Source organism: Dermacentor silvarum, chromosome 1, assembly GCF_013339745.2.
Source record: "Dermacentor silvarum isolate Dsil-2018 chromosome 1, BIME_Dsil_1.4, whole genome shotgun sequence".
NCBI classification, from domain to species: Eukaryota; Metazoa; Arthropoda; class Arachnida; order Ixodida; family Ixodidae; genus Dermacentor; species Dermacentor silvarum.
In genome coordinates this window covers 38,550,281-38,694,459 of record NC_051154.1, presented here as the reverse complement: position 1 = coordinate 38,694,459, position 144,179 = coordinate 38,550,281, and the positions used below count along the sequence as shown (strand labels likewise).

General features: G+C 47.7%; 2 protein-coding genes across 3 annotated transcripts; both read left to right on the top strand.

The window, feature by feature from the left end:
- Positions 1-31,298: 31,298 nt before the first annotated feature.
- LOC125942262 (uncharacterized) lies at positions 31,299-41,015 on the top strand. Its single transcript, XM_049660440.1, has 2 exons — positions 31,299-32,991; positions 40,647-41,015. Exon 1 carries the CDS (start codon positions 31,299-31,301, stop codon positions 32,724-32,726), a length of 1,428 nt encoding a protein of 475 aa, XP_049516397.1. The 3' UTR covers positions 32,727-32,991; positions 40,647-41,015.
- Positions 41,016-61,190: 20,175 nt separating this feature from the next.
- LOC119436167 (homeobox protein HMX3) lies at positions 61,191-134,756 on the top strand. Of its 2 annotated transcripts, none has more exons than XM_037702972.2 (2): positions 61,191-61,398; positions 134,180-134,756. In XM_037702972.2, exons 1-2 carry the CDS (start codon positions 61,239-61,241, stop codon positions 134,695-134,697), a joined length of 678 nt encoding a protein of 225 aa, XP_037558900.2. In that variant the 5' UTR covers positions 61,191-61,238; the 3' UTR covers positions 134,698-134,756. The 2 variants fall into 2 exon arrangements, with proteins under 2 accessions (XP_037558900.2, XP_049516911.1); XM_049660954.1 differs by lacking the exon at positions 61,191-61,398 and adding an exon at positions 122,392-122,424.
- Positions 134,757-144,179: the final 9,423 nt, after the last annotated feature.

The following is a 144,179-nucleotide window of genomic DNA, read 5'->3' as shown; positions in this document are numbered from 1 at the left end:
CAACGTTTCAGCGTTAGTTGTTGGAATAGACGAGAAGTGGTTGCATCTGCATCGTAATACCGCGTGAGCCTGGCACTCAGCATGTCAGGAATTTGGCCCGTCAAGCCTTTGTCCCTTTATTTTGAGCTCCATAAAATGCGTCGATATGTATCGCCTCGTAGCAAGCCTCGACCGATATCCTCATCTCCAATGTTTATATGTCGAAGTAACCTTGACTGGTGCTTGCTCCCGATTCACCGCAATGTGAGCAAGTTATTGTCAATATCTAAGAGTAAGACGAACAAACCAAACAAAAACGTCTACTCGCAATCACTACCATTCGTGATCATTCAATCGAAACAAGATGTGACGGCACATGTTAGATTCAATTATGGATGCTGCGCGACTAAGGCGGTCACTGCCTTGGTAACTTCACCAACTTGACCTGAAGTGACCGGCATAGCATGCGGTTGGCCGAAACGACGCAGTGCGGGCCTACAAAATTCCGCATACATTGACGACGGTGGGACGTGTGGAGCAGACTTGTTGGTCATAAACATTTTCTCAATTTATTAGCAATAATCCACGAAGACCCTTGATATGTTAGTATACTCGCGGCGTATTAACTTGAATATTGTCACCTGTAGTAGTGGGAATAGGGCAAGCGCAGAGTCGCAAGAAGAAAGAAGTGCGCGTGCTAACCGCCTCGCTCGATAGTTGCCTCTCGCCGCCGTTTTCGCCAGAGCCCAGCCGCTCTCAATAAACGTCGTCAGCCCCTTTTGAAGAGGCGTGGCAAAGTTGTGGAGGTGCTGGGTATTTCTCACTCATGCCACAGACTCCTCCTGGGAGCAGAAGCACCAGTCCTGTGTTAGTCTATACTCCCGTCCATCGGACCAGCCGCAGGATCCGGGGACTGCCCCCTGAAGACACCGTAGTATTTCAGACTACCTTAACCGGTATGGAACGTGCAATGACGAACCGGTATACACTTCAGAACCCGCTGGTGCCGAAGTCGTTCCATGGCGACGTCTTCAAAGACGTCGAAGACTGGATGACCGACTTCGAGCGCGTCGCCGAATACAACGAATGGGACGACGCGACTAAAAGTAGGAATGTCTACTTTTGCCTCGAGGACGGCGCGCGTAGATGGCTTCAAAACCGTGAGGAGCAACTGATATCGTGGCATGAGTTCCGCCGTCATCTACTGGACACTTACGCCAGTCCTGATCGCCGCGAACGAGCCGAACGAGCAATTCAGGTCCGCGTCCAGCTTCCCAACGAAAGCGTCACCGCGTTCGTCGAAGATATGACGCGCCTCTTCAGACGAGCAGACCCTGGAATGACCGAGGACAAGAAGTTGCGTCATCTGATGCGAGGGGTGAAGGAGCAGCTCTTCGCTGGTCTGGTGCGCAATCCTCCGAAGACTGTCGCCGAATTTCTATCCGAATCGGTCAGTATGGAGAAGATGCTTCAGCAGCGCTCTAACTTTTACGAGCGGCAAGTGAACGCGACTACGGACATGTCCACGGCCATCGGAAGCCACAATGACAACCTTCGAGACCTCATCCGCACCGTTGTGCGCGAAGAGATACTGAAGGTTTACGGCGCCCCACAAGCCACGGTGAGCTCCATTGCGAGTGTAATAAGAGATGAAGTGCACCAAGCGCTCCGGTCCACCGTTCCTTTCCTAACACCGCGCCTGCACCTTCTGTACACCACCGTGCGACCTACGCAGAAGTCTTGTCTTGCGACAGCCGGCTTCGTCCCCGCCGCTGTTTGTTCAGGCCGCTCATCCGGTTGAACTCCCACCAGCCCAACCGGTGCCATACATCGAGGAACGACGCATGCCTCCACCGTTTCCCCATGCAGCTTCTCCGGTTGTGCTTCCGCAAGAGCAACCGGTGCATTACGCCGATGATCGACGCATGTCCCCTCGGAAGTCAGACGTTTGGCGCACTCCGGATCGCCGTCCTCTGTGTTTCCACTGTGGTGAGGCAGATCATTTGTACCGCCAGTGACCATACCGACGCCTCGGGTTGCGGGGCTTTTCCGCCTATTCGCCGCCACCCCGACTGGGCCAACGACCTCGGGACATTGAGGATTATCTGGCTCAGCAACGCATGCCACCGCCTACCGGGTGGCAGTCACGCTCACCGTCACCAAGGCGATTTTCACCGTCGCCCCAACGGTATTCGAGCGGACGGTCGCCAAGTCCCCGCCGGGAAAACTAACTACAGCGACCTTTGGGGACGAGGCCGCTGGCAGTCGACGCGCTGAAGACCTCCGATGGACGCGAGTAAACAAGGGTACCGGTCCGACATCAACTGCAGCTGAACGGAATGACCGGCTTTCGCTCGACATACCGGTGGTGATCGACGGTAACGCGGTTAGCGCTTTAGTGGATACCGGAGCGGACTATTCTATATTAAGCGGGAAGATGGCGACGTTTCTGAAGAAAGTAGTTACCCCTTGGCATGGCTCGCAGATTCGTACGGCTGGCGGTCACGTCGTTACTCCACTGGGATCCTGCACGACAAGAGTTCGAATTCGAGGATCGACATTCGTGGCGAGTTGCCTTGTCCTACGCGAATGCTCCCGCGACGCCATTCTCGGAGTTGACTTCCTACAGGAATACGGCGCTGTTATTGACTTACGGGGAGGTGTAGTCACCTTCTCAGCCAACCAAGCAATCGACACAAACGACGACAAACGACGTGACGACGCGCTACGTGTTTCCGCCGAAAGTGTTACGCTTCCTCCACGAGCCAGCGTTCTAGTCTCAGTGATGTGCGGTGGAATGCGCGAAGGTGGAGTGGTCGCAGAAAGTAACTTAGCGCATCTACTGACGCAAGATGTTTGTGCGGCCAGGAGTGTGCTACAGCTTCGTGATGGCCGATCTAAGTTGCTAGTCACCAACTTTAGTAACGAGCATCGACACCTCTTCCGCGGTACTTCGATAGCATTTGCCGAAGAAATGGAACACGTTGCTGAATGTTTTGCCCCTGAACCAGTGAGGCTGGCTGACAAGTCACTGGGCACCGTCGACATTAATCCCGAGTTATCTAACTACAAACAGGCAGCACTGCACGAGCTCTTGCTTGAATTCAGGGCATGCTTCGCAAGCTCGTCTAAGGTACGCCAGACTTCGGTTACAAGGCACAGGATCATCACATGCGACGACGCACGCCCGATACACCAGCAGCCTTACCGCGTGTCGGCAAAGGAACGCGCAGCGATTCATACGCAAGTACAAGAGATGCTTGAAGACGGCGTGATCGAACTTTCCAACAGCTCATGGTCGTCTCCGGTCGTTCTTGTCAAAAAGAAAGACGGAACGCTACGCTTTTGCGTCGACTACCGGAAGCTCAACAACGTAATTAAAAAGGACGTGTACCCGCTGCCACGTATCGACGACTCGTTAGATAGACTGCGGCGTGCCCAGTACTTTTCGTCACTCGATTTGAAAAGTGGATACTGGCAGATCGAGGTAGACGAACAAGACCGCGAGAAAACTGCCTTTGTGACTCCCGACGGCCTTTACGAATTTCGAGTGCTCCCTTTCGGTTTGTGTTCAGCCCCAGCAACTTTCCAGCGAATGATGGATACTGTCCTCGCTGGATTGAAGTGGCAGACTTGCCTCGTGTATCTTGACGACGTAGTTGTCTTTTCTGAAACATTTGAGCAACATCTTCATCGCCTGCGGCATGTGCTAGAAGCGCTCCGATCGGCTGACCTCACGCTTAAACAAGAGAAGTGCCACTTCGGTTATGAAGAGCTCAAGTTTCTTGGACACGTCGTCAGCGTCAAAGGAGTTCGACCCGATCCTGACAAGCTTGCCGCTGTAGCAGCTTTTCCTCTTCCTGCCGACAAGAAGGCCGTCCGACGCTTCCTGGGCTTGTGTGCGTATTATCGCCGCTTCATCGACAACTTCTCGAAGATTGCGGAACCCCTGACTCGCCTTACCAGGGATGACACGCCATTTGCCTGGACGAATGAGCAACAAGCGGCCTTCGCTGAACTACGCCAACGCATGCAGTCAGCACCCGTCCTGGCACATTTCGACGAAGAGGCTGACACCGAGGTGCATACTGACGCCAGCAACATCGGCCTTGGCGCAGTACTCGTCCAACGTCAAGACGGCATTGAACGAGTAAAAGCCTATGCTAGCCGCTCGCTGTCCCGTGCCGAGGCGAACTACACTACTACAGAAAAAGAGTGTCTCGCGGTCGTCTGGGCGATCACGAAGTTTCGCCCGTATCTCTATGGCCGTCCCTTCAAAGTGGTGACAGACCACCATGCTCTATGTTGGTTGGCGAACATACGCGATCCTTCAGGACGGCTGGCACGGTGGAGCTTGCGGCTACAGGAATTCGACGTCACCATAGTTTATAAGTCTGGCCGCAAGCACGAAGACGCCGACACGTTGTCGCGTGCTCCCGCCGAATCTGTCAGTCGACAGTCAGAGGACGACGACGGCTTCCTGGGCGCCCTTACTACGTCGGACTTGGTCAAATCGCAGCATGACGACGCTGAAATTCGACCTCTCATCGACCACTTAGAGGGCCGTGAAACAACCATACCACACCATCTACGTCGCTTCTTGACGTCCTTCTGTCTACGAGACAATGTGCTGTACAAGAAGAACGCCCGCCCGAATGATCGAGCCTACCTTCTAGTAGTTCCCAAAAACTTGCGGGACGATATTCTTTTCGCTTGCCACGACGAGCCTACATCTGGCCACCTCGGCTCCTCACGAACGCTTGCTAGAGTGCGCGAGATGTATTACTGGCCCGGACTTTCGGCAAGCGTCAAGCAGTATGTGAAAGGCTGCCGTGAATGTCAGCGACGAAAGTCACCACCCCTGAAGCCCGCCGGGTTATTGCAACCCATTGAACCACCTCATAAGCCATTCGACCAAGTCGGCTTGGACATTCTTGGGTCTTTTCCTCTTTCAACCGACGGCAACAAGTGGGTGATTGTCGCCACTGACTATTTAACCCGCTATGCCGAGACAGAGGCGCTCCCACGAGCCACGGCTTCTGAGGTAGCGCAGTTCTTCATGTGTCACATTGTATTGCGCCATGGTGGCCCAGCCACTGTTATCACAGATAGAGGAACGGCGTTCACGGCACAGCTCACGGACGAAATTTTTCAACTAAGCAACACCAGGCATCGAAAGACGACCGCTTACCATCCGCAGTCCAACGGCCTTACGGAGCGATTAAACAAGACCATCACAGACATGATCTCTATGTACATCGACGTCCAGCACAAAACATGGGATCGTATCCTGCCTTATGTGACCTTCGCGTATAATACCGCCGTACAAGAAACAACGCGCTTCACACCATTTCGCCTTGTCTACGGCCGCGAAGTACAGACGATGCTGGACGCTATGCTTCCGTGCCACGACGCCGAGAACCTAACTACTGACGCCGAAGAATTTGCTCAGCGCGCTGAAGAGGCTCGCCAGCTCGCGCGGCTGCACATCGGTGAGCAGCAACACGCAGATGCACGGCGCTATAACATCCGTCACCGGCAAGTGCGCTACAGTCCCGGCGACCAAGTGTTGGTGTGGACCCCTGTTCGCCGCTGTGGCCTTTGTGAAAAGTTGCTCAGCCGGTGTTTTGGCCCCTACAAAGTGCTGCGCCGCATTAGTGACGTGAACTATGAAGTCGTTCCAGACAGTGCGGCGCAAACACGGCGCCGACAACCACCTAGTTCTGACGTAGTTCACGTCGTACGCATGAAGCCCTACGTTGCGCGTTAGTGATTTTTACGCGCCCACTTGCACCTAATGCACTTACCTCTCCGTTTCTAGAGAGGTAGAGAATTGTTTCTAGCTACGCTGCTGTAGCTCTCGCTGTGTTCTGTGCGCGAGCATCTTCATTGAGCGTGTGTTGTTTTTTTTGTGGTTTTTTTTTTTTTTTTCACTTTCCCACACCACTTCTTGAGCATCGAGCCGATGCTCTTTCCGAAGAAGGGGGGAAATGTCACCTGTAGTAGTGGGAATAGGGCAAGCGCAGAGGCGCAAGAAGAAAGAAGTGCGCGTGCTAACCGCCCCGCTCGATAGTTGCCTCTCGCCGCCGTTTTCGCCAGAGCCCAGCCGCTCTCAATAAACGTCGTCAGCCCCTCTTGAAGATGCGTGGCAATATGGTGCTTCATTTGGCGTAATTGATACAATTAAAGAAATAGAATTTGACGCGCAATCATGAGGTTGTATGCTGACCGCGTTACTCGGAAGTGACGACAACACCTTTACTTACGGTGGAAACGGCATTCGTGTTTCGCCACGCACGCATATATTGATCACCGTCAAAAAGGAAAATATAAGAACAACTATAAGAGCCGATAATAACTGACCCTTGAACAGACCATAAGAAAACAACAGTTCAATCTACGTGGTTTACCCCAAATTCCTACTGCACCCAACTGCTCACGCGGCAACGAGAGAACTTACAGATACGCACGGATGACGCAGCCCTAAGAAGGACAGCTAGCTCATTACTACGCGAATTATTACCCTCAACTTATTCACGTGGTGTGATTTGCTGAAAGACTCCCATGACGTGAAAAGCAATCGCATAAAAACAATCCCAGTTAATGCTTCGTATACTTAAAGCCCCTATATATAAAAAGTAGCGCCATTCACTTCCCTCCTCCTCCGTTCCACTATCGCGCTCGGCGCGACCAGCGCGATCGAGGCGCGATATCGATAGTGGCGCCGCCTGCGTCGGGCCTGCCGTGGCAGACGACAGCTAACGCGCTACCAGAGGAAATCCGAGGAAAACTTCGATCGCGCCCTGCGGAGAAGTTTTTGAGGCGCGATTTTGCTTCGTCAGTCAGTAACTGTTCTTAATAATGCCGTTTTCGAAGTAGCAACGCGATGATGCGAGACGGCGCAAATATCAAGTGTGCAGCAAGCGTTTGCGCACGCCGGATGGTAAACAAAAACAGCCTTTTGCCCTCGCCTTGTCGGTTGCGGCAACTTAAGGCGCAGCAGCATGCTATCACAACGAAGTTCTTGTCCCTAACACGTTTGATCCGTTTGTGCGTACAGCACTTTCGTCGCACAGGCCCGAGAATGGCAGTCGGAGCGCGCTCGAAAGAAAAAAAATATACAAAAGCGCAACGCGTGCTTCCACGTGACATGGATTGGCCAATGGGGGAGCGGAGGAGGCTGGGGCGACAGGAGGCGGCGAGGAGGAAACGCCGGGGTGAGCGTGGTGGCGGCAAGATCTAAGAATGGCGCTAGTTCTTATATATAGGGGCTTTACGTATACTGTTATTGTGGCGTCACCTTCAATGACACGGCGCTGATTACGGACGTCGTTACAGCATCCCATAGAGGTTTCTTCCAGACATACGACATAATCGTTATATTTGTTAACTTGCGTGTTGCTTCACTTTTTATCATATATATGTACAAAACATTTATCAGTCGCGAATAAACAAGTACAAAATTATGAAAGTAAAATACTTATGCAATGACACCGTGCAAATAAAGGTGGAATGAATTTGCACACCTTTGTCGTTGTCTTTACTTCTTCGCAGCCAACTTCATGGGGTAGCACGATGATAAAGAAGCCCTCCAGCCTGTCCTCGGGGAATTGTAGTCGGGCAAGGAAAGCACGAACCTCTCTCGGCGTTCTCTCCGGTGAAGACGCCATCAACGCATCACCAACCAGCTGACGCTACCACAACTACAAGAAATCAGTTCGCCACGTACATTGAAGCCACTGCCAGTGACGACGACCAGCAACTGCATCTGTGGATCTGGCTTATCAACACGACTTGATGGCGCCTTTCTAGCCAACAGGAACAACGTCCGTTAGCGCATCACCAGCCTTCTGAATCAGCGCAGCGATCTACAGGAATCTTTATCACTGTGTTCGTCGAGGCAGGCCTCTTCTAGGGACGGTGACCTGCACCTGCCGCTATAGATCATGCTTATCAAAAAGGCTGAATGGCGCGTTCCTCCGCAGTAACATCGGTCTGCGTCAGCGCATCACCAAAGTGCTGACGTACGGACTAGCATGCTTTACATTCTGGAGCTATCGGATCACACCGGGTCATGAGGCCAAGCGCTGTGGTCCTTACAACGGGCCGAGTGCAAGGCTTGGAACACGGCGACTTCACGCAAACCGCAGCTTGTTAAGACCTTCTCCGCTCCCGGATGCCGAAATGACGTCACTGATTGCCGTTTTCTGCATCCGACGCACGGTTTCCCTTCGCATGGCCGCGATTTTGTAGCGATACATTATGACTTATTCTACTCTAGTCTTATCATCCACCGCTCACGGCCGGCTGATCCCGTTGATAACGCGAGCGGACCGTCGCTCCGACCACTGACAAAGCGTGATAAGCGCGAAAAGGCATTATTACCGGAAAGGCATCGCTACAAAATACCGGCCCAGGACGAAAGATCTCCAGTATTCCTGGCACTGCTGCGCACATCGCCTACGCTTCCTCCAAGACAGCCTGCGAGGTCATCCCACACACCACATAAGCCACATGCGCGGCTGCTTTCTTGTAGAACGCCTGCAGCGCCTGCCTTTGCGACTGCTGACGCCAGGATCTCTTGCTTCTTTAACAGCTGCGCGGGCATCACGCTAGCCCGTGCTACAGCAGTTGCGCGCCTCCAGGATGTCGCAGTGGCTGCGGAAGTGAGCAATGACGACGATGTTGACGCCATCCCAGTGGTCGCTCTTCTGGCCCAGGAGTTCGGTGAGCTGAAGGAACATCTGCGGCTGCTGGCACTGAGTCTCGGTCTTCACAATCAGCAGCTCCAACGCAGTTACCTATGCTTTCATCGTATTCGAGCAACCAGCTTTAGAGGCTTCGTCAAAAAGGTCCTCGCCGCACTTGAAGTTGCAGTGCCGCTGAATGTGCAGACCCTTGAGCGTTTCCTTGAGAAGATGGCAGAATACACACAGCAGGACGAGGTTGAAAGGCGGAAGGCAATGAAACAGCCATGTCCAGCAGATGTCAACCAGGATGAACCCGACAGGCTGAATGCCGTGATGCTGCCATTCACCGACGCGGCGGAGGAAGACTCCGTGTGTGCTCCCACTCAACCAGGAGAAACACACCGGTGCCACCTGTTGGGTCCAGCCGAACTCAGCAGCTTCGTCCTGTGCAATGCACCCCAGCCGTACCACGACAACAACGACGGCGTCGACAATGACGTCGAAGAGTTTTGCACGCCGACAGAGAAGGATGATTCTCCACCCCTGAAAGTCCGCGCCATTCTGAAGTACAGGAGACAGAAGGCATCAGTAGCAGAAGGCAACAGCGACCACAAGACACAGCCTCCGACGCCAAAACCCGCAATAGACGAGACTCCACCATCTTCTCCCGGCTTTGCTGCGGAGAGCGATCCTCAAGAAAATGATGGCGATGCGATCGTGGTCATAGCCCGACACGCGCCTTTCCTTTTCGATGTGACCGGTGCAACTGTCCACCGGTGCCACTGTCTTCCTTGTGGCGCCACTTGCTCGCCTGTCATCGGAAGCATCAGAAAGATATCGTGAACGCGACTTAGCAGGGGGATGAGTCTGAAGAAACCCACTTGTGACACGGTCGAAGAAACCCCAAGTCAGGAAAGTGCTGCAAGAGCAGAATGGATGCAGCCGCAGCAGCTGGTAGCCTTCTCGCATTTAAAGGCAGCCAAGAAACAAACTTACATCGACCAAGTAGACGGCGACATATATTTGGGCTCAAGGACCACAGATACTTCTCTATCTGATACCACGGTGACTAAGGATGAGAACACGAACTAGCACTCAAGCGTCATGACCACATGGAGCCCACCAAAGATACTGTGGAGCCGCAAGACACATTGAATACTAATGACAGAAACCTGAATACTGAAGACAGTGACATGCCCGTAGTTCATATGAACGAGGTTACGTAACTTGACTCAACTGCTACTGATAAGGAAGATAGTAACGCTCAAGATTCGACTGACAAAAAGGGAAAAGAGGCTCCTCAAACCTGCACAAGCAGTGAAATACCGGCGCGCAGTGACAAGTCACTTAGCGCTGGGACAGCTTCTGAACACGTTACGAGTCCTGTCGTGGCCAGGCTGGTGCGGACGACAGTCTGCTTATTTTAATATGGCTGATGATTTTTGTGCGCACTCGGATATCTTCTGTGTTGCGTCCTTCCGTTTGCCTAAAGGGCGGTTGGATTTGCTGCTGTGAAGGCTCGTGCAGTGAACGCGACAGCCTGTGGTGGGACGAGGTGATGCAAAATGGGTTTGGAATATCGTGCATACGTTGTTGACACCGGGACGTGTGTAGCAGTCGTCTTCATCGTAAACATTTTGTCTAATAGGAATAGCCCACGAATCATCGATATGTTAGGGCACTCTCTGCATATAGTCTTCCACACTCTGCTTCGTTGGGAGTATTTGAAGCAATTAAAGTTACTTGGATTCGACGCGCAGGTCTCGGAGATACATTTTTATGCTTAACCCGTAACTCGCAGTAACCACGACATCTTCAATAATCGTTTACACTGTTATAGTTGTGTGCCACACGCACCACCCCCACTCGATCACTTCCGCGCCTGCAAAGCATCTTTTTATGCTCTTGGGTTTCCCCAAGGACGCAAAGCTTCTAGGACAGCTCTGAATACTCGTCTCCCCTTCGAGCCATCCTTCAATAAATACATTTTATCATCATCATGCAATAACTCTATATCAATAAAAACAACAATAAAGGAAGAAGAAGAAACTGGCACACTTTATTGCTTAAATATAATAATTCATGGTTATCTTCTTGATTCTCAATTACCGGTTGTCCCCAGTTCTAGGTTTTCCAAGTCGTCATTCGTTCCTGCATTTATTATGTGTGCGTACAATTGTCTGATGCTTGATCCATACCCGTTAAAGGTACATCCAATATTTTCAAGGCTCATCATCATTGTCGAAAGCTAAAGTAAAAAGTTGGTTTTCGCTTAGGAAACATGCATCAATAGTATTTCTGGGTGTCTTACGCACCAAAACCATGATATACTCGTAATTAAGAGGCATCCTGCAGTGGGGGACTCTTATTAATTTTGACCAACACATGCACCTTAATCTAAGAAAATCAGTGTTCTTGCATTTCACCCTGGTCGAAGTGCGGCCGCCTTGGCCAGGATCGAAATCGTGACCTCCAGCTTAGCCACAAGGCTTGCGCGACAAATCCTGGAAAATGCCTACGGTAGCAATAGAAGTATCTCAAAGAGTTGTCTGATTAGGCGAATGGTGAACAGCGGCGAAACGAAAAGGAAATGCTCCAATTTTACCGCAAAGGTAGAGCGACAAGAAGAGCTCGAAAATGTTATTTGCGGGTTTTCATGGAAGTAAAAAAAAAAATCCATAACTCAACGAGTTCATTTTTAAAGAAAATTGGGGCTCTGGTGCTAAGGTGCTGCCGCTGTCCTAGTGACGTTATTGGCGTCTCTTCGCCATCGTCGTCGGTTTAATCATCGTTGTGGTCCTCGCAGTTTTTGTTTATTGCAGCGTTCGATGATCTTCGAATAGCTTTCCAAAATGAAATTCTGACACCGGTCGAACCGCACCGCGTAAACGCCTAGTGCCCTCAAGGAGGAGGCGTAGACACTCATGCGATTAAAGGAAAGAGTGTTAGGCAACATGCGGTTACTTTTGCAAAATGACGTGACCCAAACAGTGAATAATCAAAAATAAAGAAACAAACAAACAAAAAGAGTGGCGATGACCGTGAAGAAGCAAACACTGTAAACATTTTGAGTTAAGAATGTTACTGATTATTGGCTGAAATCACGCCCTGAAGAACAAGCAACATTCTAATCTCAAGGGCAGCAGTGAGCCCGGTCGTCGATCGTTGAATATAACTCACGGGGATCACGTGCGTTCGCTAGTCATGTGCAAGTATCGCCGCACTTTCTTGCGTCATCGCTGGTGTACATTGCAGAGTGCAGGTGCAGCCATAGTCGCGTCGGACACGCTCCCTTAATTCAAGAAACATCGAAGGCGGGGACCAGCGACAGTTTTATAATCGGGAGTTTTAGATTATGCGCATCCAAACGACTTTGACTGAAAAAAGAGGCCTTTGCACAACCAAAGCACCACACGTTGCTTGGTTTCTTTTGCAAATATTCGGTTTTCTTTTTTGTACCTTCTTAAGTTATGGGGTTTTACGTGCCAAAACCAGTTCTGATTATGAGGCACGCCGTAGTGGGGGACTCCGGAAATTTAGACCACCTGGGGTTCTTTAACGTGCACCCAAATCTAAGTACACGGGTGTTTTCGCATTTCGCCCCCATCGAAATGCGGCCGCCGTGGCCGGGATTCGATCCCGCGACCTCGTGCTCAGCAGCCCAACACCATAGCCATTGAGCAACCACGGCGGGTTTTTTTTTTTTTTTTGTACCTTCTCGCATTCTTTTCTAAACCCGGCGGTTTCCGTCCCCAAACATTGGCTGCGCAAGATGTAAAACACCCGCCCGATAACAGTGATAATCCGGTGAGAAACGGTCACCAGGAACAACTGCAACACTGTATGTGTGAAGATGCGCCCCTCTTATATATGTATCATCCCTTTCTAATTCATTTGCTTGGTTAGCCATCAACGAAAACATTTTTGGGGCCGCTCTCATTTCTCCGGCCTGTCACGACGCGTCACAAAAGCCGCGAAACCTCCCCATCTCCAGGTGACATGTGCACCCTGATTATTCATGATTAGACCGAAGAAAACGAAAACATTTATTTCTAATTCTACGCTTTTGTCACGATTTGACTTCCGCGATTGGGGAAGGTTGTTTCGGACCACGCCTACTTCGCCTGTATGTTCCGCGACGTCGCCAAACCGCGGAAACTCACGCGTCAAAGTGACATCCAGGCACTAAAGACGCCATATGTCGAACAAAACTAAACCGGAATAGAACCGGAAATAGCCGGAAAATGCCCCGTTCGAAAGGAATAGAAAATGGCTGTCAACGCTTCAGCGCTGCCTAATCAGAGCTGTCGGCGAGAATTAATTCCTCTACTTCTAATAAAACTTTTGCGGTGGCAGTATAACGTTGTCCAGCCTTTTCGGCACGTATAAGACATCGCTCGGCCAAATCTTCACCGAGCATCCGTTCTGGCGGCATTTCAAGCGAAGCTTGTATTGCCTCACTCGTGTCGGCGTCAGTGTTGGTTTCTTCTTTTTTTATCAGTGTCTCACGGACGTCGCTAGATCGTGCGTAAAAGTTCGTTTCAGACATAACACATGATCATTATGTTTGTTAACTTGTGTGTTTGTTTTCTTTTTATCATATATAGGTACAGAACTTTTATCAGTAGGGAATAAACAAGTACGAAATTGCGAAAGTAACAAACTTATGCAATGACACCATCCAAATAGGTGTAGATGTAGATCCTCGGGATATACTGGCACGTACCCAATGCAAATAATTACACTTTTATGCAAATAAAGGTGTAATGAATTTGCACACCTTTGTCGTTGTCTTTACTTCTTGGCAGCCAAGCACGCGGCGTAGCAAGATGATAAAGAAGCGCTCCCGCGTCTCCTCGTGGAATTAACAAAAGTGGCATTAACAAGACTGCGATGTCGAGTCCCCCGCCTAAATTTCTACATGCACCGATCTGGTCTGGCGATTTCCCCTTTGTGCCATTTCGGTAACGCATTCGAAACAATCGACCATTACTTACTGTACTGACGGCGTTTCTCCTCCCTAAGAAAAAGAACATTGCAAATTGCAATGCGACAGCTCGCCTGCCATTGAACTCTCCGGAACTGCTGTCTTTCGGAGCTTCTGTGCTTGGTCACTCACACAGGAATGCATCGCCATAGAGAAATTCATTGTTGAATCAAACCGATTCCATTGTTAATCCATTTATCATTACCTTATTGCCTCTTGTACTAGTATGCCTACTTTTCATATACTTATTGTCCACTGAATCGTATTACAATTTATTTGCTCTAGTATATTTACCAAAATTAGACATTTGCTAAGTGTATTCACTTAGCTCGTATATAAAATCTGCCCGACTCTTGGCCGATCCCCGTGAGTGGGTATGCGCCAAAGATGATAAGGTCATCATCATCATCATCATCATCATCATCATCATCATGGAATTGTAGCTCGTTCATTGAATCGCCATTTTGCACAGTCGGACAAGAAAAGCACGAACCTCTCTCGGCATTCTCGCCGGCGAAGACGCCATCAACGCATCACCAATCATCTGACGCTGCCACTACTAACTATAAGAAACCAGTTCGTCACGTACACATTGAAGCCACTGCCAGTGACTACGACTGCATCTGCAACTGGCAGCAACTGCATCTGTGGATCGGGCTTATCAAGACGACTGGATGGCGCCTCTCTAGGCAACAAGAAGGACATCCGTTAGCACATCACCAGCGCAGCGATCAACAAGAGCCTTTATCGCTCTGTTCGTCGAGGCCTCTTCTAGTGACGGTGAGCTGCACCTGCGGTGATTGATCATGCTTATCAAGTAGGCTGAGTGGCGCCTTCTTCGGCAGCAACATCGATCTCCGTCAGCGAATCACTAACGTGCTCACCAACGGACTAGCATGCTTGACATTCATGAGCTATCCGAGCCCACTGGGTCATGGGTCCAAGCGCTGTGGTTCTTACAACGGGCTGAATGCAAGGTTTGCAACGCAGCGACTTCAAGCAATCTGCAGCTTGTTAAGACCTTCCCCGCGCCCGAAAGCAGAAATGCCGTCACTGCTTGCCGTTCGCTGCCTCCGACACACGGTCGCCCTTCGCAGGACGCCAAGGCTCCGGTATTCGTGGCACTGCTGAGCACCTCGCCTACGCTTCCCCCAACACAGCCTGCAAGGTCATCCCACACACCGCATAAGCCTCATGCGCGGCTGCTTTCCTGCAGAACGCCTGCAGCTCCTGCCGTTGTGGCTGCATACGCCAGGATGTCTTGCTTCTTTAACAGCTGCGTAGGCATCACGCTGGTCCATGCAACGACCGTTGCACGCCTGCAGGATGGCGTAGAGGCAGCGCACCTGAGGAATGGCGACGATGTTGAGGCCCTCCCAGTGGTTGCGCTTCTGGCCCAGGAGCTCGGTGAGCTGAACGAACATCTGCGGCTGCTGGCTCTGAGTCTCGGTCTGCTCAATCAGCAGCTCCAACCCAGTTACCTATGTTTTCATCGTAACCGAGCAAGCAGCTTCCGAGGCTTCGGCAAAAAGGTTCTCGCTGTACTTGAAGTTGCGGTGCCGCTGGTTGTGCAAAGCCTTGAGCTTTTCCTCGACATGATGGAAGAATATACAGATCAGGACGAGTTTGAACGGTTGAATGCAATAACACGGCCATGTGCAGCAGACGTCAACCATGATGAACACGACAGGTTGAATGCTGAACTCAGCAGCTTCGTCATGTGCGACTACGACGAGGAGGAGTTCTGCATGCCCACACAAAAGGCAAATTCTCCACCCCTGAAAGTCCGTACCATGCTAAAGTACAGAAGACAGATGGGATCAGTGGCAGAAGAGGGCAACAACGACCACAAGACATAGCCTCCGACGAAACAAACTAAAATGGGCGAGACTCCACCACCTTCCCCCGGCTTTGTTGCGGAGAGCGATACTGAAGATGATGGCGACGCGATCGTGGTCACAGCCCAGCACTCGCCATTCCTTTTCGATGTGATCAGTGCGACTGTCTACTGGTGCGACTGTCGTCCTGGTGGCGCCACTTCCTCGCCAGTCATCGGAAGCGTCAGAACGACATCGGGAAAGCGACTGAGCAGGGGGATGAGTCTGAAGAAACACACTAGTGACACGGTCCGAGACCTCCCAAGTCAGGAAAGTGCTGCAGGAGCAGAATGGATGCAGCCGCAGCAGCTGGTAGACTCTTCGCAGTTAGAGGCAGCCAAGAAACTAACTTACATCGAACAAGCACATGGCGACATATATTTGGGCTCAAGGACCGCAGACACTTCTCTAGCTTTTCCCATGGTGGGTGACACCGGACATATACCAACGAATACTCAAGCGCCCTAACCACTTGAAGCCCACAAAAGATACGGTGGAGCTCCAAGAATGCTTGAGTGCTAATCAGAAAAGGCCTACTACTGAAGGCGGTGACATGCCCGTACTTCATATGAGTGAAGTTACGGACCTTGACAAAACGGCTACTATAAGGAGGATAGTACAACTCAAGATTCTACTGACAGAGAGGGAAAATAGTCTGCTGAAGCCTGCACAAGCAGTGAAATGCCGACGGATATTGACAAGTCATCTAGCGCTGGGGCAGCTTCTCAACAAGCTTGAACGAGGAGTCCTGCCGTTGCCAGGCTGGTGTGGACGACTGTCTCATTGTCTTACATCTTACTGATATTTGTGCGTGCCCGGCATATCTTCCGTGCTGCGTCTTCATATAGCCGTCCTCCCTTCGTCGTGGTGTGGGCCCACCGACGCTTAGGTTTCCTGCTGTGGATGCTCGTGCAGCGATTGGGATCGCCTGAAGTTGCACGAGACGACGCATGTGTGGAACTGACTTCTTAATTATAAACATTTTCCCTATTAGCAATAGCACTCCACAATCATTGATAAGTTAGTGTGCTCGTGGTGTATAATCTTGAATATAGTGTTTCAACTGGAGTATTTGATTCAATTAAATAAATCGGGTTTGACGCGCAAGTCTTCGTGTTATATTTTTATGCTGAACCCGCAACTCGGGAGTAACAACGACACCTTAATTTATTGTCGACACCAGTGTGTCGAACGGAAAAAAAATTATGCTTTTGTTCTTCTTCGGGTTCAGCGCGCACCGATATTGTTCTGGTTCAATTCCGGATTGGATAAAAAAATTTGAAAGGTTCGCGAACCATTTGGCCAACCTGTTCATCACAGTAAACTTTATCCTGGCCTATGGTGAAATGCTGCAGATCGCTTTCGACTGTACATGGCGCACGCGCAGGCTTTGTCAGGAGGAGAAAGAAATGGGCAATCTGTCACATGGGAAACATAAAGCAATATTTTTTTTTACATAAACATCAATGGAGTTTAATGTTCTGCAGCTACAGCAGTCATACACATAAACACGGTCATCATACGCAGTGTCGTCGCATGAGTTTGTGGCACATACGTTTTCTTTTAGGGTCAATCCTCGTGAAACGTCCCAGACCCCAAAAGTGACCACCGCGGGTTCTCTTGGAAAAAATTGGGCTTGCTGATGATTTTCTGAATGAGGTTTCACGCAGTATTTTTCCCTTAATTCTTTTTTTCGCTGACGTAAGCGCTCTTTCAAGTATATGCGAAGAAGCAAAAGTTAGTTGGAGGTGACTTTTTTAATCGAGTGTGACACTCGGTACAATGACACATTTTATTTTAGAATATTCTATTGGCGTGGTTCTTTCATGTGAACTCGTAGGTGAACACATTTATTAATATTCTACGTTTATGTGGCTCCGTTAAACCGCAAAAACTTGTGCGTTTTCATAATGTTTCGTGTGGGAGATTGAGTCGCAAGCTCCCCTTACATCCGGTCCCAATATACGCTTTTAGTGCCGCAGCTAAACCTCGCCTCCCCTACCATCCCCGCACGGCCTTTCGCACGACCGGAGACGTCGTGTTTGCTCTCCGCCGTGCGGTCGCTCTCCGTGAAAGCGGGCGCGTCCCTCGCGCGCTTTCACTCGCACACACAGCATACGGCGCGCGGCGACGAGTTTATCGCCGTTGTACTTTATACGGAACCTAAAGCGACGACGACGACGGCGACGGCGTCATCATCATGGCGCTTGGGTAGTGGTTGGAGTGTTCTTATAAGGGTAGCGCTTGGAGTGTCCATATATCGCAATAAAAAAATGTTGCTTAGAAAGAAATCTGCGACTTCAGCGGCAGTCCCCGCTTTGTAGTAATTTTAACTCGGATGCATAGCGCTAAAACGACACAAGGACAAAGGAAACCCTATTTTCATAGGGTTTCCCACAACCTAAAAAAAAGTAGGGCAACGGTCGGGTGTAAACGTTGTCTTTGCAGCACCTAACAAACTTTTGAGTTTGAGTGCGCTGAGCTGTCCTACGAGGAAGCGGAAGCCAGGCTGCGCTACTGCACACAAGGAACCTTTTGTCACGTGCACTCGGAACGTAGTGCATAAGATTCCACTATCGTGTGGGAAGTACTACGTGGGCCAGACGGGCAGATGTTTAAACGTGCGTCTGGCAGAGCATAATAATAAACTAGAGAGCACCGCAATAGATGGGCACCTGGCCGCCCACTGTAGAAAATGTGACGCGAAGGAACCATGCTACCCTCTCTTTAAACAAACTGTTGTTGTGTATCGCCACAGGTATAAGATAACGAGGGAAATTGTCGAAGCAGCAGAGATAGCTAGAGGATGTGATGATTGTGTTAGCACGCCGTCTATTCTTTTATCCAAGAAAGAGCTTGCACTTTTGGCATAGTAGCTACATGACTGTTTTTTTCCTTTTCTTCTTTCCTTCAGTGCGTCTCTTGCAGTGCCTTTCCCAGTGAGTATATATATGCTTACCAACTGCAATAAAGCAATTGTTGAAAGTTAGCGCTCGTCCCGTGTTCTTCCTCGTCCTTGTGTCGTTTTGGCGTTATGAATCCCAGTTAAAATTACAGTACCTATCAACACGCCCAAACTTCTTCCCCGCTTTGTAGAAAGGCTGCCTCGGTGTAACGTGTTAGGTGGTCAACGGCAGTCCAATTCCAACGATTGCCATTTCAGGTCGTGGGAAGATGGCCGTACAAGCGTACTCCAGCGACTTCGAAAATATGTCCGGCCTCACTCACCATGGGCTCATTTCAACGCCGGAAGCTGCTAGTGACTTTCGTTGGGAAAGCGGACATATCTAACCTATTGAGTGTTTCCAAATTTTCACTGATGACGAGATCTTATTCTTCGCCACTTCGAATGAGCCCCGTTCTCCGCAAACATTTATTTCAAGAGAGAGAGAATTACCTTAGATCAAAAGGATGGCTCAGTGGCGTAAGCAGTGGTAAGGGTAAATGGGGGGGAGCGTCACAATGAAGAACAGCTTTGATTCACTTATGTAAATATATGCGACCATAATGTAACAATGTAAATTACGGCAAAATATAAGTAGTTGTATTGTGACAGCTATATATAAAGACCGCTACAGCCAAACGACGTCATTAACTTTCACTCTCGATATTGCTGTAGGTTGAAGTAGAGCACTATAAAATCCAATAGGTTGATACAAACATTCCAGTGGAAAAATTTTCACCTTTCGACAGCACGGACGACGACAAATGCGAAATGCAATATTTTACGAGGTAACTTCTTTCTCGTCTTTGTTCAGCGCCAAACACCGCGTTGCACGCGATGAGGAAAACGAAGTGCCTACGCGTGCGCTTGCACCGCTATTGGTCGTTCTGAGAAGGCTGCGAAGAACGATCGCCCACCATTCCGCATCAGCAGCAACGTCCGCCGTCGAAAAGGAAGGTGGCCTTACTTCAAGTGTACGAGCCTCTCACTCATGGCAGCAACACCGAAAGCAGCCAGCATCCTCATGGAGACAGGAGATGCGGCGCCCGAGCATCATCCCATGCCAAGACCTGTAAGCATTTACGGTGGCGTTGCCAGGACGCACCACGAGCGCACACGTTCGGTGCGCCCTTGTGCCAAGCCTGAAGGGTCTGAATCTTCGGCGCTGCGTCGTGGTCTCCGTAGGTTCGACAGGACCGACCGAGCGCTACCACGGTGTTATCGGCAGCGAAAACAAGCTGTGTCAGCGCATCATGAACGCTCCATCTACGACGGCCAGCCGCAACACCAGCTGTGGTTCCTGCTCTTCAATACGGCCGAGTCGACTCATCCTGGAGAGCAAGAAAGGTCTGCTGCAGCGCATTGCGAATGCCCCACGGGAATCCTGTACGGCGCGTACGTCATGGTGACTTCCAGCAGCACCGGCCAGCTGCAGCATCTGCAGCTGTGGATTCTGCGTCTCAAGATGGCCGAGTTAACTCCACCCAAGCAGCGAGGAAGAGCCGCTACAGCGTATCGCGAAATGCCTACGGGGTTCCTGTACGGCGCGTACGTCAAGGCAACCGCCAGCAGTAGCTGTCAGCAGCAGCGTCTGGCGATGAGGATTCTGCTCCTCAAGACTGCGAGCGGCGGCATTCACGGCACCGAGGGCGAGCTGCACAAGCGCATCACAAACGCGCGGGCGTAGATCCCTCGGCTACGCAAATGCTGCACATCGCGTTCGTAAAGAAAACTTCGAACGCTGTTGGCCCGCAGCATGTCAAGCAGCTCTGGGTCCTGTTGTTCGAGGTGGTCGAGGAGAGGCAAAACGCCTAGTGACCGTTTCCTCACGCCCCACGATTCCAAACTGCACGCGTGGCGAGTAACTGCTGCAGCCTGTTTGTGGAAGAGGCCGCAGGAAGTTGGCCTGGAACAGTTTGCAGTGCGCGCACATTAGCGATGTGATGTTTGCGAGCAGTTGTGAAATTTTTGAATGTTTTGTTTATTCTAGTAATAATATCACTTATGCAACGGTTATTTATGATTCTACTGACCGCCTAAACCTTCAACAGCAAGAGGTGGTATTTATTCATACATACATGATAAAATAAAAAAAGAAACTTGATGGAATGTCTACAAAGAATTGATATTGGGACTTGAAGTGAACAGCAGTGGTCTAACAAAAAAATGTGGCTGGACACAACGTTTCTCCTTTGGTGCTGGTCTTTGTGAGGGCTTCTCTGACGAAGACGAAGTCCCCTTGTCCATATTTTTGCTCCGGCGACTTTCCCTTATACTGACCACTGTTGATCACTTGAAGCCCCATCTAACTGTGAACAACCGTCTTATTTTGACATTGCGATTGTTTCGTTACATGTAATTTTTGCTCCACACAAAACACGTCACCTCTAGAAGTGGTCACCCACCATGCGCGGCGCTTTCCTTCGAACAACTCCTTACATAGTCGAGTTAGTAATACGTCATTGCGCAGTCTTTGTGCAAATTAAATATTTTCCCGATTGCAAATGTTTAAAAAAGCACCGCGATTCGGCTCGGAACTCATTTACTACGACGGTATCATGCATACTCCCAATTAAAAAAAATTGTTCTTGCTTGCTCGCTCCTTATCAAGTTCCTCAAATAACTGCGCTCAACCATGGCGAGAGAATGCCCAAGAATCCAACGTTTATAAGGCCGTTGGTAGGAGAACGTAGAGAGAGGCTGCTGTTGAAGAATAACGTAAATATTATAAGCAAGAATATAAGGAGTTGAGATATTATAAAATAATTAACAGGTAATAACATTTTGTAACGTTCGAGAGAGCATTTTTATTTAGATAAGTATTTACTACAACTATCTTATTTCGAAGTAAGGAAAATAAAAGCAGATTTCAGTGGGTTCCTCGGCTCTGAGATCATTTACTGCGACAGCAGATTGTCCCACTCTGAAGACATCTTGTTTTTGGTTGCTCACTTTTTTCCAGTTGACGTAAGCATCCTCTTTTCTGTATGGTATAGTAAGGCAATATGTGCAAATCGAAATACATGCACAGATATTAACAACGCTTACACTCCCCATATTTACGTAGACTCGTTTTATTGATTTGAAATGTGTAGCTTTTAGGAACCTTATACGGGGCGTCCCGACTATCATGCACCAAGATTAAAAAAATAGCAATTGTGTTACTCGAAGAAAATCTAGCTCATATTGTTTAATTTATTTAATTAGGTAATTGTATTGTAAGGAAGAAGAAGTGCCGGTTAGCCAGGTGCATCTCCGGTGTATGAAATACGACGACGAAGTGCCGGTCAGTCAGGCGCATCACCAGCGCTTTTACGCACGGGGCTTGTCCTGACTGCTCGCAGGGTTCTGACTGCCGCACCGAGTTCGACCTCTCAATTCTGTCAATAATCACCTTGACAGTATTTTATTTAATTAGGTAATTGTACTTGTAATCGCGGGCTTCTTTCACACTCGGAAAAAACACTTTTATGCAGCACGTATTCAGGAACAGAGAGCTGTATTGGGAGTTTTACAGTGAAGCTGTCTATGGTTAGGATCCGGGATTTTTTGGCGTCTGCGCGGTAAAACTATCCCCTAAAAAGTGAGAGTGAAAGAGCGTTGGGGTAAGTTCCCTTGGTGTCTAAAAATGCAATCCATAAAGGTCTATTCTGAGGTATTAAAATACCTATGCACTCCGTTAATATATTTGCACTATCGTCTAAGCGACTGCTTGGTCCGAATTCAGTCTATAGTTCCCCAAGTATCTCGTTTTTCTCCACCCACTTCAACAGCTCTAATTTTATGGGTGGCATTGCCGTTCTATAAAACATTGACGCTACTGTAACTGGCCTGCACGAGCTCGTTTTATCCTTATCACATTTTCCTTTATAGACAAGCTTCATCCTGCTTTCATGCCGCCCATAGTTGAATTTTCTTTGTTTTAATAACATGGCTCTTTGGGCCCAGCTATATGATTAGCTGTATTGGTATTTCATCTAGTCCTGAAGGGACATGTCCTTCTGCATTTTTTCAGTAAAATTTTTCACGCTTCTCTGTTGCTGGATCTGGCTGAGTCTGGACTGCACTATCGTTCGTACCGAAGTTCTCACTAATAACCTCATTCATGCACCGCAGCGATCCGTCTCTTTCGAAGATGCTGCCTTCCTCATCGCATATAAATGTTTGCAAATTCTGGAAGGTGGACCCGCCGATGATGATGATGGTGGTGATGATGATGATGATGATTTATTCGCATCCTCTATGAAAGGGGGGGTGATAAATAGTCACCTAGCCTCCTTGATTTAATCAGGCATGCTATACCCGTTTTTTATCTAGCATTTTTGTATACGTCTCATTATATATATATATTTTTTTTCACACGCGCTGCGCAATCTAGCGTGGCCACCGCCAAGGCCACGCGTCACCACCGAGACGCGTTGTGCGCCCGTGTGAGTGAACGCTGAGACGCGTGCTGTGTTTGAGGTTTGGCACCTGCTTGGCTTTGAGCTAACGTACGAGTAGTATGAGTTGTTTAGTGCCGCCAGGCTCCTCTTTCACGCTAGTAGACATGATGACGATTATAATGACGATGGCGAAACGGGTCCTTAGAAACACTCACCTTGACTGCTTGAGGTAATCGGGCATTGGACTACATGCATAGCTGTCTACCTTTTGCCTATCCCTCCTTGATCCTATCTCCATTTCTTAAAACCCCTATATCTACATTACACAGTTACCTATAGCTGTAACGCATCCAATGTCAACGTATACAATGTCATCAGCAAGCTTCGGTTTGCAGATGGCAATTCCCTGTTCAGCAACAACGGGGACGAATTACAACAAATCCTTGAGGACCTTAACCGGGAAAGTATACGAGTGGGGTTAAAGATTAATATGCAGCAGACAAAGATAATTTTCATTAGACTGGCAAGGGAACAAGAATCCAGAATCGCCAGTCAGACTCCAGGATCTGTAAAGCAGTGCGTTTATCTAGGTCAATTACTCACAGGGGACCCTGATCATGAGAAGGAAATTTACAGAAGAATAAAATTAAGTTGGAGTGCATGCGGCAGGCATTCCCAAATCTTGACTAGGAGGTTACCACTGTCGTTGAAAAGAAAAGTATGATCACTGCATTCTACCGATGCTAACATATGGGGCACGAACTTAGAAGTTTAAAAAGAAGCTCGAGACCAATTAAGGACAGCACAGAGAGCAATGGAACGAAAAATGTTAGCCGTAACGTTAAGAGACAGGTAGAGATCGGTGTGGATCAGAGAGAAAAAGGAGGATAACCAATATTCTAATTGACATTAAGAGAAAAAAATCGAGCTGGGCAGGCCATGTAATGCGTAGGGTAGATAACCGATGGACTATTACAGTTACAGAATGGGTGCCAAGAGAACTGAAGTGCAGTCGAGGACGGCAAAAAACTAGGTGGGGTGATGACATTAGGGAATTTGCAGGCAGAGATTGGAATCAGCTAGCGCAAGACCGAGGTAACTGGAGATCGCAGGGAGATGTCTTCGTCCTGCAGTGGACATAAAGAGCATGATGATGATGATCATCATCATCACCATCATCATGGTGGTAACGTATCCAGCCCTACTAATCTCTTCCATGCAGCCCAGTTAATACTTCGATTATGATGATTTATTGGCATCACCTTTGAAACCGGGTGACTACAAATAGTCACCTGACCTGCTTGAGCTAATAAGGTATGCCATACATGTTTATCAGTCTAGCATGTTGTCTACATCTCTTTAATCTTTTCTGCCTTCCTTAACATGTCTATATCAGGATTGCACAACTTAATATCAATGAGGGGTGACAGCAACATCTTTGGGAACCTATATGGGAAATGTTTCATCGTTTTGGAAAGGCATTCTGTTTGGTGTCGTTCGCTGCCATCCTCAGCACAGGCAAATGAAGCAAGGCGTGAAGGGGTGTGAGGCTAACTGATCGTGCCATAAGCCCCCTCGCCCGGTTCTCTTTATGTTTTGATCAACCCCTCCACGTGAAGGTGCCCTGGACCCGCCCCTGGTCCTCAGCATGTCTTGTAATTCATGCCATACCGGTCCTTGAAGAGAGACGGCGAGTGTTGTTCAAGGGCCCCTCACCAGGCTGCATAAAACATTTCGGTTATACGCTGGAAGTTCCTTTGAGCCTTCTAGGGAGAGTTCTACCGCAAGAATTTTTATTTGGTTCATTAATAGCCGAGATAGAAATATTTCAGTGCCACGATCACATGATTTCAGGAGGCGACCTTCATCGCCAACATAGACTGTCCCTCCACTTGCCCACTCTAACCTCCGCAAGCGAAATCCCTTCCCTGCGTTCTCCCATACTGGAGCTCGAGGATCCCGTGACGCATATATCACAGACCCCGTCTTCGTCTTTTAATTTTTTCCCTCATTTTTTTTCCCACACCGTCTAGCGCAACGTATGATTTGCGCGCTGTGCGCGAGTGCACTTGCCTAGCGGTATAAGTCAGTACTGAGGCAAACGCAGGCGGATCATAGAGCATGATCGCGTGCTGGAACACGGTAGAAAATGGCATAGTTTCTTTGTCTGCGCGCGCGACTGCACGACATAGGAACAAGAAGACGAAACGGAAGTAGAGCGAAGTCTCGTTAAGACGAACTCTGTTAAGCCATATTCTCGCATATAACGAACAACATGGCAGCGTTTGTTTGATTTTCCATCAACACAATAAAAAAAATCGGCTTAGGTTTAACCGCCTTAGCCGTACTCTTCGGTTAAGACGAACATTCGGAGTGACCGCCACCGCTACCGATCCTGGAGGCTAGGGTGCCTCGATGCGCCGCGCCTGGGGGCTCGCGCATCGAGGCACCCGATTGGAAATTCGGCGCACGTCGGCCGTTGACAAAGACAAAAAAAGAGGAGGAAACAAAAAACAAGTAAAATAAGAAGCGGGGAAAATGTCCTGGCCAATGCCGTTTCTCAGCGGGAGCATGTGGCCTCGCATCATCGTACGGGTCCTACAGGCTCTCTACCGCGACCGCGCCACCGGTGTTGGCCACCGAAACCATCCTTTCTCTCTGCCGTCGGTGGCGTACCCTTGCCGTCGCTTCCAGCACTACATGTTTTCTTTGCCTTCTTGCTTAAACTCACTATAGTGAACTTTTTCCAGCAGCACGAAAGCACAGAAGGATTTTTGAGGTGATTAGGTAAGATGACGTCGTTTGTGGCTGCTCGCCGATTTGCAGAGAAGCGACAAACATCCATCACGAACTGGATGAAACCAAGCAAAAGTACCACTTAATAAAAACAGTTTTCTATTAAGTTCAGCTAAATAAAAGCTTTTTATGTCATTTTCCCTCGTTGTAAGTCTACTTGATTTACCATTTGAAGTAAGATGAAGTTCGTCTGCTAAGACGAATTTCTGATGAAACGAACAAATTTTGATGGTCTCTTCGAGTTCGTCCTAAAGGACTGTACATCTCTCTTGCTGCGGTGCGAATTAAAACAAAAACACGACGCATATTCAGCTTGTGTGCTTTATTACTTCTCTAAACGTTAATTCGCCTAGTGAAGCAGCAGATTACGCAAATAACAGATGTTGCCTTGAAGGATTCTCGAAGGATCAAATTCCGTCCACGGCGGCCGCATTTCGATGGGGGCGAAATGCGAAAACACCCGTGTATTAGATTTAGGTGCACGTTAAAGAACCCCAGGTGGTCCAAATTTCCAGAGTCCCTCACTACGGCGTGCCTCATAATCAGATCGTGGTTTTGGCACGTAAAACCCCATAATTTAATTTTAATTTTTAGGATTCTCTAAGTCACGTGTCACTATGAGCGACGTCACAGCATACACATGTACTTACGTAGGTGCCCTTGCGCATATACATCAACCCTCTGGCTTAGAGCTCGGCGCCCACGAGGAGAAGGGCCAACAGCGTTTGGTTTAAAATTTCAGCTCTTTACGCGGCGCGTTGCGACCGAAATACTTTAACTGCTTTGACTGCCATTTAAGAGCCGTCAAAGAAATCTGGGCCTCCCAGACTTAGGCGCTTCCGAAAAGAGGCGTCAGCATCAGGGGATTGTTAGCTATGTTTCCTTTTTTTTTTTTTTTTTTGAGGTTCCTATAAAACAGGAGCAGAGGCTGGTCACTCTGCACGCCTTCTTGTTCTAGTGAACACGGCAGGTAAATGCAGGTTTAGCTGCAATGTACAGAGGCAGTCTTCTGACGTCAGCGAGAAAGGGTCGCAAAATAAGTGGTCGCTCTGTTTCTCAACTCTGAACGACTAGAAACGCTGTTAGGATTAGAGTAAAAGCTCAGGCGAATTGGTCGTGGTTGATAATGGTGGTAGTGCGTAGCGCGCAAAATGTAGAAAAAAAAAAGAACAGCGAAGAGTAAAGAGCGCTAATTTCTAACTGATCTTTATTTCCAGATGAGCATGATCTATATGCGCAGCAAACAGAAAAAAAACACACAGAAAAAAGGGGGATACCCAGAGCCAGTGCATCAATGATAAGCGACGTCACTTTTTTAGTACGTTCCCACGATTGTCCTACGCTCTGTCAAGTAATCACGCTCAAGCCGTGAGAGAGCAATGAACGGGTTGCTTACGCAGCAATCACCTAACTAAAATAATAAATATTCTCCGCTTCTATTATTTCTCGGGTTCACTGCGACCTATGCCTTGCCAATACTACGCAATCATAAAGAATGGGAGTACATCCACAATCACGGCAGTGAATGCCAAGATGCCCCTGCACTGCTTCGTAGACGTTGTTTCGGTGCTCACGCAGGCGGTCTCTTCTCTGTCCTTACTCTTCTCTGTCCTTTTTTCCAATATTTCGCGCGCATCGCAATACCGCTGTTGGAACTCTGCCCAGAAGGGTTTCGACCGGTTCTGAAGATTTCACACCTGCATGAAGACTATCTTCAAATTTAAAAACATCTGATGCTGATAATTATTAAAAAGGACGCCATTTCCATTTAGGTTGTGAAGTTTTAGGCATGGCACGGATATAAAACGTTGCGGCGTTAGTTGTTAGAATGGACAAGTGGTTGCATCTGCATTGTAATGCCGACGTGAGTTGGCCAGTCAGCGTGTCAAAAAATCGGCGCGTCAAGCCTTTGTCCCTTTATTTTGAGCTCCATAACATGCGTCGATATGTATCGCCTCGACCGATATCGTTCACTAAAATGATTATATATCGAAGTAACCTTGATTTGTGCTTGCTGCCGATTTGCTGGAATGGGAGAAAATTATTGTCAAGGTCTAAAAGTAAGACGAACACACCAAACAAAAACGTCTATTCGCAGTCACTACCATTCGCGAACATTCAATCGAAACAAGATGCGACAGCGCATGTTAGATTCAATTATGGACGCTGCGCGAATAAGGCCGTCACTGCCTTGGTAACTTCACAAACTTGACGTGCAGTGACCGGGATAGCAAGCGGTAGGACGAGAGTTTGGGGTTGATTATTATGGTTGTATATTAGGGTTGATTTGCAGGCCAACCTTGAAGTGTGTGTATAATTAGGACTATGTGAAAATGGTTAAACCGTCGTTTTCTGGGTGTTTAGAGGCGCATATCTGAAACGGCTACAAAGTTTTTTATCCCTGCCCCGGGAGAATCGAAAGCGGCAGTCACGTTATATTTGGAGAAACTGGGAGACGAGTTCGAGCCGCTTAAAGGGTTCGCCAATGCCTTGAAAGAATTAAACGCGCCACAACGTTTGTAGTACAATTGCAGGAGGAGGTCTGATGTAGATGTCTGCGCTACCCTCTGTGAACTATAGTAGGTAACTTGTATATATGTCGTAAAAGTAGGGGGTCAGGTTACTGTTGACGTTGAAGCGAGACTCATATCTGTGGGTTAAATAGGGCCCTTGAAGTATATATATATATATATATATATATATATATATATATATACTGCAGCAGCGCTGCACAGGGGGAACTATTTGCCAGGGATCCGTGTGAGCCGATTTGGAAACCATTGCGTCTGCTGCACTAAGATCAGTCTCTTGTCAAGCTCCCTTTCGATGTCTTCGTCAAAAGAAAGCTGCAAAAGCAATCACCAGGTCATTGTTGCGTACCGTTCTTCATGTCCACATGATGGAAAAGTTGTGAGGTGTCATTCCATCGTTTCCTAAATGTCAAAGAGATGAAGAGGAGGAAGCTATGGGGCAAGCAACTACGAATGCGGCAATCCCATAACGGAGACGTTTGTTGCGTGCACTTACGTAGCTGCAAGGGATGGCACATCGGGGACGTGCTTCCCCCCAACCCCCGCCCCACAATTTCGGTGTTAGTATGCGGCCTGCCCAGCCCCCCTTACCCATTCGCAGTTCGTGGGCCCATAGCCGCCTCCTCTTTGCCTCGCTGGCATTAAGGAAACCATGGAATGATATCTCACGACTCTTCCATCGTGTGGGTGTGCACAACGGTGCGCAGCGATGCTATCGAGATATTTTACAGCGTAAGCTGTTATGGGCTCATTCCAATAGCAGTTTCTGGTCGCGATGATGCCGCCGCCGCCCCGTAGCCGCTATCGCCGGAAATGCGAAAAAAAGTACCCGCTCTCCGCCAGGATCGAACCCAGGCCTGCTGCGTGGGAGTCGGATACTTCACCACTGAGCCACGCAAGCGCTTGCTATCACGCAGAAGAAAAATTCCCTTCATACGCGCCCTGCACCTCTGCGCCTGCGCGCATAGGCAGGCCGACCCGAGCCTCTGTCAGTATGGTGGGGCCATCTAGTTAACGTGCTTGCAACCGCCGCCTGCCACGAGATGCGATTCAGACGAGGCGCGCAATCAACGCTATCCCGATGTTAGATGTGCGCCACGTATGCTGGGTACCTCTTCGGTACACGTCATGGCCTCTCCTCGCAAGGTACGAACCGCTGCTGAGGAAGCGAATCGTAGAGCTACGTGCGCGGCTACAACGAGGCTTCATCGGACTGCTGTGCAGGGAGCATTAGAAGCCGCAGCTCACCGTCGACGCCGACGCCGGGCGGACAGTTCAGATAGTTCTCGTCAAACTCGAGGCGAAGACACTTTGCCGCGAAGACCTTGTTGTGCGTGGTGCCGAAATTGGAGCTACTCTTGCGCCGCTCAACCAGCTTACGCTGTGACTGTGCTGCGTGTGCCGCGCAGGCCTATGACCTTTTTTCCGCCGCTACTCCGACGGCATCAAAAAAGGGCTGACAAGCGACCGATCTACGCAGAAGACGCTGTGGTTTCGGAATTCGCTCGCACGGATACGGGATAGAGTGCTTCGCGGTGCGGCAGCGGTGCGGCGTCCGTGTCATGAAAATCGCGCATACGTCGATCACTGCACATTCCAGAGTAATCACTGGCGTTCGCGTGCCCTTTTTTTTCAATTGAGGGGTTTCACGAGCCAAAACCACGATCTGAATATAAGGCACGACATAGTTGGTGACTCGGGACTAATTTGGATAACTTGAGGTTCTTTAACGTGATCCCAATGTATGGTACATTGGTGTTTTTGCATTTCGCCCCGTAGAAATGCGGACGCCACCGCCGCCACGATTTGATCCCGCGACCACATGCTTAGTAGCGGTAACGACGAAGCCACTAAGCAAGCATGGCGGGTCCTAAATTCGACATGTATAAAATTTTCCTGACTTGCCTATAACTGATCAGACGAGACTGTTTCGCTATAGAATACGCAACAATATTACCAGAACATCGCGCATAGTAGGCGCGCACTGCGCCGAGAGATATATTGATAACAGTCATTATCCGGTGGAAAATATTCAACGGCAAAAAGGAAATCATAAAAAGAACTATGACAGCAGATAATAACAGACACTTGAACAGACCATAAAAACAACAATCTACGCGGTTTAAAACAAATTCCTACTGTACCCACCTGCTCAAGCGGCATCGGGAGAACTTGAAGATACGCACGAATGACGCACCCCTAACGGAGAAAGCTAGCTCAATACTACGCGAACAATTACCCTCTACGTGTTCACGCGATCTGATTTGCTTAAATAATTCCGCAAGACGTGAAAACCAAGCGCATAAAAAAACGCAGCTTGTGCTTCGTATACTGTTACTGTGACGTCGCCTTCAATGACACGGTGCTGATTACAGCCGTTGTTACAGCATCCATACAGGTTTCTTTCAGATATACCACATGATCGTTATGCTCCTTAATTTGCGTGTTTGTTCATATATTGTCATATATAGGTGCCAAACATTTATCAGTCGCCAATAAACAAGTACATAATTACGAAAGTAAAATACTTATGCAATGATACCGCGCCAATAAAAGTGTAATGAATTTGCACACCTTTGTCGTTGTCTTCTTGGCAGCCAAGCACGCGGCGTCGCACGATGATAAAGAAGCGCTCCCGCGTCTCCTCGTGGAATCGCAGCTCGTTCGTTCAATCGCCATTTTGCACAGTCGGACAAGAAAAGCACGAACCTCTCTCGGCGTTCTCACCGGCGAAGACGCCATCAGCGCATCACCAACCAGCTGTCGCTACCACTACCAAATACAAGAAAGCAGTTCGCCACGTACATTGACGCCACTGCCAGTGACGACGACCAGCAACTGCATCTGTGGATTGGGCTTATCAAGACGAGTGGATGGCGCCTTCTCTAGGCAACATGAACGACGTCCGTTAGCGCATCACCAGCCTTCTGAATCAGGGCAGCGATCAACAGGAATCTTTATCGCTCTGTTAGTCGAGGCCTCTTGTAGTGACGGCGACCTGCACCTGCCGTGATTGATCATGCTTATCAAGAAGGCTGAGTGGCACCTTCCTCGGCAGCAACATCGATCTGCGTCAGGGCATGAACAACCTGCTAACGCACGAACCAGCATGGCTGACATTCCGGAGCTATCGGAGTACACCGGGTCACGAAGCCGAGCGCTGCGGTGCTTACATCGGGCTGAGTGGAAGGCTTGCAACGCAGCGACTTCAAGCGATCCGCAGCTTGTTAATACCTTCCCCGCGCCCGAGAGCCGAAATGACGCCACTGCTTACCGTTCGCTGCTTCCGATACACGGTCGCCTTTCGCAGGATGCCAAAGCTCCGGTATTCGTGGCACAGCTGCGCACCTCGGCTACGCTTCCGCCAAGACAGCCTGCGAGGTCATCCCACACACCGCATAAGCCTCATGCGAGGCTGCTTTCCCGCAGAACGCCGGCAGCTCCTACCTTTGCGGCTGCAGACGCCAGGATCTCTTGCTTCTTTAACAGCTGCGCGGGCATCACGCTGGCCCGTGCTACAGCAGTTGCGCGCCTCCAGGATGTCGCAGTGGCTGCGGAAGTGAGCAATGACGACGATGTTGACGCCGTCCCAGTGGTCGCTCTTCTGGCCCAGGAGTTCGGTGAGCTGAAGGAACATCTGCGGCTGCTGGCACTGAGTCTCGGTCTTCACAATCAGCAGCTCCTACGCAGTTACCTATGCTTTCATCGTATTCGAGCAACCAGCTTCAGAGGCTGCGGCAAAAAGGTCCTCGCCGCACTTGAAGTTGCAGTGCCGCTGAATGTGCAGACCCTTGAGCGTTTCCTTGAGAAGATGGCAGAATACACACAGCAGGACGAGGTTGAAAGTCGGAACGCAATGAAACAGCCATGTGCAGCAGATGTCAACCAGGATGAACCCGACAGGCTGAATGCCGTGACGCAGTCATTCACCGACGCGGCGGAGGACGACTCCGTGTCTGCTCCCATGCAACCTGGAGAAAGACACCGGCGCCACCTGTTGGGTCCCTCCGAACTCAGCAGCTTCGTCCTGTGCAAAGCACCCCAGCCGTGCCACGACAATGACGACGGCGTCGACAATGACAACGAGGAGTTCTGCGCGCCGACACAGAATGGTGATTCTCCACCCCTGAAAGTCCGAGCCATGGTGAAGTACAGGAGGCAGAAGGAATCAGTGGCAGAAGAGGGCAACAAAGAGAATAAGACACAGCCTGTGAGGCCAAAAACCGGAATAGACGAGACTCCACCACCTTCCCCCGGCTTTGTTGCGGAGAGCGATCCTGAAGATCATGATGGCGACACGATCGCGGTCACAGCCAGGCACCCGCTGTTCGTTTTCGATGTGACCGGTGCGACTGTCTACCGGTGCGGCTGTCGGCCTGGCGGCGCCACTTGGTCGCCTATCATCGGAAGCGTCGGAAAGACATCGGGAAAGCGACCGAGCAGGGGGATGCGTCTGAAGAAGCCCACATGTGACACGGTCCCCGAACTCCCAAGTCAGGAGACTGCTGCAGGGGGAGGATGGATGCAGCCACACTAGCTGGAAGTCTCCTCGCAGTCAAAGGCATCGACAAAACTAACTGACATCGAAGAAGCTGACGGCAACTTAGATTTCAGCTCGAAGACCACAGATACTTCTCTAGCTGATACCACGGTGAGTAAAGCTGAGCAGACGAACCATCACTCAAGCATTATAACCACTTGCAGCCAACCGAAGATACTGTGGAGCCACAAGAACGTTTGGATGCTAATTGAAGAAGGCGGACTGCTGAGACGGTGACATGCCCGTACTTCACATGAGCGAAGTTACAGACAAGGGCTACTAATAAGGAGGATAGTACAGCTCAAGATTCTATTGACAAAGAGGGAAAAGAGGCTGCTGAAGCCTGCGCAAACAGGGAAATGCCGGCGGACAGTGCCAAGCCATCTTGCGCTGGGACAGCTTCTCAATACGCTTGAACGAGGAGTCCTCTCGTTGCCAGGCTGGTGTGGATGATTGTCTCGTTGTCTGAAATTTTGCGGACGATATTTGTGCGCGCTCGGCATATCTTCCGTGCTGCGTCGTCATACCCGTCCTCCCATCGTCGTGGCGTCGTGGGCCCAGCGACGCTTGGGTTTCCTGCTGTGCAACGATTGGGATCGCCTGAAGTTGGACGAAACGACGAATTGTGGACCTTAAACATTCCGCATACACCAACCACTATGGCACTTTATGACTGACTTCTTTATTATAAACATTTTCTATATTTATTAGCAATAGCACTTGACAACCATTGTTCAGTTAGTGTGCATGTGGTATAAATTTGAATATAGTGCTTCATATGTGGAGTGTTTTATTAAACTAAAGAAATATATTTCCACGCGCAAGTAAGTGTTCGGGTCATATCTTGTGCTGAACGCGTAACTCGGAAGTAACAACACCCTAACTTATTGTTCACACAAGGGTGTCGAACCGAAAAAAAAAATAGTGCTTCGGCTCTGTTTTGGGTTCAGCGCGCTTCGATTTCGTTCCGGTTCAGTTCCGGTTTGGATAATTTTTTTAAAGGTTCGCGAACCATTTGGCGAACCGGTTCATCACAGCAAACTTTATCCTAGCCCATAGTCAAATGTTGCAGAGCGCTATCGACTGTACATGGCGCATGCGCAGGCTTTGTCAGGAGGTGAAAGAAATGGGCATTCTGTCACATGGGAGACATAATGCAATATTTTCTTTTACACAAACACCAATTGAGTTTAATGTTCTGCAGCTACAGCATTCATACACATAAACACGGTCATCTTACGCAGTGTCGTCGCACGAGTTTGTGGCACGTGATGTGGTGCCTCGATGCGTCCTCCCTCTTTCCCGCGGTTCCTTTTAGGGTCAATCCTCGTGAAACGTCCCAGACCTCAAAAGTGACCATCGTGGTTCGCTTGGAAAAAATTGGGCTTGCTGATGGTTTTGTGAATGAGGTTTCACCCCTGTATTTTTCCCTTAATTCTTTTTTTCGCTGACGTAAGCGTTCGTTCAAGTATATGCGAAGAAGCAAAAGTTAGTTGGAGGTGACTTTTTAATCAAGTGTGACAATATGTACAATGGTAAACTTTATTTTAGAATATTCTACTGGCGCGGTTCTTTCATGTGAAGTCGTAGGTGAACACATTTATTAATGCTCTGCGTTTATTTGTCTCCGTTAAACAACAAAAGCTTGTGCGTTTTCAGAAATCTTTTGCATAAACATCGTTAACGTATCAGCCACAACGTTCTTGTACTATTTTTTTTCTTTCTAATTGTTTATGCTAAAAATAATTTTTGACAATAAAATCAAGTACTTTACCAAAAAAACTTCTAAATTTGGCATAAAGTCACTTTTTGACGATGTTCGGACCTAAAGCATACAAGCCCTCCAGATAGTAATACGTGAGATCGCTCGTTATACACACCAACCTTTCAGCTTGTGCTCTAGAATTGTGATTTCGAGTAAACTTTAGTTGACGCGCAAAAAAAAATTGAAATCCACAACCAATCTCATCGCCAGGCACTCTCGAATCTTTTTGTTCAGGTTCAGTTCTGGTTCGGGCACGTTCTAGGAATATCAGTTTGGGTTCAGTTCTGGCTAAATTCCGGTTCGCGTTCGGTTCAACACTCTGGTTGACGCTGTTTTCGTGTTCCGCCATGCACACAAGCGCCACTCGAGCCCTTATGCGTTCTGTAGGGAATATTTCCAAGCTGATCAGCAATATATCTACTTCAAAAAAAAATAATACTAAAAGAAAAAGAAAGTGGCTATTTCTTTTAAATGTAATCAATCAGACATCTCATATAAATTCTCAATTACACAACAGTTGTTTGTACCAAGTTCCAAGCTTTTCCAGTTCGCGATTCGATACCGCAATTATCATTTCGTGCAGTCCTTCGATTCTTGACTCTGTCCCCTTGTGGACATGTATATAATATTGTAGTGCATCATCATCGTCATCATCACCATCATATCATCATCATCATCATCATCATCATCATCATCATCATCATCATCATCAGGAAGGAGAGGTGTGCGTGCTTACAATACCCTCCCGAAGAACGTCTACCGTACTGATATATTAAAATGTTGCCTCGTTACGCGAGTGATAATCAGCGGCGCCACGCAGAAGAAATTCGCCAATTTTGCAGCAAAATGCTTACATGCGACTAGGAGTTCTCCAAAACTCTATACGCGTGTTTACACGGTGTCTTTCAATGAGTTAATGGAGACATAAGAGGGTGTTGTGCAGGTGAACCTTGAAGTGTGTTTTGCTGCCTGTTTCAAACCGCATAATGAACGCTTGTAAAGTTTTCGCGCTGCCCTCCGAGAACCGAATATGGCAATAATTCTATATTTGGAGAGAGTGGCCAACAAGTTTTCGCTGATCTGAACGGAGATTTCTATCGGTATCAAGTTTATTAAGTTTTAGCAGCTAATTACTTATTCAGGTGTTTAAAGTATTTGCAAGAGTATTTCACGAACCGCTTAAAGTTGAACAAACTCAACTTGCCACAAAGTAGACATTTTAGGAGAACGGTGCAAATCTTACGAATGATTTGTGAGGAGGGCTTCAAGTGTTTTAGTTAAAGGTGGCCTTTGCAAAAAAAAAAATCCCTAATTGAAATTCTTTGAAGCGCTATACGGCTGTTATTTGAATTTTTTTCCCGAGTTCTGAACTATACATGACATCATGTTCATACTCGGCGGAAGTGAGGGTGAAGTAAGGGTTGATGTACTTTGGGCATAATTACGAACGTTGCAAATATCGCTCAATGCCCGCTTTCTGCCACCCTATTGCGTTACACGAGGTTTTTAGTAGGCTTCCCCACTGCCCTCTACGAAATAAAGGAGGCACTTTATACAGGGAGTCCAACTATCATGCACCAAGATTTTAAAATATGCAAATGCCACGTAGCTGGACCGAACCAAGGTAATGTTATTTGCCGTCGCTTGGAGATACACTCGAACCCGAATATATTGAACCCACTTATAACAAAACATTGTGCATATAATGCGATAAAGTGTCAATGAGGAAATTGCAGAGCAATAACAAAAATTTCCCGATACAGCTTTCTGTTAATGCTCAATACATGCTACATACAAGTTCTTTTCCGGGTGGTAAAGAAGCCCTCGAATGCACGCAATATTGCCGCGCGACTGGCCGCACGAGGCACTTTGGAGCTACAATAAATGGTAAGATCGCGACCAATCTAAAAATGAATGAGAAGCGGAATGCAGCAATAATGAAACACAGAGCACTTTGAGCTTCAATAAATACGAGGTGTATGGTGCGAGAAACTTGGACAAATGTAATGGTGTCTGGCTAACGTTAGCTAATGTAATTCTGAGCTTGAAGTGAGAAATCTTGTCAAGGTTGGAGATTAACCAGAGGTTGGAGGACCGGCAGGCTTTGGAGGACCTAAGGTAGAACAACAAATGAGGCAGCAGCGCAAGATGACATGATTAGGGTTTATTTTAATGTCGGAGAAGCGGAGAGCAAATTAGTTTTGAACAAAGACTAAGGAACATGTATGAAAATAAATGGACGGCCTTAAGTGCACGCACGGCTTTCTGTATACCTCAAAAGCGAGGACACGGAATGGAGTAAGTAGTCAAAAATGTTGTCAACCATGTACAGTGTAATTGAAAGTGTTATTAGACAACCAGAAGTCATAAATAAGAAAGTGAGAGAAACTGAGACCGTAAATTGGATCCAAAGGATGGAAACAAACATGGCCATTGCGATATACAAAAATGGCAAGAAAGAAATCATGAGGTAAAATCTGCACGATAACATAAAGGACAGAGCCTTGTTATTTGAAGCCGAGCTGGCTGGCTGAGGACAACAATATAATACCGAGCAAGAATGCGCCACTGGATGAGGCGTGTGAGGGCTGCATTATAAGCGCGTAATCGACTCAGCACATGGTAATGGAATGCCAAGTTATTCACCCAATTTGACTTCTAGGGAGTGCCCACCTGCCAGGAGCGTTTGGATTCAAAGAAGATGGAAAGATTAACTAGTCATCGATCGAGGTAAGCAAGAGGCGTTCAGAATGTTCCTGGTAAAAAATCAGGCAAGAGCTAGTCATTGCAATTGTATAACGTACCATATAGTGATAGAGATGTTAAATGCGAAAGATCGAGATCATATAGACAAAAGGCTAGATGGCGATAGATGTAGTAGAACGTGAATAAATCAAACAGGTTAGGCGACTATTTGTCTCCACCCTGTTTCAAAGGCGATGTCAATAAACATAATCATCATCATCGGAAGCGCAAGAGATGAGCCCGGCCGCAGTGCACGCTTAATAGATGACGTGATTCGGCGACGGATACGGTGTATCGTTGCATTGCTTGCTTGCTAATCGCATTAACATCGACATTCATGGTAAGATGGTATCTGCGGATTTTTACTTTGTTAGCTAGTTGGGTGTTAGTTTTACAGGGAAGCGGTTTATGGCTAAGCTTCTGTACATTTTTCGTGAGCGTGGGCAAAAATGTAGGCCGATCTTGGTGATAGTGCAAAAAAAGTTCAAGCGCAATGGCACATCCACCTGTGGACTCCGGGTAGTGCGCTCCTTGACCTATAACGCGCGCTTGAACTGCCCTTCTGCCACCTGGGACTCAAAGAGGTCCAAGGAACAAGCGTAACGGCTACTACAATCGGGTCTCAGCCGAAAAGGCCGATCCGCGTCGGCCCTGTCTACGTTTGCATCGCCCTCTCTTTGTCAGCGTTCCAACGCCTTGTGTGCTTAGTTTTCTGACGCTCTACCAGGACGGCGTCACCGTCGCGCGTGTGTATAAGACAAGGTAAGGTTCTCCATTTTGAATTTCACTTCACTTCTCTCGTGGTAATCGAGAGGCCGCGTTCAGTGCGCACTCCCGGCGACGATTGCATTCTCGTCTCTGTTCCTTCCGTCGCTCTACGTAGATGCATTGCTCCTCGGGAGTCCGGGCAATACGCGGCCACCTAATTCTGTGTCATCTCTGTGTCATGTGGCAAACAGCTTCGCTGGTGATCCACCTTCACAGAGTGGAATTGCTCATGATTTTTTTTTTCAATCTTATAGAGTATAACAGTTCTGATATTCTCGTAGAAACCAGTACACCATTTGAAAGGACATAATACATATAACGAAGTAAGCAATTTTCAAATTTTTTTTTTGTTTTTACTTATTCACAGCCGAACACGCGGCGTTGCGCCATCAGAAAGCACTGTTTCCGCGTGTCTCCGTGCAGTTGACGCTCGTTCAGAGAAGACAACGAAAAAGAAGCCTAGGTCGCCATCTTCCAGCAGCCGGAACCGTTCCAGACAGGCAAGGAAGTCTCACTGATTCAAGTGCACTTCTGTCGCAAGAGATCAATACAAGAAGAGGTCAGTATCGTCATGGCCAGAGGATCTGCAGCGCCTGAACCTCGATGAAAGGCAAGATGCGCTGCCGTTGCCGAATCCGCTGCTCAGTTGCACGAGGAACGACAACATACGCCTCTTCTTGAGAAGCCTCGAGAGCCTGTAGCTTCGGCGCTGTGTCGTAACCAACCCGTCAAGAGCCACCGAGGACTACCTGGGCGTTGTCGGCAAACAATACCTCCGTCAGTGCGTCACCAACGAACTTATGCAGCGCAACTAGCTGCATAAATCCTGTTCGCTACGTACATCGAGGCCAGTGCTAGTGACGGTGACCAGCTGCTGCAGCTGCGGATCCTGCTACTCCCGACGGTTTACCAGAACCTACCTCGGCAGCAACAATGCTCTGCGTCAGCGCATCACCTACGTGCTGATGCACCGACCAGTATTCTGAACATTCCGGAGCTATTGGAAAGCACCATGCAATCGGGTCATGTGCTGCAGCCCTTAAAACCGGCTGTGCGCGGCGCTTCGTCCAATACAACTTCCAGACACCCGGGATTTGTGTGCTTGTCCACGTGCATATGCCGAATTGGCGTGACTGGTTGCCGTTCGCCACCCCCAGCACATGATCGCCATTCAGTAATCACGGAAACTCAAGGATTTGTGGCACTGCTGCGCAGTTCGCCTCAGCTTACGACAAGACCACCTGAAAAGTCATCATTCACCAAGCCGCCAGCGCGACTGGACTCCTGCTGCACACCTGGTCCTCTCGCCTTCTTTACTGCTTTCACCGTGAGCTGTTGCGTTTTTGACAAGAGCTTCGTGAGCGTCGCGCTAGTACGCATTGCAGCAGTTGCACGCCTCAAGGATGACGTAGACGCTGCGCAGGTGAGGAATGGCGACGCTGTTGGGGCCCTCCCGATGGTTGCACTTCTGGCACAGGAAGGCGACCAGCTGGGCGAACATTTGCTGCTGGCCCTGGGTCTCGACCTGCTTAACCAGCGGCTCCAACGCAGCTATATTCGCCTACACTGCCTTCAAGCAAATTGCCATGGAGGTCTCGGCAGTAAGGTCCTGGCGGGAGTCAAACTTGCACGACCGTTCGTTATGCAGAGCGTCGAACCTTTCCTCTACAGGACGGCAAGATACAGGCAGCAGGATGGAGAAGAAACGTTGAATGCAGTAGCACAGCCATACGCAGAAGGCGTCAACCAGGATGAACGCAACAGTCTGAACGCAGTCACGCAGTCACTCAACGACGAAGGGGAGGAAGAGGACCGGATGGAAGACTCCATCTGTGCTCCCATGCAACCAGAGGAAAATCACCGCCGTGTCCTGTCGGGTCTACCCGAGCTCAGCTTCGACCTAGGCGAAGTACCGCAGCCGGGCCGCGATTACAAAGGCGGCGACGATGAGAACGAGGAGTTTATCACGCCGACCCAAAAGGACGATTCTCCACCCCTATATGTCCATGCCTTGCTGAAGTACCGTATAGAGAGAGGATCAGTGGTGCAAGAGGGTAACAACGATGACAATAAACCGACGTTATCGCCCATAAAAACAACCGACGAGACTCCGCTACTTTCCCCCGGCTTCTTTCATGAGACCGTTCCTGAAGAAGATGATGGTGACTCGAACATCGTCGCAGCCCAGCCCTCACCGTCCCTTCTCGATGTGCCCAGTGCGACTCTCTGCGAAGAGTACGTGACACCTGGCAGTGTTACTCCCTCGCCCGTCATCGGAAGCATCGAAAAGACGTCAGGAAAGCCACCGATTAGGGGGATGAGTCTCAAGAAACCCATTTGTAACACAATACCAGAATTTCCTAGTCAGGAGAGCGCTGCAGGAGCAGAATGGATGCAGCAGCAACAGCAGCAGCAGATGGAAGCCTCGTCGCGATCAAAGGCATCCAAGAAACTGGCTTACATCGCAGAAGCACACGACGATAAAAACTTGGGCTCAAGGACATACCAACGAGTATTTAAGCATCGCAACCATTCTCAGCCCACAAAAGGTACCTGTGGAACCGCATCAAAGCATATATTGTTATAAGGGAAGCCTGACTGCTGAAGACGGTGACGTGCCCGTACTTCATATGAGCGAGGTTATGTACCTCGACACAACGGCTACTGATAAGGAAGGTACTACTGCTCAGGATTCTACTGTCAATGAGGGGAAAAAGGCTGCTGAAGCCTGCACAAGCAGTGAAATACCGGCAGACACTCGCAACCCACCATCTGGCACTGTGGCAACTTCTGAACAAGGTTGAACGAGGAGTTCTGCCCTGACTAGGCTGGAGTGGACGATGGTCTCGTTGTCCTTAATCTGGCTGATGATCTTTGTGCGCGCTCGGTATTTCAGACGTTTTGCGTTGTCATAGCCATCCTGCCGTCCTCGTTGCATGGCCCCAACGACGCTTGGATGTCCTTCTGTGGACGCTCGTGCAGTGACCAGGATAGCATGCAGTTGGACGAGACGACGTAATGCGAGACTGCAACATCTCGCATACATTGACGACGGTGGGACGTGTGGAACAGACTTGTGGTCATATATTCTCATTTTTTAGAAATAATCTACGAGGACCTTTGATATGTTAGTGTACTCGCGGTGTTTGATCTTGAATATAGTGCTTCCTTTGGCGTATTTGATACAATTAAAGAAATAGGATTTGACGCGCAATCTTGGGACTATCTTTGCTTGCTGACCGTGTTAGCCGGAAGTGACCGACGACACCTTCACTTACGGCTAACACGGTATTCGTGTTTCGAACACTTGCGGGCACTTGCGAGCAATGAACAGAATATTTCCAAGATGTTTACGAATATCTTCATGCCAATAAAAATATTATTAATGGAAGAAGAAGAAAGTGACTATTATAAATGTAATCAATCAACCATCTCATCTGAAATCTCAATTACACACTGGTTATTAGGGTCGATTTGCAGGCCAATTTTGAAGTGTGTGGGTAGTTCTGGCTATATGGAAATGGTTAAACCTTCGTTTTCTGCGTGTTTAGACGCGCATAGGAAATGGTTACAAAGCTTTTTCCCTGCTCTGGGAGAATGGAAAGAGGCAGTAACGTTACATTTGGAGAAACTTGACGTGTTATGTCTGATTTGTACAGAAATTTTAAACTGTATATTTCATTACCAGCCTTTCCAGCAAGTTACTTATTCAGGCGTTGGAAAACTTTGCAAGCGTATTTTTCGAGCCGCTTAAAAAGTTTCGCTGGTATCTTGGAAGAACTCAACGTGCCACAAAGTTTGTAGTAGGTTTGAAGTAGGATGTCTGTAGTAGATTTCGCCGCTACCCTCTCTGAACTAATGGAGGCAACTTGTATATATTACGTAGAAGTAAGGGGTCAGGTTACTGTTGACGTTTCGTTTAAGCGAAGTTCATATTTGTCGGTTAAATAGGGGCATCTGAAGTAAACAAATAAATAAGTTATTTCATTTATTAATTAGTTAGAAATTATTAAATAAATAATTAATATGAGGGTGAATCAGAAAGTCCTTGCCCCTATTTTTTATTAGCCAAAATACGGTACATCCAGGCAATTACAAAGATATGTACTATTCTACGTACCTTACACTATTTTTCCATATGGTCCCCACACGGGTTCAGACATTTGTCGAATCACGGCACAAAATTTTAGATGCCCCTGTGGTATAATTCGTCCGGCAGACTGTGGAACCACCGCTCATTGTCATGAAAGTCTTCACGGCCTTTTCAGAACTCACAACACCACCACTTCACACTTCTCAAAGCGAGACACCTTTCCCCACACATGGGCGGCATTTTCCTGTGGATTGCGATGGGCATTCGTCCCTTGCTCCAAAACGAATCACACTTAGTAGCTCGTACGCCTAGGACGTGTGAAGCACAACTGCCATCGTCAAACACTGACAGCAGCCGGGCCGGTTCAAGAAAGGTTTACCGCTGGGAATGAATATGGTGCTTTCGCATTTACAGCCGCAATTTGCCTAAAAAACAAATAGGATGAAATGCTTGCTCCTATTATATATATATATATATATATATATATATATATATTCACCATCGAATATGGTTCTTTCGCCTTTACAGCCGTAATGTGCCTAAAAAACAAATAGGAGGCAATGCTTGCTCCTATTATACAGGGTGTTTCAGCGCACATTTTCAAAAGTTCTTAAAGGTTGCCTGTGGTAGATAGCACAAATCTAGTTCATGAGCTGGTCTATCAGAAGAGGCGGACATTACTTGCACAAGAAATTGAAATGCATAATCGAATAATTAAGAAACATTCACTAATTAAGTTTTTACCTAATTACCTGATGGGCTCATATTGCAATTTACAAATTGTAGCCGTGGAGTTCGCAAGGCGGATCCACTTGGAACGAATTCTCGGGATGACACCAGTTTAGAGATATTAATTCCCGAACTTTGCGAAGAAATGCATTGGCGTTCCAGTTAGGTTCTTAACAAAACGTCGCTTTGTGCATTGAAGCACAATATTAACTGGAACGCCAATGCATTTCTTCGCAAAGTTCGGGAATTAATATCTCGAAACTGGCGTTATCTCGAGAATTCGGTCCAAGTGGATCCACCTTGCGAACTCCACGGCTACAATTTGTAAATTGCAATATGGGTCATCAGGCAATTAGTTAAAAAGTTAATTATTAAACTTCTGTTAATTATTTGATTATGCAGTTCAATTTCTTGTGCAAGTAATGTCCGCCTCTTCGAGTAGACCAGCTCATGAACTAGAAACGTGCTATCTCCCACAGGCGACCTTTAAGAATTTTTGAAAGTGTTCGCTGAAACACCCTGTATATATACATGTATATACTGGGAGAACTATTTGCAATTTTGACGACACGGACACCGCACCGCGACCGGGCCACGAAGCACTCTACCAGTGATCCATGCGAACCGATTCAGAAACCATTGCATGTGATGCACTTAGATCAGTCTCTTGGTCAAGTTCTCTTTCGATGCCTTCGTCGGAAGAGCGCTTCCAAAAGAAATTGGGAGATCAATGCTACGTTCCGTTCTTCGTATCCTCAAGATGGAAACGTTGTGAAGTGTTATACTATCGTTTACGAAATATCAAAGAGGTGAAGAGGAGGAAGCTTTGGGGCCAGCAACTACGAATGGGCAAACCCATAACGGCGACGATGGTTGTATGCAGTGGCGTAGCCAAGGAGTAGCACACCGGGCATGTGCTTCACCCCACCCGCCACCCCGAAATTTCTGTGTTAGCATGCAGCCTGCCCACCTCCTTACCCCCTCACCATCCCTAGTACCCGGTCAAAGGCGTGACTCCCCCCTCCCCCACCCTGAAAATAAATTTCTGGCTATGCCACCGGTTCTGTGCTCGTGGCATTTTCAGTCAGATGACTTCCTTTTTCCACCTAAGAGAACTTACATGGTTGACTGCTTTTTTTTCCCCTTTAGGGCACGGATCCCTTTAACTAAATTGGTGTGTACCTATACAGCCCTCAATTGTTTTATTTTGCACAGTCGCCTACATCGCTCCGGTTATAAATATACAATCATTTCGCCTTTCAACGTGAATCACGAGTACACACGGTTGTTGCTAGTCTGGAATGATTTTCCACTAAGATGATTAATGGGCTCTAATAGAGTCAGCCGCGGTAAACAGCATTTAATTCGCTCCTATATTAATGTGAGTGCCGGAGCATGTTTCAGCAATAATAAATCTTAGATTATACGAAAGCGTTGCATGAATGCATACCCGCAGTGGTGACTTAAGGGCGCGCGTTGCGCTGCTGAGCCCATCGGTTTTCAGCAGCACGATGGTCGCGGGTTCGGTCAATGCCATAGTGGCCGCACTTCGATAAGGGTGAAATGCACAAACGCTCATGTACTTAGATTCAGACGCACGTGAAAGAACCTCAGGTGGTCAAAATGAGTCCTCACTACAGCATGACTGGTAATGAGATCGTGGTTTTATTACGTAAAACCCCATAATTTCATTTTATTGCGATATCAACTATATGGACACTCCGGTGCATTTCCTCCGTCGTCGTTGGCGTCACTGTGATGTTCCATATAAAGTCGAAGTGCGATAACATGGCGGAGGCGCGCCGTATGTTGTGGGTGCGAGTGAAAACGTGCGACGGTGAGCCGAGGGTGGTCGCTCAATACCGTGCGCGCAAGGGGTGGAGGCGGCTAGGAAGAGCGCCGTCTTCCATCTACTCTGTCTACGCCGTCTTCCATCTACTCCATCTACGCCGTCTGCCGTCTTCCAGTGTTCTACTAATAATTTGCTTAAGAGAACAGCGAAAAATATTCTAATGGTTTCTTTGGCATAGCACGAACTTGCTAGTTTAACCCTTCGCACAAGTTAGGTGAAACAACCTGCACGTTTAAGTTCCGTTCGCCTTACCGCATGCGTGGTCTAGGGCACAAAACACACCTTGCATAGAAGTTCAATAACGTTCCCCAGCACACCATCCTGCGGCGTAGAACGGAACAATGGAGCGCGCTCTCGTCGTTTTTAACACTGCATATTTCGACACTCTGGCCGACACCGGCCTGGGACGGCCCAACACGTGATCCCCAAAATGAGATGATACCTCCTCCTTAGGAATATTTGGGGAACCACGGGAAATAAGAGAAAATCATGCCCTCGTCTTGGTTTGCCGAAAAGCGGCACACTTGGCGAATGAACTACGTGAATAAAAAAAGATAGAAGTATATGTATATAAATATGGGGTGCCGATGAAGCCGTGCCAAATCCGGAGCAGCCGTCGTCGCGGGTCTGTGTGTGCGTGTCTTTTGTATGGCACAAAAAAAAGGAGAAAGGCACCTCGGCGCACGACCAGGCCACAGAATCTATGGAGCCTGCTTCGGCTTCTCCCAGTGACACGTGTCCCCCAATTTGTCTTGTCAGGAAAACCGAGCGGCGTCGGGAGGTGCGCGAGCCAAAGAGCCCGACGCGGAGGATACGGCAGTGCGCGCGCGGGCTCCGGGCGACGCATGTGTGTGTACGCGGAACGCACCGCTCTATCCAATGGAGAGGACGACAGCTGGATCGGCCTAGATTAGAATCGATCGACGTTTTGGGGCTTGCACCCCCCCTTCCCTCCGCGGGCCGCTCCTATAGAGCGAGGGCCGCGTTCTCTGCTGCCGAGGAAGGCCGCGGTTGCGCCAAATGCATGCGGAGGGGAAAAAAAAGAGCCTCGATCCCTTCCTGACCGCCGGGTGTGTCTGCGTATTTGGCCGCGCAGAGTAGTTGCACTCCCGTCGTCACGGAGCGGAGCAGAATGCGCGGGAACTCGATCCGAAACGGTGCTCAATTCGCATTTTGCGAACACGCGCGGGCGTATAGTGCATCAGGCAAGGCAGCTATTCGCGACGCTTCTCGGAACGCGTTGAAAACAGTGTCTCAGGTAGCCGGCACTGCTTTGCGCAAGCTTCGCCCCCGCTGAAAACTTGTGGCTCGCCGACGATCGAAATGGGACACCGCGTACACGCTTGAAACTGCGACGCGCTGCGTAAATTCTACTGCATTGACGCAAATCGGCGAAATAAAGGAATCGGCGAACGGAAGTATGCACGAATCATAGCTATGGATTGTGCACTTCGATAGTGGTACACATATTTTATGCTAGCTAACAGAAAGGTGAGTGAGTCCTTTTAGTATAGAAAAAAAATGTGCCCCTGACAATTGTTGTGCTGAACGTAATAAGAAGGAAATTTGGGGGCAGCCGCTGTGATCCTAGGTTATGTCATTGTTACTTGCCATTAAAGAGCTGCTTCTGTGTGAAACATTAAATTACCTTTACAGAATACATCTTGCAATTCGCGCCTGTATAATTGTCTTCACAATACCATTGCTCTGTTTTCTTTTTGCGTTAGGTGCAAGTACAATTTTCATCACACCAGTATTCCCGCCTGACACACATTCCAAACTGTGAACTTTTACCATCTAACATAAAGGCCTTCTTTAATTTTCTTTATTTATTTTCATTTTTTTTTTTATCTTTGGAAGAATCTTGATACGAGGATCGAGGAGGAGCAGAAAAACCTCGTAGATCTTGTAACTCTGAAATGCCGAAACATATATTGCGTTTACGTGCAGTTTCGAATTGCCGTAATAAAATGCCTACTTGCCATTCGACAACTCTGCAGACTATATCGGCGTAGCGTACGCGGAATACCTTACACGTTTAAGGCCTTCGGGGCACGCGCACTGTTTTATTTAAGCGCATACCTTCACGGTGCTAAAAGCTGGGTCAAATCAACGTAGCCTCGATCTTAATGGTGTCTTAATATTATTAGGCTGTTTTTTCGTCTTCAACTGAGATATTTTAATCACCACGGCATCAACAACGTTCAAGCGCACGTGCAGACCGCCTTCTTTTTTTTTCTGCCCTTCTTTTGTGTGTGTGTGTGTGTGTTCACAGTGTGCGGTTTGTATTCCTGCGTAGCTTAATATGTGCGCGCTATAATTAGTGGCGCGCGCTTGTAGGGCCGTCTTTTGGCGAATGAACACTCTGCACCGTCTTTACAAAACGTATACTCAGCAGAGCCGGACAGCGTTGTTAGTAATTCTGGTTGAGCTTCAGCTGTCTCTCTCTCTCTCTCGCCTTTTCCTCATCGGTGCACGTGAGGACACTTCCGGAGAAGTGTGATCTGAGTCTATAATGTGCGAATACACGCAGGCTGGTCAAGAAAGACGCACCGTCGGCCACAAAAGTTTACGGCAGCTGTGGGTTCAACGAAACATGCGAATTCCCGCTCTGTCGTGGCACGGCGCTTCTAATTTATGGATCACGGTGTTGGCCGCACAGACTACTCATATCTAACCCCGTCTCATTCGATAAGTGCTCCCATACCAACTACGGGGTGTTTGAGTTTTCGGAATTTTTAAAAATTGCCTGTCGCAAATGGCATAGTTCTGGTCCTTGGGCTGGATTATTCGCAAAGGCCAACATTAATTGCACGAGAAATCGAAACACATATTCAAGTAGTTAAAAATGCACTAATTAAGTTTTGTTCATTACTTTAAGGCACATATTGCAATTTACGAATTGTAGCCGGTGAGTTCGCATCCATGGCGTATCCACTTGGCATGAATTTCCAGAATGACACCATTTTGGACTGATGCGCCATGAAACTCTCCGTAAAAATTCACTGTTCCACTTACATTTTTAACAAAACGCTCTTTTATGCAATGAAGCGCAAAAGTAACTGGAACGCCATGTATTTTGTTCCAAACTTTGGGAAATAATATCTGGAAAATGGTGTCATCCTGAAAATACATTTCAAGTGGATACGTCTTGCAAGCTCACCGGCTACAAATCGTAAATTGCAATATGGGCCAGTAAAGCAATTAATTAAGATGGTAAATAGGGACTTTTGTTAATAGGAAGCGGGGCATGCATGTGTTTCGTTTTCTCGTGCTAGTAATGTCCGCCTCTTCGAAGAATCCAGCTCAAGGGCAAGAATTATGCTATCTGCCACAAACGATTTTTAAACATTCCGGAAAACTTCAAAATGATTACCCTGTATATTCGCCTAATTCCACATCACGGTGTGGCGTTGCGCCCTTGCTGTAGACTGCTTCCGGAAAACTTTCCTTATTCCGTACATTGGATGCGACGTTGTTGAAGAGCGGCATAGTCGTACAGTACGCTTTACCGTCAACAAAATTAGCAAACCGGATATTCACCGAAATAAAATAAAAACGATAAGCTGGAGGCAAAAATTGGTCCATCGAAAGAAAGGCCGGTGAAAGTTCACCTTTAATTATATACTCACGGACGAAAAAAAAAAGAAAACAAGGATTTTTGGCTGGAAATAAGACAAAAATAAAGCTCATCGAATTTTGAGACAATAAACATCGAAAACACTAGACTTCACCTATAACGTTAACAATTTCAGATTTTGCCATAAACACGGCGTTCGGTCGCCCCTGGACTACAGCGGAACCCTAACAAAAATCTGTTCGAGATTTCTGCGATACATAGCGCGGCTTCAACGTGTGACTTGTCGACCTTCTCAGATAAACGAATGCTGCATGGCACGCGCTACAGGATGCCCCTCATTATTGGAGCGGGGCATGCATGTCTTCGAGCGGAGCAAAGAGCGCATCTCCGAAAGGAAAGCAGTCGGCTTGTCGTGTTTCCACTAGGCACTACATCTCGGCTCCTAAATCGGCACTTAAGCTCCTAAAGCTAAATAAAGTTAATTCTGGCCGTCAGGTTATTATTTATTTATTTATTTATTTATTTATTTATTTATTTATTTATTTATTTATTTATTTATTTATTTATTCATTCATTCATTCATTCATTCATTCATTCATTCATTCATTCATTCATTCATTCATTCATTCATTCATATTCAACTACTTTCAGGGCCGCTGCGGCCATTACAGAAAGGATTACTAAAACATTCTTGTAAGTGCAGGAAACATTAAACATAATCAAGTACAAAACGATGCAACATTACACATGCATGCAGCATTACATAGGTACTATCGAACAAAAACTTTACGGACAAAGGGATCTGACAAAAAGCTGAATATCTCCGCAGCCTCAATACGCAGCCTGGTATTCCAATTTACAGCCTCTACTAGGTATATGCGAACAACATTGTGATGTACGGTTTTACTGGCTACTTTTAAAGGCTGCTCGGATATTTAGCGTTTTCTGAGATGCCGTGGTCCGTGAACTTTTTTGGTCGATAGTACACTGGTGCGCATGAGAAAACAATGAAATAAGAAACAACTAAAAACAATGTACGCAACTCAAAGAACATTCACTATAGCGGTCTTCAAGTTGTGTCTTGGATAACAGGCACGATGATAAGAACGTGATTCCATTCCAGGCAATTTCTTGGAATAAATGAGTCGCTATAGTCTTTATTTGACAGGATGGAGCAGCTAATTTGTGTTTATGCTGAAGGCGAGAAGAAACGTACTGAGGTCGAGTGAGGAGAGTATCTTTTAAAACCCGATTACAAAAACAGATTTTGTGGAATATGCACAGATGTGCGGATTCGCGGCTCCGCGAGAGGTCTGCACGGTAGATTCAGGGCGTTTTCCGTCGACTTTTCTCCGTCGACCCCTTGCCCTTTATACAGCGTGGGGGAACAGGCTTCTCAGGCCAACCTCGCAGACTTTCCATTCATCATACTCCTTTTCTCTCTCTCCTAATGAGATATAAGCGCCGCCTCCTTAACTTCCGTCGGGTCACAAGACGAGGAAGGAATCGCATAGCGTGGCGAGAGCGCTCACGACGCGCGTTCTCCGTCGCCGGAACACGGTGCCTTCCCATCCGTGTGCTGCCTCGTCCCGGCTCCCCTCGTCTTCGCTCTCCAGCCCGGCGCGTGAAAACGGCGTACACTCCGAGCGGCCGCCGCCGAAGGTGATGCATCGGGTGGAACCTTCGACAATCAATCTCGTTTGTCGCTGTCCGACACGCGTCGTCGTCGTCGTTCGGCGCCGCGACACAACCAGCGCTGGCACCCGCCACTCGCGCCGGTTTCCCTCCCTCCCCGCCCGGGCACTGCAGGGCGACAAGAGTGCACGTCGTCCATCAGCGGTAGCCTGTCGGGAGCCGTGTTGCCGGTCTGTTCACCGCCGCGAGAAGAAGACCTCGGCGGCTGCCAGCCCTCCCCCCTGCTCAAGTGCTCTCTTTTCGCGAGGACGGATGGAGGGCGCCGGGAAGGACATCCCCTGCTTCTTATTCCTTCCTCGACTATGCTCTCTCGCCCCCGCGAGGGCTTCCGCGGCCATTCCTTACGGCGGTGTTCTTCCAATTTGGCGCCACTGTCGAGCTACTCACCGCCGGCAAATTGAAGAAGTAGCATCAATCTTAGCTCCGCGACAATTGTTTGTCACCGCAAGCGAGTACCCTGTCGTTCTTTTTTTGTCCTGCTGTCTCCTAATAGCTCTGTCAGCTCGTGTGCAGAGCAAGTGTGTAGGTGCGTTGAGCCGTGGCACCACGTGGCACCCGCAGTTGTGTGGAGAAAGTCAAGCTTTTCCTTGTCTCTTTCTGAAACGCCTGGGTCTGTATCAACAAAAATATCTTACGCTAGAATTGTTCGTAAGAGAAAATTCTAGCCAATTGTGATGCTGGACAAATCATTAGCGACGGCGCATGACCAACGGCAAAGTGCACTTGTGAACTAAATGTTTTGTGAGTCTAGGCCTCAATGATATTATACAGTAGCCCCCTTGTTCTGTAACTGTAGTGGTGAATCAGCGCTTGCTTCTCATTGCTAAAATGATTGCACGTTATCTATGACAAGGCCCGTTAGTCCACCTCAAGTTTTCTCATGTCACAGTCCAAAATTTAAATTATCAGGCCGGGTGCATGCTCGACATAGACCAGACATGGATGCCAAGCTCGCTGAAATTGGTATACGCATGATTCTTGTAAAAAACATATACTTGTTCGACAGTGCGTAATGACAAAGGATACTAGAGAACATCCCCCAAGGGCGCAACCTCAGCTCATGAAGTTGAGCTGTGGTACCCGTTCCAGTGAGACCTTATTCGGTCTCACTGGAGCAGGTGAAAACAGCCTTCGTGATTGCCACGCAATGTGTGTACATCACTTCAGGTGAGCAACAGCCTATTGATGCGAAACCATGCGTGTCGATCAATGCGTATGCGCGAGCGTATTATCGATTAACTCGCATCAAAATCCTCTTTCTTTCTTTCTTTCTTTCTTTCTTTCTTTTTTTTTCTTTAACGAAACGATCTCTATGATATGGATGTTGCGAGCTTTCCATGGAATATATAAATAGCGACGACCGAGCACTGGTGTACAATGGAGCGCAATGGCCCTGGCACATTCTCATTATCATAATTGCACTCAACTGATGAAGTGATGACTTGCCTTCCAGACAAAGAGTCTTAAAACATGCGGAATGAAGTTTCCGAATGAAGTTTCGTTGAGAAGCGTTGAAGCTGTGTTATGTGGCCAGTACTTGGTGGCCAAAGCGACTATGGTCACGACGGATTTTGCGCAAGTGCGAGTCGTCATTGAAAGCAAGATTTATGGACGTTTGGTGGCGAAGTTTTGTCTCTTCGGCTAATGAGCAAATAATTTGAATAAACGTCTACCTTGGAGTGAAAAAATGAATATTTCCGTTATTGCATATGTTCCATATTACATGGAGTATTTAGTCCATATTGGAAAAGGTTCATATAATAGATGTTTGATAGAGCGTAGCCTCCCACTCTTGAAACCCATCTATCTCAGACGGTAGAAAGCAAAATTTAATCAGTTCTACACCCAACATCTGTTTGCCAGGCAATTTCATGCTCTCCATGCGCGTCTCCGATCACCATTTAGCATCCTTGCCCTTGCAGAGACCTCGTGCCATGTTTTACCAAGTTACCACACCCGTCAAGATTGTATCGCATCAGGATAAACACCAGCAGCAAAGCCTTTCATTTCCTTTGTGGTGTCTCCAACAACCTCGGGTGGGCCTAAACATTCCGGATGTAAATAAGACCAATCACCCCACTATAGCACTGAAACAGATGACGCTGCTATTAATGAACGAGACCTACGGGGAACTAATGTACATACATCTATAGCCATGATTTGGTCTCACCTACCAGATCTGCAGATGCCATTGTCATTCCAGCTACGAAAACTACAATCAAATTGAAATTGTCACACATGACGGTATCAACGGCGGCATAGCTTCCTGCCCTACGTGCTGCTGTGAAATGCCTCCTGCAAAGACACCTCGGAAATGCGTTATACGAAATACGGCAGCACTTCAGAGTCTGCATGTCCGCCTTTTTGCTTATATCACAGCACTCATGAGCAGTTGGTATATGAGACAAGAGAGGACCTCCATCAAGCTATCGCTGATGCATGAAATTATATTTCAGTGGCTGCCCGGACATAGCGGCATTGCTGGTAATAACCTCGACAACGAGGCCGCCTGGACCACTCATGTAGGAGCCAGACCAGTTCCGATACCCTTATTCGGAACCGGCGCTGCAAGAACACTTCATTTCATGGCTAAAGCTATGACACACAAATAGTGGTCTTATCGCAACTCCCGAAATGGCATCTTCGTACACTTGATCCACCCTCAAAGCTACAGGTGCCATCAATGGTTTCCCGCTGTAAGGTGACACTGTTGCGCCACCTCTGGCTCGGGTTGTCATTTACAAAGGCCTACTCGTTCCGAATTGGAATGGGGGATACGCTCATATGCGACTTTTGGCGAACAACAGGAACTATTGAACACATTTTGTGTCTCTGTCCTCGGTACGACGTCAAGCGTGAACCTGACGTCATTGAACCGGCTGTGATCTAGACTCTTTTCGGTAATAAATATCCTTGGGCCATGGCGGTGCACGTCAATGGCACAGAAAGCCACGAAAGCGTTATTGCAGTATACCTCAAGTCGACAGGCCTTCGCGACCGTTTGTAGACACGGTGCGCGCATTCAAATGTGCGCGAAACTGACTCTCTCCCTCCCGCTCTTTTCATTTCTATATCCCCTCCTCCCCCAATGCAGGGGAGCAAACCGAACGTGCGTCTGGTAAACGTCCCTGCCTTTCCTCTCTTGTGTTACTCTCTATCACTCTCTATCTCCAAGCGCACGGAATAATATCCCGAAAGCAGCGCGTATACAATGCTTGGACTCGATCATTCATCGGACACGAAGAGCAGCGCGAAACAACGCCGAAAACGTGGCATTTAATTGCGTCCGTTGATCAGCCTGAATCGCTACACAGCTGCGAGTCTTTCCTTCACGCATTGTTGACTTCTCCTCGTTGAAGCGCGCGCGCGCTTTGTGTATATAGCATCAAGTTGGTTATATCGTCACACATCATACATGTCTCCGCTGACTTTTCTAAAATTTCCGCCGCGAACGACCTCCCTCTCTCCACAATGTGATGAGGAGGAAAACGCGCATCGTCTTTCGCCCGAATCGCTGAACGAGGCACTTTCCGCAGCCCTTGTTGCGCGACAAAGAGCCAACCTGCGAGCGAACAGAAAAAAAAAAAAGAAAGGAGTGCGGCAGGCCTATAACGTTGATTGCACTTTGTTGATTACCCGCAATAACGGGCGCGCAGCCGAAAAAGGGTTGGCGCAGTGAGCCGAGTGCTTATGGGCCTCGGCGGGCTCATCCCGTCATGTACTGCCGCGGGGCGTAGTGTAAGCCGACACCCCGCGCGGCAAGCAGATGTGAATGAAAAAGAAATGGGCAGTGGACGATGGATTCGTTCATTTAGCGCTGTTTTCGCATGTGCTATACAGGGAGTGCACCCGACTGTTACCAAATGACTCTCAAGCAAAGCCAACGGGTTGCCAGTCGGCGGCAGTGTCAGGTGAGTGGGTGTGCAGTTTCGTCGGCCTCGTAGCGATGATTACGCTATCCATTCTGCTGCCGCTATAATACTACAGGCGTCGTTTATGCTTTATGTAACGAACAGCTCTGCGTATTCACTGCGACAACGGTAATGTAAGGCCTTAGGCTGGGCAGATGGCACGCATGAGTTTGTGGAGCTATGCAGCTTGTCGCGATGAGCGAGCCGCACTTCATTCGAATACGCGCGAACTTACGGAGCCACATAAAAAAAAAGCTGCTAAAAGAAAAGCAAAACACCTTAACTTCTAAACAACATTTTTTTTCCTCTCTCTCTCTCTCTCCCACTCTCTCGTTTGCACAAGTAGAAAATGCCGGCGGCAATGTAACAATTAACATTCTGTAAAAATTATCAGAGCGCACTTTCTTTTTCCTATACTCGTTACGCTCATGTTTCTTTTGTTGCATATATTCTTATCGAGCTTAGATAATTTGGTATGAATGTAAGTTTACTGATAACAAAATGTATGATGCGCAAAGCAAATTATTCAATTAGGAGACTTGGCTCAGACGCGGGTGTCGTCTGCTATTTCTTAATTGACGAATGTGATTCTTAGTTTCTTAATTGACGAACTATAGAACTCCAATTTAAACTAATCGTCATTGAGAGACAAGAATATGTGGGAAGACCAATATGCCACACCGTCACCAAAAATGCTTTCAAAACAGTACTAAGTGCTCTTCTCATAAAACTGCAATAGATCGAACTTGCGATAACAAGCTTAGATATTTCCTGCGTGCGGCGAAGATGACTTCGCCGCACCCAGGTAGCTCACCAAACACCGCTTCAGGACCTGAATTCACGAAAAATCTCTTACGCTACAATTTTTTGTCAGATCAAGTCTCAGGCAATCCTGATGCTGGACATATTATTGTCGAAGATGGCTTGCCAATAACAAGCAGCACTTGTTAGTGTTGTATATTGTATAAAGTTTTGTATATTGGGTCTCATGCAGGTACAATTGGGCAAACACGACATGGCAAGGCACAGATATTACGCACCTTGATGAAGACTCTGGGCGGCGGCACGATATTGTGCAGTCCGAGCACCGCAGTCCGATATTTCGGTGCACACCTTCGCGCCTTTGCCGCTTTCCTTTTTTTTTTTTTTTTTGCGCACGATTAAACATGACACAAGACGCTACAAACGAGATCACACAAACCAGTGCAAACGTTAAGTAAAGGTTGCTATAACGCAAATAATATTTTGTGTGATTACTCATCGCGGAAATGCATATAGCACACAACAGGCTTCAGACAGAGTATACTATATATTGTAGCGCACGCACGCGAAGACGCAAGAAGGCACATAAAAGAGACAGACAGGGCGCCGTGTCTGTGTCTTTCGTGTGCCTTCTTGCGTCCTCGTGTGTATGCGACACTATATTACTCCAAGATGCCATACCAACAAGAACGCATTGCAACACTAGTTGACTTCATACAGAGGCTTCACAGACCAGTGCAAACATGAAATATAACTCGATAGTGCAAGTAAAAGATTTCAACGTTCATACCAGACATTGGAAGTCAGGGCATGCGGGGGAAAAAATCATGTTGTTTATTAACGTAATAACTAAGACATTGCGCAGCTCCTTGTTCTTGTATTTTTCCTTTGCGCAGATCTTCTACCACTGAACTAGGCGGGGACGCTGACGTACAGACAGTGCCCCTGAAGACGCTGCCTTTCTGCAAGACAGCTGGGGACGTATAATGTCAGGATTCGTTCCGTCCGCTTTTAGTAAATTATTGTTCTTCGTCCAGATGAGTGACTGGTTTCGGCAATATCGGGGCTAGACTTCGTGTGAACCATGAATGCAGGATTTTAGAAAAAAATGGGGGGAGGGGGGGGGGGGGGATGAGAATAATGGTTACATAATACGGGCCCTGGACCCGTATTCACATAACACGTTCTTACGCTAAAGCTGAGTAGACGCCAGACCACTGTGACGTCGGTCATATTATTGGCGAAAGTGGCTCGGTAATGGCGAACAGCACTATATACGAACGAAAACCTTTGTGAATTTTAGGCCCCTATAGTCCTTGGCGACATCTTTGTTTCCTAAAAAGGAGCGAGAAATACTGGCATGCCTTGAAGTGAAGAAATAAAGAGCCCGAGAAGAGATCGGCGGAAGGATATTGTGAGGGCGAACTTATACGTCTATATAGCGAGTGAACGAATGAATAGGCTACTTCTTTGAGGACGAGCAGGTACACCGGTTACCACCTCTATAGCAGTAAAGGCAGAATCCACAGTCCCATATATTATCGGATAGAGATTCCGAATATAGGAATTAAAAAAGAATTGTGGGGTTTCACGTGCCAAAATCACGATATATCATTGGGAGTGGGAGCCGATATATATAATGGGAGCCTCCGGATTAATTTTGACCACCTGGGGTTCTTTACCGCGCACCTAAATCTAAGTATACTCGGGCTTTTTGGCATTTCACACCCAGTGAAACGCGGCCGCCGCAGCCGGGAAGAAAACCTGTATACTGCGAATCGTGTAGTTTTTGGTTATGACAGAGATCCCAGCGTTTAGGTAAATGAGACAACGCCAACACGATAAAAAAAAAGTCGAACGGCAGCTAATACCCACCCGATTGCGTTTACATGCATTTTCAGCCGGTCAACCGAGCCAAACTAGTCCTTAGATACGGAGTGATTCGATCTGCCACGACGATTTTTGAAACTGACGCGATAGTCGGAAAAAATACAAACGCTCAGAAGGGCAACGCGTCTCCAGACAGCCGTTGAGGCGCGTGCTTCGGCGCGTGAGCCATATAGAAAACCCGCACTAAACGGCCAGTCAAAGAAGGACATGCTATATAGCGAGATCGCGGTTTCACGAAGTAAGATGCAGGTTAAGATAGAAATAAGCAGAAGGTGGTGGTTCTCCACAGTTGGCAATTTCGTTTGCTTCTCCTCGTTCGTACCATGTATGCCTGCACTGGTTGACCCGAGAGCCAAAACCCAAGCAGGTCCGAAAGCTGGGAACCGGTGAACGGAGTCACTTTAGTGTCGGGCTCTCCCGGGCTGAGATGGAACAACAAACCACCGTCCATCCAACGGGCCTAAATGCGTAGACATTGGTGCCTGCCACTGGGAACTTTTACTGCAACTCTGCGCGTAATATTGCGCTAGTTAAAGCATAATGTTGCCTTTAATAAATGCTAATCTCGACTTACCTATTCTGTCATAGCGCCGTAAGTATTCACGTCTATATGTATACCATAAGCTCAATCACACTAACCCAGTTTTGAAATACCAGCTTCGGCTTAAGCCGACTTATACGTATCATCCCGCAGTGATCATCGCTTCAAATTTGGTTTCTGCCCTGTATGCACTATAATGCATACTTCGTCCCCCGAACAATGCAGTGATTAAAACCACTATACTGATTCCGTTATTGCCGTCACTCGCATTGTGACCGTAAAAATGTCACTGATATTGTGTAATTTCCAATCCTCTCTGTAATGCCCTCGTGAATTTTTTGGCAGTATAAATGAATGAATGAGTGAACACACACGCACACGCGCACGCACACACAACCACACACACACACATACATACATACATACATACATACATACATACATACATACATACATACATACATACATACATACATACATACATACATACATACATACATACATACATACATACATACATACATACATGCATGCATGCATGCATGCATGCATGCATGCATACATACATACATACATACATACATACATACATACATACATACATACATACATACATACATACATACATACATACATACATACATACATACATACATACATACATACATACATACATACATACATACATACATACATACATACATACATACATACATACATACATACATACATACATACATACATACATACATACATACATACATACATACGGCTAATCAGGCTTCAGTCTTTCCAATTACAAATGCATATGCCCCGCTAGGCCGCGATAGTTAAAGAAGGGATAGAATGGAACAGTATATGATAGTATAAGATCGAATGTGACCAAATGCAGATTTTTTTTTTTTCGAACGACGGTGAAAGGTTCTCTAAAGTATATTCATAGCTGAATTCAAGCGGTAATGTCTCAGCGGTCCGTGGAGAGCATGCCGTCGCTCCGCCAGCGACCGGAACTGACCCAAAATGAATCCTGCTCGAGCCATGCACTTTAGACCACGTCTGAATAGGGGACTCGGCGCAGTAGTGTTCTTTTACATACGTCGGTGCAATGACCGCCAGACTTTAGACGACGGCTTGGTTCTCAACGTGGCACCATCAAAACATCGAGAATAATTATCAGGCATGAATTTCTATGCCCCATTAATGAAGAATACGATAATGCTGTTTTTCATACCTATGATTTCCTATATGATTCCCATCCCCTATGATTTCAGCGTCCATATCAGCTCCTCGGTTGTGTTGCCTCGCTGCATAAAAGTAAATAAATAAGTAGATAAATAAATAAATAAATAAATAAATAAATAAATAAATAAATAAATAAATAAATAAATTTATTTTCATTGGTGTCATAATTTCATTGCCGCCCCCCAAGTGATAAAGTACTTCTGACGGTTGCTCTTGCAAACATACAAAAAGAAAAAGAAGAAGAAAAAAAGTGGGCAGCTTGCACTAGTGGTGCAAGGCTGCATGGAGTAAACAGCGTAGCTGGTGATCGACCTAGATTCTGCCAGGTTTTACTAGCCTTGGCGTGTTTAGCAGCAGCGCCTTCGGCGCGATACTCCGGATTAGCACGTAATCGCCGCATTCGTTCTCGGCTGCATGGAGGCACGACGAGCTTCCAGCTGAGCGGCTTCCTCGGGAGTCTTGTACTTCTTCGGCGGTCCCATGGTACATTTACTCAGTGCGAAGTCTACAAGAGTATAGGATGCGTCGCCGTACGCGGCGACATGATCGTTATAATCAGTGTGACGTCATGACCAAGCTTCACAAAGTGTTGTCATGACTAAGTAAATCAAGAATTGCGGCGCGAAGTAATGACATGGCTGGGCGAAGCTGGATGAGTGATTGCTAGGCGACCACATTGACGGAGCGGGTCTGCTGGAACGCGGTGGCGGCACTGGAACGCGGTGTCGGTGTTGCAAGCTGCGCTATGCAACGCGCAGTGGGAGGAGCGTTGTCGGAGCTAGGAGAAGCGATGCGCAGCTTCGACTCTGTGCCGTCGCTTGGCTAAGGCTTCCTCGGCTCTCTGTGCAGGATCAGCTCGACGCCGGCGATTGTATTCTTGTTTGGCCAAGCGGCATGATTCCCGGAAAGCGGCCTCTTCCTCGGCAGTGCGGATCTTCCTCGGTCTACCCCATGGTTGCTACAACTTCCCGCACACTAGCAACCGCGCCTCCACACCTGCTACACGGAACGTTTATGGCAAGTGGAGCAGACGCGCTGCGCGCAGTGTCTAGGCGCGGAGTCTTGCGAAGCTATCGCACGACTGGTATGGGGTTGCTAGGCAATGCAGTGACGTCATAGCTCGGCCAGGTTTTGCGGCTCGCGGCACAGATTACGGCCGGCTTAAACAGCTCCGCTGTTAAAAAGAGCTGCAACGTGGCGGCGTCTTCGCGTTGAGCAACAACGTACAACACGCTCTGCCTGAAACAGCTCATGCGTCGTTAAGGCAAGCCGCCTTCTGGAGCTGTTTGACAGCACAACCTCGTTGAGTGGCAACCACACAAAACGCTTTTCCAATGCATTTTGTCCATTTCATGTCCATTTCAATTATTCAACCTAGCCTCACGGTCTAAACGCGTTCTGTGTGGTTGTTGCATGGAGCACCATTCGCACCTGATTTTACAGCGTGGCGACAGCTGCGCCTGGATAACGACACAGCGCCGAAAATAACACGCACACACGCAAACACAAACACGCACGCCAACTTCACTGCAATCAAGGTTCTAAGCGGAGTCGAATAGCACGTTTCCATATCTCCATCATTATTAGGAATATGAAAATACAGCTCGACATGGTGATGTTCTTTATTATTATTATTATTATTATTATTATTATTATTATTATTATTATTATTATTATTATTATTATTATTATTATTATTATTATTATAGCTCGTGAGCCGCTGACCTGACTATAGTGCGCCCAATTAAGTGATCTGGAGCTTCAGAAATCGCCCCATTTCAATCGCTCTCTCGCGCAAGGACCTCTGGAGCGCACTTGATTTGCGGGTGGTACTTACGCCGTGTCTGATAGGGAAATGCGCGCACCGCGATTGGAGTGCCACATTAGCGCCTCGCTTGGCAACTTGCTCTTTTCTCGCGTCCGTGCCGCTCGCATTTAGCAGCCGCGCTCCCCACGCGATCCTTTTTCGTCCCCAACGAAAAACGGCCGAGGGCTCTCGCGCTCGGCGACGACAAATTAGGGCGCCCCCCGCTCCCTTTTTCGCGCTTCCGCACTCGGGTTTCTAATGGCGCGTAAGAGAGAGAGCCGATGTACTACGCGCCGCCGACCGCTCGCTATCATCTGGGCGGCACTCGGGCCGGGTGTGCCGCGCGCGGCGTCCAATCAGCCGCGCGCTCAGCGATAACCTGCCGCGCGTTTTCACACCGGTCGACACCGCCGCGGCTCGCTGTAGACAGGATTGCCGCTCACTCGTCGTCGCTTGCCGCCGCGCGGTTTCGAGCCAGCAGCTGCGACCCGGGCTCTCGACGTAGGCGCGCGCGTTGTGGCGCAGCTGCGAGGCGGTGACAGTGGCTGCTTGCCCCTCTCCGGCGGCGCGCGCGCGGCTCATTTGGCTTGCATGAAGTCTGCGTGCGCGCCACTCGGCGAGCCCCCGATCCAATTTTCTGTCGTTTCCCCGCCTCTAATCCGGGGCTAATCGGATTTGGCTGCAACGGCATCTCTCCCCCCGCCAGTAGCGGCGCCAACCCCCCTCTTCGAGTAATATCCCCGGCAGGAATCTGCGGCCGCGCGCGCCGGTCCCGGAACAGTCCAGGTTAATTTGTCGCCAATTAAGCGCGCCTCGTCCGCCGGAGACAAATGGCTGCCGCCTCCAAAACATGCCACCCTCGCCCGTAGTGCCCGCAATTTGTATCAATATTAATAGCCGCTTTTCTTCGACGAGGTCGCGGAAGGGGAGAGCGCGTCCCGCCTCCGGGGGCGGAACCGGGAGGCGGTGCTAGGTCGCGGCCCGCCCTCCTCCGGGCCAGGCCGGCATCAACGCGGAGAGGCCGCACGCGCGCTACTCGCGGCTGCCCGACGTCGAGACCCCGAGGCCCCGAGGGCGCCGGCCACAGCTGCGGGCCGCTCGAAGCCTTTCGGAAGCCGCCGCCACCGGCATGGCGCTCACCACGGAGTCCAAGGCGGCGAAGTCGGCCAACCCGTTCTCTATTTCGAGCATCCTGAGTCGCAGCGAGCCCAAGCGCCAGCCGCCGCTGCTCTGCTGGGAACCCGGCCTACTCGCCAAGCCCACGCCGTGGTACCCGTGGGTCAGGCCCGGTACGTGCACGCCAGACTCGCTCCGTCGAAGCATGGGTTCGGCCCGGAGGAGTAACACACGTGCATCGGGAACACGAAGGACGCTGAATTACGGCAGCACAAGGAGCTCCTAGATTGCCGTGTGTTACTCCTGGCGAGGCTGATCCGCGATCGGTGGTAACAGCCTGTTTCCTTTGCTCACCACTTCCTTACAAAGTGCCGCGTTGGATACCTTTCGCGATTGGCCATTCGGCGTTTACTCCTCCACCTACTACTGTGCGTATAATGTCGGCGACAACACGCGCCACATTTGCGGTCGCGAGGCCGACACTGTTGTTCGCAGCCATGCGCTTCGTTCGTGGCACGTGCGCTGTACTAAACGGGGGCACAGCACTTGGCTCTCTATGACGATATGCTTATAGCGTTTAGGCTCACTGATGATATACAAGTATATCGCTGGAGGAAGCGGACGTCGCGAGACCGTCGGCTTTCTCCAACGACAGATGTCTATATATGCAGAACTCAACGGTCGCTTATACTCGCAGAAGAAACTGCGCTGCACATCTTTTTTTGCGGCCTTTTCGGCCTGTACAGCTTGTTCTGCAGAACGGTGTAACTTTCTTATTTGTTTATTTGAAGTAGCAAAAGTGGCTACACGAGGGGGAAAAGTTTAAAATTGATTGCCTGTTATAGCACATGCATGCTTCAAGATGCTGAACAGCAAGACCCGAGGCGTCGCGGGATGACGGATTTAGAGAACTCCTACGACTAAGAGTGCAGGGCCTAAATCAGTAAGTTGTGCTTCAAAAAATGTATGTATATTATCGCGCAGATATCCGCAGAATTAAAACATGTCGCTGATTGTTCGTTAAGCAACGTGCAGCCCTGTATATATACCCTTCTGCTAAACGCTGTGCGAATGACCTGCAAAATCGTTCACGAAAGGGAGGAACAGTGAAATAGCGAGGGTGCGTCTATGATGGAAGCGTGTAATTAACAGTATCGACAAAACATTTCGTTAATTTACAACGTTTTGTTATATGAGTGTAATTACATGAGATATTGCAGTGAAAATTTTTGTCTAAAGGTTTCTTTTGTTTTGATTTTTTTCCTCTATAAGTAAACAGAATATATTCCGCGGAACGTGGCAACCTTTTTTTTTTTTTCGGTTCAGCGACTGACGTGTTTCTTAGACAGCGTTGCCACCGACAATTCTCTTTTTCAAGCGATCGTGATTGTCTTACTATCCACGGTTGCGGACCGTTTTCCGCCCCACAGCTTTGTGCAACGCTTCTTTCCTCGATGTTCTCTCGTGAGCCTTTCCAACCTTGCTATAATCTTACGAAGTTTACAGGCTTCCCCACAAAATGTATACGACTCCCAAAGGCTGCAGGATACCCTGCTGCCAAAAGAACGGCACAATAGCATGCATGGAGTTGGCTTTGAAGTAGAAAGCCAATTACGCGGCGAAATGCGATTTCGGAAGAAAAGTGCCGCATAAGTTTACGCGTCTGCGAAGCTGCGTCGCCTCTTTTCCTCGAGCAACAATCGCGTTAAGAGAGGCAACTGCATGTCGACTCGCGTTTGGTTTCAATGCTCGTTTCATATTTGTTTGCATGCGAGCCATTAACCCGAACTGATATAAACATCGGTGCCACGTGACCTATAACATACACAAGTTGTTTCTGAACTAAACACAGCGAAGGACCCGTGCATAAATTTCATATATAGGAAATTATTTGCCGTTGTTTACAAAAAAGAACATCTTTATCTTACGTGGTTTGGAGAATCATCATGCAGACAGTATACATGCGGGATAGCAACTCATGTTTAGGTTTTGCGATGAAACAACAGAGAGACTGGCGTAAACGCTTACACGTATATTTAATCAGCAGACAGTTTTCGCGCGAGCTAGAAATGTAATGCGCCCCAGTTTTTCAGACAAGGCGCTGTTCAACTGCCACGACAATTTTCAGTTTTTTTCGTAACGCTTTCGTTTACGAATTAAGTTGAGCCTGAAATTTGGTTGCGCGGACTCTGACACTGCAGTTGTGCATCGCCCTTTGAAGAGAGATCAATGTATTAGAAGTCGGATTCCCAAAGTTTTTCGCTCGTAAGTGCTGCATGTCTGCTATTTGTCGGTCGCCTTCACGAATAATAGGCGCCATATCACCAGAGGCTACTATCTGATATTACGAACTGTTCTAGCGTAAAGTAAGTTCTTTGCAAATACAAGTCCCGAATTTTAGTGCTGATGCTTCTCACTTTTGACAGCGAATTTCATTTATTTACGCCTTAAAGAATCGACAGAACGGTATACTATGTGAACGGATACGGCTACAGAAAACAAGCAAAGACGTTGCCATATATAGCGGTTCACTTTAATTTATAAGATAATCAGAGCCGTTATCAACAAAAAAAATTATGGGAATGTCATGACGACGCGTTGTACAGTTATAGGAAGCCGTTCCAATCTTTAACAACTCGGAAGAACATGCAAGAACACTGAAAAAAATCAACAGCACGTGTCCGTGGGCGGTAAATTAGCATGACTGACCGTGTGATGAAATATGTGGGTGGTGTTGCGAAAATAGTTCTGTTAAGTGATGATTAAAAACAACAACAAAAAAATCTCGTGGAACAGTAAACGCGCGTATATTGAGGTGACGATAACTAAGAGGTAATAACCCGGATTCTTTTTTCAAGGATGAAACTGTGACGTCATATACGAAAAATGAATCTGGCGGCACGATTTTCGACAGCTTCGGGGAAATATGTGAGAGGCATTTCAGGCGAGTTTCGAAAGACTGATGCGTATCCCAGATTTGATGTGGTTTTGTATTCATGAAACACGATACGAATCGTGTCGCATTCCTGGCACTCGTGTGCATGCTAATGGTGCGTCGATCCAATGTGGTACGAGTTTGCGGGTGTGCATGTCCAAACAGTTTTATTGCGATAGCAATTATATGGACACTTGAACCGGATTTCTGCCGTTGGCGTCGTCGTCGCCGTCGTCGTCGCTGTCGTCGTCGCCGTCGCCGTCGCCGTCGCCGTGACGTTCCCTATAGATAAAATCTTCGCCGCGCGCCGTATGCCCGAGAGGAAGCGTGCGGAGACGCGCGCTATCACGGAGAGCGAACGCACTCAATCTCCCACGCGCAAGCAAGGAAGCAGGAAGCCAGCGCCGGAGGGAGCAAGGGGGGAGGGGGGGGGGGGGGGGCGCACTTCTCTGCCAACAACCGCGCTCGTCGCTCGCTCGCACCGTCTCTTATCTCCACACGGCTCTGACCTTTAAGTGCATTCGCCGCTCAGTTTCCGTTGAAGCGATAGACCGCACGTACCTTCGCCCGCTGCGGCGTATGCTTGCTGCCAGCGTTTTGACAGTCGTTGTCTGCTGTCATTCAGTGTGATCTCTTCGTGTTTGTGCGCGCTCACACCACGCTTGTTCATTCAGTTCGTAATAGTCGGGCCACATTTTCCAACGCACGCTACACACGCAATGCTGCCCGGATCGGCAGTGCAGCGCTACAGGTGTGTCCCTTCGCACGCGCTGCCCACGGGAAGCGCTTCTCATCAACACCACCGTTTCACACGCGCCTTCTCGTGGTCATCGAGTCTCTCTTCATGTCGGTCTACTTACGCCGCAGCACACCTGCTTACTTAATGAGCTCATGTTTACTACAATTCATATTGCTACCAAAGCCGCTCACCTTACTTCGTATGACATTGCTGTGTTGCTATCGCATTCATTGCTTCGCCCTTAGGGCGAAACTGTGACATTTTTTTTACATGCATGTACAATGCATTTCAATGTAGTGCTTCGTTTCTCACTGTCGATTTTGTGTAAAATATTGTTTTACTGCTGCATACCCTGTTTTCACTGCTTGTGGACAGCTGTAGTTCTGTCACTCTGTGATAACTTTCTTTCCTGTCACGCTTTTCCAATGAACATTTTTTGTGAGAATGAAGTTTTTTCATTGAAGCGTTTCTTTGTTAAATGCCGTCTGCAATTGGCCACCAACGCGGTGATTATCTTGTTCTTAAGCTCATCACTATTGTGAGCGGCGAGCACTCTATCGAACGTAGGAAAATGGCGAAACGCACTTACGTAATGGAAGTTTCCGGAATACGAGCCTATATGATTGAGCCATACGCTGCAGCAATTTAACCTATTTAGAGGCTACCTTAACGCTTCAACAATTCGAGTACATCGCTTGCCGAATATCAGATGTTGGTGCATCGGAAGGTGCGATGTTCGAGGCAGTTGAAATATGTTAATCACTCAATTGACTGGCTGGCAGGCAATATTTAATAAAAGATAAGGAAGGGCTGTGCATCTCTGGCTCATTCTTTTCTTTCTTTTTTTCTTCTTCTTTTTTTTTTCTCCTTTGGGTCGTTGTGCAGGCGATCGGTGTCGATTCGTCGGTAAGATATGTCGGCAGGCGTGTTTTGCAGCGATTATGTAAAACAAATTCTGCAATCCTTGTGACCGCGTGGCCCCATATACACGTACCCATATGCCCAGAGTTTTTATAGCTTCGGTGGCCTGATTTCGCAGTATTTTCACAGAATCAGAACAGAAACTTAATTTCGGTCTTGCACCTCATTAACTTAACAAGGTTCTCGTGGTGCAGCTATATATATATATATATATATATATATATATATATATGAACAAACACTATACTCTGACAGAGTTATTTGACTAATTACTTCTCGTATCGTAAAAAGAGCAGCTTTGCGTGTGATGATGGTGTTGCGCGCCCACGCGTGTGTTCGTGCCGCGGCGTGTCAATTTAATTATAACCACTTAGACGCTACCAACTGCAGTACTATAGATGAAGCGACGCGACATTACCACGATCAGGTCGAGTGAAGTATGAGAAATTTAATTAAAGTGAAATAAACGAGTAGAATATGGGCGCCCAAGGGGCTGTATTTTTCGTAAGTCATAACCACCCGATGAAATATAGACAATGAAGGCAAGAGAAAGTACGGGGAAACTTTGTTTTTATGTTTACTTGACACGTAGAGATAACAAGGTAAAAGGAAGTGAAGGTGGTTGAAAAGTTAGCTCGCCGCAGGTGGGAGTCGAACCCGCACCGTCCATCACGCGTGAGGCGCTGTACCGTATTAAGCTATACCGCGGCGAATGGCAAAATATGAAGATATTTTACCATTGCAAGCTCATTATTTGGCAGGCCGCAGTGTATTCTTCTTCTCAAGAATCCTGACGTAATCGACGGGTGCTTCTTCGCAGCGTCCAATTAAGGCGGCCCCTTCTACCAGTTGAACATTGTTGCCACATTGTTCGCAACGGGAGCTTTTGTTTTGTCTTTATATTTATTGTCATTTCTCGTATTCTTTTTCCCATGCTCCCGAGATGCGTAAAAAAGCATTGTTCGTTTGATACGAAGCACGTCCCCGCTGGAAATGGCGGAAGACGATGTCGTTTCACATTTTATTTTATCACGCATGTCAACAGAATGCTACAATATAATGTTACCGCCGTAGGTGCAACGGTACAATCGCTCTATAATCAGCTTGCTTAAATATTATTTACACGTAAGAGACAATGCACGTTTTCACTCGGAAACTTCGGTCATTCACATCGAAAAACTTCACTTATCGCGTAATACCGCGCATGATTTGATTAATTTTTTGTTATTCTCTTTCTGTATCCTGTCCGCTCCCCATATACGCTGTCTGATATATATATATAAAGAAAGTAATTGCTATGCGTTACCGCTGTAGAAAAGCGACCACTCTACTAATCGCTGCTGGCGTTTGAAGATCGACGTTGCAATCCCAATAAATCAGCTTCATAAAGCGTCGCCGCGGTAATACTCATCTGCTCCCCAGAGAGTGCTTGTGATGTCTTTTTTATTTTTTTATGCGGTGTCTGGCGTGTTCTTCATATGTTTTACACTTTGCAGATGTTTCCGTAACGTTCAAGCGTCGGTTCCTAATCTTTCTTTACTTACATTTCGCAAGCATTCCGCACAACTATCGATTAATATGTTGCTGTAAAATATACAGTAATGATACTGTGGACAGTCTTTCGTTCGAATTATGACTGTACATCTGAAATGAGACAAAGGATTCGTTGCAGGCGATTACTCTATCGATCATTGATTTGCAATTTTTCTACACTTTAGCCAAATGTCGACTTCACTGGCTTTCAGTTTCAGTTGTGTGCCTTCACTGGCTTTCAGTTTAAAATCTGCATTCCGCTGCATGTATACCACCGAGACCAGTCTTCGTGTTGCTTAAAGTGACCCTGAATTGAACATCGATCAATTATAGATACATTGTAACGTGCGCACAAGCCAGCCCGTCGGCTCGCGGACGCGTTCTATAGAGGCATAGCTTGGCGGGTGAGTAATGCTGCGCCTGGTTATTTACTTAAATTATTTAGTGCGGCCTATCCAAATGGACTACCTGAAGTGGCGGACCTTGTTCGACAAATCGCAATGTCCGAGTAGCTAACTAAAGAGATTTACTGATTATTTTTTTTTAATTCTTTAGTTTAGAGCACGTGTTGCTGTTGTGAAATCAACACCGAGCAGTAAAAAAGTCGTGCATTTTACTTACCGAAAATCCTAATAACAGGCACTTTTGAGACATTGTGCAAAGAAACACACTGGTGTCCTGTGCAGTTAAGAGTCCCCCCCCCCCCCCCCCCAAAAAAAAAAAAAAAAAAAAAAAAAAAAAAGCTTCCTCTAGCAGTTCGGGACGATATTAAGTGGAGTGTCAATCCACTTTTTAGCAGATTTTGGGGGCGGATATGTACAAAGAAGCGCTATAGTGTTAGGGTTTCTGCTAAGTAGATGATGAATTCATTACTGCGCGAATTCATTTTCCCAATGGCGACGTATGTCCTACGTAAGATTGAATAATTATAACGTTAATTAAACAATTTTATTATTTCTCGACCCGAACATTGCAATTTCTCGTGCAGGTAATGTGCGCTTATTCCAGAAATCCGCCTGAAAACGTGCAACGGCGCTATAGTTTTTATCACAGACATATTATTTTTTTTTAACGGTGAATAGCTTTATCGTGAATTGGGAACCTATATTTATTTGAAAACTTTGCGTTTTTTTTCTACCGTCCTTAGAAATCCTATACAGACCAAGGATTTTTTACGACGCACTGCAGCGATTATTCGTCATGGAGCACGTTTCTTATCACCGAGTTTGAACGGAAGTGCGTAACAAGAGTAATTGAAACTGATATTGTTTATACTTAAGACAAACACGGGTAAATAACGCTAACCTTTAGAGAACTTACAAACATATTAGAGGTTGAAAAGGGCGGTTGATGTTAAAAAAGACACCTCAAATATTCTATAGAAAGATTTTACTCGTCTCATGCATATTTGTGAAAATACAAATGAAAAGCTGCAACAGTCACAAGGAATTCCGGCTCTTGATTTTGAGTCAAGCCAGTCTGCCACCATCTGCGTCAGTCATCTGCGTCAGTCTGCCCGCGCAAGACTGACGCAGATGTGATAACTTGTACCCCTTACCGCATAGGACAACGCATAGCATACGCATAGGACAATTTCTTCTATCCCAACAGAATAGAAAAGAAAGAAATGCCTGCATATTCACGGGGAATCTATGTCCTCTCTAGCAAGAAATACATAGCCGACTTTGGTACTATAAATAATTTTTGAATTACTTTTCATTTAAATATTGTATGGCGGCAGCTCGCCACAGAACGTGCTTGAGTTCGTAAGTGAACAGGTGATTTTCACAATTCGTACACTTGAAACGAGCGCGCATAAAATATTAAGATATCGCGGTGTTTATTTGCGGTTTATTGTAAGGCTGTGATGTTTTGATCGTGAAATACATTCGGATGGTTCTGTAAGGCAAACATTAATTGCTGTATTATATATGATACAAGATACAGTTATGGTTTGTTTTGCGAAGAGTACTAGATATTTGTTTTCTCGCGAACGAACAAGGTTAGGTGGCAACGTATATAACGTTTGTAGGGGCTATATTCTTTCCTCGCACCACTAAGGGTGCAAGAAAATAGGCAAAATATGGCGACTGGCCAGCTGTGTTTAAGACGAACGTAGCATGGTGCATGTTATGTTCCAAGAGCTAATAGCAACAGCAGTTAAGAAACAACTCTTGGAAGAAGAGGAAGGAGGTTTTCTTTCAGCCTGCGTCAAACTCCTAAAGGCTATGCAAAGCACAAACTATAACATAAAGCCAAGGTCTATAAATGCTGGACAAAAGTACAGTGACACGTTGGCACGGGAATTCGTTGGAGGCTTTCCATAATAAGAAAAGATGTATATGAGCTGCATTAGCGATACTGTCTGCTTATCTCTTCGGAATCGAGTTACAACTGTTTGACACAATGCTATGACTTTTCCAACGTCTCTGCTGCACGCATGCACAGGTGTTGTATTCCTGTGACTTCGATATACGAATAAACAGTTGAAGTTTAGCGCTCGCTCCTTTCTTTTTACTCCTTCCTACTAAGTCTTTTTTCCATGTCGCGCTACTATGTACCCCCTACGCTCGAACCAACTCGCCCAGCAACATTTTATATTCTAATGACCCAGCTTAGATATCGAAGCAATCAATTAGTGAGTCAAAGATTGCGTCATCAAATTTTGTTGAAACTTGTACTAGCTGGAGCTGTGGGAAATTACTCTGTCTATTTAATCAATGTGTCAATATTTTGTCACTGGTTGTGATATTCCTCGTAACTGTTCGGAAATTCAGATGTCTTTCTGCTTGGTCCCAAAATATACCTGTCTCTTAATGGCGTATCATATATGATACGCAACAATTATGGTTCTCAAGATCACAAGCAAGCACTTCCTTCTTTAGAAAAGTCAGGTTGCCTTAGGCATATCCGGCCTAAGCAAATGTTTGACTTTTTTTTTTTGTAGAAAATAAAAGTCCATGAAGGAAGGGTGTTAATAATGTCTGATTAAGCATACCTTTCAACGGCAACGAAACAAAATTAATTACAATGAACGAAGGGCCAAGTATACACCGTCATGCTCTACATGACTTTTCTCGGGAGGCATGCCCCGAAATGGAGTTCGTTCATTCCCAAAGAGTTCACCTCTCGAGTGAAGTTTAGAAAGGTTCCTTAGCTAATGCAGTGGTGCGTCATAGATGTTTTGCTTGCTGTGTGCGTGGGCCATCACTGCTGAAAACCAGGCCCGCATCTCTCGCGAAGTGATGGTCGCGTCTATACGTCCTCTCTGTTCCTTGCTCCGTGGCTCGTCTGCCTCAAGCTTGGTCCTCTTTGGTCGCCAATCCGCGATGAAGGCCGCAACAATGCCTTTTAATATGATTAGCATTCTCAGGGTACTTGACGGACTTTCCGGGGGCTAACTGTCTATCAATATATGCATGTAACTGTTTTCCCGCCAACGTGGGTCACGGTGTAGTCCATGGTCGAATTGTTAGAACATCGAGCTGCTGTGCTGAGGGAACATGCAGAGTTCTAAACCAACCCATGTACCAATGTCAACTGCAGGCCATTGCTGCAAGCGGGTTTGAAATCGTCGGGCGCAGCAAGCGGCTCAAGTCATGGTGCGCCGGCGTAGCTCTGCACAAGAACGCTCTCATAAGTCACTTTCCAATCGAATCCGACACGCTACGTCTGTCGCCCCTCGTTGACAATATATATGCTATAGTGTACAAAAGTGTCGGAGATATCTGCATGGGTCAGGTAAGGTACAACGGCCAAAACGTCGCTGTCGCCACCATCTACGTCAGTTCTGGAGCCACCAAAGATATTTGTGCAGCGATTCGTCAGTGCACCTAATAGCTTAAGCCAAGTCTGCCTTCACACCTTGCTACGGCAACGCTCGGGAACGAGATCGACATGCCGCTTGCTATTTGCGGGGCCTTCAACATCGACCTCTTGGAGTCCCAAACCGCGTGTTTTCCGGAGTTCATGACGTAGTCGTCTGTCGCCGAGCGGGCCTTCCTCGACGTGGTATCTATATACGGCGAGGAACGGAGGTGTGCTCGATCACCATCCTTCACTTCTCTATCCATCGCCCTCTGCTCGTCGCCATCAGTGACAGACGAGAGGACGATGTGCTGCTGTCTAATCGCTTTGAAGAACCGATGGACATTTAGTCCTAAACTGTACAAATGTATCGAGTATACATATCGGCTGTATATATTCAAGTGTACGTTATTGCATGTATCTAAAATGTATATAAAAAGCAACTAAACCACATATAATTAAGTAAGCATTCTGCAATTTAATATATCATAAAACCCTGTCTCTGTCTCGTTAATTCGACCACTAATTCACACATGTCGCGAGAAATCATCCTAATCGCATTACTGTCTCCAATCATCTCCACAGAATGAATGCGCCGCCAGTGTTCTCTCTCTCTCTCTCTTGTAACTGTTGCTCTTTCGCAGATGGTGTTTCGTTGCTCAGTCATTTCTGTATCTTAATTCTTCAACGAGAGGCGCCGTAGTACGCGACATTTGGAACCGCACGCCGCCACCGCCGATTCGTTTTCGACAACCCGCGCGTTCCTGCATGGTTCTCTCTCCACACCAGCGTTTCCATAGCGAAAACGACTGAGGAAGGAATATACATATACGACAAGATTGTCTGAATATACATGATCCGGGTTCGAGTTCGCCAAGCACCAAGTATATTTTAAGGGATTTTTAAAAATTGCTTTCGAAGAGCGAGACGCACCGAGTGACGCATACCCAGTGACACAAGTTGGTCAGACGGTTGGTTTAAAACCCGTTTCTCCTCAACACAGCAGCCTGGTGCGCTACCCCTTAGACCATGGACTTCCCTCTGGCACCCTTTAACCTATCACGGAGAGCTAATGGCGGATTTGGAATAAACACAGATTGGAACAGGTTTACTTTATGCCGGCCATAAACACACACACACACACACACACACACACACACACACAGAGAGATAGATAGATAGATAGATAGATAGATAGATAGATAGATAGATTGATTGATTGATTGATTGATTGATAGATAGATAGATAGATAGATAGATAGATAGATAGATAGATAGATAGATAGATAGATAGATAGATAGATAGATAGATAGATAGATAGATAGATAGATAGATAGATAGATAGATAGATAGATAGATAGATAGATAGATAGATAGATAGATAGATAGATAGATAGATAGATAGATAGATAGATAGATAGATAGATACCGGGAAGTGGGTGAAATATTGTAGGAATGCTAATCACATTAAAAAAAAAAGGGAGAACATTTTTTTTCGCGAATCTATAGTGTTCGCAATTTGTTTCGTTGCCTCCCTGAGAGGGGGCAACGGAGCTTCTCAGGACCTTCAATAAAGTTCTTTGTTTGTCTGTCTGTGCCTATATCCAGGTTGTGGCGTGAGAATAATCGTAAACTTAAATAAGTGAGTCGCACTTCTTGTAGAGTTATCCGATCAGTATTTGATTCGTAAATTTTGGAGTTGGGCTAGTTCGACTGTTAGAGATTGCTCAAAGTCGGAGATCTCTGTGTTGCCGAAAAGCGCCGTATTGGTGATTGCATATATTACTTCGCAATCCATAGTATGGTTCTCTGGCGCGCACTGAAGTATCAGCAACAATAATCAAAGTGCGCTATTTTCACCGAGGCACTTTCAAAGACAAAGCACTTTCAAAGAAAGAAAGAAAGAAAGAAGCAGAGGGTAAGTATGCTTAGTCCACCAACTATACCTTTTGACTCACTCGTGCTTCACAATACGTTTCGCTAATTCGCTTACATACGACGCATTGCGACGTGAGCTAGACATTATGCAATCAGGACCTTTCTTGTTGATTTCCTCCGCAACAAGGAAGTTCCGAGTGAAGGTGCCGCAGCCATCCTCGGACTTTTCTTTCTTTCTTTCTTTCTTTCTTTCTTTCTTTCTTTCTTTCTTTCTTTCTTTCTTTCTTTCTTTCTTTTCTTTCTTTCTTTCTTATTTTTGATTATATTTTTAAGGCAAACTGCTCTGGAATTTTACGATCAAATTGTCAAACACAAGAGCACTCGCAGCTCTCCACCAGTGTTCTTTGCTCGACTGTTTTCTTGCGTCCATGCAAATGTGGGCTGCCACTTTTCTTACAAGAAGGTCAGCATTAAAAAAAACGTGGGAGGGGGGGGGGGGAGAAGGAAATGCCCTTGTCACGGGAGGATCAATATAATTTTATAAAGGATCGCTAAATATTAGTGTCTGTGCAACATTACAAAATACAGCGAAGCAAGCGGTTAATCGTACAGCCAACACAAGTGCCCGGTATACAAATCGTATAACTAATACAAACAAAACACCACATATGGAAGGCGTACTATAGCTATAGTGTACTATGGAATACTTGAAAGTATGCCGTCCGCGGCGGCGACCAAATGAAGGCGAGGGGGCCACCGCAGCGATGAGAGGACTCGCAGAGGGCGCTGTTCGCAACTGGGGTGCTACGACACGTTTGCTGTCCCATTCGCTTGCTGCCTCATTCCCAGAAGTCTATTCTTCGCGCACAATAAAAAACTCACGCTCACTATGGTAAAGTCCTATGTGCTCTTACGTTTTCGGTTTTGTATGAAGTCTTTGAAGTTTTTGCGCGAGCTTTTAGCTATAATATAGTATACCGTGCCGCCCATGCTCAGATGAGCTGACAACTCGAGCTAACTCCTACGACGACATTCTCAAGGTGGTGCGTCAGACAACTCTTTTCTCTGATTTACTATAGACTTGATGTCAGGCGGACATTTTCAACACCTCACATTACGCAATCCCAAGCGGGTTGACGAATAGAATGTATGCATGCTTATGATTCGTCCTTCGCCTCCATTCGATACGTCTTAATTTCTCTATCCGTTTGACCTCGGTCATATGGCGGAACCGCAGCATTAAATTCACTACGTAGCAATGAGCATTAATATACATTAAGTCCGCAAAAACTGCACCAACAAATTGAAGTTTGGGGAGCGCGCGGAACAGAGTGTCAGCATCTTCTATACCTAAAAGAGCAACACAGCATGCAGCTTTCAAAGGATAGCCACATGAGAATTCCGAAAGCCTTAACCGCGAAGAAAATGAAACCACTGCTATAAATATTACATAATGTCAACGTTTTGCCGTAACCAGTGAGAACGTCTTCTTGCATTGACCTTCGTGCGCAGTTCCTCTTATTTTTATATGCTGCAATATTTTAGGATAACTTTCGCATGTCTAAAGAGTCCAGCCAAAAGTGATTTTTTTTTCGCGGCTTTTTCTGACGCCTTCAAAATGTGTTGATATTTTCCTTCTCTAAATATTTGTCACGCGACACCGGTGGTTAAAGAACTGCTGAGGGTCTAAAAAGCCCCTATATATTTCATGGATCTTCGTGCGGATTTATCAGCACCACCGGGACAGCCATGGAGACGATAATAACATTCCAGTGACACTATGCGCAATACCCAGACACGGTCAGATAATGCACACCATGTCTTCTTCTCTCCAAATCACTTGGCAACCAATCGGTTTAATATTTTGAACTACCATAATACGCGAAGGGCACTCGGCTTTTACCCAAATAGCAAGCGTAAATACGAGTTCGTAAACTCCTGTGAGATATTAAGGTACCTCTCCAAGGATTTCCTTAGTATTCAGATCTACCCCCTTTTTTTTTTCGTTGTATTTACTTCTTTGCATGGATGGTGTGATTCCGATCTTCGATATGTGCTCCGTCTCGCTCGGCGATATCTGTTTCGCGCCCCTCTACAGCATAGTCGTTGCTCGATCGGTTTAAAAGGATATGCACCCGCTAGTTTTAGTGGCACATGTATTACGATGTCTGAAAGTATTAAGATAGGACTTGAGAAAAAAAAAATTTTTGCTCACAAAGATACATACGTATCAGTGACGGAGACCACAATTTGTACGATGATCGGCGATTACGTTAATTCATTCATTTTCACAAAGTAACGGTTTATGTATATAGTTACTTTAGTACATATATCTTAATGGCGAAATTAAAGTCCGTCTATACTCAAGCTATATCCACCAAATAATAATCCTGAGACAATATCATTATATTTTAGTTGACCACCACCCAGCTTTTGCTTAAATGTCATTGGTACATGCTCTACATGTTACTTTTCCAGAAAACATTCCTTGGGCAATGTGGAACAAAGCTGCGTGGAACACTAACGTATTGCGCCGCTAAAATTGCGGATAGATATCCACTACTATACTGAACACTGACCAGCTTCAATTTCGGAATTGTGCACTAACGTTTCTATTTAGAAAGAAAATTCGTTAAATATCGTTAATTAAAGTGCATATTGGTGACTTTGTACGCCTGATGGTTTGCGTGCCCAGTGCGCAAAACCCCTGTAGTGACGAACTATGCACACGCTGAAACATGTTACCTATGTCACTCGCGAACACTTGCTAAGCGGCTGCAACTTTGGTGAGGCTCTTAAACCGCGGGTTAACTTACCAGCTGGTAAAATGTTTCCTGCAAGAGACTCCTGGAATTCGAAAGAGCGACTGCCGGCATGCACTGCAGAAACATGGCTCCGTATAATACGTATACATTACGCGAAGATGCCGTGTCATGTCGTGTAAAAAGTCGAATCCGGCCCAACAGGCGTAACAATTCGTTTCTGGCTGGCCCTATATATAAACGTGTAGATGCCAGCGGCTGTCTGCGGCGAGGTGGAACAACACAGTGGGTGTTGATGAACTGCACACCGCCGACCTACATGTATACACTTACTTGTCCACATTTTTACACGCACATTGCCCAGCGGTCCGTCGGGCCTCGTGATAGAGGCCTATACTGGCCCAGACCGATGCGACGTTCGTTCAGCGTTAACGGCTAGCGCTTACACGAGTCCGACAGGCAGATCTCATCTCAATAAGCCGACATCGTCCCAACCTTGTCGGTTTCACGTAAATACTCCAAGTGCCGACATCATATCAGCCACAATATCAGAACATAATCGATAATGCTGTTCGACGGAAAAAAAGAAAAACGACAGGAAGAAAGAAGAAGGCAATCTCGCGGCAACGACTGGGGTGCCTCTCACAGGAGCAAATTAGGTGGGCGCGCAGCGCGACATTTCCGTATCGCGGACGCTTGAGCGTAAACAGGCGGATTCGTATACATCAAACAAGGACGGGGAAAAAAAATATAGCGAAACAGAAAAGCGTGAGCGTGTATGCTGAAACGCCTTATCCGCCGACGCCGTCGCGGCAAACGCCTTTAGCGAACCTATTTCGCAGCCAAATGCGTTTCCGCCAGCGAGACGTCAGAAAAGGGTAGCGAAAAAAAAAAATGTAACGCGAGCTCGGGCACCCAATAAAGGTTATTTATATGCCGAGCTTCTTCCCCTTCACTCCGAGGCAGCAGCCAACGAGGAGACGGAGGAAAGAAGATGACGCGCAAACGGTTTGCTGCCGAGAGGCGAAAAAAGAAAACCATCGGCGGTCGGCGCCGCGCGACGAAATGAGCGTCATGAGTGCGCGCGGCTGCGGTGACGTGACGGCGGGATTCCGCGTCGCAGTCAGTCAGCGCGCGACGGCGCGCGAGCCCGCAGCTCTCCGTCAAGCGCCCGTGCGTGGAGCTCGAATTACCACCTCCTCCGGGTGACGTCAACGAGGAGTAAATGGTGGCAGCTCTTTTCCGCCGGCCACCCCTTTTCCTTGCCCCCCCCCCGGGCGGCAGCGAGTCACTTATCCCAATTAGCGGGCGTGCTTGCGTCGCAGCACACGGCGGCAGCGGCGCGCCAGAGTCGATCAGCGGGCCGCCCAGCAGCCATTGGAACCCGAGACGGCGAGCCCCTCCCGCGCCGCTCCCTAATGGCGATCATTTACCTGCGCGCTCGCGTACACCAGCGGCCGACCGCCATCCATATAGTCTGCTCCACTGCTGCTGCTTCCGCGCCAACCGAGTAGCTGCTGCACTCGACGAAGCACCGTTACGCCGTGCGGCGCTCGCGCTATAGCCGCGAAGATGGACCCGCAGCCACTCGAGGTGGGGGAAGAAGGCAGCTGTCTTGTTTAACGCGCGTTTTACAACTTGTTCCTCCCTTTGGCAGAGAGGACCTGTTTCATTTCCTCTGTTCTTTCTTTCTTCATCTCGCTCCTTCGCCGCGCGCATAGTTGCTACTATAGAGTTTCTCCTTACTGCGCTTTAAAGTCGATAAAAGTAACTGCAAGTATAAAACAAGCGCAAAAGAAAGGAACGAGTGAAGACGACATCTTCTGACTATATTCCGTGTGTTCCGCGCTGTCTTCAGCATGGAACAGAACCAACTGGACCAGTGCAATGGCTTACCTGACTTCTTAAGTCACACGCAGTCATTTTTCACTGAGAACAAATGGATTTCGCTGCGCGAAGCAGTAAGCCACGAAACAGATCGCCGGGCTCTCAACGACGAAGCAACCTGTATAAGCGCTTGTGTTGTCTTGCCTCCTCTATTGTTCCGACCAACCTGTATAAGCTGCTGAAAAACGTTCGCCTGTAATTTCCGTCCATCATTGTAAAATCCCGCGTTGGTGTAGCGTCACAGAGTTACCAAATCACCACTTGCCCTAATATAATCTGAACTAGTGAAATAACAAATCATCCCCCGTTCAAAGCTTTATAAGGCCGTCGCTGCAATAAAAGCCTTTCAGAAACGGCACGCTTTTTGGGGCATCTTTCTAGAGCTTGGTTTCGGTTTATGAACAACTGTTGCCAACTGCAATTCGCAGCTCATCAAACGCTATCTTGCAAACGCGCATTTGTACCGGTTTCATTCTTTTATCCATGGGTTCCCAATGTAATTACCGCTTTCCAACAAGCTCGAAATTAGAGCGCACGAGGAATGACTAGAAACGCAGATCGAGAGAAAACAAGGGCAACGATTCAGCACATTTCCTAAGCAATTAAACCACCGATCAACACGGCTAATTCGCCAATTTCAAGTGCGAACGCAGAGTTCTCCCTTCTATGCCTCAAGCCACTGGAAATAGTAGAAAACACTCATTCGTATAAGAGGCCTCGCTCCTTGCTTCTGAGAAATCAGAGACTGTTGCGCTCATGGTGCTCCAATAAGTAGGCACGTACGGGAGAATCTCCACTCCTTCTACAGCGAAAGTGATTCGCTCCTCATCGGAACCCTCTTTAGCTAAGAGCCTCGCAACTATAGGCAGTCTGAGCGCGCGCTGAACGCGGCTCTAGAGCGGCGAAGATTGCGAGCCCTGTGCAAAGAGGCAGAGCAGGGAGGGAGGGCGGCGCACACTGTGTATCCTGCCTCCGTATATATACGGTGGATATCCCCCCCCCCCCCCCCCTTCACTCCTACGTGCGAAGGCCCCGTCCGTCCCCAGGGCGCTGTTTTGAGCCCCTTTTCGGAGGAGGCGGTGCGACGCCCCGCAGATCCATTCCGAGTCCATTTCAGGGACTGTTACCCCTTGCCGTCTCACATTGATTCGTGCTCCTCCCCGGACGAGAGAGCGGATCGTTACCGCGCGTCAGCTCGCCTGTTTCGGCTGGCGCACGCACCCGCGCACTGCCGGACTGCGGCATTTTCACCTCCCCGACCGTTCGCAGTCCTTTCTCTGCCCAGATCGCAGACCTTCGGAGCCTGCAGGCGACCCGGCGAGTGCTAACAGGTAGTTAACAGGGCCCGCCCTGCGCTATTGTCCATCGGGGTCCTCACCCAAAAAAGGGGGTACAGGCTGAGAGCGCTTGATCGCGGCCACCACCGCGACCACCTGGAAGACAGGATAGAAGCGTGGCTTTGTGACTCAGCAGAGTTGCCCGCGTGCGTGATGCAACCGGGCACTGCATGATCACCCTCCCCTGTGCCCTCTCCTCCCGAGCCTATAAGCCCGGCGAACTCCTCTCCTCTGGGGGCGTCCCAGAAGAGTTAATTCCACTCAGCATTCGCCCCTCGGGAAAAGTCACTGCATGCGAGCGCATGTGTTATATGGACAACTAACTCTTAGCCACTTCTGGACGCTTTCATTAACGAATTTCGTGCCTTATAGATGGGCAAAGCCTTTCGTGCCACAGTTATAATCCAGTCGCGTCGCTTTGACGTCCATTTGCTCGAATGGGATGAAAAAGTGAAACGAGCGACCCGCTTGGTGGCATGCTTCCGTTTGATGCTTAAAGTGGGGCCAAATGCTTCTTTGCTGATTTTATTTCGATCGCGAACGGATGTAACTCATTCCCAAAGCCAGGTTTAGGTCTCGCCACCTGATATCATGCGAACCCAAATGAAGAAGCGTCGTGACGTCATGCTGAAAGCTATCGCGTGCCATTCAAAATGAAGGTTCGAAATCATTCGAAATCAACTGAGCGGAACCATTTAGCATGATTTCACCGCGTTGCGCATGGTGACATTTCAGCTGTTAGACGCCTATTACGCATACCTCAGTTGCCCTCTTGAACGCAGTCTACGCTTCAAATACACGCAATTTACATGGGTACCCCAGCTATCATGCGAGAAGCTTTAAAAAAGAACACTGATGCTTTTACGGATAGTTCGAGACGAAGTACAGGTTGGTCGAAGTCTTGTTGAGAAACCGACAGCACTTTTCTTAGTCCCTGACGTACAATTAGCTCATTAAAAATGCGAAATTTGAGCGCAGCTCTATGTACGTGTTTCATATAAATTATGGAGTTTTAAGTGCCAAAGCCGCGATCTGATTATGAGGCACGCTGTAGTGGGGGACTCCGGAAATTTGGACCACCTGGGGTTCTGTAACGTGCACCTAAATCAAAATACACTGGTGTTTTCGCATTTCGCCCCCATCGAAATGCGGCCGCCGTGGCCGGGATTCGATCCCGCGACCTCGTGCTCAGCAGCCCAACACCATAGCCACACGTGTTTCATTTCACGATATATTGGCTAGCGCGGACAATCTGTCTCGTGCGGCACGCGTTGCAAACGGAGCGAAGTGTTGCGCGACTGCCTCGCTAATCGGGAGATCGCGAGAGGCAGCGCGTGGGTGACGCGTGGGCGGGATTCACAGCAGCCACCGCAGACAGACCTCCGTTCATGCAGCGCTTTGTTTCCATATATGGTATCGGTGGACGCGCTCGACTCATGCCTTATACGATGGCGTCATCGGTGAACAGACGACGTGCGCAACTCTGGTGCCATCTCGTAGCGATCGTGGCTGCAGAACACGTCTTGCGCGGCACTACGCTTTTCTTCTCATGCTTTCGCCATATTCTCCTCCTCCGCTTTCCGCCTCATGGTTCCGCTGCACCCTCCTCCTCTGCTTAATTCCTCCTAGCGCTGTCTTCCCTATCGCCGTCTTTAATCCCCCACTGCGCTCCGCGTTCACTCTTTCATCCTTTCCTGTGCTCGCTCGTTCGTTCGGTTACGCCGAGGGACGCCGACGCTCAAAACGCAGAAACGGGTGCCAAAGAGCTGCGCTCTAAAAATAAAGGAAGTTAAGCGGCTGAAAAGTATACAGTGTATATGGCAGACCAGGTGGGCATGCTTCCAACTCCTAGAAAACGGGGACGCATGCTCGGAAAGCTAAATTGTATGGGCCTGCGAAAGGACATTTCTCCAGTTTGTCCACATAAAAGCGCCCTTTGTTTGCCTAGGCACACATATGATGCGCGGTTGCTCACGATCGCTTTTTATCTTGGGTTGCCACATCATAAGGTGACACCTGATATGTACTAGATATTCATTTTTCGCCGTTCGTGGCGATGCAGCGGTAATTATAACTAATTATAACAACTTTGAGATGTGATGTTGGAGTGTCGAATCCTATTTTGAGAGCAAACAGAGTTAGCGGCCGATCTTCTTGTTGACATTAAGAGGCGAAAATGGAGTTGGGCAGGCCGCGTAATGCATTGTGACGATAACCGGCGTACTATTAGCGTTATAAAATAGAAGCCAAGAAGAGGAACACGCAGTCGGGGACGGAAGAGAATTAGGTGTGATGAAATTCGAAAATTTGCAAATTTAACATGGTGTCATCTGACAGAAGACAAGGCTAATTGGAGATTGCTGGGCCAGGCACCTTCGTCTTGCAGCTGATATGATGATGATGATAATGATGACGAGGACGACGATGACGGCGACGGCGACTTTGGGTTTTTCTTCCTGTTGGATTAAGGACATGCGCACTTGGATCGTATTCCGACACTGTCTGACAGTTCTTTCAGCAACTGTAAAGGCTGGTAACTTGGTCTGTGTTGATTAATACTGAATAGTCACGATTTATCTAGCATGCAGCTTTCTTCAACGAACAACTACCAAATTAGTGTCACCTTATAGACTTCATTAAAGCTACGTTTCTTAACTGCAATGCAACACTGTGCAGTGAGTGTTTCCAAATGTACAGAAGGTATATACTGCATTGCGCAGTCACCGTCGCAGAGTGTACCATCACGGAACTCCACTTGAGTATTACTGGGCATGAACCACGAACGAATCAGCTGTTACATACAGCTAAAACATCGTGCTAAATGTACCGGCATCCCTTATTACCACTACAAAAGTTTTTCGTACTGAAAGATTTTCTTCTCCGTTTCTTGTGATGCGTTTCATTGTTGCAATTTCTTTGGAACGTGACGTTTACATAAATGAACGTTTCACACGCGCCGCTGGTCAAGAATGGCCACGATCAGAACGTAACATCGGTTTTCTGTATCACAGTCCATTTATAGCTGCAATATAACCTCTCTAACGTTTAAGAACCGTGTCGTCGATCTTTTCCTTCTTTAAGCGGACGCTACGCAGACTCACTTCGTGCACCTCGCCCCGGCTAGGATGATTACTCCATAGCAGGGTTGAAAAAGCGCAGAATGCCGGGTGTCGTCGCGCACTCGTCGCCGCAACGACGCGTGCGCGCACATCCACGCTGCTATAAGCCTCGGGATCGCCCGGAGTGGTTCTAACAGTGCCTCGCGCTTCGAGGCGTCGTTGTCATCGCCCCGTTTGCAATCTGGCCGCCGTGGCCCCCCCGGCGGTGGACGCATCGCCGACTCCGTTTTGCGGCCGCCGTACTCGAGTGGCTCCCCGGAAGAGGCGGTGAGGGGGGGGATTCGCACCCACGCGCGCAGCGACACCGCTACAAGCGCCGGTCCGCAACGCCTGGTCGCTCATCGGCATGCATGGCTGGCTCCTTCACAGATGGGCCCTGGTTGGGCGCCGACACCAGCCGCGGCGGTGGTCGGGCACCCTTCGCCCGGGCCTCGTTAACGCCCCGCCGCCAGCGAAGAGGGGAGAGGCCGTTCTCGCTCTGACGGCGGTGCCGTTCCCCGGGGGCTGCCGCGGCGCGCGCTCCCCGCATAAACAGACGACATCGGAGGAGGGAGGTAGTGAAGCCTTCAAAAGTGGTTTTTGCTGTTTAAAGCCGCGCGATATGCTGATTCCAACTTTCTTTTTTTTTATTATTGTTATTATTACTCCTGCTTCGCCGCGATACCACCACGTACGCCGGCGTGTCAGCCCGAAGCGCTCTACTAGACGAGAGAAGACGACGCTGCGTCGTTACGAGATCCGCGCAGGTTGAGGGGCAGGAGGAGGGGGAACTGCAGCGGCAGAAGGTAGACATCGAAAAAAAAAAAAAAAAAAGACGACAAGGCGATCCCTCGACATTTGCGAAAAGTTCGGGATACATCGCTTCCATTGATCGGCGGCTGACAGAGCTAGCGCGCGGGGCGGCTTCCCGGAGGGATGCGGTACACCTGCTATCTGCGGGGCTGATCTCGCGTGGCTGTTCTTTCGCCTCTCCCTTAAATTTGCTTTCGCTTCTCTTTACTTGTATTTCTGGAACGTTTTAGACGGCACATGACAGCTCCGCTGGCGCGCGAGATGGCGGACGGGTGCCCCATTAATGCTCTCTGTTGAACTCGGCCCGTTATCAGCGATCAGTCGCTCGTCTGCGTATAGTCAGTGCGCGTACTCAGCGAGTAACTGCAACCAAATTACTTTTTTCTTTCTTGATATTTAGAAAGTTGTTAAAAGCTTCCGCCCGCACCGTCCCTGCCTGTTGGGCGGAGCCTTTGTGCGGTCGCCTCGCCGTCGGCATGACAAAAAGAACGCCGCAGACTGTGTTACCGGCTATAGAATTACGCACCGGACGCTTTTTGTTTTGTTTTGTTGTTGTTTCATGTAGCGTTTATTTCATCTGCAGTGACTCCCAGATATCGGTATTGTATGCGATGGTAATAACCGTCACATAAAATGCGACGCTAAGCTGCGGTGCCCGACTAACGAACTGAGCCGGCGAGACGTGAAACCGACTGCATTAGGTTCTATGAAAGGATCCCTGTCCAGGTGAACAGCAACTGAATGTGACAGTTCAAGCTACGCTTCTAGATCTCGGGTAGAAAGAAACTGCACTCCTACTCATGCGTCTATACCAGGGACGCAGAGTTAGAAGTCTGTGCGCTATAGAACAACAACAGATTGGCCGCAAGTGCAGCCCGATAGCCATATAGCTGAAACATCCGCACTTCAGCCATAAATAGCCGACGCAAGTGCAGCCCGATAGCCATATAGCTGAAACATCCGCACTTCAGCCATAAATAGCCGAAGCACCGATCCCAGACCAGACAGCCTTCAGTCAAAGGTTCGCCAGTACAGCCAGGGTTCTCATCGCGTTATGAGTCGCTTATGCCCAGCGGTTACGTCTATATATAGAGATAAATACCGCCAGCGGTTGATGATGCATAACTGAATCAATCGAAATGTGCGGGTACGAAAAAAAAATATAGTTTCATCTAGCGGGGGCTGCATGTTTGCCTACACAGTAAATACGCAGTCTCAACGTCTAATATATGCGTCGCTATAATGAATGCTGTGGGTACAATTCATCATCATCAGCCTATTTTTATGTGCGCTGTAGGACAAAGGCCTCTCCCTGCAATCTCCAGTTACCCCTGTCTTGCGTTACCTGATCCCAATTTCTACCTCAAAATTTCCTAATTTAATCACCCCACCTAGTTTTCTGCCGTCCTCGACTGCGCTTCCCTTCTCTTGGCACTCATTCGGTAACTCTAATAGTCCATCGGTGGGTACAATTAATTACTACAAAAAAAGCGAGTGCACGTTGTCACTAGCGCAGTATACCAACATATGTAAATCCACCTTTACTTAATACATTGCGGCGACCATGGCTAAACGCCGAATCGCCTCGCAGACACAATATATCTTGGCAAAAAGTACGTACAGCCTCCGCCTTCTGACGAATTCATTCTCTGCGCCAAATTCATTAGCACTGCGTAAAGACCTGCCAAGAGAAGAGATTATGTTGTTCTAATGTCAACACGAAAGAGCGAACAGAAGAACGAGTGGTGCACCGCCTACACGGGATCATATATCTCTGTTCAAATACGAGCTCGATGTGCAAACTCATTCTCCAGGGAGGTGCGCCTAACCGGAAAATGGGTCACGGTGATGAGGCAGTTCCGCCACTGATGTGACAGTCAGGTGCCCAACGGGTTCATTCCGCCTTCGGGGATCTGCCTTTGTTTCCGCAAACTTTATCGCGCTAATTCCACGGACCGATAGGCCATTCTCGCGGGCTCATTAGCGACGTCTCCGACTTAGTGCGCAAGCGTCTCGTCAAGCACACGCTGAATATATATATACAGCGACATGGGTTCGTTCCCCACCTGCGGACAGTTGTTTTTTCATCCATTTTGATTTCCCTTAATTTATCATTTCTTTAATTTAATTAGTAAAGTACAAGTAATTTCCCCTATGTTTGTTGGCTTCTTATGATATATATATATATATATATATATATATATACGTGCGTGCGTGTGTGGGTGTGTGTGGGTGTGTTTGTGTTATAAGAGACAGGAAGAGAGCGGTGTGGATCAGAGAGCAAATTCGGGGATAGCCGATATTCTTGTGGACATTAAGAGAAAAGAATGGAGCTAGGGAGGACATGTAATGCGTATGGCAAATAATCGGTGGGTGGACCATTAGAGCTACAGAATTGGTGCCAAGAGAAAGGAAGCGCAGTCGAGAACGGCAGAACATTATGTGGAGTGATGAAATTAGGAAATTTCCAGGCGCGAGTTGGAATCATCTAGCGCAAGAGAGGGGTAATTGGAGATCGCTGGAAGAGGCCTTCGTCCATGCGGTGGGCATAGAAATAAGATGATGATGATGATGATGATGATGATGATGATGATGATGATGATGATGATGATGATGATGATGATGATGATATGGAAGAGCCCTTAGGACAGCATGTATTCGTACGTTTGAGTGATTATTACCTGTATACACGCCCTTCTGTTAGGGGTGTAATATAACAATTTATTGATAACAATTTCATCGAGAAGACCATTCCAGTGAGCTATGGCTACAAGGCAGGGTAATTAAATTGAAGGCGCGTGTCTTGCTGAAAATGCGCTTGAAGCTAAGATGATTATGTAATCGTAATTATGTGCATTCAGAGGTTTCCAGAGGCTGCAAAGAGATGTCAAGCTTAATGTGTGTTATAAACTATATACGTAGAGTTACGGTCATTGTTTCTGGATGTGTACCGAACAGCTAGCTCTATTCTGTATATGTATTCGAGCATGGCAGCTAAGTAATTTTGATACAGCGATCATACAGACGACACAAATTCGAGCTGCCGGCCGACAAACGTAAGGTATGCAAATTTACGCACGTTAGTTATTGAAGTTCGCAGATTGCGCCACAAAAAGCAAAGCGTTTTAGATGCGGTAGCACAGATGGTGGTGATATGCGAAGACGAAGAAAGGTTAGCTGGTAGATTCATGCCAAGGTTGTGGCGCGGGAAATAGTCATATTATTTAGGTTGTATATAGGAAAATACGGAACTGGTAGGCTTACGTGAGAACGAGATTATTTTGCATTTGGATGAATTAAGGGACATTTTCCATGCATTGCACCAGTTATCAATAATGTCAAGATCATTCTGGAGGGCTGTATGGTCGTTAGCAGAATTAACTGCGTGGTAAACAACACAGTCGTTAGCAAAAAGTCGCATGAGAGAGGAAAGGTTGGCAGGTAAGTCGTTGATGTATATTAGGGGAAAAGTAACGGAACCAAGACGCTCCCTTGGTGTACACCAGACGTGACTTCAGTAAGAGAGGAAGGGCAGTTGTTAACGACAGTGAATTGACGACGAAGTGATAAGAAGTTCCGAAGTCGTGAAGCGTTAGTGAGTGAATACCTAGAGCAGATAATTTAGGAATGAGACGGCAATGAGCAACACGACCAAATGCCTTTGAAAAGTCAAGAAATATGGCATCCGTTGGCTGGCTGTTATTCATATTAAAATGTAGATCAGTGGTGAACTCTAGTAATCGTGTGCCGTAAGAGATGCCTTTCTTAAAACCATGTTGTTTCGTAAAGAACACTTTCTTTTCAAGATGTTCATAGAAGTGCGATGCGATTGTGTGCTCGAGTAGTTTACACGAAACAGATGAAAGTGACATTGGGCGGTAGTATTCAACGGGTGCCTTTATTTTCATTTTTTTTTAATGGGGACAACCTTCGCGATCTTTAAGTCAATGGGATAGCACACCAGACCACGGTGTAAGAAATCGCGCACCAGACGATAGAGACTGGTTGAAGATGTGATACAAAATAACGCTTGAAGTAGACACACTATTTTTAAGAGCTTAGTGTTAATATTGTCAATACCAGAGGCGGATGATATTATGAGGTTATTAATAAGGGAGGCAATACCTTCAATCGACATATCGATGGGTGCCATAAAGGCACACTCACATTCCGGAACTACTGGAACACCAGAAAGGTCTTCTCTGGTGAGAACAGATAAATATAACGTATTAAATGCCATAGAACACTCTTCGTCTGAAAGAGGCAGTTGACATGATTCGATTAAAGTTCGCAACTTTTTTTTTTTTTTTTAGCAGTAGTAAAAAGAAAGGAACACTGTATGAGCATGCTAATGAGAGTGCAACCTAGTGGAGAAACACGCAATAATCGCGAACACCTTTAGCTTTTTAGCGCGCACCGAAATCTCTGAGCGCGAATTTCTGAGTGCACTCGAAAGAAGCTGCCAACTTTGGGGCCACTTGGTAAGAGCCACGTGTATCGTTCGGCGACAATACCTGACTTTATAGAATGACAATAATAACATTACTTGGTAAGTACTCGTATGTCTATCGCAATCTTATAGTGGTGTCTGCCATCCGCAATTTACAAGAATTTCGATTGCACTTCAGTGAACCTATACTTTTCTTGCGCATAACGGCGTGCTCACGTTTCCAGTTCCGACGTCAATCACATAGAAGACCGGCGACTCATTTTCTTACCACGAAATACCTGCGGGGAGAACAAACTAAAACGGAACCGTCGCTAAGTACACGCTCCTCTCCGTATACTCCGCTGAACGCCGCCGACCGCACGGGGCGATCAAACGTCGCGCGTACAAAAATTGGACGCCTTCAAACGCGCGGAATCACGAAAGATTCGCGCGCTAGCGCTTACAGGATCGGCAGGGGCGCTCGCGACAACCCCCGCGGCGTCAGAGCGCGCCCTCGTCGGCGGAAGCGAGGCTTCCACCCGGCCTCCCTTTGACCGTGGCTCCGACTCGCGCCTGGCAGCAGCGGCGTCGCACAAAGGGCTCCCGCTCTCTCCTACATCTTGGCCCGGGGCTCCCGGACAGACAGAGAGACGAGTCGGACGGGCGGGGGTTGAAAAAGCAACCCGAGACCTTGTTGGGCCGCATAAAAGTCCATTAACCGCTTCACGGGAACAAGACATCTTTCAGAGCCTCTTAGGGCGCCCCGGCCGCGGTCGCTCCATTTATACTTATAGACGCCGCGGGGAGGAGAGCCAAGCGCATTATGCGGCCCGGGGCCGCCATAAATCTGCGGCCGCCGCGCCCCCGGGAACACCGGCGGCAGCAGCGCGGCCCAGTGTCTCGGTTTCGCGCGCGGCTCCCGGCGCCGCGGCTCCTCGGCACGCAATTAGGACCGCTTGGCCGGCCGCCTCCTTCTTAATGGCGGCGGGCCCATTTTCTCCCGGCTGCGCACGCCGTGAGCGCAGACTCTTGCTTTTACACCCTCTGAAGCGCGCGCGCGCCCACAAACACACGAACGCACACTCACTCACGCAACAGACACAAACAAACGAAAGACAAAACAAGAACGAAAAGACACTATAACAAACAAAGAAATCGGTGCGAGAGCATTTGGCACCCCTGTAGATAAAAAAAACTCCTCAGCAACTTCCGCCTGCCCGAGTGGTCGAGAGCTCAACCCCGCGCCGCGAAGTGCTCGGGGGGGAAGCCCCGCGCTATAGAAAGTAAATGATTCGTTTGTCAGCGCTTCTCTCCATCTCCACCCCATATAGGGAAGGTCGTATGCCGATTTGGTAGGCGCGCAGTCCAGCAGTCACAACATGCCTAACCTGACCGCTCACACTCGGCGGAACAGTCAGATGCGAATCGACAACGCGGGCAGAGTCGCACCGGATCAGTTTTGTGCACTCGCTGGCTCTGACTTTTCGAAGCTGCAACCGGGCTCTGGTGGAGGCGTGAAGAAAGGCTTTCACTCAATTTTTATCACCCGGGTTTTGCTGAAGTTCGATAAATCGCAGCATACGCGCACAATAGTTCTTTTAAGCCAGCGATCAAATTGCACTACCACTCGTCACTTCGTAAGTGTAATACCGTGTACTTACCAGTGCTACGTTAGCAATGCAACGAGTTTTTTTTTTTTTTCAATTTACTTGAAATTTTATCTCAGGCTTATCTTTATCATATCGCATACGTGGGAACAATAAATGTCAACCTGTCGCAGGTCAGCATCAAATGCGTCAGTATTGTATCTCCTACAAAGCTTTCCGTTTGTACTTTTCACTGAACCTTCATCGAACACGATGGCATCGCTGTCGCGTCCAATGCAACTCGCGGGGACAGTCATTGCGTTGGCCGCGTTCATTTCTATAGATCGAAAGGATCAACTTGACCCACAACGAACAAATTTCCAGCGCACTTTCAGGCACCGGCCCATTGTCAAATTTCCAGCCTTCTGAGCTAATCAGATCGGACAAGACGCGGCCACTCACGCACAGCAAACCGCGAGCGAGATCTCCGATGCCATGTACTGACCTCATTCACTGCTACAGTATACCTGCGCCAAACAGGGCTGCATTCATTTATTTGATGCCTTTCGTTATTTGTTGGTAGATACGCCTTGCGGCAAGTCCGCGAATTGAAGAAAAGAAAGATTCGCTGCATTCGTAAGTTAACCGGAAGCTATTTAATATGATAACTATTGTTTGGGAAAATTTACATCGAAGCCGTAATTTGAGTACAGAACGTTTAAGATGACAGAAACCTGTAAGGGAGGCGTCTCGCTCAATATACCCCGAAGCAGGGCGTATCTCGGGGTTCATATATCCAGTGCGATTCGTCGTCTGTCCACGCTTAAAATGCGCCGGAAATTCGTTCCCTGGGGTTCGGGCTTTAGAAGACTCATTCTCACCGAAATGAAATCAAGATTAAAAAGAAACAATTTTCTGAATCTATACTTATTGAATTCTTATGTATTGTAGCATTCACTTTTTTTTTTTTGCTTGTTTTTTCTTTCTTTTTTTTTTTTGCTTTCACTTTGTGCTTGCTGTGGTTACACTATACATCACTCAATTTTCGAACAGGCACGGGTATTTAAGCAGGAACAAATTCTTAGCTTTAGGAGAAGTGACTGCGCTATTAATTCTCTAGCGCAAAGCAACGATCCGTATGGCACCAAAGGTATATAAAAGAGCAGATGTACTGGTTGGACCACAGGTTTTAAGACGAACGTTTCTGTGGGGACCCATCCGGACTTTGCTGACTGGGACTGCTGCTGGGTGCGGCTACTACCTTCCCGAAAAGATCGCACACATAACATAAAAAGAACCACACGCGTCCGATGGTGAGTTTCCTTTAGGCTACGTACGCAGTAATGTCCCGCACGCACCAAATTTTGTCAGTGCTGCCTGGAATTCGTAAGCGATTTCCTAATAAGATAAACATTCCTCCATGGTCAGTTTTCAATTTCATGGGTGTCTTGATTTTTGGCAGTTTTTCTTGGTGAATATTTTCTGATAGCCCGCCCTTTCTGCAATAAAACTTCGCTTGCTTCACATGTATCGAAGAAAAAGAAGAATAGAATACCTACATTTACGCAGGCCTTGTCTGGTAATCTCATTGCTATGTCATTTTTAAGAAGAATTACATCTATTGAACGCAATTTTTTGTTATGCTTTCGCTGGTTTATTGGCACTCAAAAAGGCTCCGTAAACATCCGCTACATAAACTATAGGCTTAAATTCAAGTACTTTGGTGTTACTCTTCCTTGGAGCCTCGGCACTGTGTTTTAGCCACAGGGATTCGTTTGACTCTACGTGTGATTTCATTCAAGCTACAAAACGCTTAACATGCTGATTCATGCTGTTGTTGTTATCCCTGTTCTTTCTGAGTTCCCTCCAGTCTAAATCGCTCGATGAACCTTATTTTATTTATGTTCCGTCTGTACAGCCGTAGTTGGCTGCCGACGATTTATTACACTACAGCAAACAGAAACATAATAGTAGACAGTATAGTCCAGGCGTCGGAGCAAACACTGGCGAGGCGTTGTTGTTGCCTCAAAACATCGCTACAACAACGCCTCGCCAGTGTTTGCTCCTACGCCTGGCGAGGCGTTCATTCCGTGAGACGCGCTCTTGCCAGAGCGCCAGTGCCTTCGCACGCGCACCTCATCGTTATCGTCTCCTGGCGACATATCAATTTATTTTAAGCGTAATCATTCGTCTATCTGGTGTGACTTCTCAATTACACACTGTATAGTCGTTTGTTCATAGTTTTACCTTTTTCAGTTCTTCGTTTGTTTCTGTAATTATTATCCGTGCGCACAATCGCTCGATTCTTGGCCCATTGTGGGTTTGTGCCATGTATGGAATGCTTATCATCATCACCTGGTGTGGAAAAAGAGGCAACGTCACAGGGCGGTGAAGAGGCCGAGTGACTGAGCTGTTCGATGTCAGGTAAGGGACGCTCACAGTTTTTATTTTCATCAGATTCTGGGCTTTTACTTGCCAAAGCCAGGATATATAATTATGAGGCACGTCGTATTGGGGGGACTCCGGAATAATTTTGACCACCTGGGGTTCTAGGCCCAAATCTAGGCATACGATCGTCTTCGCATTTCGTCCCCATCTGATGCTGCCTCCGCGGCCGCGATCGACCCCGCGACCTGAAACCTGAGCAGAGCAGCGCCCTATCCACTAGGCTACCGCGCTGGGTCAGTTTTGGCATGATAGCGTCAAAGCGGAGGCCCAAAATTATTTGGCCGATTGATGGTGTACGGAGACTCGCGAACATTTCGATGTGATGTGTATAGACACCATCCAGCTGTGCTGCACATGCCACGAAGTGCCGTGTAGCACGAATGATATACAGGGTGTGTGTGTGTGTGTGTTTTTTAGCTGTGTCAAATTTTTAAAATTCGAAAAATATAAATCTTGGTCACGCTATGTTTACCATTCGAGTGTGTGGATTGGCGGCCTCTATATGCAGCGCAATTTCCGCACTTACGTGCGTAATTAGCGAAGTTACGGTAATTAACTTTCTAATTATCAACAATAGGTGGCTACAGCAAATGAGTACTTTGGGGCCCGTCCTCGACACTACCTATCCCAACGATCAACTTTTGAATAGCGGAGGTCTTGTGGGAGCTACGCGAACAATTAGTTCCCCTTGACAGGCTCCTTGAAACCGAAACTGGCCGCAAAAAGAGCGTCTGTGTCATCGATGTCTTATGCGTATATTGCGTTGTATATAAAGGCCGCCAATCCGCACACTCGAATGGTAAATATAACGTGACCAAGATTTACATTTTTGGAATTTAAAAAATTTGGTGCATGCAGCTAAAAAAAAAAAAAACACCCTGTATAGACAGTCATAAGATCCAACTTAAGAACTTTGTTGAAAAAATTTATGCCGTCCAGTCAGCGCACGAATGTTATACATTTAGTAAGCGGGAGAGGATCTAATGTTACAAACATTCGGTACGCTGGTTGCCAGAAAGCAATCAGCGTGGTTTCTTAAGACGACATATAATGGATTCACCACGTGGACAATGTTCGAAACCCTTCTATCGCTCATGGGCAGCCTCATCTCGAGACGCTCAGGTCTCGTACATCCGCCCGTTTTCATCATACAAAGACGCTTATAGCTCGACCTTATACTCGGCGTCTTCGCTTGCGGCTTACCCAACTGCATTCACTTGCGCCACGTGTAATATTGAATTCGGCGCACAGCCAGCATGCGTGGGCTCTTACATACGTTTCGCCGAAGGACGCAGATTGCCTGGCTCTGCTTCATGGTGTGTTTTATACAGTGTGTATATATCTACCTCAGCAGGCACGCGTCGTATTCATTTTGCTTTATTATCCGTCCCTTTCTATAACGCACACCCAATGCAGACGTTGCAAAGTCGGGTATTGAGCCAACAACGTCCGGGGGATGAGTCCCACAACGCGCTTCAGTCATCTCCATCGCTCCATTATTCCTGCGATTCGCTTCAACGTAAGAAAAAAAGGACTGCCGACTCAAAAAAATGATCACTGTATACAAACGAAGCGAAAAGAGGAGCAATGCGGACGCGTTTACGAAATGGAGTTCCTTTTTTTTTTTTTTAATCTATAGAGTAATCACAGCAGCGTTCGAGGGCCAGATAGAGATTATTTATTCTGCTCGCTTCATGCGGGGGTTGCGCGTATATATATATATATATATATATATATATATATATATATATATATATATATATATATATATATAAGCGCTGCTCGCATGCATGTACAGCAACTATGCGACTGAGCGGCGCCCTTATTTCATGCTTTGTGGGCCTTTGTGGGCCAGCGCGCCACATCATCGCGGCGTATACACATGATGGCCGCCGCGTATGGGCGACTCCTCCTCGGTTCGCACGTGAAGACATCGCTGCATTAGCACGTCTCGCGAGGGCTCGTCGGTGCGTATAGGACGACGAGGCGCACATAAGTATATATGTATATATACAGCAGAGAGCGAAGACACGCAGTTGGGCGCAGCAAGCGGCGAGCAGATATATAGGCGCGCGCGCTATTTCTCATTTTCCTCGCGCACGTCGTTTTCGCGCAGCCAAAGTCCGTGATAGAAAATCGCGATAACGAGAATTTCCCGCACTTTTCCACCGGTAAAACCGTCGGAGAAAAAAAGAAAATGGAGTGATGAAGAGAGAGGGAGAGAGAAGCTATTCGCACGTTTCTTCAACGTTTCCGCCGCCCTTTTTACCTTAAGTCAGACAGCGGTTAGATGGGAGGGAGTTACGCGCGCTACGGGGGAGGATATGACACTGCGAAGAAAATGAGACTTTTTTTTTCTCGCGATAACGCGCGCTCGCGCGCGACAATCAAAATCTGCGACACTGAGCGAGCTCTCGTTTTATTTATTTACTTTTTTTTTGCCGATTATATTTTTCTCGTATACGCGGCGGCGGCGACCTATCGAAGCATAAATAAGCCGCAGCGCCGACCGATTCCGGGATGAGAGCGCGCGGCGGCGCCGTCAGAGCGAGTACGAGCGAGACAGCGATGGGCTTAATAACGTTCTCGCCCGCCGAAGGGGCTGCATGCCATAAGCGCGCCTTTGAACTTGGATTGAACGAATGAGCACCGAACGCCGTACCCGAACGTGTGTCAGAAGAAAAATAGAGTCAATTTTCTCTCTCCCGTGAGCCTCGCTTCTATATCCCTTATTTATTTTTATCACTCTTTTTTTTTTTTTTTCCGCGCTCCCTCAACGTGTGTAGCTCCCAGTCAGCGGCAATTATCGTATATGGATTCCAAGTGCCACGACTTCCTCAACCTCTCACATCATTGCGTTTCCGCCTTTTCGTGTCGCTTCATCATTTCTGACCTTCTGCGCACTTTTGGTCATTAAACGAGCGAAGGCGTGTGCGTCTCATACAAAATGCAAAGCAGCTGGAGAGCGCTTCTCGTCTCTGTATTTATACTATTTGCGAGCCCTAGATGGCGGATAATAATTTTAGTTTTGATTTTAATTTTATCAATACAGGGTGGCTTTCTTGCTTTCTTTTTTGTTCTTTTTTTTGTTTTTTTGAAGCTGTACCATATTTTTTAACATTGTCTGTGGCAGATAGCACTATTCCAACTCTTCGTCTAAATTACTCGATGAGGCGGCCGTTATACTTCTACCGGAAATCAAAATGCTTAACTGAATAAATAGCATAATTACGCTAAAAGCGTTTTACTTAATTACTTTACGCCACATATTTCATTCTGTGAATTGTAGCTAGTGAGTATGCAAGGCCTGTCGATGTAGAACAATTCTGAGGATGGCAGCGGTTTCGAGACGTGCGCCGTCAAAGTTGCGGTAAAAAGGCACTGTTGTTCCGCTTACCTTTTTAAGAGAACGCTGTTTTATGCACTGAAGCACGAAAGTAAGTGGAACGCCAATGCATTTCGTCGGAGACTTAGAAAATGAATATTATATTTTCAAATTAATTATTATATTAAAGTCACTTGCTTCATTCACTGAAGAGGGCGGCGAATTGAAGGAGAAGTTTAAAGTAGATTTCAATTTTGGTTTCTCTATAGATGCAGTTTACGTTACTATTATTGTATAATTTGTTTGTCCCTGAGTATGGCATGCGCATTCTCACGCTTGCAAGAACGCTCACAAAAACGGTTGTCACGCGTCATTTTTGAAACAGTGATTTGAAACGTAATTATGCAACTCCGTAGCGGTGGTTGCGCAAGGTACCCCGCTTCGTAACACCCCGTTGTACGAAAAAATTTGGCAAGGCTAGAAGATGTGCGTATCTGTACCAAGAATGTTCATTGATCTTGCAGAAGAGGTTTGCAATGTAACATCGAAGTGCAGCTTGAAAAAAACCTCTGAAACCAGTTGTAAATCCCGGTATGGTTATATCATTATTTACTCTACTCCATATTTCTAGTACAGTACAAAGTACACAATGTAGTACTGAATACTAACAATATATTGCTCGGCATTTTTTGACATTTCTTTTTTTTTTATTTCCTCGCTGCTGCTGCCAGTCCCAGTCGCGCAAGCACCTAATTGGCTTTTGACAAGTCTGAATTAATTGTGACATATTACCCTTGAATATGGCAATAATAACAATAATAATAATGATGATGATGATGATGACACGGACACTGGACATTGTTTTAGCACTGTTGGATTATTGCCGTTGCCCTTACTTCGCTGCCGACGTAATCGCGCTGACATTCAGCTTCTTTTCAAACTCCTTCACGGTAGTCCTCATCTGTCCCGCACTCCTTAGTTGTATCATGATTCATATTCCGCGCAAGATCACCAGAGAATGCATATACCTTTCCCCGTTCCTGCCTGTCATCACCAACACTCAACTGTCCACCGAATACTGAGTCTTCGTAACGCTCACTTTCATGATCTCGATATTTTTCAGAACTCGCTGTCATTGTTCTTGTCCGAGCTTCCGAGCTTTGCGTTGTTGTGTCTATCGTAGTTTCACACATTGTTCAACAGCCAATCTCCTCTTTCTCTTGTATTTACCTTGCGATTTGTTGTTCTTGTTATTCATTGTGTTTTTTTTTTTTTCGCTAGTAATCCGGTGCAAATTTCGTTTGTTTGTTTCTTTGTTTCTTGTTTTTAATGTATACGTGCGCCAGCACTCAGACCTTAGGGTTTTTCCTAGGCACGTTAAATTATTAATTGATTGATTAAGTTATTATTATTATTATTATTATTATTATTATTATTATTATTATTATTATTATTATTATTATTATTATTATTATTATTATTATTATTATTATTATTATTATTACAAATTGCCCGACAAAGCCGCATTCCTTCAGGTAACCGGAGACAGTTCCTTCGTGAGCGAGGAAATGCAGCCGTTTCTAAAAGTGCAGTTTGATTGACTTAAGTTGCCTAACCGGACAGCTCAAATGAACGCGCGAAAGAACGGGATGTGCAAAGCGTATACAAAAGACAGGTCTGAGTAAAAATCTGCAAGTCCCCACTTTCTCGCGCTATTCCAAAGATCAACCAACCTCAACTCGCCCAACTTGCAATTATACTCGTACTATACCGGAAACTTGCAATAACAAGAGGTCCTCGGCTCAGGAGCGGCATTGAAATAAATCAATTCATTCGGTTCCTGACAGCCACGCTTACATCAGCTACCCGCGACGTACTTATCTGGCTAAATTTTACAGCCTTTACAATGTGGCGCCGGTAACGATGTAATTATTAGAAAGATTTCAAGTCATGACCATGCTCCGTAACATCCTTCAAAGTACTTTCGTTTAACGTATTGACCCTTTTCGCGGAGCAGTTTGTTCTAGAGAAACGAGATGGCGCTTACGGCGGCGCGCCATACGTTGCCTCAGCGACAGCGCACGAAAATGAAACCATTACCGCTTCTACCTTGCATCTGTGCGATCAGCTTTCGGAAACGCAACTGAATTTTCGCTAACGCACTGTGCTTCATTCATGCTGGTTTGAATCATGTGGATTGAAGACGCGTGCAGTAGTTGGCTGCAAAAAATAGTGATTGGCATATTAAGGAATGTAATGAATATGTGGGGCCAAGTTCGCGGACGGCTGCTGCAACTGTCCGTACGTGTTTCCGGCACTTCGAGATGTACGTCTTTCCTCGAGGATACACAAATTTGCTCATCCGCCAGCGTTGTATCGCTAACATTCAAAGAAAGGGCTCCAGCCCCGGTACGTTGGAAAGAGTGTGTACCGCTCGTTAAACAATGATAAAGGGAGGTAGCGCCACTTCCTGTCATAGTAGGTTTCGCGCACAGTATCTACACCCATCTACCCCAACCGGCACGGAAATTTACGCCCTCCCTTTCGCCAATGTGTCAAGAATAAGTTAATGGGCGCACACTTGACTATATGTGCACTTTATACGCACAATAAATGACGGACTACACCGATAGCGCACGAACTGGTCGAAGCTGAATGTTTCGTGACGGTCCACGAGAGTAAGCGAGTTACTAGCGATAATACATCTTTGCTACAAAGTATTATAATGTGCAGAACAGCTACTTTTCAAGCCTTAATTGTGCGCAGCAAGAACAAATCTAACGAAACTGAGCACAACCGCTAGTGATTAGGCAGAAAATAATCAGATAGTGACCACACTGACGAACTTAATATACTGAGTCACAAATATGAGCTGCTTCAAAATATTTGCCAAATAAAGAACTAAGCTCAAAACGCACTAATCCTGATCCATTTCATGAGCGGAAAGTTTGTAAATCATATTCATATTCATATTCATATTCAGCCCCGCTTTTAGAGCAAGCACCATATGCACTGCTCGCGCCGTTTGGACGTATCTTAATCAGCTCCGAAAGCGCTTTTGCATGTTCTCTGAAGCTGTGGCCAAAGCTTCGTGTCGTCCACCCAGTCAGCGTCTACGATATCTCCCGAAACAGAAGTTTGCTAAGCCGCACCGGCGTCATACACATCCATTGTATAAACACGGAGGCAACGGAGGCAGTTGAGGCAAGCAATGGACGCGTCACCACGTGATCAAACATGGCAGCGCCCACGGGATCGCCGCGAAAAAGGTCAATGCGGAAAGTAGTTGCGTAAGCGCGCGCGTCGTGCGTTACCGGGTTTCTGCGGCTCATGTCTGTTATTCGGCAAACTCAATGTATATGCATGTATATCATTCACGCACGATAAGGATTAGCGTTGCCAAACCTGGCGGCGCCCGTCGCTCCCACTTCAGTATATGAATGGTCCGGGTGGCCGCGCTCTCAGTATCTTTAACCGCCAATAACTTGCTGACGTATGCCTGTGTTTTTACGCAACTCACCTGAATCGCAAGTTATGAGCGGCAAACCCGACCGATTCATGTGATCGGTTAGCAATTCTGAGGTCCCCATGCAAGCGTGACGAGACACGCCGACATAATAACGGCATGCATACTGTGCGCTAATGGCTGTCCTGCCTTGGGCAGGTTTGACACCTGGCACCAGATGGTACTACGTTTGCTTACACTTAAGGTTTGCGTTTAAGTACGTCAAACTAAAACTCTTTGTCACCTAGCTGTACCCTAAGATCCCGCCATGGGCTTAGTTAATTCTTCGTGTATTGGCATAAGTTTGCCACTGTCATAATAAGAAAGTGTGCGCATGCAAGGAACCGATAGCAACGCCGTTACACTATAACAAGACGTTCGCGTCAATCAATGGCTGTGGTTTTACGGCACCCTCTATCCTGCTGCGCTGCTGAGCAGAGTCTACAGTGTCACATTCAGTTTTTCACCGTAATATTCACGTGAAACGGCGAGTAAAGCAAACGGGATGCGTTTAAAAAGCGCCGCTCCACTGATTTGCGCAGTTGCACTCTTCGTGACCTCATAAACGGATAGTTTGTAATGTGGCGTGTAGTTAACGGTGCTTTATGTGTGCACCGCTGCCGACCTCGTCTTCAGTGACCCGCGAGCCCTTCTTTATTCCTCAACGACGCTCTCCAACCATAGCACCGAAGCTGAGAAGAAACGGCAGGATGGGAGAGGGAAAAAAAGAGAGAGAGAGAGACATAGGCGCAGAGTCTGTTCGTTGGAGGATGCGCGAAAGTGCCTCCCTCGGCTTCGAGCGAAACGAGAGAGCAACCAGATTCTCGCCGGCAGCCTGTTAAAGCACAGCACAAACGGCAGCGTCGTCGTCGCAAAGGCGACGTGAGTTGAACGGATACGCAACTCGAAGAAGAAAAGTGCGGCGCCAATGTATTGCGATAGAAAGAGAGGGCGAAAGAAGGTCGGCAGAAGAGAAGAGTGCCGACGCTATCTCGGAGAGCGACGCGTTTCGCCCCTTCCTAGAAAGATCGCGATGGTCGATAATCGCGGAGGTGGTGTGTGGGTGTGTGTGTCCCCAAGCCGTGCGCAACGTGCGCGCAATCCGGCCCATTCTGCGTGCCCCGTATGAGGGGGGGGGGGGGGGGGGGACGCTAAAAAAAAGGGGGAGGGGGGGATACTTCCGCGTGGCCGCGCGCTCTCGCCGGCGTTGGCGGTGGCCGAAAGAGAGGGTTTGCCGAGCGGCTGACCGGCCGCGCCCATTGGATCGACGGGCTCTGCGGGGGGTAGGGGAGGGCCGCCCAAGACGGCCCAAGGAGCCACCATCGATCCGGCCGCCCTCCTTCTCGACTGCGCGGAAGCGGCAGCACATGATCGCGGATCCATCCCCGCCCCGCAAATTGAGTTGCACCGGCGAAGAACCCAAGAGCGGCGCGCCCGCCGCATGGACCGCTGGCGTGTGTAAAGCCCCCCCAGCCTAACGTCGTTGCGGAGAGAGGACCCCGGGCGGACACGACGCTTCGCGGGGTGTGGAGGGGCATTCTCCCGGCAAAGCTTTATCTCCGCGGTCTTGGTTGAAATAGGAGGGGCCGAAAGAAGAGTGGCGCACACGTTTTGTTGTCAGCAGACCGACAATCGGTGTCGCCTGTCGGGAGAGTTGGGAGTGGATATAGAAAGAGACGGACGGGAGTCCGACCGGACCCTGCATGTTCGGAGAGAGGGTCGCAAACCAGCGCAAAATGAAAGAAAAAAAAACGCTCACCATACCGCATACGCTCATTATTTTGCGCGCCGTATAGATGGCGTGAGCTCATTGAGAACTGATGTTGAAAGCACCTTCGACATGCATCGGCACCAACCTTCAGAAAAGGCACTGTTATTCAATGTCCCAATAACTATAAAAGAACCCCGAGGCACAGGTAGATTTAAATATACAGCAATGCACGCAGCTTAGTGAAAAATACTGCGCGCTAGTCAACTATACACACTGTCTTACACGCATACACGCATACACGCAAGCCAGTCTCATCCAAAGGCTGAGCAAGAACTCAATTTTAGCATTCCCTTTAGCTCTTTCATTGTTACAAACCTGTGATACGAAAAAGAAAAAAAAACACTTTACCACAGCGATGGAAGAGGGCCCAAAAAAGCTAAACCACGCTGTTTACACATTCTGTTTTTGCTCTTTGTCGGCTATAGACTGAAAAAAACCCTGCCCAAAATTATATCTGATAGTATAGTGTTAAATGCTGTTCATGTATCTATGACGAGTTCGTCCTTTCCTAGCTATAACCTTCCATTTGACAAGACCTGTTCTCTCTAAATGACAACATTAGCACATATAGGCCAGTTCAAAGGCATCCTTCCATTGATCATTTCAGCGCCACAAGCTGCTAGTGACTTCTGCTGGAAAAGCGGAAATATATAACCTTTATATTGTTTCCGAATATTCGCTCATGACGAGATCTTATTCTTCGCCACTTCGGATGAGGTCCGTTCTCCGCCGAGTTTTATTTCAAACAGCTGTGATTCCCTTATGTCAATATTTGCGAGCGTGATGTAAAATATGACAAAATATTAATAGTATAGTATTTTGACAACTATAAAAGACCGCTACCGCCAAACGACGACATAGAATTTCACCCTCGATATTGCTGCAGGTTCAAGTATAAAATCCAACAGGTCGATACAAATATCTCAGTGGAAAAACCTTAAACTTTGCAGAGCACAGACAACAACAAATGCGAAATGCAATATTTTACGAGTTACCTCTTTCTCGGCTTTGTTCAGCGCCGAACAGCGCGTTGCACGCTATGAGGAAAACGAAGTGCGTTCGCGCTTGCTCGCGCCGCCATTGCTCGTTCCGAGAACGCTACGAAGAACGACAGGTCGCCATTCCGCATCGGCAGCAGCGTTTGAGCGTTTGCCATCGAACCCGAAGGTGGCCTTACTTCAAGTTTACGACCCTCTCACGCCAGCAACACCGACAGCATCCAGCATCGTGATGAAGACCGGAAATGCGGCGCCCGAGCATCATCACATGCCAAGACCTGTAAGCGTTTACGGTGGTGTTGCCGGGACGCACCACGAGCGCACACGTTCGGTGCTCCCTTGTGCCAAGCCTGAAGGGCCTGCGCCGCGTCGTGGTATCCGTAGGTTCGTCAGGACCGACCGAGAGCTAGCACGGTGTTTTCGACAGCGACAACGAGCTGTGTCAGGGCATCATGAACGTTCCATCTACGCCGGTCAGCAGCAACAACAGCTGTGGGTCCTGCTCTTCAAGACGGCCGAGTGGACTCGTCCTCGAGAGCAAGAGCGAGCTGCAGCAGCGCATCGCGAACTGCCCACGGGAATCCTGTACGGCGCGTACGTGAAGGCGACTTCCAGCAGCACCGGCCAGAAGCAGCACCTGCAGCTGTGGATACTCCTTCTGAAGACGTGCGAGTGGACTCCACCTCGCAGCTGTGGATTCTGCTCCTCAAGACTGCGAGCAATTCCATTCACGGCGCCGAGGACGAGCTGCACAAGCGCATCACCAACGCGCGGGCGCAGATCCCTCGGCTACGCAAATGCTGCACATCGCGTTCGTAAAGGAAGCTTCGAACGCTGTTGGCCCGCAGCATGTGAAGCAGTTCTGGGTTCTCTTGTTCGAGGTGCCCCATCATAGGTGAAACGGCGAGTGACCGATTTCTCACGCCCCACGAATCCTAACCGCACCCCTGTCGAGTGACTCCTACAGCCTGTTTTTGGAAGAGGCTGCAGGATGTTGGCGTGGAACAGTGTCGAGTACGCTCCCACTGGCGATGTGACATTCGCGAACTGTTGCGAAGTTCTTAAATGTTTTGTTTGATTCTAGTAAGAATATCGCTTATGCATTGATTATTTCCGATTCTACTCACCGCGTAAAGCTTCAATAGCAGAAAGTGGTTTTTATTTATACATACCTGATACAATAAAAGAAGAAACTTGATGGAATGTCTACAAACAATTGATAATGGGACTTGAAGTGAACAGCAATGGTCTAACAACAAAATGTCGCTGGACACAACGTTTCTGCTTGCGTGCTGGTCTTTGTGAGGGCTTCTCTGACGAAGAAAGTCCCCTTTTCGATATTTTCGCTCCGACGACGACATTCCATTCTTCGACCACTGTTGATCACTGGACTCCCCATTTAACTGCGAACAACCGTTTTGTTTTGACATTGCGATTGTTTCGTTACTTGGCATTTTTGTTCCACACAAAAAGGCATCTCTTGAAGTTGTCGCCCATCATGCGCGGCGCTTTATTTCGAACTCGTATACACCGTTGAGTTAGTAATGCGTCTTTGCGCAGTCTTTTCACAAAGTAAATGTTTTCCGGATTCTTAATGTTTAAAAAAGGCACAGCGATTTGGCTCTCAACTCATTTACTGCGACAGCATCATTCTCCCAAATCAAAAAAAAAAAAAAAATAGTTCTTGCATGCTCGCTTCTTAATACGTTCCTCAAATGACTGCGCTCAACCATCGCTAGGGAATGGCCAAGAAGCCAGCGTTTATAAGGCTGTTGGTTGGGGAAAGGGGAGATCTTATTTCGAAGTAGGAAAAATGAAAGCAGACTTAATTCAGTGGATCCTCACCTCTCAGATCATTTACTGCGATAGCAGATTGTTCCACGTTGAAGACATCCTGTTCTTGGTTACCCACTTTTTTTCCAGATGATGCAAGCATACTATTTCCTGTATGGTATAGTAAGGCAATTTGTGCATATCGAAATACAGGCACAGATATTAGCAAGTCTTACACTCCCCATATTTACGTATGCTCGCTTTATTGATTTGAAATCTGTAGAATTGAGGAACCTTATATATGTCCACAGCTTTTTGGCCAAATGATTATATTGGCGGTTCAATTTTTCTTGAATGTCTTATTTAGACAATTATGACGAATTATGTTCATTTTCATTTCTTATGTGTTTCATCGTGGTCAGGTGAGGTCAGTGTAACAAGTTGCAAGAAGTGTAAAGCAGTCATATTTATTTTCCGTGATGCAGTAGTAAAACGTCCAAGCAAATACTTGCACGAGCGAGAAGCCCTCAGCGGGCGTTTGAAATGACCTTGTATCTCAAGTTTTTTATACACCGTTCTTAACTTCAGTATGTTAGTGTAAATAAAACATTAGTTTACACTAAGAGCAACTACAGCCCAAGCAACAGTTCAATCAACGACTTGCGCAACGAGCCTGCAGTGTGACATGCCGACTCGTCGTGCAGGTAGTTGTTCAGACGTCCTACTGAATAATAAAAGCAGTAAAAGTTAAGTCGCCAAAAATGAGGCAGTTGCAGCGTTAAATTTTTGTGGCTGTTCAGGCTAGAGCACTGCACGGGCTTAAATTTCCGGCCCGGGCCCGGGTGTACATGACCAAGCCCAGCCTGGGCCCGGGCACGGCCGTGGGCGTTCATTACTAAGCTTAGCCATGGCCCGCATGTGCATGACCAGGCCCGTCCTGTAAGCAAAAAAATATTTTTTTACTTACAGATTGTAGCGTATGCGTCAGCCTCACCTTCTCCAGGTCTAATCAGCTGCAGTGTATAAGCAATAAAATACCCACATCTTTGTTTCTCCCATGAGAACATCTGTGATCTGTCCCATTGCCTGTGCTATTATTTCTCCGCTGGTGCACATGCATTTACCTTGATTGTACGATTTGGTCCTACGAGGTCATTTAGCATGCGAATATACATACAGGGTGTTTCAGCGATTGCTGAAATTTGTGTGAGTGTTCGAACACTGTCACAAATTTTAAAGGTTGTCTGTGGCAGATAGCACAATTCTAGTTCGGGAGCTGTTTTACTCGAAGAGGCGTACATTACTTGCACAAAAAATAAAATGCATAATTGACTATTTGTGTGAGTGTTCGAACACTGTCACAAATTTTAAAGGTTGTCTGTGGCAGATAGCACAATTCTAGTTCGGGAGCTGTTTTACTCGAAGAGGCGTACATTACTTGCACAAAAAATAAAATGCATAATTGACTAATTAACAAACATTCACTAATTAATTTTAATTAATTACCTTATGGCCCATATTGCAATTTACATGCTCTATAGCCATGGAGTTCGCAAGGCAATCGGATCCACTTGGAACGAATTCTCAGGATGACACCAGTTTCGAGATATTATTTCCCTGAACTTTGCTCAGAAATGCATTGGCGTTCCAGTTACTTAACAAAACGCCATTTTATGCATTGAAGCACAAAAGTAACTGAAACGCCAATGCATTTCTTCGCAAAGTTCTAGAATTAGTATCTCGAAACTGGTGTCATCCCGAGAATTCGTTCCAAGTGGATCCGCCTTGTGAACTCCACGGCTGGAATTTGTAAATTGCAAAATGGCCCCATAAGTAATTAGTTAGAAACTTAATTAGTGAACGTTTGTTAATTAGTCAATTATGCATTTCAATTTTTTGTGCAAGTAATGTCTGCCTCTTCGAGTAAATCAGCTCATGAACTAGAATTGTGCTATCTGCCCCTGACAACCCTATTGCGTTACCGCAAAAATAATATAATAGTGTCGAGAGTGGTAATATTGCAATCGCAAAATCGATAATTTTGTATAATTTATTTTTCCTGACGCGGAAACAAAGTTTGGTTTTGTGGAAAAGAAAAAAATAGGACTTCATCTGTTTTCCTATTTTCTGTGCTAAGGTATACTCAGATCCAGCTCCTTGCACGTGTCACATCACCTTGGCACAGAATGTCTTCAACCATGCAATGCATAACGTTCGCGTGTTGTCGAAGGTCCCACTTCGACCATTTAATGAGCGGGGTCGAGTACGCGGCATCATGCCCGAATCCGGCCCGGGCGCGCGGCTTCAAGCCCGGGCCCGGCCCGAGCCCACCGAAAAAAGCTTTAGGTGGCCAGGCCCGGCCCGGGCTTTTGGGTCGGCCGGGCCCGTGCAGTGCTCTGTAGTTCAGGCTCGGCGAGTCGTTTAGAAGGCCAGGGCTGGGTATTTATACACCACGTAGGCTAAAGCTGATGCCACAAGCAAAATGATGCAGTGCCATGGACCTACATGATTTAAAGAAGAGTATTTTTTTTCCTGCACATTGCAGTGCTAATATATCGGGCACTTGACCGCTGTTAGTCGTGTGAGCTACGTAAAAACCTACGTGGGTGTTCTCGCTGCGACGTTGTTGTTGGCAGTGACGCCGTCTATTCTTTCGGCGGTATTTTCCATCAAACGTCTGATTCTTGGCACATCCTCTATATACTGTGGGTATGTGCCAGGTTTGAGGCTGATCATCATAATTTGTCATGTACGCCTCTTTTGTGCCATCGACGCTGTTTTCACGAGCATGACGACGAAGAATTGTGCGCCAACACACCGCCATCTTGTCAAGAACAGCTTACGATGCCCAAAATGTTCCGCTACAGCATTGTTTTTTCTGGCCTCCGAAATACGTGCACAAACGGCACCGCTCTGAGAGTCATTGCGGAGAGCTAAACCCTTCCCTAATTGCCGAGCGCTGCTCTTGCGCAATAGCGCAGTGGCTAGCGCGTCGGGTTTCCAGGTGCTCACGGATGCAGTGACATGGTATAGGCAGATTTGTTTTAAGCGCATATCTGGCTAACCATATACGCGCCGTTTCGACAACGCCCGCTGTAACGCATGAACCTGATGTGTTGCAACAACTCAATTGTTCCAACTCTGCTATGAAACCGTTCAATATCATGCGCTTTTATAATACGACAGGTCTGTGTGGGTTAGAAGAACCTATAAGCCGATTTTATTTATTGCTCTATTACGCAAGGCTGATATGCGTTCACTTGCGCCACTGTGTGGGTCAAAATGCCGTTATTTAAGCCAGTCAGCTAGAAATTAGTTTGTCTGCAGCGCCAGCAGTGCAGTGGCGGTGGTGCACAAAGTTTTCTTTTTCTTCGCTCTCTGACGATGGTGAAGCCGCCTGGCGAGGGCACAATTAATAACGTCGACCATTACTGTCGTCGCCAGCGTAACGTATTGGAAGGCACGCGCATTGCCGAACAATCACTGCTGTCGCAGCAATAATAAAAATGAAGAGTGTGGTAGAATTGGAGCGGACGTGAAAGACAGCGCAGATATTCTACGATGATGATTTGGTGTCCAGCACCGATATCGCCGCGGGTTCATGCGGAGCGCACGCGCGTCAGCTGACGCAAGCCACGATATACCGGATGGTGGTGCGTGGATTCCAAAGAACTCATCTCGGAGCGTAACCAGCGGCACGCTGATGGCGGTACACTGCTTTACTCCTCTTAAAAAAGGACGACTGCGCGCACCCATGCGACGGTAGTCACGCATGTGCCTCATGTGGCGCTATGAGAATTGTTGCGCTATCATTCGCCGTAAATAGGTGATCACAAACAGCGTACACTTGCAAATAGGAGCATCCATCCTCGTCAGTTAGTCTTAACAGGGTCGTTAATTGCTATTTCGCCAGAAATCGCGAAAAAAGAGAACACTAAAATAATAGCGCAAATAAGAGCCGTCACCAGTTCCTGCCAGCAAAGTAGCTGGTATCATAAGATTGGAAGTTTAACGCCGCCAATCTGATGGCTATTCCGGGGGCTGTACAATGGTAAAGCTCGCTCTTCGTTGGTTTTAAAAGGCGGCGACTCCCTCTTGGCAGTCGTCACCGATGGCGGTTTTATTCGCCGACTCCCGCACGAGCCTCGCGTGCGCGCATAGCGTGCGGACGGCTCCTCGAGCATAAGTGCGCGCATAAAACCGCTCCGAGTGCGCCCTAATTACATTGAGAGCCGGCACTCAATGGAGCGCTTTCCACGACAGCCGCCGCCGCCGCCGCGTAGAAGAAAATGGGAAGAGGAGGAGGCAGCGGTTTCGCCGATAGCGTGCCGGTGGCCGCGTCGTAGAGCCGGAGAGGGAGGAAACTCAAGACGGGGACCAAAAAAAAAGAAGAGAGGCTCTTTTATTCTTCCGTCCCGCATTAACCGGCCGTCATTATGCATGCCATTAGGCTCGGCCAAAGCACGGAGCGCCGCACGCACACGTATGCGCGCGCGGCAATCGAGCCGTGGATTCCTTTCGATTCGAGACAAAGAGGATAATTTCCTTCCTTCGTTTTTTTTTTTTTTTTCTTCCCCCTCACCTCCGATCCTGGGTGCTCTTGGTTGTCGAACGCCGAGCGGAGGCTTGCCATCAGCCTCTCCGACCTTCCTCTTCCTTCTTGCGTGCAGGGAGCAGAAATCGATTCCGCGAAACATCTCGCGGCCGTCTCGGAGAAAATGCGGGGTGTTTAAGCTAATGAGGAAGGCGCCCTCTCCACCCTCCCAGTTTCAGCCTTCCCCGTGCCTGCCTTCCCTGGCGGCGCTCTCAGCGGAACTGCGCGCAACGCGCCCTGCTCCCAGCCGCTTGGCGGAATTAATCATTAACGTTTCAATTCAGGGTTCTTAGCGTGCGCCCGGTTCGCTGTTATGGCTCCCTTAAGTAGGCATATACATACGCGCTCTCGCGCCATGCTATCGGAAGGAGGGGACGAACGCGCCCTTTGATGAGAACGTGCGCGCACAGACTGGCTCAATCGGCGTGCGTGGCAAAAGGGAGGTAAACAACTCGCGTAAACGAGCAGAGCGCCGCGTTCGCTCTGCAATACGCGGGAACGCCGACGTGAAACGGCGTGCCCCTGAATGACTCCGCAAGCGCAATTCGTTTGATTCAATGCCGGCAGTGCTTTCCAAAAAGTGTTCACGTACGTCGTAGGTGGGAGAGGAAGTCCGTGGAATACGCGGGCATAATGCGATCTATAGGCCACGCTTTGAGGACGGAGCCTTCCCGCCCTATTCACGCGCGCGTCGCCCGTCTCCGTTCGTCAGCAAACTGTGCCGTCTATACGTGGTGGTACCCGAAGCAGGCAAAACACTATGCTACAGCTAATTGCCACTACGCGTTTCGCCTTGCCAGGCTAATTCAAAGCTATAAAACAAAAAAAATTAGATGCTCTGAAGGATAGTTACAAGGTCAACCCAAAGTTCCAACTGTATACATGTAGATGAACAACCAGCATTCGGGTCAGTTTAGCCTGAACGATGCGAATAAAGTCAGCCGACTCTTGCCATGAGGAGATCTATTGAAAATTACATCACATACTACCAATAAAAAAAAACAGTCATTATTGTCCAGGTAATCTTCCTCCCAGTGGATTTCTGCACCGTTCAGATATCATACCCACTGCGGTGGCGTGGTGGCAATGACGTTCCTTTGCTGAGAAAGAGGTAGTGGGTTCGATTCCCAGCCGAGGCGGCCATATATATTTCGATGGAGGGCGAAATGCAATAATGCCCGTGTACTTAGAATGGCTGCATGTTAAGTATAGCACCAGATTGCCAAATTAATCCGAAGCCCTCTGCTACGGCTTTTCTACTGTGTCAATTGCTTTGGGACGTTCAACTGCACTGATCAATCAGTCAGTATTATGAATAATTCATCTGAACGACACGGACTCTATGGCTGGTACAGCGCTTCAAATAGCAGTACTTAAACCGGATAGCTGGGCTATAGTTGGAACATCGACATCCGGCTAGTTGAAATATCGAATATCGACGAAGCGCTGGAAATGCATGAAACGTCTTCAAATAGCAATTCGGTACCTGTTGAAACTGCGTCATGTGAACCAGAACGATATATATCTGCGACAAAGACTGTGCCTTCGCCGCCTGATTAAAATTAATCGTACGTTAAAGGCCCTATCTAAGGTTCCAAATGTGAGGCAGCCAGCGGTAGCCCTAAAAACGATACAAATGGCATATGGAATGTTGAGAAGACTAACTGAATGATGTTTGAAACTCTAAAAATGAAAACAAAGTAAAATAAAATATTCGAAGGCCAGGTTATGGATTCGGGCGCGTCATCTCTTTGAAATTCAGTCTTCTTCCTTAACCCGCCGTGGTGGCGTAAATAGCGTCTTCGGCGTTGCGCTGTTATAAGCCCGAGGGTGCAGGATCAAATCCTGGCCGCGGAGGCCGCATTTAGATGGGGGCGCAATGCAATAGCGCCCGTGTACCGTGCATTTGGTGCACATTAAAGAACCCCAGGTGGTGAAAATTAATCCGGAGTCCCCCACTACGGCGTGCCTAATAATCATATTGTAGTTTTGGCACGTAATACCTATAAATGTTATTTTAATTTGTTCCTACTCTTCATTTCTGAGCTTTTTTTTTTTATCCCACCAATTTTTTTACACACGTCGCCACGTTAGATCTGCCGACCGGCAAAATTAATGCCAGAGCTCAAAAGTTCCGAAATTTTGTAAACCATGCCCTGCACGCGCAGCCATTTTTACTCTTCGATTTCGACTCAGTATATTAGTTATCGACCACCACATCAAAACAGAAAGGGCAGAAAGGGCAGAAACTTGAAAAAATATATATACACAACCAAGTGCATGCTGCAGACAGCGCTTTCGTCACAAGTCGCCCCATGCCAATTTATAAGCGCCTCAGCGTAAGAAAGTGTCTCTTTTAACAGAACTTAGGCATGAAACTATAGCATGGATTCGCGGCGCGCTTTCCATTGCGTTGTTGCTCGCGCGAACTCTGCGAATATATGAATAACTTTAGAACAGCAAACGCAGAGAGAGGCCACCCGCTTCCCGACACCGAGAATGTGTGAGACATTTGGAAATGTTAAGCAGGTGTGCAACTTGAGCCGTGTGACTAATGCCAAGCCGAAAAAAAAAAACTAAGCTCATCGCTTTGAGGTACGACGTCGCGCTTGTTGTAACTGGCCGTTCTTGCGGGTTCTTTTTTTTTTTTTTTTTTTTTTGGCAATGCACCCTAAGTATAAGAAGACACTATTTTTATGCAACGGCGGTTTAAATGCTTGCCTGTTAATCCCTCACTATTCGGCAGGGCTGTGAGGTTCCACTCGCCGTCGGCAGTGGTCTACCTATACTATTAAGGTGACGACCGACTTTCGCCACCATGTTATATGGCATGACACTTGCGGTCAACGTTTGATTTTTGTAGTAAAGATGCCCGACGTGGGTGTGAGCGGACATCGCTAACTATTACAATGAATGCTCAAAGAATGGTAGCAAATGCTTCATTTGCTTACTCTCCTTGTCGGTTACTAACTTTATACGGATCACTCAATAGTGCAAAACAACCATAATAAATGTGAATGTTTAGTTAGTTAACGCAACTATATATACCCGGTCCAACATACTGCTTGTCATTCCACGTTATGTGGTACCATTTCTAGGACGATGAATTGGCAGTTATCTGCTGCTTTCCTCAATATAATAGGTAGACAGGGGCTTCGACAGATACTGTCCATTCTGGCATTTGTGCGAAACACTTGTTTGCTCACTGCTTCGATCGTTGTCTTTCAGACGACAGTTATAAAAAGCTAAACGTCGGCACGATGTTGAGTGATTTCTATGCTGGTTGTTGCTGTGATTTATTATTACTTATTGTGATGACCTATAAAGCCTGTCGTGTTTCGTGTACTGAAGCGTGATGCGGTGATCGTGTTATGAAATACCGCGTAATGTACAATGCACGCCTCCGTGCTATTAGTTTTTGTAAGGTCGGTCCTTGCGCAACCAGCTTGCCTAACTAGTTACTTTAACCTCACCATTGTCACGGCGGTGGTGGTCAAGGCCTCAGAATGCACAAGTGCCTTCACGTCGTCAGCTTCAATGTAGAAAAAACGTCGAGTCACACCGCGAGCTAATTCTTTTCCCAATGACGCGAGACCACTAAATCTTCTTCTTCTTCTTCTTCTTCTTCTTCTTCTTCTTCTTCTTCTTCTTCTTCTTCTTCTTCTTCTTCTTCTTCTTTACACTTCATTGAATAAAATACATAAAAATAGGCACAACTGGTTAGATCCTCCCCTCTCCCTCTTTTTTCCCCTTTCTGATAGCAGTAAAGATTCACTCACTGACTCGTCCACTTACAAATGAAAATATTTCTTAAAAGTGGGTGGGAGGCGTTTTGATTTTTTTTTTTCTCGATCAGCATCCGCTACAACGAACGCGACCCGCGCAGGACACCCGAGAAGCCTTCCATGGGAGGCAAACGTGCTTTTTCCGCCGGTCCCAAAACCTCCCTGCAGACTAAAACTACGGTAGCGCAATATACTTCCAGAGTGATTCGTGTGTATACATCCTCACGCGACCGTCAGAGTGTCTCCGCACAAAGACCGAGAGAGAGAGAAATAATGGTGGGAGGGGAGGGTATGGGGGGGGGGGGGGGGGGTCGCACACGTCTTTTCCGGAGCACGCGAATCCGGCTTGCTTCCGGAAAATGAGCAATTCGGATAAGCGGACGCTTCGTCCGAGCTCTCTCTCGCGTGTCTCGCGAGGAGAAAGTGCGCCCGCTTTTGTTTGGCGGCCCAAAGCAGCGGGGAAATAAAAAAAAGGGGGGGGGGGGGGGGGGACGCACGGGGCCCTCGCTCCTTTGTGCACCGGCCGTGTGCAAAAATGGGAAACGACGGCCGCCGCGCAGCGGCCGCCTTGCCTTAAGTGCGCGTAACTGGATACCGCATTCTTTTCCCTGGCCTCCCCGTGTAGCGTGCCCGCCGGTGCGTACGCGCGCCGTCCGTGTATGCGCGCGCGTCCCGTTTACGGGAGCCGAAGAGTGTCCTCTTGTAGTACGGCAGCGACCGAAAATGTGCTGCTTCGAAATGCCGCCGTTTCGTAGGCGGAACACAAAAGTCATTTCTTGCAAGAAGAGACTGCTCGCGACGTTTTCGCGGCCTGTAGCTACAGAAAGAGATTTTCGATTCACTAAAACTGTGCCCTGCCTGGGCCCATTCCTTTGCCTCTTCTTTTGTGTTTTTTTTTTCTCTCTCTCTCTCCTTCGCATATTCTCCAGTTTCTCTAGTTCAATCAGCCGTCTCGCTCTTATTCACAGCGAAGAATGACGGCGGCAGCGCAGTTGCAGAAAAGTACCGACGGTTTCTTCTTCCACAAGAGGTACAGAGGAAAAAAAATTGTCTCCCGAAAAGCTGCTCCTGAGTTAAGCTGCACAGTGCGTCTGCACAAAAGACGTTTGACGGCGGTTAACTAGCCTTTGCTTTGGAAAGACAAACTTTTATTTCGAGGCAAAAAGAACAACGCATCGCTTTGCAGAGCTAGCAAAGTTGTCATCTTTCCAAATACAGCCCTACTCATAAAGCATTCCCGTAAAATTCGTGTTTTCATTTGCTATTTACTAAATGAACACAATAAACTGCATAAGGTTCTCGGCGCAGACCATTTCTATGGTATATGGAGGGAGGGCATGTTACAGGATATAGTCAAAGTTGCCCACTTAAATTAAACTAAACAGCAGAATTGCACATTTGTAACTTTTGCTGCGCCGTATCGGCAGTACTGAACACCCAGCGCCGTTCATGGCTAAAATCTGTAGCGCGATTTTTTTTTTTTTTTATGGCCTCGATTAGTCGCACTGAAGATTTCAGTCATGATTTCGACTCAACTAGCCCGCAAAACTCCCGTCAGTGTCGTTTACTACAACTTCCCAAATTATCGATAGCGTTTTATCAGCGAAGCTGATATAGTGGTTGCTACCACGAGTTAGGTCGTCTTCAAACCAACACGAACACCAACAACATGGATGGCGCAATGCTGACCATACAACTTATAAGTACGAAAAATCTTGCACAATGGTGTTTAGTGTTGTTACCGCAAAGCACTGCTACTCTGATGCACAAACGCCACTTCCGGCGACTGGCGTCTATTTTTGGCAGCAAAGAAAACACACCAGCATTAGTACCGTTATGCCACCACAGTCCTTGAACGCCGACGTCATCTTGAAGCGGCTACAATTGGAACATTAGGCACATAACGAGCACATAATGTATAACGAGCAAATAGCGTCAAGAGCATAAAAAAGCACCTCGTTCATTAAAATAAAACCTTCATGAAGTACACGATAAACATGCTATCGGCACAAATTCAAATTCAAACTCCAATGTGTTGTTTCGTTTCCAGGTTGACCTGAATTTGTAACAGCGGCTTTATTTAGACTTCAAAACGTACGCTTAGAAACTACCTACAGGGCAACACGTCACATTTTCATTTAATTACGCGCAACAGGTGTTCTTACCAGTTCTTGCCTGTTCGTGTTTCAACTAACGACGATTGTACGTAATGGTGTAGTTGCTGGATACCATTAGACACGGAATGCAATGCGCTGTTGAAGTAAATCGTGCGTTAAGTTGGCTAAACATTGAACTAGTCACCAAGGTAATCACCATTCCACAGACTACACACTTAGAGCCGGTAAAAAGCTGCCTAGTCTTCCGTCGTTTTCACATTAACACTAATACTCGTACACCCAGAACAACTGACGCAATAAGAAAGAACTTTGGTAAATCGGAGTGCACGCCTAATAATGGCATTCGTGCTAGCAGCTAGCATCTCCTACCTTGTACCGTTTGCCATGTTGAGCGGTCTATAGATATCTATAAATATCCATACTGTCAGCAAATATTGTAACTGCTGAAGAGTCACGTTTCTATTTTTTTTTTAAAAGAACAACGGCGTTGCCGGAAATAAACTAGGCATCGTCATCATCATGCGTGTGGGCGAGTTCCGATTGTCTGTAAACATAATGAAAAATATACTATTGCTTGACATGAAGCAGGTCACAGACAAAAAAACAGGACAACACGCGCCTTGAAGTTAGCTCCGCCACGTAGCGACTAATGCTACAGAGAAGTCCGCTTGCGGTAACTCGAAATGCAACACGATTCCCGCACACGACTGAAGAGGAGCGCGAGAGGCGGCTATCAGCGGCGAACGAAGAGTCGTCGCTGCGGCAACTCTGCCCTTCCCTAATCTCCTCCTCGGAGCCTTTCTCCAGCTTCTCGTTCCGAAACGGAGCGATTCTTTGATCCCAGGGATTTGAAAACCGCTGGGGCTCAGCCCGGGGCCGGCACAAAAGAATGAGCCGGCGGTCGCCCCTAATCAGCAACCTAATACGGGGGTCCCTGCCGAACAGCGCTCGGTGCACGGCGCGAGCGCGCTGCCCGGACATCCTCCGAGCCCAATCCCTGTCCAAATGCGTTGATGACGCGCTCTGTCTTTCGCCCTCCAGTACCGGCGCGCGCCGAGTCTGCCTGCCTTTTTTTTTTTCTCCCTCTTCTTTCCTGCCCATCTCGTACTTCCATTTCTCTTTATTATTACTTCCCTCCCTCCGTCCCTTCGGTTCCTCTCAGAGGTGCGAGGTTTCGCGAAGAAGCAAAGCTCACTTAGATGGCATTTTGTCTGGCCACCCTGCGGTCATCCTGGCACCGAATCTGTACAGCGAGGAACGATGTCGAATCACATTTTGTCACCACTCTCTCTGTCTATCTCTCGGTTTTTCTTCCGCTTCTAGATTTTTTTTCTTCTCCTTCTTTCTTATTATGCCTTGAGCCCCGTTTCTCGCAATCCTTCGTGAGATGGTCGCTCCTTCTTGACCGAGCTTGATGCGATAGACCTCCGGGGGGTCGACATAAAGCGCCCCTGATAGACGGCGGGGCGACTCTGCGTGTCTGCCCAGTTTTTATTACGCCTGACCTTTGCACGGCGCACGATTAGGTAGCTCGAAGGCTGCACACCTGGAACGCCCGAGGCGAAGCGAAAGCCGGAATTGTTTTCTTGTTTTCCTTTGGTATGAGCAGCTCAGCATTTACAAGTGAACCCTGAAATAGGGTTTCTACGGGTCTTTATTAGACATTTCGAGGATGATTTGTTTCGGTGTTGTACCCTTATCTGACCTCACTGCTTCTTACGCAGCGGAAAACTGCGGCTGCGCTTCGATAATGAATTCGTTAAGTGAATGGCGATCAATCACGATAATTAATTGCACGCACGACAGCTCCAGGCGTTTTTCTAACCTGGAGCACACACACACACACACACACAAAATCCTTCGTAGTACCCGACGTAGTGCTTGTAGTGATCCGCTTAAACGTGCCTGTTGACAAGTAATTAATTATGCCAACTAATTAATTGATGCCCACATTAAGCTTCCTTTCTCTGGACTGACGCTGTCGTTCAAGTCGATATGATTCCAAGTTTCATTCTTTACCATCTGTCGTACCTATACCGCTGTATAATGGTGCAGAAAACGTAACCAAACATGGAGGTTCCTATATTTCGCAAGAACACTGTACAAGGAACATAAGGAACATGCAAGCGCACAATAGATAAGCGGAGTTCATCGGTGTAATTTTTGCTCGACCGAGTAGAAATTGGGAGACGAGGCTTCACGAGAGCATGCTTAGCACACGTATGGTAGCACGTGAATGAACCGTAACTCCTATCTTTCGTTTCAACACACTCGTAAAATTACTTAGAGTAAAACACTAGTCTCGTTTAATTTCCGTACCGACTTGAAGTTGCTCTTGTTATTGTTGCTGAAACATTCACTAATTTAACGTTTAACCATATAACACGACAGGTGTCTCGGGGTAAACGAAAAAGAAGAGGTTCGGATGAAACTTAGCTTGAAAATAACAAGAAAGAACGCGGGGAGTAGGGGAGAGGGAGGGGGCGTATACACTCATGTTCACAAAAGTTCGCCATCCTTACAGCAACAGCAACAAAATGAAAAAAAAAGAGTTGATTCTCTACTGAATTAGCATATTCAACTATTTAAAGTCCACATTAGACTATGCATTCCTCAGGTTATTATTGCTCATAGTAACCATCACCAACCTTGCATATCTTTGCAAACCAGCACCCCTGGCAAGTTTCACAAACTGATCCTAACTTTAATCATCCTAATATTAGCAAAACACACCCGAAACTTATTTCTTTATTTTACGTTCTGTGAGCCCTTTCCTTGCTGTTACAGGGTGGGGGAAAATGCGTAACAAAATAATTGCATAGGACACGAAATATTCCAAATACTCAAAATAAGTCGTACAATAGAGATAAATTATTTCACAGGTTCAGATTACGCAAGCAGTAGTTTCTGATTTCTGTCAGAGGAGGTGACAAAATCGGCAGTGGCAAAAAATTCCGCCGGGTATTATCCGGGTTAAATACATAATTGGAAGCAAAAGAACGTTCAGACATGGTAAGCATGAACACATATATTTTCCGAACTTAAACAACAAGTAAAATCTTGATGTTAAAGTACTTAAATGCAACTAGCTTACCGCGATGCACCAATAACGCCAACAAGCCAAGCAAGATGCCCGAAATGTACCCTTATAAACTCCGCGCTTTGAAAGGCTGCAGATCTTTATTATTTTTTAGAAGAATACGTCACTGTGTGTCTCGGAGTCTATTTTGCATGAATAAGACGGCGACGTGCAGTGGAGTGATAAAATAAGCCAGTGAGCTATATCATGTTTCTCACAGTGAACTGCACGCCTGCCGAAAACGATACGGTGGGACATGTTTGCTTACCCCTTATATCCTCTATACTCGTCGTAGACGAAACGTAGCAAGAGCTCGTTAAGGGTACATTCTCTCATTCCAGGGCGGGTCTATTGTAAAGCTAGCGCATCTGCAGCATCGCAGTAAAAGCACTGTCCGTATAAAAATTAGTAATAATGAATCAATAAAATGGTTTGTTGGGTACTGCTTTATGATCTTTCTGGTCGAATGGTGTCCCCGAAATGCCATTCTTGTTGAACAGAAACATAGACTTACAGCGTTCGCTCGCACGACACAATTGACTAAGTGCCCTCATGACAAAGAACCATGACTAAGAGCCCTCAAGGTGTACCATGAAGTATAACGTCTCCGCCCACTGAGCTGCCTCACGTTCTCGCAGCAGTGCGCACGGCGGGATGTCGCTGCTCAAGCAGCTGCGACACGGCGCAACGGCAGGGTGTCGATGCGCTGTTCTACACGCTCCGTGAGCCAGGAGTCAGACGAAGGGCCGCCGGCAGCAAGGGTAATCCAATCCGTACCCTAGTGCGCGCTCGGAAATCCCATTGAGGACTCTCAAGAGCAGTGCGCTAATCACAAACACATTAGCGCCTCGACTTTGCACCGGGCGCTTTAACGCGGCGCACAGATAGAGCGACCGAGCTAGTGGACCTGCTGAGAGGATCCAGTAGAAGCCGAAGAGGGTCGAATGGTAAAATGAAGCGCGCGTTAGGAGAGGGGGGAGGGGGGATCGGCAAATGATGAAGCCACGAAGCCGGAGATGCCGGGCGCAAAGCTTCGGCGGGGGCAGAACGAGCGGGACAACACCGGCTGCGCGCTCAATCGACGCACAATGGAGCGACACTTTCGGGCAAGAGGGGCAGAAAGCCGCCATTTACTCTGCGTCGCTTTTCCCCTGGCTGCACAGCAGGTCCACTCGGCGGCCGCAGAAGAGCGGGCGCGTGCCGCGGGGTCTCGCGTAAGCCCGCGCAACAGGCCGGGGAGCGAACGCGCTCGGGGCTCTGCGCTGCAAGGCGGTGGCGCGCGCGGGTAAGCCGATTACAGCGCCGCGCTCCCCCATATGCCGAGGGACACCCGGGTCTCCCGACAGCAGGGCCCGTTTACCGGGACCGTGCGCCACCGCCGCAGCCATTCGGCGTCGATTGGCCCTTTAATCGGGCCAGATTTCCGCCGGCTGCAGCTACAGCCAGATACCATCTCTCGTGAGCTCTCGTCGGACAGAGAGCTCTGGGCGATACGCCAGACTCGGCTCCGCGCCGTATGGTGCGCGCACGGCCCGGTTGCGCCCGTCAAGCGGGGGCGTTTGCGCCGTGCGCTGTAGTTGAGCCCCGGATTGCATCGGTGCCCGCGGCTCCGGCCAGGTCGCTCCTCTCCCGCTTTTCTTCCTGCTGCGAGTGACCGATAACGGACGCAACTCGGGGCCGAGTGTCCACCTAGTGCGTGGCAGTAAGCTTTAGTTGTTGTCAGTATACACCCATCACCGCCCTCATCTTTCAATGTACGCGTACTCTACAAATGTCATCAAGCATTCAATCCTCAGGAGTGCAACTTTTTTTTTTTTTTCGCTAAACGCTGCTTCCATCAATGAAAATGTATGAGGTGTGTCCGACCATTTGCCGCTGTGCGAAATATATTAACTGCTTTGCAGCTGCTGTTTCACTCATGCTCGATGTCGGCGTTTGTTCTGAAAATGGCATCCGACCAAGCCGTTGGGTGTCCGCCGGGAGGGCCCCTTACATCTGCAAGCGGTAACAGAAAAATGTGTCAAGATGTTTGAATTTAACAGAGCCCGCACGCGTCTCATAAAGGACAATACGTTCACTACAGGCAGCTCAATTAGACAGACTGTTTAGTGTAATAAAGAACAATGACAGTATTCTAAACTCGCCATCAATATTGATTTACCATCGAAGCATTGGAGTGCCCAGCCTACTCCGCTCGCCTGCACCGAACATTTAGCGAGTTCTCTTTTCTCTCCTCTGCGAATTTCTGCGACAATGTGCTACAAAACTGCCGCCGCAACACCTTAGCTGCAATCGAAATATATGCAAGTAGAGCTCTCTCTAGCCACTTTCACCTGTTTTTTTTTCTATTAGCCGATAAGCATAAAAACATGTGCCAATTATACTCAGTCATGCTAGAAGATGGACGTCCCACAAGCCATAACAAATATATACATAAATGTTTTGCGAGAAGGATGACTAGAGCCTTACAAGTCAGCAGTCCGACAATCGCAAGGTAATACAACAGCACGACCCTGCGTGGCCATAGAATCTCAGTGCCGCATTAAATTTCTCACAATATTAGAGAAGCTTTCGCAGTAAATCAAGGGAAAACGTATATTTTCAGGTTTTCAGCAATCCTTCGCCAGGCAGGAATATTCTGAAGCGAACTTGGAGTGAACATGTGACCCACCGTTTAGAAACAGGGGAAATAGAGGCTCTTTAGTGAAAACAGGAGACGTCTGCCTGGAGGCGCACACCAAACTTGCTGTGGTATACCGAATAAAAACAGCTAGTTCAATCTGTTATGCTGGCACTTGTTTTTTACGCATGGTGAACGAGGGCATTGCGCAGTGCAGGTGCGATGAATAATCTACGCAGTGGTCGGGCGCGAAGGTGCGGTCCAATTCCCTCGCACCTTTTGTTTGCAACCTCATCTACACTTTTCTGCGGCCAACGTATAGTGTCGCTCGTACCGAAAGGGCACTGGCCAGTGAGGAAAGGAGTCAATTGGATGCCGGTATGTAACGCTCTCTTCATAGAACCCACACGTGTACGAGGTAACATCTTGCGGTATATAGGTGTTAATTCGATACTCTCTCACGCGCAGTCCACGTACTGCGCAGGACGAAACCATGGCACGACGAAGCTAGCGAGTAAACAAGCTGCCCCGCTTGTTCACCTGCGCGCAAGCTTTTCCTGTTTTATGCAGGGTGGACAAGTCGCGTGATTTCTGGCGCGGCCGCGCGTCGCTTGTTTTTGTCGGACACCGTCGCTCGCCCGCCAGTGCGCTTGGCTCGGCCAAAGTGCGAGCGCCGGGGCCGCCACTTTCCTAACGAGACGCGAGCAGAGGGCGGCCGCCGATCTGGCGTGCGCGTCAAGTATACATGAGGGCCGCGCGGTCACACCCATGCTTTCCAAAAAACCAAGGGGGGCGGTGGCGATCGCGGAGCCGCGCGGCGACCGAACGCGCGCGTCTGCTGCCGCGACGCATGCAAGGGCTGCCGCCGCAGAGCGCGAGCGCTCACCACGGCACCCACCGCCACTCTACCAGAGTGGTGTGTCCGGCAAAGCTTCCGCGCTATCTCTCTCTGCGGCTCCACTTTTCCCCTCCCAAAAGTGACATGGCTTCTCCCCGTTGGGCGGAGAGGAGGGGAACGCCCAAGTTGCGCGCGCGCGCGCGCGAGATAGCCCGTTGCGCGACGAGCAGCCCCCCACCTCGCCAGAAGCGAGCGACGGGAACACCGCCACTTCCATTAACGAGTCATGGCGAGCGTGCAACGCGGGGAAGATTCCGCGCGCAGATATTATTATCCAGCGCACAATGGAAACAGTTTGTCGCGCGCTTCGAGGAGCGCTCTCGAGCGCGGTGAGGCCCCGCGTGTTCGGGTGTGCCACCAGGGACGCGAAACGGAAGAGTCGGGTTGCGCCCGGGACACCGGCCGTCGTTGAGCTCCCGACGTTTTAATGGGTCCGAAACTGGGACGGCCGCGCGCGCCCGCGCCCGGCGAACGCTCGTTAATAATTCACGGCGCTGGTGCCGGGGGGAAACGCGCTTGCCGAGTAGATAACCCGTTGCTGCCCTCTCGGTAGGGGGGAGTCTCGCCCACCGCTGTATCGTGCTGGAGGCTGCGCTCGCTCGCCCTCTCGGCACGCAGCACCGCGGACAGCTCTATCCACGGTGCCGTGCGTGCGGCCACTTGGGCGCGCGTCGATGCGAGTCTGCGCGAGCAACGATGATCCGATAACAATTACATCTGCTCCGAAGGCTTAAAGTCGCGCTCCCGGGTGTAGCGGTAGGTTAAGCTGCGCTCGGCTATACGCGGCTAGTTTTACATAACGAAAGCTTCTCCCGAGTTTATCCTTGCTGTGTCCAAATGTGAGCGATTACTTTCACGCGCGTCCGGAAGAAGTACTAAAAGATAAAGACGAGAGGGATGGGCGCGGCTTCAGTACGCGCCACTGCTCGTACATCGGGACAGCTGTCTCGTAGGTGCAATTTCACCTAGGCACTTTTCTTTTTGTATATGTGCTTCGGTGAGTGCGTCATCCATTTGTTTACTATTTCCGAACAGGAGCGACGCTGACTGAAAAGCTGAAGGCTACGTTGCATATATACGGACACATAACTACCTGCGGAAGCAAAACCGAGGACGCCGTACCCCGTTTGGTATAGTCACGCTATTGTGGAGCTTCTCAGTTCGGTCCCCGCCAGTAATTGTTGCCATTCCTTTCACTAAATTTATCTTCCTCCGTAATGGTCATGAGCAAAATATTGAAATTATTACCTCGTACACATAAAAAGAGTTCAGTTTCCACGTTCTCTCCTTTGATTTAGTGACTCATCTGCGTGTATTCTCTCATTTATCTGCCATATTTCGCGGTTACAGCGTCATAAACCTCGAATGTGAAGAAGGATGTCCAGTGGAATGATTATCATAGACTTTCCTGCAGCTTTCCCCCGCCACCTCCACCTGCTGCACGTATATAATAAAAATGAATTTAGAATTGAGATAAGTTTAGACCTCCGGCTTTTCAATTCTCTGAACGTGCACTGCATCCATGTTGCAGTTTGTCTGCCTCTTACCTGTTCCATTGTTAGGTGCTCCATGTGGGCTAAGGCAACGTAAGTAAGCGATACGTGACAAGTGCTGACTACCGGCCACACAGAATCGCAGAAGGAAAGTGAGAACGATATTTCTTGTGCGTGTTCTTTCGATCTTCTTGTCTTTTTTCGCGTGTTTTTGATTGGGTTTGTTTGCTGGATTTGGATGGAAGTTGCTTTATGCGGCGCACTAGGAAGTTGGTGGCTGTGCATAGATGGTATGTGATTATGACGTGTTCGGCATACGTATTATGTGTCACTTAGATTTTTTTATCTCTCTGCGTGGCGCTGCCAATAAGGGATCATCACGAATTCGCCGAATCTCCTAATCTGTTCACCTCTTCGTTCTTGACTACTTGCTCACAGGTACTGAAATGAACGCAGTGCAAGACGAGAATCGCGAGCGTAAGTGTAATGCTGCGAGGCCTACATTCTTAGAAGTCTCGTAAAATTAGTCCCACCTTCAAGTATATAAAGCGTATCCTGACGTAAACTGGTAGCTGTACATAGACGGTATGTGATTATGACGTGTTCGGCATACGTTATATGTGTCACTTAGATTTTATTATCTCTCTGCGTGGCGCTGCCAATAAGGGATCATTACGAATTCACCGAATCTCCTAATCTGTTCACCTTTTCGTTCTTGACTAATTGCTCGCAGGTACTGAAATGAACCCAGTGCAAGACGAGAATAGCGAGCGTAAGTGTAATGCGGCGAGGCCTACCTTCTTAGAAGTCTCGTAAAATTAGTCCCACCTTCAAGTATATAAAGCGTATCCTGACGTAAACTGGTAGCTGTACATAGACGGTATGTGATTATGACGTGTTCGGCATACGTTATATGTGTCACTTAGATTTTATTATCTCTCTGCGTGGCGCTGCCAATAAGGGATCATTACGAATTTACCGAATCTCCTAATCTGTTCACCTCTTCGTTCTTGACTACTTGGTCGCAGGTACTGAAATGAACCCAGTGCAAGACGAGAATCGCGAGCGTAAGTGTAATGCTGCGAGGCCTACCTTCTTCGTAGCCGCGTAATACTAGTCCCATCCTTCAAGTAGATAAAGCGTATCCTGACGTAAACATATCCGATCAAACGTTATGACTGATTGAAACGCGCGAAAATTACGGATAAGAGTTTTTTCGCGCCTATTTTAAATCCGCTGAGGTAAGCAAAGCACGGGTAACCACAGAAGCTCGAATGTGTACGCGCAAAAAAAAAAAAGTGCGGTTGGCGTTAAAGCGCAAATTCGACGACGCCGAAAATTAAATTTGAAAAGTGTAGCACACCGCAGCTGCACAGAGGGCTATGGGAGACGCCGAAATGGAGGGCTCCGGATTTTTTTCACCAACCGTGTTTTTTTTTTTTTTTTTTTTTTTTTTTAATGCGCACCCAAAGTACGGCACACAACCTTTTTTTTTTTTTTTTTTTGCATTTCGCCCCCTTCGGAATGCGAGAATTTTCGCATTCCGACCTATCAAAACGTGGCCGTCACAGATAAGAATTCAAAAAGCGAGGTGTATACAATAAAAAAAATAAAAAAAGATAAGTAGGAGGACAACAGAAGACGCGTCGGACACAAACACACATCGCTACGTATATGTTTTCGATGTATCTTTTGGTGTCCGAGTGCTTTTTTTTTTTTTTTTTTGCTATACCTCACTTTTCACAACATGCATCATCAACAAGCCCACGTCGTGAAACGCTTCGAGAGTCAAACCCACAACATCGTGCTCAGCAGCAGAGAGCCATAACCTCTGAGGCTAAAACGACCTGAGTGACTATTGTCGATATAAGTTATACGAACACGCAAGTCGCGACCCACTTCTATATACGTATAGCTGCAGAGAGAGAAACAACTGAACCCTTTGGATGGAAGCAGGAAGCATATGCTATATGTCACATTTCTCCTACAAACTATATATGCTGGTTGATTCCGTGTGTAAGAAGCGCACACAATCGCCTATGCGCATTTGGTATTACCTGAATATTTTTCGAGATCTGTAAGCGAATTTACAAATATTTTTGTTCTCAAGTGCCCCTTGCCATTCGCCTACCGCCTGCACTAACAGTATACGTTCAACATCACAATTGGCTCGCATATGCTCTTGCGAGCAGTTCTAGCATCTATTTTTTTTTCTTTTTCGAAAACTGGTCCTGATACTATAAGTGTATAAAGAAAAGTAAACCAAGTTAAAGTGCATGCAGGAAAATATCAAGTAAACAAACATAAATTGCACTTTATAGACGCACTAAATTTTCTCTAGTACAGGATCTGCGTGACGACTAAATTACTGTGTGTGTGTGCGTGTGCGTTTTATGTCGTACGAATTTTGTGTGCTACATATGCTTGCTTTCTCTCCAAGAGATGCATACGATTGCTAGTTCATTGTAACTGTAGCTAAAAAAAATCCACGCATACACTTCATGCCACTTGTCAGTGGTTCGCATTATTTGTTATGTTACGTTGCACAAGGATTCTACACAAACTTCGCAATTCGCATGCGCTAAGCTTGTGAAAAATAGCATGTTTACGTTGAGCACTTTAATTGCGTGCCCGAAGCATACGCTCCCGCGATATGCAATATGTGCAATGTGAAACAATTAAGGGGAGCCTTGAGACGTCTAACTACGCCACTACCGGACGCCGCGTACCAGTACAGTGTACCCGCCAATGAGACGGTGATAAGCCACCTATAAAAAGCCGATAAAGAAATACAGAAGCTTTAGTATTAGTGGTCAGATTAGTGATGCTGTCACGGCTCGCCGAGCCCACCTGCACAGCCAAAGATGCGCCTAGAAATGAGAGTATGCTTGAAGGTGTAGCATACGCGTAAAACTCAGATTAGCATACGACTATGATTATCGAAGGCTGAAAGGCTAAATCTTGCGTTGCAGACTGTGTGTATAGTACGTAATTATCAAGCTCTGGAATGCGCGCTGACGCAGAAAAGATTCTGCAAACTCTGCTTTTAATTAATATGCAGAGATACGTCTTCGGGGGGAGACAGATTAGAATAATTTACTTGCATACGGAGCCTTAGATATATGGTTAGCGCTAGCATTTTTCGGGACGTTATAGTGCACGTCACTTAGAGAGGGAGAGAAGTGATAAAATAAAGGCAGGGAGGTTAACCAGACCCACATGAAAGGGCTTAGTTTTACGTTTGGGAACGCAAATGAAAAGAAAACGTTATAGCGTACGTCCCGCCAGCCTGTGCCTGACGACAAACAAGTCCAAAACAAGACAATCTCTTAGCGCAAACGTTTCGTTTTTTGCCGACGCGTCTCGACAGGCCCATGAGCACCAGAATCGCGGAACTATGTCAGAAATAGAGCGGCCTGGCCCCGGATAACTTGCGACTCACGACTAACTGGGAGGAAGCGGAAGTTTAATTGCACATTTATTAGCGATCAGCGAGAGCGCCGATTACACAATGAAGCGGAAGCCATGCGCAGATGCTGACGTGTTTGACAAGGCTATTTATTTTGATGCGTAAACACTACGTACGTTCAACTCGCCAAATAACACGCGTAGTGTACGTAAGTCACGTATAAAAGCACAGTAACATAAAGAGAATGCGCACTGAAGACAATGCTATTTATTCGCGCACGAAAAATTTCACGTTTGCTTGGCTACGTTATTCTAAAACTGCCTCGTTTCAATAAACGAACTGTGTCAACCAGTGATAACGCCAGTGCTGGTAACAGTCAGCTTGCGTCTGTGATGGTAGGCTCCAAGACTGCCGCCATACCTCTCACCACTTGCTTGTCGCATTCAGTGTATCGACGAATGGGTGACACCGCTGTGTGATTTCTTCGCCGAGCAATTTCTGCTTTAAAAATTCACGCTATGTTGCCCTACGGCACGGCCGTTTTCCCCTTTCAATGACGATCCTCGTTATAGGTCCACGTTATAAGTTACCTCCTCATGCAGATGCCAACGATAAAAGTAGAAAAATGACTTCAGCGTTGCGTTCGACACCAATGTTTACGCATCTGACGGGGCGGTAAATCAAAGCTGCGTGACTTTCTCGTAATCACGCAGCTGCTGCTTCTTTATATATATATATAAGGCTAGATTTGTTTCATGGATAGTTAGATCACCTGTGTATGCCATGCCATACCTTTTCCTTTGACGGCCGTTTCGTTGAAGGAAAAGCCGTATCTGCTATTACCTGGGCGTGTGCACGATGCCGACCCCAGTGATGACTGTATTGCCTGCCGCAAAATGAAATGCCCTCGACACCAACGGCAACATCGACTCCACCGTGATAGGTTTTTCAAGAGCAGCAGTCGGTTACTCCCTCTGCTGTGGGATAATTTGCGATTTGAACTCTAAAAGGACAAAATCACAAGTAAGCCGTAACTGACAGATATTTATAAGCGATCGCGAAACGCTGCTGATGAAAAAAAAAAGTGATTGTTCAAACGTCTCGTCGCCCAACCTTACAGCGAATTCAGCTACACAGAAGCGATGATGAGAACGTCGCTCGCCCAGAAAAACCAGGAAGCGTTCATGTAGCAGTCATCGTATGAGGTACAAACATTTATCAGCGCCTGCTGCCGCTCCTAATTACTATTTAATTAAGGTGCACGACAGAGCGCGGACATGCTGTCATAGACCGAGCGAGCATAAAGCGTTCCTTGTGTGCCCAGAACGAGTCGACTTCGGCGATATTTTTTTTTTTCGCCGTTCTGTCACTTACATTTAGTCGCGCGGAGGCCACCCAAACAAATATGCCACATAGATGCATGCTGCCTCGAGGAGAAAACGAGCGTCTGCTCCCAGCTCCGAGCTCGTTCCATTCATTCAGCCCCGCACAACCTGCCAGATCCGTACACGCGCTCGCGGCCCCACTAGACCGCAGAGGCAAAGCGCCGAGCCAAACGAGAGTAGTAAAGACGGGAGGGGGGAGGAAGAGATGAGGAAAGAGGCTCAGCTATAATTAGGAGCGCGCGCAGTCGTCTTAGCCGCGCTAATTACAGGGAGCTAATTCTCCGCAGAGCGGCCCTCTTTAAGAGACATCGCCTCGCAGATTGGCTTCCGTTAAACCGCTCTGTCAAAAAGCTTCTCATCGGGCCAGCAGCCGGGCACCCCGCAATTTTCGTGGCGTCTCTATATGGGCTCCGGACTGGAGCCGGCTCGCCTCCCTCGGGCCTCTTTCACGCCTCCCCCTCACCCCCCCCCCCCCCCCCCCCGGCCGCCGGGGCCATAAAGAGAGATGAAGTGAGAGGGGTTTCGGGGTGCAGACACGCGCAAAATGAAAGACGGGCTGTAGGGCGCGCCTGCCGCGAGCTAAAGAGAAACACGTCGTTCTAAACCATCGTCGCACCGCTCGTTACTTTCGACTTCCCATCCTCTTCGTGCGTAGCTCTTTATTTATTTTCTATCTCTTTCCATCTCTCTCGCTCGCTTCCTCCTCTTTGCTCAATCTTTCGCAGACCGAACTGGGCCGGATAGCAGACGCATGTACGCGTCGTCGTCCGCGGATATGAAGACGACGCGTGAAGTCAACGCTCGTGCGTGCGTTAGATGTATATGCACGTATATTCGCGCGCTATATAAATTACGACCCCCGGTGCCCCCGCAAACGCGCGCGCGGCTTCGGCAGCAGCATCAGCAGGGAGTCGATGCTTGCAAAGTACCCCTCCACGCCTCTCTCCCCAGCCCACTACGTCGCGGGACCAGCCAGCACTTTATGCTAACCTGAATGGAAAAACTGCGTCGCTTTTAAAAGCTGCTCTGCTCCTGCTCACTGCACTTTGCGCCGCGCGCCCCGATTTGTTTATACTTTTTTGTTTTCAGTTTAATTCATTGTAGTTACCTCAGCGTCATCGTCATTCTACTTCTTGAATCTCCCAACATCCCACACACATTTGTTTTTTTCACTCTTCCTCTTCTTGTGAACATGCTAATGAATGCGTACAGGTATTAGTCGCGGCGGGAAGCGTCTGCGAAAAACTTTGCGACGGCTAAATTAGGTAGGCAATTTCGAAAGCCGCCAAGAAGAGAAGGAAGAACGCCGGTGCCATCTTCTCTCTTTCTGAAGCTCAAGTATACGAACGCAGCTCACATACAACCTCTTTCCATAATCTCCCTGTTCAATTTAAAAGCAGCGAGGCTGGAAGACACCTTAAGTTGTAAAAATAACGGGAAAAAAAGAAGAAGAAGAAAAGAAAAGTGCGTGTTTTCTCCATCCGTCAATTCGGTCAGTCGCCCACGTGAACATGCTACGTGAGTTAGCGGGTACATTGGACATCGCTCGTAACTGCGCACCGGAAAAAAAGTGCCCCGCTTATATGAGGCCTGCAGATTCTGCAATATTGATCCGCCTAGATATTAGAAAGTACGCAAGCTATTTCTATCCACAATCTCTCTTTATTTTTTTAAGTGACACAAATATGGTTCGTTAATGACATAACATCAAAAGCAAGATTTTTTTTTTCTAAAAGGCAACCACTTTGAAATCTGCATAAATGTGCACCATATGTCGGGTGTGTCTTCCTCATTAGATATAAAAACCGAAACCGGGTGTACAAGGACCAAGATTATATATTACGCTGGTTTTCACATCAATTGAGCTGAGAAGCGATGCCAACGTGCTGTTGCGTGTTTTGTTCGAGCGGCCGCGGCTGTTGTATTTGGCGCCTGTAGTGGAACTTCCGCGTAACCATCTACTGCTAAGACGAAGGCGGAACAGCGGTTTCGCTGCATCGAAAAGAACTTCAATTTCTTAATCTGGCGAGAGGATGGGGGAAAAGTTTCTGCTAAAGTTAGAAGGTTCCTTTCCGACATCGTAGTCGTCTCCGTTAAAGCTGACGCATTAAGTATAGTATGCCGTGACAAGTGTAGAAAAACAGCGTATTTGTGACCACAGAGAAACCATGGCAAACATGTCAACCTGCGCGTGTTTCGCAAGTGCCGAATTTCCATCACGCTCGCCCAATCGCGTGCTTGATGCAATGTGAACCCACGTCCATGGAGATCGTTTTATTTTCCGTCCACAATAGCATCGCGCGATGTTATCATGTTCCCGCTTCGGTGAAACTCGCCTTTGTAGTATCGGATTGTCCACTCGGCGCGGCGCATGTCGCTTTTATGTTTTATGTTTTCTTGGTTGTCCAGGTAACCGCACCCAATCAACCATACCGCTTATTTCAGCGTCGAGTGACTCCAACGGATAAAAAATTGGAGGCTCGAGACAAGATAATTTTTGCATGCCGAAATTCAAAACATCCAGTCGCATACAATGAAAATTTAACCATTATAGCCAATGAGCCATTTAATTAACCTGAAGGACGAGGGGAACTAAAAGGCTCGATTTTTTTTTTTTTTTTTTGGGGGGGGGGGGGGGGGGGGCGGGTTGCAGCAACCACATGAAGTCAAACGGCAATAAATCTAAGGGTAGGAAAAAGTAATTGTCTCTTTTAATTTAAATGTAGAAATAATAAGGAAAACGAAAATGACAGGTGGACGTAAAACCAACTTGACCGCAGAGGAGAGCCAATCCCGCATCTTCCGCATCACTAAATCGCAATAAAGGAAGTCGTTAATTATTCACTTTCGCGCGGGCTTTGTAATCGCGGAATTGAAGGCGGTCACAACTTGAGGTAAAAGTCCTGCTATAGTATCTACATTGAGGTATCTATCCCCAAACTCTCGGCAAAAGTGCATTGGCGTTCCACGTATCGTCTACACTCACCTACCTAGGGGAAAAAAAAAGCTATATCGGTCGAACAGCATTGTGTTTCGTGTGACATTGTGACATGAAATGGTCATCCTGTATGCAATCCCCTACATTTAAAGAGAGACAGCCGTTCGCTCAAAAACCCGCCAGAATCAGCGGCATCGTCTGTACGAGATGAGCCGGAAGCGTAATCCCGGAATGCAATTCGACGAACCCCGACTTTACTTCACGTTCATCGCAGCCGTGTTGTTTATTTTCGCGGGCACAATTTTGCTAAATTTATGCAGTTTCTTTCGTGCAAGGTGCTCATGCCCCACTACGTGTCTTCACCGCACAGTGGCGCATTTCTTTAAATATTCCTTTGGTCGTAGTACTGGTTTTGGCAAGTCATGCTAAGAAGTGTGGGCTATCGGCGCTGCTTAGTGTAGTCAGTGGTTCGAGGCTTCATTTCAATTCAATTCAGTTCAATTCAGTTTATTCGCATCGTGTAGCTGTGAGCCAGCTTGGGCAAATAGCTAAACAAATCGCTTGAGGATCGAAAGCCCAAGACCCCATGTGCAAGGCATACAATAAGAGCATAAAAGCATATTACATACAGGGAATAAAAGAATGAAGCACACGCGTCTGAATGCACAGTTTCTGAGAACAGTTAAATATGTTACGATGTTTATAATAAAGATTGCAAGGCACAAACTTGTGTTTTCTGATTTGACACCACTAATTAAGTCATTGATGATATATCAAGGAGCACAGAAAAGCATTCGGTTTGAAGTACGCATTTCAGCACGTTTTTCTTTCTCTAAAGAAACCATAACAGTGGCTTTGAACTCTCTTATTAGGCTCAAAAACAAAAAAAAAGAGTTACTGTAAAAATATTTGTTTTTTAATATCTCGCATGGGGCTAAGGGCTTCCAGTATTATTCCACTACTTCGCAATGTGTTCAACAAGTGAGGCAAACTAAACCGTAACATCTGCCGTCCGTATTCAGTTCGGCAAAAGGGGACGTTCCAGAAGTATTGGGTACGAAACGAATAGCAAGGAACATTGTCTCTTAGATCAGCAAGATTTATGAGAGCATACTGATTGTGATAGACGTACTTTTTGTATTTCACAGCCAAGTCCCAGTAATAAAGTTTATATGCTGGTATGACATTAAAACGACAAAACAATTCTTCAGTATGCGCTGCGATAATCAACGTCCTCTATAGACCGAAAAGCCCTCTTTTGTAACATAGGTATCTTATAGTTATTCTTTTGTGTTTAATTTCCCCACACACAAAAAAACATTAATTTATGTCAAATAAAAATACTGTATTATACAGCATTTAATTTTATCGATACGGGTAGAATTTTTTGAAATTTTGCAATAACACCTCACGTGCCGTGATTGCTTAGTCGCTATGGTGTCGCGCTGCTGAGCACGAGGTCGTGGGATCGAATCCCGGACCACAGTGGCCGCATTTCTATGGTGACGAAATGCAAAAACGCCCGTGTACATACATTTTTGGTGCACGTTAAAGAACCCCAGGTGGTCAAAATTAATCCGGAGTCCCCCAATACGGCGTGCCTCATAATCAGATCGTGGTTTTGTCACGTAAAACCGCTTAATATAATTAAAATAAATAACACCAACACTTTTAGACACACGTGACTGAGAGTAATCAAGTCAAAACATTGCAGACCGAACAAGTATGATACGTCCAAGTCAGTAACTTATTAGGAACGCCGTGCTGACCCTGAAACTGCACAATTGGCGGTAGACAGACTAAATTAATCTGTGAGTAACGTTCGTAGCCATTTTTAGTTATTTCCACGGTATTCTTGTTCCCGCTTACACCTATCATAAAGAGAAGCAAACGTTTTCCATATATTAATCGTAATAAGCAAGAATGCAAGACTAATCAAGGAAGCGCTCTGTTCTCTTTTCTCTCTCTCTCTTTCTTTCATTTTTCGAAAAGCGTACCGCGCAGGCTTTCAAAACAAAAAATGAAGAAACGGACGCGTACGCATACGCGGGCGCAAAATTTTACTAATTGCATGCTCTCGGCGTGGCCCGAAATGTGAGCGCTCAAAAGCATTGAAGGTTCTCACGCCAGGCACAAGCGGTTCATTAATAAATTACGTCTTGCGATCGATTGCAGCGCACTGGGAGTACGTTTATTTATTTTTTTTTCTTTTGCGGCGCAAATTATGAGATACTCTTACTGAAACGCGTACCCCGCCTTAAGCTTTCCTCAGACTCAAAGTTCCAGTAAGAAAGCAGGACGACAGACTAACCTGCTAAGAATTATCTTTCAAGGAAACATAATTATCCATATCGAAACTGACCACCCGCGGAAGTGACTTTTTCGGAAACTGGACACGTTGGAAAAGATACCGGCACTTTTAAGTGGTTAGCCTCTTGTTGCAGCATATTTATTCAAGAAGGTGAGAATCCCGCTTTCCGCCCGCAATCTAAAATTAAACGATGGCAACTCCTCACGGGGTACTTAAGCGGCAATAGAAGCGAAGTCATATTTAGTCAACTTAAACAGAAGCGGAGTAATAAATATTGTCTCCCGTTCTATTCTACGCCCGTATCTGCGGTTCTGACAGGCCAGTCCTCGTCAAAGTATTGACAGTATGCGCACTCAGGACACAGAATAATTTCGCAACAGGATTGTAACTAAAGCATGTTATTACCACCTCGACGTAGGTCCACGCTTGGAAAGTGCTTGGCGATTATTTAGCCCACAAACAAAGTTCGCAGAAAGTGTTACCGATATAACGCGTTAGCGAAGATTTCTCTCTATTTGGTATTAGTTTGTTAATATAAATTACCAACGGATGTACCGATACTTTTCAAAAGCACAGCATCACGTTTTACTTAGGAAGGACACAGCACAAGGCCCTATGGCAGTAAGTGGTGGCCTGTAGAGAAAATGGCAGCAGCCATCTCGCCCCTGGAGTAGCTATCGTTTGAGAGAACTCAAATAAAAAGATGCGGTTGTTTACGTACGGAAAGAGCTCATTCCAAGCTTTCAGATAAATTCACGTGTGCCTGCCTTTTTCTTTTGTCTTTTTCTAAACAAGACTACAAACAAGCAAACCCCGCAACCTTACAAACCTAAATACTCCTGTAAAGCGTGCTTTGCCTGTAAGACAAAAGTGCTATCGGAAGAAGCTACCCTTTATAAAACTAAGATAGATGTAGGTTTTGAAGGAAGCAGCTCTTCGCTTGTTCCTCTCAATCGATCCGCAGTGATTTGACAGCCACAAAAAAAAAGAAAAGAAGTAGCTCAGCGGTAAAACCAGTGAACGGAAAGTCGAAACTTATGTTCGCTCAAGGTGTCCGCAGAAGTACTACACTATAGATAAAGAACGCAACCGGTTATCATTACTCGAAACCAAGGGACCTTCGTTGCTTATGTAATCGTTTATGAAAACTCACTGATGCATATTTTCCTTGCATTCATATTTTGAGCGTTGCCACACGGACTTGCGTTGATGTGACCATCTCACTTTTGTCGTTTTTCGTTCTTAGTAAAGTAAGCGGCAGTTGGCAGCCACGTAACACCGGCTGCGTCGTCGCTGACATACAACTATATACGAGGGTGCGGGGGTCCGTTATCAACCGAATTTTTGTTTTCCTGCGCGGCCCGTGGCGTGAATCCAGACAATATCCAATAAATTGCTGTAAATTCACTCTTTTCCTTGCGACGAAAAGAAAAACAGCGAGGGGCTCGACACTGATCTATGATGCAGAACTTATAACCAGGTAATAACTTTTTTAAGACAGGTAAAAAAAAACGATAACTTTTCCGTAATTTCTTCTCTCGTCTGCCTCATTTCACCGCGACGAGTGCTGGCGGGTGTTGGGATCGAAAAGCACGGCTCCGACAGTTTTCCGCCTTTACGGACGGAATGTCCCGCCTAATTGTTCTTGCATATTTGATGCCCTTCCCGGGAACTCGAGCGCTCCGGTTTCACTCGCGGCAGCAGCATGCTATCAATACTTGAGCGCGCTACTTTGCCGGCTGGTATTTGTGGATGTAGGCTGACCTTTGCCAGCCCGCCCTTCAGGGCCACGGCAGTCAGGCCTGGAGCTTTTGCTTTTCGTTAAATCGTTACGCGCATTTTTAGTTGTCCTTTTCCTTTTCTTTTTTTCCTGTACCGACGGGCGCGTCGTGCGCTACTGCTGTGGGGACGCGATGCCCCATTCTTTAGACACGCATTGCGTCGTAAACGCCATACGGGTTTTTATGGTCATATGCTATGAATATTGCACAAAGCGTATTATGTCATAGCGCGCACCGTCATCATGAATACGATCTGCCTTCGTACGTAGGAATATTCCGAACGGGTATGATTAGTAATCTAAGGGGAAAAGAAAGAAAGGTACGTGAAATGCCGCGACCCTGGTCTGACCTTTTACCAACAAATCCAATGGTGGCCCTAGAAACGACACGCAGCATCATGTGTTTGCATTGTAATTACGTTAAAATTAAATAAAAAGCGCAAAGCAAGTCTCAAAACGTTGCTTTCATTTTGTCGTTCACAAGTTATTGATAGTGTTGGCCATTCGGAAACAGGCAAATAATTTTATTTCATTCGTGAATCAAATAATACTGGGCGTCATACACACGTACTATAGCACAGCTTAAGAGACTGAAGCCGAGAGTAGCTCATATCAGTTTTACTTGTGTGCAAGAACCAATTGGGACAGTTACCATGATATTGAAGGCGATGAGAGCCGCTATTTGACTCAACACTTCACTCGGAAGTGCACCGGGAAATGTGATTTTGTTTCCATGCACTACTGATTAGCCATTGGCGTTAAGTGATAAAAAATAAATAAAAGGCGTAGTAAAAAAAAAAAAAAAGCTGCAGCCACCTTCAAGAGTGATCTGGAGCTTCCACGAATACCATTGCGCCTCTCGTTTCGAGCGTTGTTCGGCTGTATAGCTCGTGTCGTAACTGCAGTAAGGCCTTGCCAAGCCGTCCGTCGTAAGACAGGTTTCGAGTTGTGCGTGAGAGAGGATGTTGCTCAGTGGCGCCTTTTTTTACCCCCGCGCAGCTCTGCCGAGCACGGGATCGCCGCCTCCCTCGCGGCCCGAGCCGTCCACGAGCGCCGGCAGCAGCAGCAGCCGCGGGAGTCCGGACCTTCCTTCGGGTTCGGCGGACGGCGACGACCACAAGGGCGGCAGCAAGCAGCAGCAGCAGCAGCAGGCGGCCGCGGCGGCCGCGGCGCAGCAGCGGCGCAAGAAGAAGACGCGGACGGTTTTTACACGCAGCCAGGTGTTCCAACTGGAGTCCACCTTCGACATGAAGCGGTACCTGTCGAGCTCGGAGCGGGCGGGCCTGGCCGCCTCGCTTCAGCTCACCGAGACACAGGTGAAGATCTGGTTCCAGAACCGGCGCAACAAGTGGAAGCGCCAGCTGGCGGCCGAGCTCGAGGCGGCCAACCTGGCCCAGCAGCGTATGGTACGGCTGCCAGCCGCCGCGGCTGTCCTCTACGAGTCGGCCGCGCAGGACGCGGCCGCGGCCCTCGGCCCCTTCTACTACCCGGGGGGACCGCCGCCTCCGCCGCTGTGAAGGAGGCTCCGCCGCAGCGTGTACATAGACCCCTCCGCCTCTTTTTTGTACCTCCCTCCTCCCGTGTCCCCCTGCCTCTCCGGAGCGATGAATAAACGCGACTCTTTGTTGAGCCCCGGCGTCGGTCAATCTCCAAGAGCGCGCGCCTTTTAATTACGGCCGCGCATCTAACGAGCGCGCCCTCGGATTTTACCCCGCGCCCCGCTAATGGGCCGAGCGCATTAAAGCCGCGCTGCATTATTTAGCGCTCGCCTCCCCGCAGCTTCGGGCCGCGCGTAGCAGCCGGTAAACAGGCGCGCGGACGGACACGCCGCCGCCAAATTGATAAAAATGGCCCGCGCGCATCTCCAAATTGGGCGCCCGCCAGCCATTGGCCACTTGACGAGTCAGCGCCATCAATGTTGCAGCGCCCCGGGCGGCGCGCCAGGGCAAGCCTCGCCACCTGCCGGCGGCACATGAGTCACAAGCGCTGCGTCCCGCCACGCCAGAGAGCGCGCCTCTGCACTGTCCTGCACTGGTACTTTCCTTCGGCACTCCCGATCGAGCTTGGGTCAATGGGCAAAAAGAGTACCGACATGGGCTGGTGGGAACGTGTCGTGGATAAACAGGGTGTTGGAAGGGCACCAACGGGAGGCACGGACAACGCGCTAACTCTCCCCCAAACATTATTGCGCACAATGTGCTAGAAGGGAGAAAAGAGGAGGCACGGAAAACAAAAAGATTTAAACATATTTTTTCCCTGTGCCAATCATACACGCGAAATAAACGCCATTTTCTTGGAATGTATACGTAGCGACACCGACAGTCAGTGTGCAATCGTGAAACGGAATTACAATCAGGTTAAAGCTGAGCTACAACCTAATGATATACAGGAAGATGGGTCCCAAAGCCAGTGACTGTAATGGGACCATCTGTAAAAAAGTGTGTGTAAAAATGTAAAGGGCACTTATAACAAGCAATCATAAAACGAATGTGTCAACTTTCCTGCTCTATGGGGCAGAGGATCGAATCCTCACCGTGGCCACTTGTTTCTTTCTTTTTTAAAGTTAGATGAATATGACACAATTTGTTTGCTGTTTTTCTGCCACGGCTTTCTGATGATGGCGGGGTCGCACAATGAGCCAAGTAATGCTCTCGCATTAAAAGGCTCCCTGGTTTGAGCTTGCGCGCGGTCTCTAGGTATTGACCCTTTCCGCGGAGCAGTTTGCTCTAGAGGAACGAGATGGCGCTTTCGGCGGCGCGCCGCACGTTGCCTCAGTACACGCAGTTCATGCACGCAAAGACACACACACCAGACATATTGGCACTACAAGAAACATACATTGAACCTAAACCGGCTGGATACAATACTTTTGCGTACAAACAACACCACAATGGTCCGATTAAAACAGCAACATTAGTGTCAAAGAGGTTAACCGCAATCGACCAAAACCTCAGCTCCGAACGCATACCACACGTACTCATCGCAATCATTTCCGTAGACAGGAAAGAGCCTAGCTTCTTTGTCCTCAACATCTATAGTGCCCCTAAAGAGCGGGCAGACTGTTTCGTCGGGCTCTTTAAACACGCACTAAAAGAAGCAAAGCAACGGTTACTTATCGTAGGGGACTTTAATGCAGCACACCCAACGTGGGGTTACAAGACCACTAATCCAAAGGGTCGACGGCTAGCACTGACGATAGCACAACTAGGCTTGACCATACTAACAGACGCAGCCCACCCAACGAGAATAGGCAACAGTGTCAGTCGAGACACCTGCCCCGACCTTACGCTGATCAAAGACATCAGGTACCAGGGATGGCACAACCTCGATGAGACCCTCGGTAGTGACCACAATATAATAGAAACGCATCTAATAACACCGCGAACAAAAATCAAAGAACGTAAAATACGAATGACGGATTGGGACAAGTTCCGACAGCGGCGCAAACAAAAAAGCACCAACGAAACCTACGAAGTCAGCTTGAAACCAGAAACTCTGCAGGAATGGATCCGACAAATTCAGACAGACTTACGTGCGACAACGAAAATCATCGGCACGCCACCCGATGTCGACAGGCACCTATTACATACATCTTTGCGAGGCTCGCCATTGCCTGCAAAAAAGGTGGAAAAAGCAAAAACACAATCGCAAGCTCAGGTAACGGATATCCGCCTTAACAGCCCAGGTGGAAAGTTACGCAACCGTACTAACGCGAAACAACTGGAAGAACCTATGCAATCAAATGCAGGGTACCTTGGGCACCGCCAAAACGTGGGTACTGCTTAGAAATCTCATCGACCCCAATCAAACCAAAGCAACGAGTAGCCAAACCCTTCAAAAAATCTTGAGACAGACACCTGGGAATGATTCGGCCATAATAAAACAGCTAAAAGACGCTTACATAGGTACAGGCCCCACACCAACTAGATTATCCGCATGCGGAGCCTTCGGAATTAGACAAAGACATCACACAACATGAAGTTAGAGCGGCACTACATCGAATAGTACGCAACACCGCCCCGGGAGCAGATGGAATACACTACCGGCTTTTAAAAAACCTCGACGACAGATCGATAAAAGAACTTACGGATTATTTTCAGTACCACTGGCTAGAGGGCACGCTGCCGCAAGAATGGCGGCACGTCGATATTACAATGATGCCAAAACCATCCAAGCAGCCCTCTCTAAACCAACTGAGATCCATCTCGCTCACAGCTTGCATAGGAAAGTTATTTGAAAACGTCGTCCTGGCTAGGCTTCAGCCGTACCTAGAAGAGAAAGCCTTATTGCCGCACACAATGTTCGGTTTTCGACCGGGGCTATCCACTCAAGACGCACTACTGCAAATTAAGGAAGAGATAACTGACCATATCAGCACCCAACAAAGCAAAGCCATCCTTGCGTTAGAACTGAAAGGCGCGTTTGATAACGTAGCTCACCACCTCATACTCACCAATCTAGCGGCAACCAAGTGTGGCCGACGACTGTACAATTACGTCCAGGCGTTTCTTAAAGATCGCACTGCGACTATAGGTATAGAAATATACGTTCGGACTCCATATCCCTCTTGCTGGAAAAGGTACGCCACAAGGGTCAGTGCTTTCCCCCGTGCTATTTAACATAACTATGAGCAGACTACCTGCACTACTAGATGCCATACCGGGAATTAGGCATGCGCTTTATGCTGATGATATCACCATCTGGGCCACCAGTGGCTCAGATGGTGAAATACAGGACGCACTACAAGCAACGGCGGATGTCACCCAGAAATATGCACGAGCAGGGGGACTTATGTGCGCAGCTCAAAAGTCAGAACTGCTTATAGTAAAAAAAAAAGTTGCAGTGGCTTAGCTCGGCTATGCCAGGATATACGTAGCGTTAGCAAAGGTTCAGCTGATTATTCTTAGCTTATTCTTAAGATTATTCTTAAGATAAGATTATTCTTATGAGTCAAGCTTCTCCGTTCTTCTGCGCTGTTGAGCAGCATTTGCGCCCTCCTTCTCCATGGCTATACCACACTGGCAAACGCCAGTCAGAAGCGCAGCGGCTCCAGCGCAGTGTCAGACGGCGACTGCACAGCGAGCGCGCGCCGGCACCAGTGCGTCTACCACGGCTACGACGTCACTCCTCTGGAATGCGCAGACCGGCGGCGGTGAGTCGCGCGCGGCGGCGGCGGAGTGCGCGAGAGGTGCCGGCTCCGGTGGCTCCGGTGCGCAAGCCGTGTGACATCACTGATCCTTGCGCATGCGCAGCACGGCTCCTGATGTGCAGCGCGAAACGGGCTTGGCTAGGCCAGTGTAGCTAACGCTACAAAAACTCCAAAGGAAACGTCACCTACCGTCTGACATCACGGTGACTATCGAGGGTGAACCTGTAAATAAGGTTAACAAATTACGCTTACTAGGACTCCACGTTCAAGCCAATGCGAAAGCGACATATACCCTGACGCTACTGAAGAAACAGATGAATCAGGTAGTGCACATGATCCGGCGGGTCACGAACCGCCGCCACGGCCTAAAAGAATCCGACGTCATTTGCATCATACACGCTTTCATCGTAAGCCGCATTACCTATCACGCACCTTGCCAGCGACTTTTTTTGCCTTTCAGGCAGAACGCCGAGTCTTCGAGCTCTACTTTTTTGTGATTTTTCTTGGACTTTGCCGGTGAACTGCTGTTTCCTGCTTAGTTGCGGTGGAGATGGACGCGCGTCCGCCGTACTCGGTAGTGCCCGCGGCGGCTGCCTCCAGGAAGCGCAACGGCACCGAGAGCGACACTGACAGCGACGACACCATGCAGTGAAGAATCTTGTGACGACACCTTCGAGCTGGTGCAGAGCTGTAAAGCAAAGAGAAGGTTTGTCAGCACATCATCAAATTCGAGTGCGTCCACCATGAGGTCTTCACGGATTACGGAGGTACTCACCCTCCTTTTCACGCCAGTTCTCGCCTCGGACAACCTGAGATGCCTCAACAGGCAAGCCGTGTCTACACATCTAGAGGTACTGGTCCCGAATGAAATCAAGGACATCAGAGTAAACACCCGTAAGAACGTCGTAGCGATTGACGTAGAACATGCGGCTGCGTTAGATTCTTTGCGCAAGGTCACGGAACTTGACGGGATTAAAGTCCACCCTCATATTCCGCTGGGAAAAGAAATCTGTACTGGCCTAATTTATGATGTCGACGAAACCATTGCCAACACCGATTTGTCGATCTTAATCAAGCCGGCTACAGAAAACACCGTCATCGCAAACGTTTTTCGTCTCGGCACGTCACGCTGTGTAAAGATCATATTTAAGGGCGAATCCCTCCCAACACATGGAAAAGTGGGCCACTTCCGACACGCAGTTCGGCCTTTTGTACCAAAAGCACTACAGTGCTGGAAGTGCATGAAGTTAGGCCATGTGAGTAGTGTGTTCCGTGTTCTCGATGCACGGGGCCGCACACCACTGACACGTGCGAGGCCAGTGTGCTGAAGTGCACAAACTGCAGCGGCTCTCATGATGCATCCTCAAAGGAGTGCCCCTTAATTCGAAAGGAAATGGCAATTTTGAAAAAAATGGTTAGAGACCACTCGTCTCACCGAGAAGCGGCAGCATCTATTAAGCGACGAAGATCACATCGCCGACGCCGTTCAAGAACCTCCAAAGCCTCTGTACCGCGCGAGCCACGTACATGACCACCCCCTCTCCCGCCCAGGCCAAACGCAGTCAGCTCTAAGGACAAAGGAGCTTCGAGCAGCACGGCAGCTGACGCTTGGCCTGAACTCCCGAGGCTACATGCACCTACGGAGCGAGAACAGACATCTACAGCAAGGGACACCTCGTCTGTTCCTGATAAATTGACGGACCAGGATCAACAAATTGTTGTCATGCTCAGCTCTCTCGTGAGTGCTATTCGTGTTCTTCTGGACAAGCTGCAGACACCAGCAGCTCGAAGTGCGTTGCAAGTGCTGGATGCCATCAATCCGGTTCTCGTAAGCCTTCAGAAGTCCAGTGCTTGAGAACTTATACAGCGGAACCATGACTCGTCGACAACAACAACGATCGTTCCCGGATTATGTCAGAAGCGCCTCCATATTCCAGTGGAATGCGAGAGGCCTGAGGTCACGTATTTCGGATTTCCGGCAGTTCGTGTTTCAAAACCGCTTTCCTGTGTTGGTCATCTGTGAACCGAATTTATCAACTACCTTGAGAATATCAGGATATGAACCTTTCGTTTCAACCACTTGTGCCCGAAGTATAGTAAGGCTCTGGTTTACATTCGCAAGGACCTTACGTATTTTGCCCAGCCCGTACCTCCACACGACGATAACCAATACGTCTGTGTCACTGTGTAAAAGAAGAGGCTGTCTTTTACAATTATTGGCGTCTACCTTTCCCCAACAAGTCAATTCGATAGCAAACGACTAAAAGATCTTATGGCTGCGACTCACGGTCCTTGGATAATAACAGGGGACTTCAACGCTCACCACCAGATATGGGGAGAGAGAGAGAGAGGAACGTGGTGGGAAAGGCAGGGAGGTTAACCGGAAAAGATTCTGGTTTGCTACCCTGCACTGGGGGAAGGGGAAGGGGAAATGAAAGGCGGAAAGAATAGGGCAGAGAAAAAGCAGTCACGAAAAAAAAAAAAATTCAAGGAATTAAAAAAAAGAAAAGAAAAGGAGGAGGTTGGAAACGTCTGTGAGAACTATAGTCTGTCAGATAGTCCACTCGATCGCAAAAACTTCAAGAGTGCCTTGACTGACTTGTTGTGTGACGACTGTATAGGCCGACGTTCCAGGACTGTCTGCTCCGAAAGCGGCCGGTCGTCAAGACGTGCCAGCGCGGTCGCGAATGACTGCCTATGTGCGCTGTATTGGGGACAGTGACAAAGTACGAGCTCGATTGTTTCCTCGTCGCCGCAGTGGTCACACGCAGCACTATCCTCCCATCCAATGCGGAAAGCAAACGACTTTGTAAATGCGACACCAAGCCACAATCGGCAAAGTACTGTTGTTTCGGGTCGGGATAGTCCAGGTGGAGGTCGAAGTCGAAGACAGGGGTCCAGTCGATGCAGACGTGTGTGTTGCAAACTAGGTGTGTTCCACAACGATTGTGTGGCATCGTTTGCAAGCACTCAAAGTTTCGCTGCTGCATCTGTTCGTGACAGCGGGATTGGTTCCTGTGCGCCGTCTTCATGAGCAGACCGAGCAGCTTCATCTGCATATTCGTTGCCCATTACGCCACAGTCGCTAGGGAGCCACTGAAAGGTGACGTCGTGTCCTTGCTCGACGAGGCAATGAAGGAGCTCTCGGATTTCGAGGACTAGTTGTTCGTAGGGTCCACGGTGTAAGGCGGAAAGCAAGCACTGTAGCGCTGCCTTGGAGTCACTGAAAACACTCCATTTGTTAGGTGGTTCCTCACGAATTATGCGAAGTGCGCTACGAAGAGCGCTCCACGGCTGTCGATGTCGTCTGGTGTGATGTCTTGAATTTCATGGTGGAGACTTTCGCAGGAAAAAACACTGATCCTGCAGAACCGTCCATGGTGGTTGAACCATCAGTGTATAGATGGGTATGATCACTGTATTTTTCGTAGAGCATGATCAGCGAAAGTTGCTTGAGAGCTGGTGATGAGAGTTCGGCTTTCGTTCGAATTCCAGGCACTGTCAGTCGAACTTGTGGCTGAGCCAAGCACCAAGGAGGAAACAAAACTCTCGTTGCAGCTGTGTAACCTGATGGAAGGTATATACGATAAGGCAGTATTGTCTGACAAAAAGAGGCACGTGGTCTGTCTTCTGGCAGTGAGGCTAGATAGTGGGAAGGGGCGCGAGCAGATATGGGGAAGCTCCAGGATAAATTCAAGGGGCAGGTCACTCATATCCTTTGCATCAGGCCACAACCTGCGTCTTCATAATGACATAAGCCCGACTTTACTGCGAGGATGATGATGATTATGGGGTCTTATACGTGCCAAAACCACGATATCATTATGAGGCACGCCGTAGTGGGGGACTCCGGAAATTTCGACCACCTGTGGTTCTTGACGTGCACCTAAATCTAAGTACACGGGTGTTTTCGCATGTCGCCCCCATCGAAATGCGGCCGCCGTGGCCGGGAATTTCTGCGAGGAACAACGTACAGCAGCTGCCTAGACTTAACACTGGTGTCACGTTGCCTAACTTCGAGAGTGCAGTGGTTCACTGATATCGAAACCCGTGGAAGTGATCATATTCCGACCTATGTGAGGATCGATGGACTAGAAGCTACATTACCCATTATACTCTCGCCAAGTTGACTGGTCAGTCTTTGAAGATCTTGTGGAAGACACATGCAAGAAACCAATCACACGCAGGCTAGAAGACATCATTGAAGACGCAATGCAAGATTGTACGCGTAGCTTCCCACATTCATCAAAGCGTACAGGGTATGACATTGAATTGGAAAGACTTCGTGCCCTACGTCGTCGAGCTGAAAGAAGGTACAGGCGCACGAAGTCAATTCTTGACCTCAGATTAGCTCGGCGAATGCAAAAGAAGATACAGCGCCGGATGGATAAGCTAGAAGATCAAAGATGCAAATGCTTTTGTGAGTCACTGGACCCCCTCAAGCCACTGTCACATGTGTGGCGTGCCCTAAGGGGTCTTCGCTCATTTCCCCAGCAACGGCAAACGGCACCCTTTTAACGCCCTTGCTCTCTATGAAAACTACCCTGAGATAGACGTTGCAGAAGAGTTCTGTGCGAAAGTCGACGGCGGAACAGCTCTACTCCCTGACATGATTTTAGGCGACATTCCTGGTCCACGAGATACAATTATGGACGCTCCTTTTTCTATGGAAGAGTTAGAGCCTGCTATGGCGCTATGTAGGTGTTCGTCTTCGCCAGGGCCCGACGGAGTCACATATAATGCTCTGCGCCACATACGTCGAGAAGCGTGACGAGAACTGCTCAACCTTTTTAATAGGGCATGGCATGATGGCGTCGTTCCACAGGAATGGAAACGCAGCCGTTTGGTACCGCTGCTAAAAGCAGGAAAGTCACCGCTAGAACTGGCATCATATCGGCCTATAGCACTCGCCAGCTGCATCGGAAAGCTCATGGAGCGCATTATCCTCATGCGTCTCGAATGGTACCTTCAACACCACAATATTTACCCTGACTCTATGGCGGGATTTCGACGAGGCCGTTCATCGATTGACAATGTCATCAATCTAGTGTCATCTGTTGAGCAGCAAAAGTCTTGGAAACGATTATCAGTAGCACTCTTTCTTGACGTGAAAGGCGCCTACGACAACGTTTCCCGTCAAGGCATCCTAGACGCATTTTTGGCATTGGAACTAGGAGGACGAGTACTTCGATGGATACAAAGCTACTTGACACAAAGGTCCTTGTTTGTACACACGGAAGGTGGTCCGACTACTGACCACTACACATGCCGTGGCGTTCCTCAAGGCGGTGTTCTAAGCCCTATTCTTTTCAACCTCACACTACTTGGGCTGGCCGATTCCCTACCGGAAACAGTGAGTGTCTCCATCTGCGCCGACAACATCTGCATCTGGGCATCAGCGGTGACTCGCCCGCAGGTTCGTGCAAGGTTACAGAAGGCAGCAACACACGCATCTGGCTATCTTTGCACACAAGGCCTAACCATCTCAACAGAAAAATGTGTGTTAGTCGCTTTTACGCGAAAAGTGATGTCTGGTTATCCAGTGTACATCAATGGCCAGCGTATCTCCTACAAGAGAAATCGTCGGTTTTTGGGTGTCTCTGTTGACCGAGACCTCTCCTGGAGCCCTCAGGTTGCCCACTTAAAGAAGAAGCTCACATCTATGGTTCACGTTTTCGAATTCATCGGTAAAACGTGGGGATCATCAGTGGGCTCCATGCTACAGTTGTACCGAGCACCATTTTATCGGCTTCCTACGCTATAGCTCTCCCGTGCTTACTAAAACATGCAAATCAAATCTTCGAGCCCTTCAGAGCATGCAAGCACAGGCATTACGTGTTTGCCTCGGCC

Excerpts from the sequence above, each read along its gene's own strand:
- LOC119436167 (XM_037702972.2), top strand. The coding sequence starts at position 61,239 with ATGGCGCTCACCACGGAGTCCAAGGCGGCGAAGTCGGCCAACCCGTTC. Across the intron at positions 61,399-134,179 it reads GTACCCGTGGGTCAGGCCCG|CTCTGCCGAGCACGGGATCG; the intron begins GTACGTGCACGC and ends ACCCCCGCGCAG.
- LOC125942262 (XM_049660440.1), top strand. The coding sequence starts at position 31,299 with ATGGCTGACATTCCGGAGCTATCGGAGTACACCGGGTCACGAAGCCGA.